We start from the raw sequence: 144,179 nt of genomic DNA on the forward strand, positions 1-144,179 counted from the left end.
GGTGGGAGGAAAGAGAGGAGATGGGAAGATTTCAGGTTTTTTATTCTGAAGACTTTCTCTCCCTTCCCTTTAGATGATGGAAAATGTATTATACATATTATCTGGAACCAGCATTTTATTTATAAAGTCCTCTCTAATTCCTATAAAGTTCAAAAGAACTCAGCTGTATGATGCAAGTTATCTTTTCTACTAGAATTGAGATTTTGTGACTATTAATCAAATGGTTCATAGAGGAGGCGCTTCTGGAGAGCAGAGAAGGCTCAGCGGCATAGCTCCAGCCAGAGAGAAATGGATGATTGATGCTCTGAGTTTTGGAAAAAATTAAAGTGGAATGAAGACCTGAACCAGACTTTGGTGTATAGTCAGGCCTTTCTGAACTGCAGAGAGAAGCCAGCAGTCTACATGCTGCATTATAATCTAAGATTTAGAAACTTGATGTTTGACTGCAAAGCAGAAATCTGGAGGAATTCTCATCTCTGAAATTCAATACATGAGCACACTTGAGCAAGTTCTGCATCCTATTACACATTGCTTGTTTTAATTAATATATGTCCTATTAGAAGTGGGTAGAAGAAATATTCTGACAGTTTTATTATGTTTGGGCTTATATCAAGGGTTTAGCATATGAAAGGCCAAGTGCTACTGACTGTACATTTCTCTTTCAGATAATTTAAATGGTAGATTTGTTTTGACACATTATCTTTTGGAAAGGCCCCCTGTTACCTATGCCAGGTATATGAACTGTGTAGTGAGCGTTACTAATCCAACACTAGATGATGTGCATCACTGCAGCAAAATCTGTATGTGTGATAATGAATTAATGCACTAAAGTGTCATGGTTTAGCCAGAGAACTCCTCTCATGTTACCCAAAGTCTGGATAGGGAGAATGCATCAGTGTTTTTAATTATGAGTCCGTGGAAATTGCATTATTTCATCTTCGTGTGTTCTTTACAGATCAACTCGATATTCTAAGGGCCTATGATTACTCTCACCATAATGGTTCTTCCTTGGTGGGATAATCTAAGGTTTATGTTTTGCTGTTGGATTTGGCATGATTCTTTAGTTTAAGCAGTCTAGCTATAATTTCAACTTTTCTGGGCTCCTTGCAGACATTTATATATTGTACCTTACACGCAGACAATGTAAAATTATTAAAAGCCCACATGTACTTTTTTGTTGGTGGTGATGGTTTTTTACCATTTCTGGTCATAGTGTAAACTAAAATGCAGGTTAACAACTGATGTCTTTATTATTAAAATGGGGAAGCTCAGACCTGCTCAGGTAACAGAATTTGGAACATCTCCAACTGCCTTTAACTCTGTTTCTTGGGACCCTCCTACTATATTGAACCATTTTTTATGACGCTATCTTTTTAAAATTGTGCTCTATTCTAGGAATCATTTGGAGACATGTAATGTGATATACCATAACTAAAATTGTGTTGATTTCAGTTCTGGTCTCACTGAAGTAAATGGTTAGTTTAATGTTAACTTTAGGGGAGTCGGGATTTCACTGTATGAATCTTGTACATAGGTAGGAGAATCACACAGCCTCATACATGAGCCTAATCTTTCACTCATGCTGCCAAACTGTATGAGTTGTATTGGTCAAAATACGCAAGTACACTGTTTCACCAGACTTCATCTAAGCACTTTGTTCAAGTTAATTGCTTAAAAGTTAATAGAGAGGTATTGGCATGTTTAGAGGTATTTATCCCACCGATGTTGAAAAGTGAACAGTTGCTGTTTAGAGATAAGTACCCCTCTCCATTGACTATGGTGGAAGTGTAAATGAACAGCACACACAGAACACCTAAATTTTAAGTAAATAAAATTGGATAAGTTGAAAGAATGAAGTTCTTAAAAGGGAGATTTTTCAGGAAAAATTAGGATAGCTGGCCTTACATGACCCAGTAACTTTTTATAAAGAGCTTTGTGCACATTTAGTAAGCAATTACCCCTGCAAAGGTACAAGTCAGTATTTCTGCTGCTTCTGGAGAGCTCTGGCACGAGCTCTTTGAAAGACAATATATTAGGAAAGGAAGTGTTTGTGACATATGAAGGTTTCATAGTATGATGATTTTTATTTTTATAATATTCCATTGCCATCACAAACTACAACTCCACTGTATTAAGTGCTCTACAAGCAAAAAATAGAGACAATCCCTGACCCTAAGGCTTGAAGGATCTGTCTGGGCTATCTGAACCATCCATTCAGTCACCAGCCTGCTCTGTTTTCTTTTTTCCCAGTCCACTTTGAGATGCGGATAAAAAAAGTGCTGCAGGACATACAAATTGTTCTGGAAGTCTATTCTCAGCTGCTCTTTAATATAGTATCACACCAAAATATTCTGTAGCATTGGATCAAAACGCTGGCTTCTCTGATTGGGTGAGGAATGTAAAGCCAGTTACTTGAAAGAAAAAGCAGCATTTTAATCACCTGGCATGCCCATCAACCGTCTTACTGCATTTGTGGCCATCACAAGCCCTTAATGTATCACATGATACATTATGTCATAATAACCTATTATGAGATAAAAGATGACTGTATCATGGTATCACAATAACTGTACTTTCAGTCAGGTATTCAAAAAGCGAGTGGACAGGGTACTCCAGGGCATGGTTTAGGGGGCATGGTTAATGGTTGGACTCGATGATCTTGAAGGTCTTTTCCAACCGAAATGATTCTATGATTCTATGTGGCAGGTGAGGGATTTCGACATTTGGTTCTCAGACAACCCACTGTACCAAAAATTATTCTACGGTCATAGAGCACTGTGTTTAAAATAAGTTTGGAAATCAGATGAGGTTCGTGGAAAATGAGAAAAAACATGAAGATCCCTGTCTGAAAGTGAGCAAGTAGTGAAAAAAAAAAATACCAACACTGGATGGGCACAGAGTTAACATTTAAGTAATAAAAGAGAAAGAAATCTGGACACCTGGAAAAGACCTTAAAATTGAAGACAAGCAGCTTCTGTTAGACTTAATAGAGAAGAGAGACACAGCAACAGAGCAAAAAGGAAATGTTACATGGTAAAAGCACAGGAATGATGTGCAGTGCTCTGAATGGGTCTGAGCACAGCAAGTTGCATGTCTGGAGGCCAAAGGAAAGGATGTTGTAATAATCAAAACATCCAGTCCTTCATCTTAAGTGAATTCAAGCTAAGTAAATGAATAAGAAAACCATATTTTAACTTCCACATAGAGAGAACTGGCAAGTTTAAGACAACACCTCATCTAAATTTTGGATTTATTGCCTAAAAGGTCAGTAGGGCCATTGTGCTGGACTGGTGCAAATTGGCTTAAATCCACTGCATCTAAACCTGACCTAAACACTGCAAAGGGGCTTGATCACCTGAAACTCTCTCCCACCTAACAGACAGCAGAGAAGACAGGAGCCAGAAAAACGTTGATCAGCAGGGATTCAAAACAGTAAGAAAGCCTTAAGGGTTCACAAAAACCGTGGTTCAGCCCTTCATTCATCTGCCAGTCTCTCATCTACTTTGCTTTACCTTAGCTTTATGTTAAGCTCCTTCACTCCACTTTAGTGCTGCACACAGACCTGCTTCACTCTCTTGATGGTTAAGTTTTCCTGAGCACGGCCCTTGGGGGTTGGGAGAATCTGTTGACTGAGAGCTTAATTGTATGGCAGAATTACAAGGCACCTTGCCATTATATTGTAGACTCAACATTGTAACTTCATAAGTTTAATGAGACTCTTTGAAGCAAATACAATAAAGAAATATGCATTCCTGTTTCTGTGCTGCTTTGAAGGAACTTCAGAAGAGATATCTGTGAGAAAGGGAAAAGGCAAGAGCCATATTTTAAAGAGGTGAGGCTTAACTTCTGAACAAAGCCCCAGTGTTCCCAATAAGCACTAAGTTATGCTAAGGTTTGTGTCCGGCTTTTGTGAGTAAATCCCCCTCATCTGCACTTCCATAAAACCAGTCTTCGGGTACACCTGAAGCTTCTAGCAGATGTCAACTGCAAAAGGGAGTGCCTTTGATAGGCAGACTTCTGAGGTGGTAGAGGGCATGTTTACACATGTCTTTTAAGCCTACAAGTTTACAGGGTGGAGACTCTTATAGGGGAGTGATGAGGGAAGTAAAGAGGAAGGGTAACATGAAATCTTTACCAGAAATTGACTTGTTTTGTGACCTAAAAGTTTCTTAAGAATTTGAAACTTTTATCAGGAAAACCATAGGAAAATAATCTACTTTTATGTCATTAAAAAATCCCTGCCTGTTCTGACACATCTCATCATATTCAGACTTGTTTCCTATACTGCATAAGTGCTCCTGTTAACCTTCTTGCCCATGCAGTCTGATCTCTACATTCCTTTTCTGTGCTCCTTTCCTCCCACACATGATGCTTCTCTTGCATTTCCTTCCTATGAACTGTTAATGTTCCATTGCTGAATTACTCTCAATGAACTTCTGTTTGGTGTTTTTCTAAAATCTTCTCCTTCAAATCTCTCTGTAAAAATAATGATGAGTTATTGATGGATAGACAGGCCAGAAGGCAATGCACCAGAGGGAATCTTTTACAGGAAGCTCTTTCCTTTTGATGTGATTTTATACACTGAAAATGAGGACATAAAAATTATTTTCAAATATAAATACACAAAGTCACAGCAGCAGCTCTGGATCTAGACAGAATCTAGACCTGGATCTGGTAGATCATGGATCTGCGTGCAACTGTTGAAACTAGAATGTGAGCCAGATACCAAGGAAGGACCCTCTCTTCTGGAGCAAGGCCAAAGTGTTGCTCTTTCTCACAAGAAATTAGAGATGTTAGACATAATCCTCTTCACACTGGAAGGAAAGTAAGGAATAGTAAATAGCTGCTGACCTGTATGCCTTCCTGAAGGATGAGAGAAATTTAAGCTCAAATGGCTGCCCTGCCTGCTGCAGAGGAAGAATTTGAATCTGGTTCTTGCAAACAACGGGTGTTTGCTCTAGCTACTGGCATCTTGGTAACTTGGATTCAAACATGTCTGTTTCTGGTTTTGACCAAAAACTGTGCACTGCATATGAGAAGATTTTCCTAATGAAGGTTTTATCAAAACCAGCATGCTCCTTTGAAAAGCGTTAATGAATTGGAATTTCCTGATGAAAACATTCCACCAAAAAATTCCTGAACTAGCTCTACTATCCATTTTAGCTAGATTTGGATCTGGTCCTCAATTACTAGAAAACACTTCCTTCCTCTGCAGAGTTAACTAACAAAAGTTCTTTCAATGAACAAAGACAGACAAGTCATTAGCTTTTTTCACAGGAAGGTCTGAAGTGAATATAAAGAAAGATCCTGTGCAGGTAGGTGAGACTAGAATTGTGACTGTCATATAAATAAGCATACCAGGAATCAAACACGATTTTTAGATAACACAAAAAATAACAAAGCAAGCTTGTGAATAGGGACTGTACAAATATTTTTTGAATGAATGAAACTCACTTGGAAAGTTTAATCATTGTTTTAATTTTACGCATGAGATCATTTGCAGTCCTGTTTCTTTTTAAAGAAAGACTGATCTCATTTAAGAAACATGAAGACTGCAAGTATTTGCAAACTTTAATTTTCACAATTCCATTTAATATTCTCAAGTTCATGAGGTGCTTAAAAAGCATTTGAATAGAACAACAAAGCACTAAATGGTAAAGAAAAACCTTACTCTGAGAAATCATTGGATGTATCAGACTAATTCTCTTCTCTTTTGAAGAATATGGGTCAAATCTAAATTAGTTACCTGTTAGTACATAACTGTGCTCAATTGTTGACTGTCCTGCTGTTAAATATGAACCCAAAATCCAAAGCTTGGAGCTTGTTCTGTACTGCAGATGAGCAGCCTTCAGGAGTGATGCAAAATCTCGGTAGAAGGAGTGGCGATAAACCTAAAGTAAACTCACAGAAAAAGTTGCTCAAGCTGCAGAAAGACACATACTCACATGGTCTAGTTTGGGAAGTTATTATGTACAGGCATCTTCGTGTATTCCTTGCAATGTCTAAACGGACTCGTCGTTTTCTAAACATGAAATTGGTGGTAACAGTGCCAGCATCTCTGTTTTATATGAGAAGTATCATATACTGATCAGTACTCACCAAAGAAGTGTCTGACAGTGTTGGAATTGGGCACGCAAGCTGTAATCATCCAAACTAATTCTAGACATCTGCAAGGTGCATGTGCACAACAGAAGAGCACCTTTTCACCCAAGGAGAGAAAGAAAGCGTTCAGGGTGCAGTTCATCTGATCGATATGACATGGCTAGCTGGAGTGAGATGAACTTCTCCCTAGCACTGGCAGCTAGCTCAGGTGGGACTGCCTACACAGTAGATTTCTACAGTAAGTTGGAGGAATGCCACACCTAAAACCTGCTGAAGTCTTGTGCTTGGTACCCAATTCCTCTCACACATACAATCTACAGTCTATTCATTTGGTTGCTTTTTAGCTCATTAAACAAGGAAACCAATGAGCCTTTCCCAGTTCCCCAGGGAGAGTACACATGCTAATCACGTGCCAACTTCACATTGTTTGGTGAGAACTGGGTGTGCATTGCTTCCTTCAAAGCCAAGCAGGATTTTCTGTGAAAGGAAACATGTTTTTTCCACAGACAGAAAGGGAATAGTGTGTTTCAATGGCTTCAGACAATCTGTGTGAAAAAAATGACAAGAATGGTGGGGTACACTGGGGATTGTATCTGACCTACAGCTTAGATCCAGCTGGTATGTTGAAAGTATTGTTACGAATACCTGGGTTTATTTTTTTCTGATCACAGAAAAACTGTGATGATTTTATAGCCAAACAAACATATACTACATGTCTTACATCTCTCGTGTTGGGGTGTGAAATGGCAGAATTAAATGTATATTTCATTAAAAGGAAATCTTAATAGCTGTTTAAACCAGTGTAAAAATAGTATAAGTTACACTTTCCAGTCCAAGATTACCTACAGACAGAAGGCAGTTTGGGAGGGTTAATTCAGCATCTAGGTCAGGATAAAGTTCCAGAATTTTAAAAGAGCAAGGTGAGGAAATCTCTGGATAATAGTGGTTTTGTTTGGCTTTTTAAATAATAGTAAGTATTTTGTTTGCATGAGTCTTGGCATATTGGAGTATTCCAGAGAACTGGAAAAAAGTGAATGCTCTGCCAATATTTTAAAAGGGTACGTGGACAATCTGGTAATTATATTCCTGACAGTTTGACATTGACTCAGGGCAAAATAATAGAATGGCTGATATAGGGCTTTACTACTCAAAATCTAAAGTAGGGTAATTTAATTAAAGTCAGTCAACATGGGTTTATAAAAACAACTCTTTTCAAACTATCTTTCAATGAGATTACACATTCCCATAGATAAAGGTAAATGATGCAATGTACTTAAGCATTGTAAGGTATTTGACTGTTATCACACAACATTCTATGAAAAGGGTACATTATAAAATCAACATATGACATATTATGAAGATTAAAACCTTGCTAGTTGTTCAAGTCTCCAGATATACACTCATTAATGGGGAATTACCAAGTTGGTATGTTTCTAGAGAGTTTTTTTCTGGTTCAGACTACATTGCCATCCAATATTTTTATCAAAAGTCTTGGAAACACCCAATTCCTAAATAGCTTTACATGGTAAATCATGAGTGAGAAGCAAATGAAAAGAACTGGTTATTATGTTGTAACATCAACAATAAAAATTTATACACCTTATAATAAAAATGCAGGCAATTCATTTAGAATATGTGAATGCTTCCAGGGATACAGTGACCATGAAAATGGAGGGTTGACACTGTGGATATGTAGCTGATCATGATCCCAGTCTGATTCATGCCCATCAAGAAAGAATTTAATGAAAACCAAGACAAGTGAGTGGGAAGCTTGCATTACCTCTGTATTTGTCATGTTTATGGCTCTGGGGATATTGTGTCTTGTTAGAGTGCCTCTGCTCTAAGATGCAGGTTTAAACAAGTAGAAGGAGTTCAGAAAAAAGTCAGAAGTGTAATTGAAAGTTTGAGAAATATGCCAGAGAGTGACAGGATCAAACAACTAAAGAAACTTAGCTCGCCTGAGAAAAAAAAAAAAAAAAAAAGAGAGAGAGAAATTGCAGTCTGGAACCCTGACAAAAAGCACAGAAATGTGATAAGGATTTTATGCTTTATTTTGTAGGTTTTAGGGGTGTGTTTTGTTTTGTTTTGTTTTGTTTTTCAATCTGGCAGACAAAATTATGTATGTATGAGCTGGATACTGAGGGAACAGAGACTTCATGTAGAAAACTGCTGCCACATTAAGAGTGAGAGAAATTAACTACTGATATGTCCTGGTTTCAGCTGGGCCAGAGTTGATTTCTTCCTAGTAGCTGGTACAGTGCTGTATTTTGGATTTAGTATGAGGGTAATGCTGATAACAGTTTTAGTTGTTGTTAAGTAGTGCTTATCCAAAGTCAAGGATTTTTCAGGTTCCCATGCTCTGCAAGCGAGGAGGTGCACAAGAAGCTGGGAGGGAAAATGGCCAGGACAGCTGACCTGAACTAGCCAAAGGGATATTCCATACCACAGGGTGTCATACTCAGTATATAAACTGGGAGGAGCTGGCCAGGTGGGGCTGATCACTGCTCGGGGACTGGCTCGGCATCAGCCAGTGACTGGGGAGCAATTGCATTGTGCATCACTTTTCTTTCTTGGCTTTTACTTCTCTTTTTGTTACCTTCCTTTTCATTACAGTTATTATTATTATTATTATATTTTATATCAATTATTAAACTGTTCTTATCTCAACCCACGAGTTTTACTTTTGTTCCAATTCTCCTCCCCGTCCCACTGGGGAGGGGGGGAGGAGTGAGTGAGTGGTTGCATGGTGTTTAGTTGCCGGCTGGGGTTAAACCACAACATGATACAATCTATCTAGAATAATAATAATTTTCTCCATCAGTAAAATATGCTTAATTAAGGGTATGTGTTTATCTAATGATATGGTTTGTTGGGATGAAAAGTTTAATATATCTATAATGTTAATACCAGGTAATTGAGTGCTATTGCTTGTTGCAGAAGGACTCATGTTGGAGACCAACTTATGCTGCACCAGATTTCAGCATATCTGTGAAAAACAATAACATTCATGCTGATGACCAAGTTTTATTCACTAACTGTATGGTTAAGCTGAATTATGGCGAAGTATCTAAGTGTTGTCCAAAAGACCCACCAAACTGCAGTGCATGAAAAGTATGTTCACAAAAATTCACATTACAGTTGATAGAGGTTTGGGGGTTATACTCAATGCAAGACTGGGCTTGTAGCAAATGCATTTAATCCTTTCATGAAAGAAGTAATAAATTACAAGAAGTTGAAAGGGAGCCTTATAATTCTTCTCCTGTGAAAGTTAGGAATGTTTCAAATTGAAAACATGTAACAATTCAAAAGCTGTTTGCTCTGACTAGTAGAGCATGGTCTCAATCCCTGACCACTGGCATGGAAAGGAAATGGGCAAATAACAGAAAGGTAGCAGAGCTTTGGGAAAAAAAATAGAATAAGTGAACAATCCTTGATCTTGAAGCTCATTAATATTTTTTTCTGTTGTTGCTTTTTCCTGTATCACTTTGACCCCTGGGGCTACATATGTCATTACAGAAATGAGCAGTAGATTGGGGAAAGTCTAAATGAAGAGAATTGACTTGACAAGATACTGACCCACACCTTTTTCTGGGAAGCCCAGACATATGACTGGCCACAAGGCAGAGAAATCTTTGGAGCAGCCCAGGAAAAGAATTCCAGTGCCAGCTAGGGAAGAGGTAAGGTTAGGCTAACCAAACACATTGATTCACAGCATCTCCCTGGCACCATTTTTCAGGAGAGTCATCCAGGTTTTAAAGTTGGCTTCCTCTGGTAAACATCCAGTGAGGTGATGGTACCAATTCTGGTGCCTGCTTTACTCCAGGAGGGAGTGGATTTGCTGGTTTTTCTTGCTCCCAGATGGTGCAAACTGTGAAGCTTATTCCCAGTAGGCAAATAGGAGCTGTCACCTACAGCGCAAACATCAGCATGAAGAACCCCTGATGTGCAGCATTCAACACAAAACAGATACTGTCAAGATCATCTCTGTATAGACAAGCAGGAAGGAAAAGCAAACACATTCTGCTTATACTCATTTACACGTTATGTTGCCATAAGCTTTCCCCAAATATTATGTAGATGGAAAAGTAGACCTCATGCTGCTGTAAATCAGTAGTTGTGCTGTGGTGGCAGGAGAAAACAGTTAAGGGATTCAGTTTTCTTCCAAGAAAAATCATACTTTTCAAATCCATCTGAATCAGAGCCAAAGGAATATTCCTTATCTGGCTGCAATAAGCGTTCTTTCAGGCAGGGATATATGACCGACACACTATGCTCAGGCGAGGTCTACGCTGCCAGAGGCGGGGTGGGGGGGATGAATAATCACTGAGATATGGGTGCCTAAATCTCTTAAATTAAGAGACCCTGAGAGACTTAGGCACCCACCCTCCCCTGCATTTTAGAGGAATTTGGGTTCTTGTAGCCTCGCAACCTAGGAGTTCCCTGAATTTTCTCTTCATAAACAACAGTTCATATTTTTATTAAGGAAACCACAGATGAACTTTGCACCTGGGAATTCTACCACACACATCCTGAGCTGGAAATTACTGAGCAGGAATTAGGGTGTTTAAATTTATGCATTACTGCAAAATTGCTGCTATACAACAACATCACTGTCTTAACATCTACAGTTATTTTACTTGCATTGGAAAAAAATGAAAGTAATAAAAAAAAGTCAGAGAAAAGACTTGATATGGTTGCACTAAATAAAACCTTTGCGTGCAATGCATGACAGCACAAATCAACAGACAGAGCTGTGATAAAGGCAGAATTTAGAACTCCTTCTTCCTTGTTTCAAATTGGCTTCCAAAGTAAAGAGGTAGCTAAAACAACTCCCTTGCCTCTGGTGCATTCTCTCCTGAAATGAGATCTGCTCATTTTTCAATGTCTTAGGGAATCTGTCTTTTGAACAGGACAGATTATATCTTAAATAAGTAGTGCTAAAAGCTACAAATATGCAGCATCTTCAAGAGACCCCAGACTGTGGAAGGTAAACACCATATCCCCTCCACTGTTCTTCATATATAACCATTTCTTCCAATTGTGCCACTGCATCTGTTTACCCTATGTGTTAGTTCCCAGCTTGCCTGCAGCCAGCTTTCAGTTCTCTGTAGTTTGCTTGCCCAAATGATGGATTAACCATGTCCTGGATGTAGAGACTGAAGCTGTCTCAATATAAAGCCAGTTTAGGTCAAATAATCTCTATTATTTCATAATCAACTTCTCCACGGTAGCTACTCTGCTCCAGAAACTGCTGACCACAGACTCAGTACAGAAATGAGCCTGAGTTAAAAATCCCTGTACGGCATGAGCTGGTCATGAGGTGGAGGAACCTCAGCTCTCCCAAAACACATTAAGGACCAGTGCAGATGCTTTGTGGCTCTGGCTGGAGCCATACACCTCTGGCATGGCCAGCACTAAGATGAATATAAATAAGTCCAGCTTTACTCCAGTGGCTCTTCCCAAACCATGCGGATGTCTGCACTGGATTTCCCACAGTTCAGTTATTTATGTCTTGTTCTGGTTTTATGCCTGAAGTCTTCCTTAAAATGATATTATCCAGGTTTTCTATTACTTAGACATTGTAGCCTCCCATTAATAATAGAGATTTCATTGTATCAGAAAGCTTTTTGTTGTTTGGTTTAACACAGAAACAACTGATTCCCCCCATGCCTGTTCAAAGCTACTTGGACTTGAGTCCACATGTCTAATGGGATCCTAGCTGGGAGATATAAAGTATTTTGGTATTGATGTCTTAACAGCTTCTCCTCTGAAAGATCGCCCACTTCGCTTAGCCTAATTTATTATAAAGGAAAAGAGAGAGCAAGAGAGTGTCAGAGAGGAACATGCCCAGGACTCTGCAGCACCCAGGTAAGACAAGCCCAAATCTCTGACTCCAGGCCCTGCTCCAATGCATATTTAATCATTTTATGCAAAGTGTGAGAGATGGCACAGAAAGGATTTAGAGGGCTTCCAGCCCAGAAAATTCTGGCACTTCCTTGGAATGTAGTAAATATGGGGCAATGAAGGGCTTTGAAGACAGGCCTCCCATCTCCCAGAGGCATGCTTCAATTACAAGGCTCCCGAGAAAAAGCAGAGCTCCTCTTCCTTGCTCTGGTCATCCTGCGGGGAGCGGGGAGAGAAAAAAGAGGCTAAGTGTGCTCTGAGGCTATGCCTCACTGCAGCCGGAGAACAAGGTACGTGTTCTCCTGCCTCTCTTGTGAATCCCGATGGGAATTCGGCAAGAGGCAAAAAGCCTCCTAGTTCAGGCGCTGAGGACGTGCTCAGCAAATTATTTAGGGAGGCTACTGAAGTACCTAGATGCAACATGTAATGTTTGGGATTCAGGTAGCAGTTTTGTCATTTGGAGGAAACAGCCTTCCATACGCCTACTGTAGATGGGAAACATTAACAAACCATGGTCAAATCTGCATCCCTCTGTTTGGGGCATATTCAGGTAATTCAACTGCTGCTTGTTTTCTGTTTATTCCCCAAAAAGGATCTGTTGAAATACTTCATGCTGTAGTAGACTTGTAGACTGAGGAAGGCCTCTTCACAAAATGGGAACCTTCCTAAAAACTTTTGTCATTAACTTTCATGCATACATGCATTTTAAAACACATAATTTTAAATTTTGGATGCCACATGCAGTTTTCGCTTGTCACTTTTTGTACTCCAATTTTGATTTGTTATTTTCTAAGCTGTTTTTTTCAAAATTAAGTAAATTTTCAGAAAATTGTAATTTTAAACATGGGGAAAAGTGATTGAAATTTGCATTGAAAGTTTTTTCCTAATCTCAACAGCTGACTATGAGAATGCAAGGGGAGGTAATAGGAAGGTATTTTCATTTTTTAGCTTCTTTAAAAAATAAGATATACTTGTTATACTCTGAAGTTCCAATGCTTTGGAAATTAAATATAATTTAACAAAAAAAATATATATTTCTTCCCATCATTCAGAAATAAAAAGATTGGAGTTCTGTATTTTGCTCTCAATAGGAAAAAAAAATACAATTATGTCGTGTCTAAAATCTATTCAGATAGGTTAGGTACAAATGTAATGAATTGAATACATGCAAAAAGAATCCATCCCTGGTATCTGCATGTGAAGCATTATCTCAAAAAAATGACTGATAAAACAATTCGTCTTCAGATCTTTAAGGAGAAATGCACAAGCTTTTTATTAAACAGTTGTGTTAAGTTACTTCTTAGCAGAGTCTTCCTATTACAATTTTAACCTATTCTATACAGCTGAAGAGGAAAATGACTAGGAACTGGTAAATAATGACAGAAGTCATGCACCTTTTGTCTTCCTGACAAGCTCTTGCAGAACTGGCTACAGGGGATTTATTAGGAAAAAAGCCCACATTGCTCTTATTAAAAATTAAAAAAAGAAAAGATTCTACTGAGTAATTTTGAAGTGTCCTGTGGTATATTTAATGCACTTGCTGCTTGTCATCCTAACAATGCACGTTGTATTTGCTTATAACTGGGGACCAGGACAGACTGGAAGCAAAAATGCTCACTTTCCACACTGCAAGATGGTTACCTTGCACTTTTGATCTTGCAGCTGTTGTAACTCCAAATTCCCTTAGACTCTCCATGCACAATCCTGGTACCCTCAGCCAGCCTTAATGGGTAGGGGGGCAGGAAGGTATAAATAGACAAACTCAGCCAAGTCCCTTTTTTTGCCAATGCAGGATTTCTTAAATCATGGTTTGAACTTAAGAAAAATGTCTCTAAGTTCTCATTCTGAGTGCCTCAGGCCTTCTTCCTTTGAGGACCAAACATGCAATATGAATTAATTAGTCTGTTCTACATCTGGAGCAAGTCTCAATTCAATTGCTAAACATAAGGCATGCAACACCAATGGAGTATCCTGTGGTATTGGAGATATTTATTTCCACAGGACAAGCAAGTATAGAACAGAACCTACGGCAGATACACAGCCTTCTGGAGCAGCACCTGCAGGTTAGTAAAAGTGTCCTACAGTGCCTAAAATGGTGTCAGTTGCCTATTAAATGTAATTGAATCACACTGAATGTATGAAGGCAAAGAGTCTGACACATGTGGAAGATCCGATTCAACCTATCTGGAAACAAACAACATAAAAACAACCAAGGACTTCTCTTTTCTTTCAACTTTTATCAGATCAACTACTTCTAATTGTACAAAACTAAGTCAGAAAAATATATGTTTGAATGTATATACGAAACCCTGTAATTTTTATCCAAATTGATCAGTGAAGCAGAATAAGAGTGAAGTTTTGCCTAAATAAGACAAACAGAATCACATCCTTAGACTTGCACTTTTAAATTGCAAACACATGCATAGGTAATAGGAACGATGAAAAATAAAATATAAACAGCAAGCACTGCCATCTAGGGAGTACACATTCTTTGGACAAAATCTACTATATCATTGTCAGACACAGAGACATCATCAAGTACTTTCATTTTTCCACCACCAAGCATAACTTCACATTTTACCCATGTTGATCTGAATCTCGAACATGAAAATGGGTTTGTGTTTTTCATGGGCTTACTTAACACCACTAAGGATAATTCATCTTTAGCAGCAAATGAAGATGTAACCCTGCCAAGGCCTAGCTGGGAAACACCCCCCAAAACCCGAGCAATCTGACTTTGTATCCAAATATTATAGGAGGCAAACCCATAGCTCTGAGATATGGAAAGATGCCAGGTGGAGGCCAAAGTTTTCAAGCCTGTTATTGAACCTTGACAAATTACCTTATAACAACACAGTATACACAATATACATAAGTTTGGAATAATATTTCCCTCACTTGTTCATGTGTCTTACGGCTCTATGCAAAAGTTACTGTAAAGGTTAGAAACTAACAATTGCTCCTCAGCTGCTTAGATCAGACCATGAATAGTAGCATGACTCCTAAATTAAAAAGCATCATAACCTGAGTATTTAATGCTCAATAAACATGTCTCAGAGAGTCTCAATTTTCCTGTATGTGTTACGTGTGTCACAAAACTGCTCTTTCCACTTGGGTTTGTAAGGTGGGGAGAGTGGTGAATGCCAGCTCTGCTCTGTCTGCAACATGAGTCTGCTCCTGCTGGCTGGAACAACAGTGAAACAACCTTCTCTGCTTAGATGCATTACCCCTCCCTCAGGTAAGTGGAAGCAAAGAACTCTGCTGTGATCACTTAGCTTGCAATGTTGGAGGCATGGGGCAAGTGTTATGGAAAAGTCATCAAATTTTATCATCATGGGCATTGCTGAACCTATTCAGTCACTATTTCCTCTGCCAGATATCCTTATAGCCTAAGGTAATCGTTCTGCAAGTCACCTATTTAGCCAAAGTCTAGTGTGCAAGCACAAAAAAGAAAACCTTATGTATTACTAAATATAGCAAAAGTCCCATCTACAGTTTTAATTAGCTACAGGAGTATATAATTTCAATCTAAGCTCTGTAGACAACATCAGGTGCATTTTAGCAAACTGGAATTTCTCAGTTTAAATCCTCTTTCCAATTCCTTACAAAACATTCAGTTTCACTGCATGTTTTCACTGCTTTGGATAATCTCAGGAGTCTGTATCAGTTTCATTCAACTTATTTTCAGGCAGCTGTTTTAGAAGTGTGGTCCCCTTAGGATCTTTACGCAGACAGGAGCCTTGAGACAGCTCACCCAAGATCTGCATTACCCCTCCAGGCATTTCTTTCTTTTATGTATTGAAGAAACCTAGGGCTACTCACCGGCTGCTACATCTAAGCAGTGAAATCTGGATGCAATTAATTTGGCCTTAGGAAACTTAGGAAGTCATTTTCACCTCAGATATAAATCCAGTCTTTGGACTCAGTCAATTAAGCATCTGATGTTCAGCACTTCCAAATGAAGGACGGAGCACTGTGGCTTGCCAGTGACAGCTCAATATATTGCAAGATAATAACGTATTTTGTGAATACCACAAAGCTCAATTATATTAAAAGCCTTTAGCTTAAGCAAGGCTACTTCCTTGATTTCTTTCTCTATTTAATTTTCAGGCTGTGACAGTAACTACTTCACCACGTGCTGGTTGATTTCTTAAGAGTGTTAAAGCATACAGTAAATCAGATATAGCCTTTTCAAAGATGCAAACAGTGAGGCAGAGCAGCCTTATGCCAAGTTGTCCTGGAAATGTTCATGAAATAGGGTTTAATCATCATCATGAGATAAGTACAAGGATTTATTAATTTAGCCAGGATTTATTAAGTTAACCATCTGTCTCCAAACTTTGAAATCTAAGAAGTACTCTAGAACTGTATGCAGGGATTTGAAAAATTTTCCTGTTTGCAGACAAAGAGAATTTCAAGCTATCAAAGTGCATTATTGCATTCTTTTTTGCTAATCAATTTTAGTGCAGTTATATGCAGTTCCAACAGAAAAAAAAGAAAAAAACCCTCCTTTTAAAGACAGAAAAGACAGCTTAGAATTTGCCTTTTTTTTTTTTTCAAGCTTTAGTCCCATGCAAACTTAAGACTCATCACTTGGGAACTCACTGAATTTCAAGATATTTATGTGTCCAATCACCCAGTGAGATTTCAAAAGCACCTTTTGTATAAGTTCTATTGATTTCTTGTAAAAATAATAACATTTTTTGATGATTCTATTGAATGCCTTCAAAATCCATACCTTAGCTCTTAAAGAATCAGTGCATAAAGTGGAAGCAGCTTCCTATGTATTTCTTATACATTTCTACTGCTTCTTATTCCCTGAAATGGGGGGAACTGAAATGGGTTAAAACACCATATCACCCAAGTCCTTTCAGTGTGCTCAGTGACAGTGTCTTATATTCTTTTATGTTTTCTAGCTGAACCCAAATCTTCATTTTGCTTATGGTCATAATACTCCCAAGTCACTGAGTTTTAACCCTCCACAAAACAGAAAAGATGATGGCTACAGTGGAGGACCATATAGGTCCATTTATAAATGCAAACTATTTTGAGAACCTGAGGTCGAAGAAATCATTCCAGTGCAATGTTTCAAAAGCTTTCTGCCAAATATTTACTTTCTTCTCTCTACTTCTTACACAGTGACCTACAGCAGTGAGCTGGATGGGCAATACCAAGCCGTTAGGCATCAGCACAACCACCATTAAAGCTTCAAGTTTGTTACAGTAGTGCGCTGTAGTGCTGCATAGCTGAAATAACCATCTCATGTTAAAGCAGACAATGAAGCACTTTTCCTATCAGAAAAAAGCCCTTAGTTTAACAAATCACCACACAAGCTATATAAAGCATTTCTATTCAGAGTTAACTTCAATACTATAAAAATCCAGTTTTCCTATCCACAGACAGAAGTGCTTTCACTCACAGAGAGTATGAGGATAAGAACCGGCCCAACACAACCTTGAGGGTTTGGAGGGACAAAACCAGGTTGCTGCCTTGATTGAATCTATAAGCTAAAACATGGTTACGCACATTCAAGACAGCAGCTTGCCCTCATTGCAAGCAAAAAGAAGGGCTAAAGCAGTTAACTACTGAAAACATCCTGTGCTTTCCCACAGCTGCTCTGAAGAATGGTCAGAAGAATAAACAAGTTCTCCCCAGATTTGACAAAAGCGAAGCAAAGGCTAAATTTACTACAATGCAAGGAACCGTATCACTGGGTGTCATGACCTGGGCTGGACAGACCAGGGAGGGGTCGTGGTGAGTTTGGAATTCCCTCGGGCCAAATTAAGGTGAGGTGACACCAAACGGTCAGTTGAATGTTTTATTCATGGCAGAAGCAGCCTGAACTTGGAAGGTGTGACAGCAGGTGGCAGGGTCTTTCACAAGAATTGGCATGAAACTACGTCAGTAAACTGTCTAACCCGTGGTAACCATATGTCACCAAACATATACTACAGGCCTTGCTTATTTGGGGATCAGCTCAGGGAAGAAAATAAGGAGATCCCTCCCGTTGAGTCATGAGGTTCAGAGCAAACCCCCTTGCTTTCTAGACTCCTCCTCAGAGAGGAGTCTGGGGGCGGCTGGATCCACTCCTAGTCCCAGACTTGGTCAGCGGTTTATGTCTAAAGGGATGAGGTGTAGGGATTATGGAAAAAAAAAGAGAAAGAGAGAGAGAGAAAAAAAAAAAGAGAAATATTTCACCGGTCCTGGGTCCAGCGTTGCTCCAGTCAGCCGAGGGGTCCTGTTCGGGTGGGCGCACACACACGGGGCTTCAGTTTGTGTCCTTTTATCATCTCCTTGCCCCTCCTTCGGGCGGGCACTCAAACTCGTTAAGCTAATTAGGTGTCATGCGTGGTTTGTGTTTTCAGAACCTTCGGGAAATGGGTTGGTGGGCTTGAGGGGTAGTTTGGGGAACAAATTCCCCTTCCCTGCCGGCATGACCCTTGTTTGATCTTTGGCCGTGCACGGTGAGCTGCCCCGCTCAGCACATCAGAACAGGGAACTGCACATGTGCTGGCCCAGTCTCCCATCCTGTGCTGATGGGTGCTGATCAGCTTCTTTCCACCTGGGTTTCCTTGCTATGCAGAACTTGCCCTGCCATAATGTTTGAGACATTAACTCTTTCAGTCTCTCGCACTGGGGTCCTAGAAAAATAGATCTTTATAATGCCAGTAAAAACATTGAACTTTCAGAATACATCTACATTACACTCACCACAGGGAGAGCAACATGACTGAAGTAACCAGCTCAGGTCTTTGCAAATGTCTGCTTTTACAAATATGAAACTCAGGTTGCAGTAATTTGCCTTGCTTCTTGAAGATATTTTGCAACGTGCAGGGCTCTGTCCATTACATCTCTTAATATTAGTAGACTAGTTATTAGTGAAACATGGTACCATCACAGTGATCTAGGCTGCCCTGGAACGATCATTATCCAGGTCCAAGCAGTCAAATATTCTGCTGGCAAGATGACAGGAAAATAATAATGATAAAAAAGTAATAAAGAAGAAAATACCACTTCAAGATTTAGAATAATGGGCAGAAGATTTCAGCAAAGAAATAAAATAGCCATTTTTACACATTTTAACTGGCGAAAACATTTAAGTTTTGTTGCTGGCAATTTCACTTTCCCATTTGGTTTTGAATACATGTAAATAAGGCTATATCTCAGAACAAAGAGATTGGGTAGAGCTGAGAAAACAGCATAATGTGTAAGCTTCTCTTTGATGTTGAGCGGTTCACTCAACAAGCAGTTCAGTTTGTCCAGAATCCAACTTTAACAGCAGCTTGATCAAATTCACATGTAATGAACCTGTCCCCTGGGTATATTACTGACTGCTGAGGGATTGATCAGGAAAGCAAACTTCTTACCTATTTTGTCACCAACATACTCTTGTGTATCTATTCAACTGTTTCTTAACACCGGCGTGTGTAACTGCCCCTGGAACATCAGAAATAAGCGAAGTCAAAACAATGTTCTTTACATTTTTTTATTAGGCTTCTGCTTTTGAAAAAAGACTGGAACTTTGCCAATCAGATGCAAAGCAAGCTTAGAGAAACCAAATAATACCTATGGCTCTAGTAGCGTGATCTAAATATGTTCCAAGGTTCACAATCTACAGCTGTTGGCAAATAGTGAATATCACACATAAATACCCTTTGTAAGAGATGTATCTTTATTTAAAACTTGATTCTTATATAAATAAAGTATTTCAGGAAAGTAACGTCAAATTGTTAACAGTGATATGAAGCAGTCTCCACATGTCATTCATTCCTACTTCCATGCAAAAAATGTTGAAAGAGCTAAAACATTCTTGGCTTCTAAAGAAGAAACCATATTGGATCTTTCAGCTATTTCCTTTGGGAGAACATTAAAGTCAGCCCTGAAACATCAACAGGACATCTAAGGAAAAGGAATGGTAAGAGAGAAATCACAAAAAGAAATGATGATAGTTGTGGGGGTCTTGAAAGTTAGATAAACATTTCATGATTTAGCTGGCTTAAAGACATTAGCCTTACTATTGCCTATAGCAGTATTATGCTGCAGTCGTCTTTTGTAAAATTGATATCAGGTTATCTATTTTACTTTCTCTCAATTAAAAAGTTCATGTTTCTTTTCCACCAAGACTTGCTGATAATAAGAAAAATGAAATACTGGAAACAGCTTTTGAAGGTAACTTCAAAGTTTTCTTTTTGGCTGATAACGTAAGTTTTTTCTCCCACCAGTTCACCCAACCCCACCCTTCTTGTGATCTCTTAAATATATTTTTCAGCTATTCCTCTACTCATTGGTCATTATATTTTCTCCTTTCCTGCTGCTAGAACTCCTCTTGCCTATTAATTTGGGACTCTTCTTCCAGATTATCCCTTTTTCAAAACTATCTATCTGCTTTCCTGTCAATTAGTCCTAACCATGGTCATGGTCCTTCTAGTCATCCAATAGTTCATGTTAGAACACATAAACATCCTATTTCCCTGAACTGGAGACTATCTAGGGAAGATACAATCCTAAATAAAGAGAAAATGCTCTATTTTTCTTTACATCTTTCAACTGCGAAAGAATGTCAAGCTTTTTTCATGCTTGGCTTAGGAATAGGAAAGGCAGTAGATTTAAAAAAAAAAAAAATGCTATTATACTGTCCAGATATGCTTTAAAAAGGTTGTTCTTTTTTCTTTTAAATTCTTTTTTTAATCAACCTTCAATTGCTGTGGCTCCAGATAAAGGCAAATTTGAAAGCATTTGATTCTACTATTCAACAGAAGAAGCATTAAGTTAGATTGCTTTGCTCATGGGAAAGGAAAGGTTGTGCAGAAGTGGGTGGAGTTGAATAAGAAACCTGGATGAGAGGGGAAGCGGGCTTTCTGGCAGAGGGAGAGGCAGGTTATATCAGACTTGGGAGGGACAAACATCAGCAACAGCTGGCACATGAAGCCTCCCGAACCCAGTTATAACTTTCTGGGACACTTGCACAGTCAAAGTAGGCAGAGAAGCCATAGCTGTTCTCCAGAAGTCTAACTAAGCTTCTTAGCTAGGCCATGAGCTAGAGGACAAGCTTTAGGTCAGAGTACCTCTGGGGCAAGTGCAGCAGGTTAGAAAGATCCCAGATCATTCTTGTTTCAGATGGTCTCCGAAGGAACAGTTTTTTATTTTCCAGAATCTTTTAAAAGACAGATCCCTTAATGCTTGGGGCAAGAACCACGATGATCCAGGAGCATAAGTCTGTGCTGGCCCCAAACTGTTACCTCAGATATCTTTTGATTTTTTGTGGCATAGTGGAAATCTAATAACTTTCAGACATCCAAACCAACCATCTGCCCAGAACTATCATCAGCAATGTATTCCATGCCAGCTGGCCAAGCATAGCCTACACACCTCAGTCTATCTGTACTTTTCCTTTCTCTTGAGCAACATTTGTCATGTAATATGAGGAAACCAGCTTGGCTTTTAAGGCTAGATCCAACCTCATGAAAGTAAACACAAGACTTTCCAATGACCTCAGTGGAATTTGGATATGGCCCTTCACCATCTTCTGTCTTTGAAATAGAGACAATGATTGTGAAAAGTTGTTTGTGCCTTTGCATATCTTTTCTGCATCTAAGTCCAGTACCTTATAAAATGTTTACACTGAGCTGGGTGGCTTGCTGCTTCTCTTTGCATCTTTTTTTTTATGTTGTTGTTGATTTACTAATATATTAAATCCTTTAAACAGGGGCTTAGCATACTTAATTTGTTTCCCATTACTGACCTGAACTTTTAAAAAACAGATGTCAGTCTTGAGCCACACGTCTGTGGAATTTACACCTCATCTCAACGGTATAGCACTGCTCCTGTTGCTGGAGAAAACAGCTGAGTGACTAGGTCTGTACCTGCTGCAGACAGACTCTTCTTTGAGAAAAATAATAATTAAAAGAAACAATTATCTTTCATGCTTTTGTTGAAATGTCTACTGAAAAACTCCTGGAGTATCTGAGTCTAGCATCCATGGCAACATAATATTTGCAGGCTCAAATCATAAGTAAGCTGTAAATGGCTATGTGAGTTCAAAACAAATATTTAATTCCTTCAAGCAGGGAAGTCACAAGACACATGCTTTAACAGATATGAAACCAATAAAGGTGCATGACTATGCATATCTCTAACTTGATATTTCTGATATTAGTCTGAACGAGACAATATTGCCTGACCTTTTCTCCCATTCCTCCCTGCCCCCAAAACCACTCTGGATATAATATTTCAAAATATATTAATTTCCTTTTTAAATGTGTGTAAGTGAAACAGGAATAATATTGGAACATTTGTTCATTCTTCTGACAGCTGTTCCACGATGACCCCATTTCAGGTTTGCATTCTTCCTCTCTCTGCCTAGGCACACCTATCTGACCCTTATTGGTACACATTTCCAATCTCCATTGGCATTCTCAGTTGGTACAATATCTGATCACTGTTCCACTAAAAAAGATGCTTGAACAAGTCACAGACCTAATAGAACATGTCTTCAGATTGCTTGGGGGAGGAGAAACCTGCATACACCTCTTCATCATGTTACTATTTCTCAGCCATCTGTCACCTACCTTTCTGCAGTTGATCAGTCTCTCCTTAGCTTTGGTTAGCACCTCTTTAGGCACCCTCGGCTTTATACGAAGGGAAGGACACAGCAACAGTCTCCTTTCTACATCAAGGAACAACATGAGATTTGTTCCACAAAATATGATCTCCAGCTGCTGAGTTGCGACCTGTTTCTTTCTTCAGAAGCAGGGCTGTGTTTTGTGCAGTTTAGTTTTCCTCCTTGTTTTTATTTCACTCATCTAGTTTGGAAGAACATGGAGAAACACAATTTTCTAAACTGTATTAAATAGTACAGGCTTCATAATTTCTCTCTACACAATGATGTCCTTTGGTTTTATTTGGGTTCACAAGTATGCTGAAGAACAGATATGTCCCTAACTAAAGTCACCAACCAGTGCTTCCTGATATGGAGACTTAAAGGATTACATAGGTGCAGTGCCCAATCATTAATACATCCTTAGCTCCCAGTAAATGCAAGATGATTGTGCATGGTTTGTCTTATAGTCATGTGCCTGAACACCAAAACACATGTTCTCCAGTATTGCACCAAAATATTTCTGTCATCTCCCACTTTAAACTTTTGGGGGCAAGAGTTCTCTCTATTTATATTGATTATATTGTAATAAGCATAATAGGCTTCTGATCTTATTTATAAGACTAACTGCAGAGCAGTGGCATTACTAGAGTCCCTATTTGTAATAAAATAAAACAAAACTCTTAATCTAATAGATTAGAAAAAGACTAAGACATGCTTCAAAACAGGATTTCACCAAATGTTAAATCAATGGGTTGTCAACTAAAAATTTTTTTCCCTACATCATCATATTCTCTTATCTGCTCCCTTAACTGAAAATACTATTTAAAAAGCTCCTGAACACTATTCTCCAGATCACAGAACAGTGAATCTTGGGCCACAGTTCAGACAGTGCTACCCATCACTGTTTGAACTTGTCAGGAACTGGCTCTGCAGAATTTTTAAGAGGATTTCACTTTTCTTCTACATTTCTCAAAAAGTCTGTTTCTTGAAGATCATAAGTTTTTGAATGAAGGGGAAAATACTACTTCCCCACAGTTAACAAAGGATATGTTTTCATGGTTCTAATCTCTGTTACTAAGGTATTTTATAATCTCCTACCACCATACAGAGACAGAATCTTTCTTATCTGTTCTGTTCTATCAAGACATTCTTCATGGAAGAATTTAGATATATATAATTGGTAGAGAAAACAAAAAATAAAAGCCTAATACTCCTCTGGTTTTCCTAAAGACTGATCCAAAGATACTACAATTTTCATGTCAAAATCCCTTTTGTGTGCAATATTAGGGACTGTGTTATATCAAAGACATGTTCACTGCTTGCCAAAAGCAATAAAAGTCCATTATTGTTTAAAAAACAGAAATAAAGCAGAAGCCTTGAAGTGGAATAATTGACACTTTCAGCTAGGAGGTACAACACCGAGGCACTTCTAACCTTTGTAGGAGCTGGTAGTGCTTAGCATCTTGATTTATTAATCACTTATCCCCTAAAAATCATCCCCAAGGAAGAATTTTCAAGTAGTTTTGAGGCGAAGGATCAAATTCAGACTTTGAGCATATGGGAGTAACTCCAAATTTTCCTATGGATTACCCAACAAAATAACTTACGTGATCTCAGCCAGTTCTGAATATGAGACTTGGATACCTGTATTTCATAGACATTAAATGTTATTTAGGACCTAAATGCCTAAAGATCTTTTAGAATTTGTGTACACATGCCTTAACTTCTTTTATTCTTTATCCCAGGGTCCAATTCTTTCTAAGATTGTGGGTATAGGAATTTACAATAACTTATATTCCTGTTACATTAATTCAGCTAAATGCAAACCAAACTTATTTTCTCTAAACAAACATCAGATATATTCAGTCAAGTTGTTCACTGTCAACCTAAAGAAAGACTTCTCTAAACTAGTTTGAGGTTTTTCCCCACAGCTGTACCAGTTGCTTTAATAGAAGGTGTTACATTTACCTACAGATTTGGTCAATGGACTTGGCAGAGCAATTGTGAAGAGCAGAACTGTCCATAAGTTCATATGTATAAGATGTATTTTCTAGAAAATGTTTCCAAGAAATGTAATGCCAAAATTTTTCATCCATGTGAAGTGGTACCTTCTGTAAGCTGTTCTATGTAGCTCTAACAAGGGAAAACAGTGTATGAGAACAGAATATTGTTATTATGAATGCAGAACTAATAGCACATCCATGTTATAAAGGAGAAATTACTGGACAGAAATATAAAGAATAGAAATAGGAAAAAGTTTCCAATAACTGGACCCAGCTGGACTTCTTTATAGTAGACATTATACATTATATGCTCTAATAGACATATTTCTTGGCTAAATTGCATTTATAACCAGAAAATATGAATTCATTCTGCTGTTTGACCTTTGCACTTGAATTCAGCAAAACTCCATACAAAATTCTTGCCAACAAATCACCACAAGATCAAAATCACATTTCTTATTTCTCTCAATGCTATTGTTAGAATCTTAACATGCAACTGTTTGAATTTCTTTTTTTTTTTACAGAAACGTACACTATTTTATATTATATAGAAAAAGAAATTCTGTGCTAGAAGTCCAGGTCTTGGGTGTGTCTGGTACTTAGTTTATCTACTTTGAAGGCCTTCTCAAGGGCTGTGCCTGATTGATGGGTTGCCGCCTATAATGAACTGAACATGAGGCAGATCTTCCTCCCAGCACACATTCTCCTCTTTCAACATGTACTTGCTCTGGGACAGTTATTTGGCATGAGTAAGTCAGTCAGCTGAAATGAAAGAATAACTTGTAAAATTTTTAGAGCCTCAGCTTAATGCTTTTTGGTAACAATAACATTTGAAGATGACAAAAACAGTTACAACGAGGTGGAACATCAAGCGTTTTAGAACTGCAATTTAAACCTCAATGTCAGTCACATGGATATTGGTCCATATTAACCTTTATACATTGATCGGGTACATCCAGAGTAAACTAATGAAAGTGGTGTGACTGGAAGGTTTGGGAGAAGGTTCTTAATTAAACAAATTTCATGAAAACAATGCAATCAGCAGTGCTATATTTAAACAATAAGTTATATTTGCACAAAAGGACAAGCACCACATGCTGTCCAAGAAAATCTCTCCGATGGTAATCAGAGAGAAATAGAATTGAAAAGATATAACTTTATATCTATCAAAATATATATGTGCAGCCAAAAAAATAAATCGAGAGTAGCTAAACCTAAAGAAAAGCAAAACTGAAGTTTTACAAGAAGCAAGGGCTCAAAACATCTGTCTGTCTGTTTAATTCAATCAAGATCACAGTCATTTTTCGTATATGTCATAAATTTCAAATCTCTTTTGGAGATCCCAAATCTTTGGCTCACTTTCATTTTGGCTTCTTTTGTCGAGTGTAGAGACTTGAGGGCAGGATCAGGCACAGCACTTACAGCCATGACACAATTATTTATTAGCTAGTGCATATATGCATGGGCTGGGACAAATATGTTGTGAGGAAAAGCTATGGCTTGTCCTGGGATAGATAGATATACGGCAAGATATAGGCTAGGCTAATATATATTCACACACAGCAGTATAGTCGCCTGATGAGTGTCTGCTGGCCATATTGCCATCAGTGAAGTGCCAAAGTGTTAAGTTCTGCCATTCTTTGGAATAAATTCATCCTCAGTATTGCTGATTTTCCATCACTTGAATCTACCTTTTTTCCTTAGAATATATACTTTTTCCTGCTGGTGTTTTTCTTCTGAATAATTAATTATTAACTTATTATTAACACAGTAATCTCAATTCTTTGTATCCATCTTCTTATTATGCACAACTTATTGTCCTATGTGCTCTCTCACAGATTAACGGCAACATCTGCTGCTCAGTGCTAGCTGCACCTAGATCACAAGCTGAACATTCTGAACCTAGAGTCAGGTCACATCGTTGGTTTTGTAAGTCTAATGGCACATGAAAGTGGAAAACTTTCATCTGCAGTTGGCCAGGACATTACATTCCCTCTAACGTAGGTGTTTGTTACCTGTCGACTTGAACTCTGCAATTCATATTTAGAGATGAAATCACATTCCAGCCATGTGCCACATACTCTGCATTGATGCTTTACTGATCTCCTTGAGCAGAGGTCCTGTACTGGGTTTCAGACTTTATTGACTTTATTGTAATTACAGTCTCTCACAGCAATCCATGCCTGCTGGCACCACTGAGCTGCTCATCAGCAGTTAAGGATTCCTGCACTCAGTTGTCCTTGTTTGCAGATGTGCTGCACAGCTGTTTAGAGCAATAACTCAGTACCTGTAAACTATTAGGACACTGGGGTTTTAGCCACCAAACTCCAGAGGCAGAGGCAAGAGTTTTAGGTACTTCAATCTGAAAATCTGTGTCACAGGATAAAGTCTTCCTTACAAAAAGTACATTCATGTAGTAAACCAAACTTGTCTTTCCAAGGACTGTGAATCTTTATCAACAGCATGATGACACTAACCCACTGCTGAGTTCATCATTTTTAAGTTTTAAGTCTTCTTTTAAGCACAAAGTCTGAAAGACCCAAAACTGGATATCATCCTAGACATTAACTCCTCAGTGTCAGTGAGGGTTTGTACATTTTATGAAGTTTTGACATGGCAGATAAAGGAAGAGTCTCTGTGGAATGGATACAGAATTTTTTTTTTTCTTTCTCCTGTTTTTTCCATTAGCACTGGAATGCCTCAAAAATGAGAAGGAAGGATCCGCTAACTGTCATCAACTATTTAAAGACTCCTTCTGCCTGGATCATTTGTAGAGCCATTAGAGCAGGTCTGTCACTTAACTCCATATTGAGAGGGCAGCCTAACATGACTCCTACTAGTTCAGGGTTTGCTCACTTAAGTGTTTACTTTGGATTGCTCAAAAAGCATTTGCATACAATGTGACTGGATCTGATAGGAAAAAAACCTAAAAGTAGAATCTCAGGAGGGGAAGGAATAATAACCCCAGGCTTTTCTTTCAGTACCTCTGAAGAGGTACTGTAAAACCCTCACCTAAAAGTTAGGCTCCAAGAGCCAATTTCTTCCTTTCCATCCACATTCTAGTTTTCCTTATTCATGTCCTAACAATCCTACTACGAAGCATTTGCCCTCCCAGAAGTGACTGAAAATTTGCTGGTTTGTTTTTTTTTTTTCTTTTTGCTTGTCTTGTTTTCATTAAACACCCAACAGGTCACCTAAGGCATTTTAGTTATCTCTTGATAAAATACCAGAAAGTTTTCTTCAAACTGCACATGTTTCTTGGTTCAGAACAGTGGCTTATCTGCATTGCTATTTTACAGTTGCATGAGTTAATCTAGATGGTTACAATCAGAAAGTTATCAAACACCAGGCTACTAAATGCAGCTGCAGTGAAACAATAAAAGGCAGAAGTGGAACCTGTCCAGAATTCTTCCTTTCTTACAGATTTCTCCATAAGGAACTCTACACATATTAAACATTCATTGTTGTTGTAAAAGCCTTTTGTTATAGACCAAAAAGGTTGCTTTTTGTTGTTGCTTTTTTTTTCTCCTTGATACTCCAATAACAGTGCCATCTACCTTCTCTCTATTCAATTACACACACACACACACATACAAATGAAATTCACTTGTACCTTTACACTTATCTTTGCAACCTGCATATTTTAGCATCATCTAGCTATGGAAGTTTGTTTGTTTGTTTGTTTATTTCTTTAAAAGAGATTTTTAAAAGAGTCTTCCTGTGCTTTTGTATGTCATATAAGTCCAGTCCTCATGGAATACCATTCAAGATGTCCTATTAGGTTGGAGAAGTTTTGACCCCAGTGCAAAACTTAGTTCCACCAAGTCATCCCCTATAATTATGTTAATTATTATTCACAAGTTTAGCATCTGCTTCCATAGATTCATACTTTTTTGTTATGCAGTATAGAGTACTTTCTCAAGGCGATCTGGAAGGTTTGTTTAAATGCATATTCTGTGAGTTAAGTGGTGAGTTAAAGGTATTAGCATGATGAATGCCTCTTTCCCCCTCTGCATGCTGTCTTGTTTCATCAGAACAAAATTTCCTCCTCTCCACACATAGTAGAGATACATCAGGTATTGATATGATACTGTTTTCTATCTGAGAACAGGAAATAAAAGGTTTTCAGAGATGTGTTGACACCTCTACAATCTTGTTTTCAATTTAAACCTGTAGACATAGTTTGCCACCTTGTGGCAAATGTGCTTTTAAAAACTATGAATGAATAGGCCTGTTCTCACAAATCATGTCTTATTACAATCATTTTCCAAAATCAAAGTCCATAGGTCAAAACAATAGTCTTTAAAACATGGACCCTCCTTTATAGGAATCAAAAAAAAAAAAAACCAAACCACCCAAACACTTTTTTTTTTTTTTTTAAGTAATCTCTCAGTTTAACTAATTGAAGTACACTGCTGATATCTGCAGCCAAGAAAGAACATTTGAGCATTGTTCACACCAGCCTTGGAAGTCATATAATTTATGTAGGCTGTTGACAGCTAAGTAACTAAAGGCAAAGTCTTTCATGCATACAGGTGCAGTTTTATTAAGAGAAAAGCTTTTTTCTTAAGATCAGTGATTATGGTTAGAATACCAGCAAAGACCAAGGTATTACAAGTAGCTGATGTTTCAGTTTGCTGGTGAAACCACAAATAAACATCGGAAAATTGGATTGAGTCAACCAGAAATAAAAATACCATAAAATTATTTTCTGTTTTTTTCCAGTCATTTTATATAGAAAGAATAGCTTGAGTAGACTTACATGTATTCAACTAGGATGCTAGAAACAATGATCCAAACACCTTTCTACCTAACTTGGAGCTACAGCTACAGCCATCCTGGGTATCTAACTGTTAGACAGCAGAATCTACTTCCTCTTTCCAGGCCATTCACTAGTCAAATAGTTTATAAGAAGGCCTATAAACAAGGGGTTTGGATATAAATCTGAAAAGTAAGAGACATAAAATCCGTTGCGAGATGTGGACTGAGAGGAAAGGGCCTCTGAACCGTGGTTCCCCATATCCCAGAGAAGTTGTCTAGAGAGGGAGCACGTGTATCTGGAAACTACTGCCACCCCCACCTTAGCTGGATGAATTATTCCACAGACTCTCCTCTCCTTTCCTTTCCCCTACATTTTTGATTCCCCTGTTACTATTGTCTCAACCTGGGCAGTCATTTGAAGTTTTAAGTCACCTGAAATGCTTTTCTGTTAATTAGCTACTAACTGGGAAGAAAAACCTATTCTTAATTGGGCCAGACAGTTTTTGAGTTAACAGGCTAAACTAGCCTATGGCTATGCCAGGATTTACTCAGATTTAATAACTCCAGCTTCAGGCTGTCTTGTCTTTACTCTAATTTTTGCCAAATGCAGATTCAGTTTTGCCTAGAAGTTTCTTTTGGCCCACAGATCCCATCCAGGTAATATTTTTGTTTTAGATGTGTTTCACTGCTTTGGTGCAGACTCTAAGGCACAAGGTAGACGTGAAAGAGAAATGCATGTGGCTTAGGCTGATTTGTAATTGTCAGCAGGTCCTTACTCTCCTAACACATTAGTCTCCTAACACCGGCTACATGAGAGAGTAGCCAACTCTTTTTCACATGCAGATATTCTCAAAAAAGAAGAGAAGAGAACCCATTGGAAAGGGTTTTCCTCAGCGGCAAATGTTGTGTTTCCATCAAGTTTTTAATACTAAGCCATAAAGGACAGTTGGAAAGCTGTCCAAAAAGTAAAAAGCAATTCATGGAGCTACTTCGAAGTGGCAGAGACTTCCATGACAAATCATTGAATGTTTTTGTAGCATGTAATGTGCTAGATCATTTGGGGATGTCATAAAACATAGTTCTCTGGATGACTTTTTCTCCATGTACTTAGGAAATCTTCCATTTCTGTTTTGAATGAGAGATAAATCAGACCACACAGCTGTTTCTCAAAGGTATAGGTCTCTAGAGTCTTACTCTTCTTATGAGCAGAAGATCTTTCTTGCCTTCTCCCCCTGTCTGAATATATATACCGTTTAGATTGCTTATTTTTTGCTTGTACTTGGAAGCTAAATCGAGATATTGTCCTGTTTCATATCACTTTATGGGCAGATATAGTCATGCCAAGACTGAGTCTCTCCTCTTCCACTTGTGGTTTTTTTTCCTTTAGAATGCAGATACAAGCCACCCGCTCTGCTCCATCGAAGCAGCGATTAATGCAATTGCAAAAAGAGGGGAAAGTCGGTGGCTTTAACTTGCCTAATCTCTCAGTTTCTCTATGCCAGACTAGCTTCCTAGGTAAGGTTACAGGAGCCTTAAGATGGTTTTCACTTGCTGCACCTATTTTGAAAATCAGGAATAAGTAATGCACATGTTAACTCAGCCTTGGCCATTTTCTAGGTTCATGATATAAGAAATACTCTATTATTTAGCTGTAATGAGACTGAAAATCTGCCCAAAGTGAATTGATTCCTTTCCTCCCTTTGTTTACCAGGATCCTTTTTGTTCCTCTGCGTTTCTAAAGCATGGCACTCAAGAAGAGGGCAGAATACCTGAGATCTACCATAAAAACCTAAGGGTTCAGGCTCAAGAGCTTTCTGATGGCTAAATTAAATAAGTTTCGTCTATCAGCAGTTCAGTCACACCCTGCTAAGCTACTCTGTTCTTCCTCTGTGTAAGTATATAACTGTACCAAGTCACCCAGAAGCATGAAATAACGACTTATTTTTGAGCCTCAAGCATATTACAAAATCAGCATAAAATAAAGATGATAAATATTCTAGCATGTAGTAGATTGTAATGACTCTGTTTCTACACTACAAATCTGAACTTTTAAACAAATCAGACATAAAACTTTTTAGGAAGATGAAAGCTGCAATTTCTTGTAAATCTGAGATCCAATGCTTTAAAGAAAAGGGAGGAAACACCATTTAATGCCATGAATCTTCAGTAAAATTATGGGACCCATGTAAGTTAAAAATGCAGTACCTAACCTAACTTTTTTCTTCCTATCTAAACCACTGTGCTTTGAGCTAACATGAAAGATATTCAGCTCTTTCTTACTCACAGTGGGTAGATGACTCAGTCACTAGAGGCTACTGCCCAATTAGGAGGAAAGTGCTTCCAACAGCAGCTGAAGAATGAACAGCTGCAGATAGCATTACCGATATGTTTTTCCATTCCTTCCCTAACATAAGAGTGTAAACTACCTTTGGGGGAATAATAGATAAAGTAGGTAAAAGTGTTGCATGAATTTGTATCATTGAGCATATAATTTGGAAATGTCTAAACAGAACTGTGTTAATGAACTTAAATTATGTTCCTTACCAATTACTTGATTATTAAACCAAATTAACTTCAAGTATTCTAGAAGGTATCCAGTGTTCAGACAAAATATACTACTTATCAGCTGTAAATATTTGCATACGTAAGCCTGAGTTTTTTAAAAATTCTTTTCATGATAATATGTTCTTGCCTTTTCAAGGTGCGGAAGAGGCAAGGGATGCTGGTGGGCAGGGGTAGATGTTAAGTTGCTTTGGGATATAGCCCTATAATTTTATGAGGTGTTTTTTAAGTAAGAGAAAAAAGGAAAACATCAGGGTTTTAGCAAGCTTTGATTGAGACTTTCATCCAAAGGGTTAGGGTCAACTCTTCTATTAATTTTGCTAAACCATCCCTGTCTACATTCCAGAAATTCCTCTGAATTTTTCCCTTAAGCTAAATGAGAAATATTCAAAAACTTTAACTTTAATTTGACCAAGACTTTTTCTTTCTTGGTAATCTTAACCCAAAACTCTGCCCACTTTTACACATAAAATTTAGACTGGAATCTAGATAAATACATGTAGTTGGTCTTTTTGTCTCCATAACAAATCAACCCAAAACCTCAGGCATGAGCACCTTTAGGCAGTTCAGATTCATATTTAAATCCAAGTGCTGTGGCTTAGGCTCTCTTCAACAAATACACATGCAGTAATTGGAAATCATCTCACGCTGCTTGGAGGGAACCTTTGAGGGGCATAACATAATTTCTTCCTGTGTCGGGGAATAATGGATTTTAAAAGCCACCCAACCAGCATATTAAGGCCTACATGTTTCCTTCTGTACAGTGAGTACAATTAAGTTTTTGTGGGTTCCTGCAGGATTTTGTGGGTTTGCTTATTACAGAAAACCATAATTTTTTGGAACCCTTGGAGTAAAATCAACAGCCTCGTGTATGTAAAGAAAATTATCTTATCTGGCCTCTGCATGTGGGGTATTTAACTTGACTATGGCAACATGCAGCTTTTGCTGTCAGTGTGCCTGTCCATGTGTATTCCTAATTTTGCACTTCCTTTCTCCTCCCAGTGAAACCAATACTTTATTAAAGGAATTCAGCAGGGGAGTAGAAGTACCAAAGATAAATAAGCTTCTACCTGCTTTGTGAAAATGGATGACCAGCTACAGCAAGAGAACCTGTGTGTTATGCCTAATGGAGGAAAAAAGGAGATGTTCGTGCTCATGCCTCTCCTACATAGGAAGAGTTTTTAAGCAGGTCCCAGACACAGGAAAAGTTTCAAATGGAGCCTGTGCTTTCTTAGACTCTGAAGTCAGTCAGGCATGCAGCAGAAATATATGGAGCACAAGATTTCCTTATTTCCTGTGTTTGTGGAACTCCTCATTTAAGTAATTAGTCTTCATGACTGTATACAAATAGCTTATATAAAGAGAATGCTTCTAGTACAGTTTTTTATGCAAGAACAGATGAAACACCAGTTGTGCAAGAGATTTCCCTTTGTGAATTAACCTAACAACTGCAGGGTCAATTACCTCTTATCCTCCCATACACTGACTTGGAACAGCAGCTGTCTGTTGTGTTCTTGCTGCCTGGAAGGCATAGGAGTATGTGATAGGTATATTGTTTTAATTAGCATTCTTGCATGGACTTACACACAATTAATGTTAGATTTAGTGCATGATGAAGCAGCTTGAAAACTGTCAGAAGGACAGCAGCTGGACAAGGTTATTGTTTTGATCTCTTGTGTATCTTGAATCTACCAGGAAAAGGTCTGACTTCCTTCTAATGAACACTGCCAGTGTGCCTTGTGTCTTAAGTATGGCTCATTGCTTTTCAGTCTCATTTCCTAAAAGTCTTGGCTGAGTAAAATACCTTATTATACCCTGACATGGAAAAATAACCATGACTATTTCTTAAATTTCTGAAGCAAGTTCTGTGGGAGACGTACATTCTCAGAAATGCCTGAGCAATACTTTGGCTCTTCAACCCTGTTATGATACCACAACATCTCTCAGAGTTTACCCTAGAGGTAAATGCAGCAAGATATCCTTGCTGACAGATTTTTTGTGGTACTTTTTTTGGTTTGCAATATGTTCTTTTCATTGTGAAGACCAGAAATCTGTGCAAGATAATTTGAAAGAAGAATTGGACTTTTTTCTCAACATATTCACAAGACATAAGGGCATCTCTGAGGCATGGGTTGTAGTTAACTGTCCACACAGAAATTTTTGCATGAATAAACTTTGGGATGTCTGTAAAAGAAAGCAACCAAAATACTATCATGCAGCTTGGCCGCAGCGTGGGACAGTGGAGGAAAGGTTTTCCTCAGAGATACTTCTTAACAGTCTTCCCATCTTTTGTCTCTCATAATATGATTTCTTCTCTTTTTGCTAATATTTTGTAATTTGTCAGAGGTTTGTTTTCAAATATAAGTGCTTTTTCAGGGGAACCAGGTATAGATGAGGCTCTTCTTTTACTGTTGCAGACACTTCCATCAAAACAATTTGCCTCATTCTTGGAAGAGACAGCTTTTTCTTCCGTGTATCTCTCACAGTTGTAACTGATTTATTAGCTCTCTCTTTCTTCTTGGCATTTACAGTTCTGCACTTTAAAAATCCCTAGTCCCAGCCCTTTCTGGACAGGTGAGTCTGGCTCTGAACACTTCTAGAAAGCTACTCTGGAAGAAAAGTTAAGAGCAGAATAGTCTAGGGAGGACAAAAAAAAAAAAAAGAGGAGAAAAATAAAAAGACATGACTCTCTATCCCCTGGCATATTTGTTATAGCCCTCTGTGTTTAATTATAACACTAAGGGTTTCATCCTGGGATATCTAAATCAGTAATCACCAATGAGTAAGACTTTAGTACCTTTCACTGTGACAGAACTTTCCTGAATGTGTTCCTCCCTGCTCCTTCAAACACACGGTCCTTTACCCTATTAGCCAATAAATCTGTCCTTTAAAAAATATAGAAGATTTTCTCTTTTAATATTTCCTTCCTCCAGTATAACAAACAAAAGACACAGCTTTCCATTGTCTCAACAATGGAAAGTATTTTAAAGAACATTAACAGGATTTTTCTGAAAGCATATATTATTATCCTGCTACTGGTGCTTTTAGTCTCATTATTAACAAGGCAAATCATTTTTATTCAACTCTATTTATACATGTGGTAGACCAGGAGAAAGTGTTTTTAAAAAGGCTCAATGAGGTGTTAGTTAAATGTGGTTTTCAGCTTTAAGTGATTTATTATCTATAAGTTGAAAGATTTCATTCCAGAAGGCTCTAGGACGCTGCACTCTTCCTCCTCGTTGCAAGCTGTATTTGAGCTAAGATTACAGCAGGTGAAAGTTCTAATGTCTGTTCAACAGACCTTATGAAATAATTACATCCAGGAACCATTTGGCTCTCATTAGATCCAAGACGGAAGGAGTAAAATCTTTTGAAGAAAGGAAGACTCCCTCCCCCAAGCAACACCCCACATATCCACACACAAATATCCTATAGGCAAGTTCCTTCTCTCCTCAAAATATGCTTAGTAAGCACAGAAACCCAACATCATGGACCTACCACTGTTTTTTAAATCCCATGATGTTTTCAATTCATAGGGCATTACTAATTAATTATGTGTCTTAGTCTTCTTCTACTTTCAAGTGTTTTTCCCTCTACTATATTTTATAGCTCTGAATTTTCGCGTGGTTTCAGTTCTCTACCTATCTTTTCTCCCTGTTGTCTCCAGCTGTTCTTTCCAGCAGTGCTACGGCTCTCCTGTACGATAAAGAATCACCATCACTACTCTGAAAAGTAGTTTCAGAAGAGGAAGAAAGTAAACACACTATTTTATACTCATGATTCCTGCTGTCTTTTGTTTGTTATATTTTGTGTAGATTATGATCTCCAGAAATTCATTCTGGCCCAGAATATTCCCTCATAAATCAGACCCAGGAGATTCTGTCTAAATCTTCTCAACAGACAAGGCATCCGAGAGTTGGCTCAGAGCTTCACTTCTTTTCTCCCTCAAAATACATTTTTCTGTTTCTTTCCTGAGGCCTTTGCTTCATTTTCTGTGACCAGAGATGTTGCCTAAGTGTGAAAGGAAAAGGAAACTGTCAGCAACTCAGACTGGGTATATAATTGGCAGCAGAACATTACATTTCTCAAGTCCAAAACCTCTTTTTTTCACAATACATGAAAACTGTAGACCTTCTGTCATCAAGACTTATGTCTGGAATGGCAGCCTTGAGAAGGCCTTAAGGGTGAGTAACTACTGAGATTTTCTTTGATAATCAGATAATTAATTCATGAGAAACTGTGGGAGTTAAGCACACAGTTACTTATGGAAATTCTAATGAGTATCTATCTGCATCTTCAGGTGCCAAATCTAGTCCCATGCATCCTGCTGATTCCTAACAAACCTTGAAGTCTGAACACTGTCAGCACCCTCTAAAATTACTTGAAGACTGACATGGGAAAGTCACTCCAGTGTTCTGGGATGTATTCATATGAATGTCAAGAACAGAATATAAGAAGATCTTTCTTTCATTGATTATCAACTCATTAGAGGTCTATTGAAAAATTACTAGGAAAAAAGAAGAGGAGAGTCTGAATTTTTAAGGTGCAGATTTGTTTGACAAAATTCTGTAGTCATCACCGTGGCTCATCTTACATAATCACTATTTTAATTGCCTGTGTTTCTGAGATGCCTCCAGTTTGTAGCTTTCTCAGATGGTTTTAATTACAGATACCTAAGAATAATTATGGTGAAAGTAGTGCAAAAGCACAGTTCACAGTGGCCCTTGAGATGTAGGTCTAGCCAGTACAAAAAGATGCTAAAACCAGTCCATTTATATCCTACCATCGAGAAGATGGGTAGCAGATGTTGAAAAACATTAATATATACTTCAAGGGGACCAAGGGTGGTGCCCTTCCATCATAAAACACATTAGTATTGCTGTGGTTGATTGTCTCATCATCTGCTATAAATATTTTCATCTCTGTAACCACCTAATATGGTCTTCTGCTTCGTATGGAAGCTTGACTCTAGGGTTTTGAGAGATGAGGCAATCTCCCATGCCACAGAGGCAGCTGCAGCTATGCTACTGAAGTATATTCAGTCTTACCAATTTATGAAAGTTTGTATATCTATCTAACTTGTTTGATCAGTATATTTCTCCATCATCATGTTGGAATTCTTCAAGTTAAAGAGAAAAGTTTTCCATTTCTTCATAGGTCACCCTCTCTTGTTTTATGTTTCATTCCTCCAGCAGGCACAAATGGTTTAGTTAATGAGGACAGGAAGTGCAGAGACCAAAAGCCTGGGTTTACTTTCCTTTCCTGCTATTTCTCCTGCTTTCATGGTCACATTTTTGTACATCTCGGTCCCTTCTACGGTTAGCAGGGTGCCCTCAAGACACATACCTGAAAAATTCTGTGAGTTGCTAAGATACTGCAATAATAGAGGGGGATTTCAGATTGTTTTTTTCTCTGGCCACTCCCTAGAAGTTGGGGGTCCTTTTGATAGTTTCAGACTGTGGCGGTACCCTGCCCCTGCCCCCTTCCCCCCCTCTGCCCCCCCCCCCCTTCGCCCCAATAACTTGGAAAGTATCAGAGTTTTCAGATTTACTAAAATGTAATGTTTGGCAGGAAAGGATCTTCCTCATTAGTGTTCTGAAACATCTCCTCCCTCTCCCAACGCTCAGGTTGCATGAGGTGAATATCCTGTGAGTTTAAATATCCTTTATACCATCTTCATGAGAAGAGACTGTCAGGAAACTCAGTCACCCAGAATAGACTTGCTACTTTTGCAAACAAAAATCTTTTCCCTGAAAAAGTTTAAGTGTTCCAGTTAAAGCACACTTTCCTGATTATTTTTCCATTTTAAAGTGTCTTATAAACTGTACATTCCAGACCCTTTATATCCTGAGATAAGGATTATTGTGTGCTATAGGACAAAGATTTGTGGAAGTCCCTTGCAAGTACATCTGTAGTGCTTGATGGCTATTTCCATTTCATCACAAAGAACAGGGTTTGGGATATCTAAAATGAAGGAACTTCAAAGACATTATTTGCTGGTAGTGCAGCAAGGCTGGCCAGAAATGTTCACAGTTTGCTAACATGATTAAATAGTGGTTAGGCACTACTTCAGTAAGAGTACCTGACTGCTTAATATTTATTACATATGGTCCTTTTCTAAAACAAAGGTAGAGGATCTGAGATTTTTCAGGGTATTTTTATTTCAAATAAATACTGAGAAGGAAACAATTAAATCATTGCTGTAATGCTGCTGTAGTTAGCAAGACTTGGGAACATTGCAAATGGTGTTCAACTGGATGCTAAAGCAAAGACATTATTAAAATAAAGGGTTCTACTTGTGAGTTTAGAGTTCAAAAAGTGCTGCAACAGCCACTCTTGCTGAAAGAAGAAAAAAGCCAGTAAAAATTTAAGTAAAAATAAATTAAAAGGATGTACTTGTGTGATGACACCTCAGATTTAGTTGACCATGATTTTATTTTTCTTTCTTCTTCATGACATTACTTATTTGAAATGGAGATTAATGCCACATAATCATACAAATCATAACTCTCTCTTCTGCTACCTATGTGCTTACCTGCATCCCAAAAGATCCTAAGGTCACAGTTTTGTGATAGGAAAAGGCCACAGGTTCTGCCAGTTCTTTCATGTTGAATATTCCCTAATTACATTAACCTTTGGTAATTACAGAATTGGGACATGAAATGTAAAGATACACTCTTTCTTCAATTATCAGCCTAAAGGACTCCCATAGTGGAGTCCCCCACAGGAATAAAGCACTGTAAGGAAAGCAAGTTATTTGCCTTGCCTCTTCCACCTTTGACCTTTGATATTCTTTAATATAAGAGTCTAAATAACAAAGATACTTTGTGAGGAGTTGGAGGAAACAAGAGAAGGAATCATTGATTCTAGAAGAGGGATCACACAAGTCTAACATGGGACTAATTCTGCTGAAGCCTGGTCTAACTTCATAGTGTGAGGAATCAGAATCAAGCCTGCCTGGCTTGAATGCCAAAATGAATGTATAAGCCCTATCTAATCTTAATTCATTTAGAAGCACCAGAATTTTTTTTTTTTTTAAGCGATGTTATTACCAGTCTCTAATCCCATTATCCAAAAGCTGTCACAAGCCCTGTTTCCTGCTCCTTCAGGTCATGCTTCAGCCACCAAGAGTCCTTAGGTAAAGCATTTATAGAAAGGATGTTTAAAGGCACTCACTAAGCCACAGAAGGCACAGGCTTTAGCAGCTCATGCTGTCACTTTCAAATTAGTGCACTGAATGTGTGAGGAATCTTACCTTGATGGTCCAGTCACAATCATATCAGTGAGCCCAACTTCTTGCCTGTGGCCTGTTGACACCTCTCCTACATGGAGCTCTCCCAGGCACGGGTTGTCTGTCTGTACAAAACTGAGTACACACTTATCACTACATGATGTTGTAGCATTATAAAAAAGTCAAATTACCCAGAAAAGGCATGTCTTCACAGCATATTACTGTGCCATGTAGGAGGAGTTTGCAGTCCCAAAGGCAGAATAGCTTATCCACATGAACATCTTTGATTTCCTTCTAACTGTCATCCGCATAAGCCACTATCCCAATCTCTGACTCCTGGTATGATGATGGCTAAAGTTTAGATGAAAGTGGGTCTATGTGAAAGGAATGTTCTTTCTTATGCGCCCATGTGTGAGAGCAAAAGCACTAACAGTGATAGAAATGAAGTGGTACCAAAAATCATAGTACAGATATCAATCACAGTTAAGACGGTGTTGAGACCTTTTTTTTTTTAAATTATTATTATTATTTTCTCCCTGTAAAAATACAAAAAAACAAGAAAAATTCAAGCACTCAGACACTCAAGAGAAGGATAGCACCCCAACATCCAGTGAGCAGGAGGGCAGGGTAATGACGGACACATGAATATATAGCCAGAGGCTCTCATAGGCCCCAGCTAACTTGTAAACACATGTGGGTTCCACATGTTCACTTCTGATCTGAAGCTGGTTTCAGTCTCTAAATAGAAGGCTTGGCAAGCATGTTGCTAGTCCTGCGGACTCTGGTTTTTTATCAGACCTGCGATGTTTGCTCAAGAGCCAGCCAACTGACCCTTCAGCAAATGAGCCCCCCTAAATGTTTCTGCGAAGTTCCCACATTGCTACCTCTCCAAAACTGTCTTGTGGATGGCATTAAGTCGTTAAAACAGGAAGTTAATTTTCCTTTTATTTAGGTCCCTGTATGTCTGTGTTATCAAGCTATGTAAATACAAGATCTCATTTTTAGAGGCCACAGTTATAGCAAAAAGAAGTGTTTAATATTTTGCTTAAAAGGGTAAATCAACAGGCATTTTCCAAACTGGCTACAGAGAGGAGCAGCAGGGACAATGTTGCTGTTCTCATCCAGAAGAGCACCCACAAATAACTGTTCAGAGAGCAGACCGAAAGCTAGCAGGAATGCTGGGAGATCCGCTGCTGTGGCTTGTCCTGGGCAAGACAAGGCAAAAGCCAGAAAGGGATTCATGCTTCAAGGAATTCATGCTTCAAGGGATTCTAGTGCAGCACTAAGATTTTCCTGGGAGAATGACAGATTCAAAAGGCATCTTTTTTTTTGACTGGGGACAAAATCCATCCCCAAATTTTCATGATACAGTAAATAAAACTTGCAACGTGCTGCTTTCATCCTGCTGAAAAGCTTTTAATTGCTTCTGAGCTTTAGGACAGCATAAAAGACTAGCAAGCAAAGTTTTGAACAGAATAATTAAAGTTTAGGAGGACAAGATTGATCTATTATTTTACAGTCTTAAAATACTTTGCCATTTCAATTCTTTTTCATAATCTGTTCAGTTTGGGGTTTATCAAATAGTGGTTTTCACAAACATTACCAAAGGATTCTTGACATGTTCTATTCAGAGATATACAAAAAAAGCTAAGGAGCTCTAAGAATACTGATAAATCCTTCATTTGATCCATAACTGTGGTTATTGTTACAACACACAGACACATATAAACTTCTGAAATACTTTATACAGTAAACAGGTTTTTAAATACGATCCTAATGACAGAAGACTGGGAGGGGGAGAAGTTCATAACTTTATTTTTGTAAAAAGCTCAAAAATTTGGTACACTGAAGCCATGCTTCCTGGGAGTTCAGATATGGTATCATTGATTTAAAGATGTATTGGTTTTGTGTGGCAAGGTTTTGGTAGCGGGTGGGGTTACAGGGGTGGCTTCTGTAAGAAGCTGCTGGAAGCTTCCCCTGTGTTCGAGAGAGCCCATACCAGCCGGCTCTAAGACAGACCCGCCGCCGGCCAAGGCCGAGCCAATCAGCGATAGTGGTAACGCCTCTGGGATAACATTTTTAAGAAGAAAAAAAAGTTGGGACGGCGGTATTCGGCAGCCGGAGAGAGGAGTGAGAACATGTAAGAGAAACAACCCTGCGGACACCAAGGTCAGTGAAGAAGGAGGGGGAGGAGATGCTCCAGGTGCCGGAGCAGAGATTCCCCTGCAGCCCGTGGGGAAGACCATGGTGAGGCAGGCTGTCCCCCTGCAGTCCATGGAGGTCCACGGTGGAGCAGATATCCACCTGCAGCCCGTGGAGGACCCCACGCCGGAGCAGGTGGGTTCCCGAAGGAGGCTGTGACCCCGTGGGAACCCCGCGCTGGAGCAGGCTCCTGGCAGGACCTGCGGATCTGTGGAGAGAGGAGCCCACGGAGCAGGTTTTCTGGCAGGACTTGTGACCCCGTGGGGGGCTCACGCTGGAGCAGTCTGTGCCTGAAGGACTGCACACCGTGGAAAGGACCCATGCTGGAGCAGTTCGTGAAGAACTGCAGCCCGTGGGAAGGACCCACGTTGGAGAAGTTCGTGGAGGACTGTCTCCCGTGGGTGGGACCCCACGCTGGAGCAGGGGAAGAGTGTGATGAGTCCTCCCCCTGAGGAGGATGAAGCGGCAGAAAATAACGTGTGATGAACTGACCGTAAACCCCATCCCCGTCCCCCTGTGCCGCTGGGGGGGTGGTAGAGAATCCGGGAGTGAAGTTGTGCCCGGGAAGAAGGGAGGGGTGGAGGGAAGGTGTTCTGAGATTTGGTTTTATTTCTCATTACCCTACTCCGGTTGATTTGTAATAAATCGAGTTAATTTTTCCCCAAACTGAGTCTGTTTTGCCCGTGACGGTAATTGGTGAGTGATCTCTCCTATCCTTATCTCGACCCACAAGCTCTTTGTTATATTTTCTCTCCCCTGTCCAGTTGAGAAGGAGGGGGAGTGATAGAACAGCTCTGGTGGGCACCTGACATCCAGCCAGGGTTAACCCATCACAAAAGAACAGCCAAGGACTTTACTCCAGAGATACTGGCACAATCAACGTTCTGTTCCGGCCTTTGAAGCCAAAGTATTTGCACACATTTTTGACCCAGCCTTCCCTTCTGCTTAGAACATCATGCCTGTCTCCACAAGTCAATTCTTAAAATCTGACAGATGTTGAAGTACTTCATAAATGGTCCTAAAAAATTAAGGCAGCTACTTCTTGATACACTTTAGGTCTGTACCTGAAGAGTGGTGAGCAGAGCATATGATATCCCCAGCTCCTTGCATCATTATATCTGAGGCTGGTCCATATTTTCCCAGAATGCATTGCAGGAGTTTCAGAGATCTGAACCAGCCCTGAAGTACAAGCTCTGAGATGTATCAGAGATCCAGACTACAGCAAATCCTTACGTTGCATAAGATACAGCATGTTTCCCTTTACCATGAGCAGCCAGTACCATGTCCTTTTAGTACGGAATAGTCTTTTTCAACAGACATATATATGAAACATCCAAACAAATTATCTGAGGGGCTTAATAATGTTTATGGATATTTGCTTTTACCAGTGAAACCCTGTGCCTCTCAAATATGACATAGGAGTTTATAATGTCCTAATTAATATTGTCTTTTGATTTTTTTTTTTACTACTATATTTCCAAACTCTATGAATTTGAAGGAGGCAGCCAATGAGAAAGACAACAGTGGACATTTCTAAGGTTCTAATTTTTGTGTTTGTTATGATCCTTTCAGAGATTCATTTAATGTCCAGTTGTTTCCCTCTCTCCTTTCTCTCTTTTCATAAAACAAACAAACAACCGTCCCAAAACAACAAATAAAAAATACCTGATTTAAAAGTCTGAATTTCAGAGGTTGCTGACACAGATTCAAAGCATGAAAACTTGTTTTACATAGAGGTGAAATACTAAAGCTAGCAAAACTCATCTAAAGGCTGAGTAGCATACTGACGATCACCTGCCACCCAATTAGTTCTGGTTATGTTTGGTATAAACTCGAGCAGAAATCCAGACTGTTTTTCTCCAGATGTGCGGTCTTGCTACCATCTAGTGGCTAAAATAGATCTTTGCACTATTCTTTCCGTGCGGGTATTCAGGTGCTACAAGCATCCGTATCTGCCCTAAAAAATTTTTTGAGATCTTAAGTTCATCAGCAAAGACACGACAGGTGAGAAAATTATAGAATGATGCCAAGAATGGAGACCAAAAAGGGTTTTTTCTTCAGATGAGTAGGAAGGCATGATTTCTTTACAACACAGATATATTGCATAATTGTATTGCAGGATTTTAGACATCTACTGATTTCAAAAGAGAAGTGTGGGAAGCATTTTATATTGACTCTTTCTAACATGCAAGTACCAGCTAGCAGATCTCACTCTCGATCTTCAAAGACAGGCATAGCGACTTACTCCGATACGGATAATGAGAACTGATACCTAAAGGCAAAAATTGTGCTATACTGGATGTTGAACCTGAAGATAGGTATTGTCTAGAGATTCTTTGCTGATTCCTGAGTTTAACAAATAGACGTAATCAGTGGAATAAAAACAGAGGGATCCCCCAGGACACAATGATACTGTACTGGACAGCACCAAACCATAGCAAATAAACTGCTTAATCACTGCTCATAGCTCTCTTCAATCTTGTTGCTTCTGCATGGTCAAACTTATTGTCCCTGGTCGACAAATAGATCTATTTCTTATTCCATGATGGGGAGCGGTTTTTCATGTGGATTTTTACTAACAGCTACAATACTGACTGCCATCTAGTGGCAGACATACAAATAAAGAATAAAAGTTGAATGTAGGAATGCCAAATGGCTCGGAGCTTCTGGTAACTCCAGGAAGAGTGTCCAGTTGTTAAGTTAATCTTTCAGTTTGGTCTTCTGAATTAATCTCTGCACATTTAAAACTGAACGCAGTGAGTACGTAGATCTTTTGGACATCATATTATTTTTGAGAAGGATCTGTGATGTGGAAAACATTATTCGCTCAAGTTTTTATACAAGTTAAAATGGTGGTTTTGTAGTTTCTCAAGGCCATGCTCATGATCAGAGCCCCACTGTAGCTTTCCTTAGTGAAGCATTAGCAGCTTTTTAAAGCAAGTTCTCTAAGCAAGCCAGAGGAAAGTTTGGCAATAGTTAAAGTTATTTCTAATTTCACCAGCAGGGAAATCAAAGCACATAATATTTTACAGGAAGTCTCTGATTCAACCCAGCATAGGGAATAATACTGGTAATTTCCACAACCTTGTCTTCACCACAGCTCATACACTGTAGGTAGTTTCCAAAGTGATTTCTTGTGTTAGTAAAGGTGTTTTAGGATAAATCCTTATTATTTAATGTGATCTGGATGCCGAAATATTTATTTCAAAACTGTTTCTACTGTCTTTCGGGATCCCTGAAAACTACAACAGTTAGTGCTTATTTTCTTATGTGTTCCAGACCTTGAAGACTTTGCTTCTTCCCCTAACTTTAGGGAAAAGTCTAGCCTAAAGGTAATTGGTAAGTTGAAGTAAATACTGTAAATAAAAGAAATGGTACATTAAGAAATACCACAGGAACAGATGGAGGAGAATCAACTGCAAACCAATAAAATACATAGGATGAGAATGCTCCAGAAAAGTGTGGGAATTAGTCTTTTTCTTCCCAGTTTTAAACATTTGACCTTATGCGAGTGTTGCTTTCAGCTCACAATAAAAGAATGGGCTAGAAATTATGACTAAAATGGAAACATGGAAGTAAGATCAATCACATCTGTAACTCTTGGCAGGCCAAGATGCACAACCTGCACATGTTCAGTCTCCCTACAGCCTTTTCTGTTGCTGAGCCAGTACCTGAGGCGATGTCCAGTATATGAAGTCATAAAACAAGAGACACTGTGGAGCTGTACTTGCGCCAGGGAATGTATCACACAGCACAACTCAGAGTGTAATGGTTTTGAACTAGAAAGCCCACACCAGCGCTGCAGGCTCAGGGCTCCTCCTGCCTTATAACCCCAACATGTACAGCATGCTTCTATGAACTGAGGACGGCTAGTATCTATCTAGACAGTGAACAGAAACATGAGTTTCATCTAGAAACTAATAAAGTTGCAGGACTTTCTCAAAGCTGGAGAGTTTTAGGCCTACTAATGTTTGAAGCGTGCACTATAGATGAATATATTTTTAAAGAAGCAATCCTCCAAACTAGAAACATCAAGGCAATTTGGCAGTCCATTGTGTGGAAGCTGCTTTGAGGTTAAACAGATGGCCACTGCAAATCCAGCAGTCTCAACGAGCACTTAATTTTTCTGTGAAAGCATTCATATTCAAGTAGCCAGGAGTCAGGCTTCAGTAGAAGGGCACAGATATCTCACCTCTGTGTTAGGCAGGCTGGCATAGGTCAATAAATGAACACCACTGGGTTTGGTGGAGAAGCTGGTGTAATAATGATAGAAAGCTGTGCTGGAAGGGATCTCCATATTAATCTATGCTTTGCCTGCTGACAGGATTGACCTCAACTTTGTCATCTGTTACAGATGCTTGTGTTGACTTTCATAGAAGCTTCCATAACAAAGAATTGGTATCTCCTCAAGAAACTTCTTCAAGTGTTTTACATTGCAAGGCTTTCCTATAATCTAATCTCAGTCAGTACGTCAGTATTAACAGAGAAAGGAGATCCTTCCTTTTCTTTTTTTTTCTCTGCACATTTTTAAATGTTTGGACATAAGTAAGTGTTGTGGTTTAAGCCCAGCTGGCAACAAAGCACCACGAAGCCACTTGCTCACTCCTTCCCCCCAGCCATTGTGGGATGAAGAGAAGAAAATATAAAGAAACGCTCTTGGGTTGAGACAAGGACAGGGAGGGATCACTCACCACTTATGGTCATGGGCAAATGACAGGCTCAACTTGGGGAAGAAAAAAAAATCTGTTTAATTTACTACAAATCAAATCAAAACAAGCATAATAGGAAGTAAAACCAAATCTCAAAACACCTTCACCCATCTCTCCCTTCTTCCCAGGCTCGACTTTACTCCTGATTTTCTCTCCCTCCTCCAGCAGCGCAAGGGGACGGGGAATGGGGGTTGGGGTTGGTTCCTCACACGCTGTCTCTGCCACTCCTTCCTCCTCAGGGGCAGGACTCCTCACTCTTCCCCTGCTGCACCGTGGGGTCCCTCCCACGGGAGACAGTTCTCCACAAACTTCTCCAGCGTGAGTCCTTCCCGCGGGCTGCAGTTCCTCACAGACTTCCCTGGCGCGGGTCCTTCCCGCGGGCCGACCTTCAGTCACAGACTGCCCCAGCGCGGGCTTCCCCACGGAGTCCCGGCCATCTTGGGGGCCTCCGCTCCCCCGCTCCCCTCCGTGGGCTGGGGGGGGACAGCCTGCCGTCTGGTCTCCCCACGGGCTGCGGGGGCAGCCCCTCCTGCCCTCCTTCCTCCCTGACCTCGGTACCCGCAGAGGGGTTCCTCTCCCATCCCAATCCCCTACTCGCTGCAGGTTCCCCCTCTGAAATCCGCTCTCCCAGAGGCGATACCGCCGTCGCTGACGGGCTCGGCCTGGGCCGGAGGCGGCTCCGACTCGGAGCCGGGGAAGCTTCCAGCAGCTTCCCACAGCAGCCGGCCCTGCGGCCCCTACCCCGCTACCAAAACCCCGCCACACAAATCCAAAACAGTAAGTCACCCTGTAATTTTCTCTTTGCTGACTAAGCAACCCCAATTAAATATGTGACTTTTGTAGGAAAACCAAAAATCCATTCCCTTCTTTGTCTAATCAAGGTCTAAAGGCATACTGGGATGTGCAAATCTGATTGCTCTTAATTCTGGAGGGGAAAGTTGCTGTCGATAGTTAAAAATACGAAACTCTAGACGACATATTTCTAGTGAAGCCAGACATGCCTGGGTTGTGTTCCTTGCTGATAGAAGTCTGCAGAGCTCTATGAAGTTCCTTGTTCCCAAAGCTACCACAATAATCCAAACCATGGTAAATCATTTTAATGTTACGAAGACATATATATATGTGTGTATATATTAATTGTGAGAAATTGAGAAATTCTGATATAAACATAGGTGAACATGAATATGTATAATTTTTACCTTTCCATCTCAACAAGCCTCTATTATGAGGAGTTTACACCTCAGCTGGCATAAACTGAGTCACTTAAACTCATCTCTAAATTTGACCGAGTCTGCGTTTATCTAAGTTCTCAATTTCCTATGGTTATTTTGGACTTCCAAGAGAATGACTATGTTTTGTGCCCAGGCTGTGGGAGTTTAGAGAAGCTATGTCAGCTCTGAAACTGATATAGTTTTGTTCTGCCTCTGCAGTGAGTTCCAAGTGTGGCTTTCATGTTCAAACACAAAAACCCCTTTTACAATAGCCCGTAGACAAATCCATCCTTCTAGCATGTTGGTCTAGTCTCAGTGCTTACTGTAACAAGCTGTGCTACAGAAGTCATGAACTGCTCTACAAGCCTGAATTTGTAGAAGTCCTCAGTTCAACTCTGAGCAGAGCTCTGATGGCAGCACCCTCACCCACCATGGGAATTTACATGTCAGCTGGCTGCATCCCCCAAAATCCCACATTCTGCAGGGCTAACTTCCGTGTTTGGTGCTCATACAAGCAAAGCAGAAGCTTCAAAACAGACTGAATGGCCTTCCTGTGCCTGCCCCATGACACTATGCCTCCGTAAAAGTGGGGTCCCCTCTCTGAATCTCAGCAGAAAATACTTCCATTGCCTGTCCTTTGATGCTGCCTTCCCAGGCCAGGTGGAGTTTGTAACTGCTACTTCATGGATGGTGCTGTTGTACCACTGCACTGCTTTTCTTCCTTCAGATTGTTTCGGCTGCTCCTGCTCCTCTAATATGATATCTTTTTTGAACAAAACCACTGACAGATGGCATTTCTTTTATTAATCCTCCATGGTAGTTCTCTTTTAATTATAGCAGCATATCATGGTTTCAGGCTTGCACAGAATCTTACTAAAGTGGTAAAGTTGTCTGTATCTTTCATCAACAGCTTGTCTTTTCCATTGCCAGAGATATTTTTTTAGAATCTTACCTAAATTATGGGGATGGAGAAGAAAACAAAGCAGGTTTTCTTCCTCTGGATTATATGATAGAAGTGTCGCTGGAGTAATATGATGATTATAGGCTGAAGAGAAATTCAAGTTTTTCAGTTCTTGCTAATACTCTTCACAGACATAAAGTATCCACAGATCTTCAAGGCACTCTTCAAACTTTTGTCAAGCAAGGATTGTAAGATACATAGATTCACCATCTGTTGCGAATGAGTGGTTTGGACCGCTTAAAGAATTCACCATCGAACGTATTAGCAAAAATGATTTAATAGGAATTTATAAAAGCGTGACTTCACAAAGCTTGATGGCAAGGCTCACTCTATTACTTATGAAGCGTACACAGGAAAATCAAGTTGGAATCAAACTAGTATGATTTATACAGAGACTGAAAACACTAAAGTGTGAGGGATAAACATACAAAGAAAGACCCCATAACATTCTAAACTCCTGTTGGAGCTTAGGTGCGGCTGGATCTACTTTTAGTCCCAGACTTGAGCAACAGTATATGTCTAAGGGATTACGTGTGTAGCAGCAGTCTAAGGTTCATTTACAGTTTGAGATAAATGACAAGATTTAGTAACACTTAATCACTGATTAATTTAACATTTACAAAGTGATTCAATAGAATATGCCTAGGTTAATTGACACATGCATGCAAACCGATAAAAAGAGATATATAGAGAGAGAGGTATACCTGTTAGTTCGGTGAAATATTCACGTCAAATGTCTCAGCATTTCTCAATGGGCAAAGGGTTGAGCCTCAAGGAGTGAAGGGTATCAATCAGCCCAGGTCCTGCCGTCAGCTTTCGGCAATGGTCCTCCGATTTTCACAAACTGGAGAGTTTGCGAGCTCCGAGAGGTGTCCCCCTCAGAAGGAGATGCTGGTTGCAGCCTGCTGTGGTCCAGGAGAGCTCAAAGGGCCTCACTTGGGACTCACTGTGCCATAGCCAGGATAAGAAAGAATCGAGCTGTCCCAACTCACCGTGCGAGAACACAATGTTGGCTGGTCCCGATCGCCCAGTGGGGCCCAGGGTGGGGGTGGAGGGTGCGAGGCTGCACCACCACAATCCACCCCATGACTAAAGTCAATCTCTATCACACAGAGTGGTGGTATGGTCACCTCTTGCCTCTGTGCCTATAAACACATTGATGCTGTATTCCAATTATAATTTGAGGGAAATTTTGGTTTACTTAACTATTAATGTTTTGTTAGATGTGGTTAAGCAGTATTATATACACGAGGAAGGTTTCATGACGGTAACACTCGTCTAGCTATCCTCTACACTCTAACATAGAGAACAATGTTCAATAACAAACATAATGTAACAAAAATTAGTAATTTAGGAATTAGTAATTGGGGTGGGGGCTGCACCACCACACCATCTCCAAACACAGAGTCAGGGACTAGAGCAAAATTCTTGAGTCTCTTTAGTGTTAAAATAGGACTCTTAAGCATCTGTTTGTCTTTACTGTATTTAAACACAAACATTTCTAAAGAGCAATGGTGTTTTTCTATTGTCAAGAGCATAAAGCAGTAAGATTAAGGGGAAGGTGTGAAGGGTATTTAGGTATAAAACTGAAATTGAAATTGATGAGGGCTGAGCCCTTAAATATCTTTTATACATCTGTCTGTTCAGCTGAAGGAAGACATCAGCTCTGTCCAGAAAAATTACAGGGAGGAACAATTTTCCTCTTAAAATTCCTGAAGTTCCAGGTTCATTTATAGTGGGCAAATATTTAGTTTTCTTTAATTTGTAATTGCTATGATAATATTTTTCAGAAAGACAACTGATGGACTCAAGCTGGCAAAAGGAACTGGGTTAAAATCTCAGTTTCCAGTTAACATTTATTCAATGAGAACACAATGCTCTTCAGCAAAGATTTTTCCTTTTATAATATATTCTCCTATCATGCATCTCTGCAATTTGAAGTGAGATTATACCAAGAGACAATACAATTTAAGAGATCTGTGGGAAGGGACTAGACCTTTTTTCTACCTTTGATTAGCAGGTGGGAGAGAGATTAAGGATGATTAGCAGGTGGGAGAGAGATAATGGATGAATTTAGATTGAGCCAAAATTACACATAATATTTAGCTTTTGCACATTTCCAATAATTAAAGTAAGACAGCCTTTCTCTGTTCAAAGATGCTCTATTCAGGAAAGATTACAGACACATTATATAAAGACTGGTAGATTAAAAGAAGTAAGAAAATAAAGAATATCTGATACTGAAATAAAGAGTAATTTGCATTCCAGGATCTGGCATTCTACTACTTTGTCATCTTACCAGCATCATTCTTTGATTTTTCATTCTACGGACTGGCCATTGTCCACCCTTTTTTTTGTCCAAAAATCATTAATATACACCAAAGAATGGTACCTTGAAAGCTGGTGGTATCTTTTCAAAGTGAGGCATCTTGGATCCTAGCAGCTTTAATTCATTCATGGAGATTATCTTTTTAGGTAATGAAGATCAATAAATCTCTGCACAGATAAGCAAAATTTAGTAGGATTAATAGGATAATTAGGACAATAATTTGGTAAAATCTCAAAGTGCATAGTCAGAGAAGCCTAACGTAGTGTTTGCCGAGTATTATCGATTTAATAACAACTCCTAGTCTCCCCAAAACAAACAATTCATGGAGGAAACACGGGGGCAATGTGGAGATGTGCTGCCATGGAGGTGTAAGGCTTCCTTCACTGCCAGGGTGGCTCGCCATGGCACTGGTTGGAACCCTGGGCCACTACATTCATATGGCCCATATGAAAACTGGATGCAGAAACCCCCCCATGTTTATCAGATCTTTCTGCTCCCTGCTTAATTTTATCAAATTTCAGACAGGACATAAGTATCAGGAAATAGAAAATAAATAAATAAACTGGGAAACAAAACAAAACAAAACAAAACTTTTGAAGAGACAGCTTTCTGAGACGTACAGCTACAACTTGAGGCAGAAGAAAAGTTCATAAGCCAGAAGAACAAGGTGTGAGCCCATTGAAGCTGGAGTTAATCCAATTTATATTAGGTGAGGAGCTGTTCTTGCACTGTCAGGTATCACACTGTATCAAACAGACATGAGGTACAAGAAAAGTATCAAAACTTCTCTGCATTTGCTTTTCTTTAGTCATGTCCGTGTAGTTCTGCTTTGCTCACTGCTCACTAAAACTGATGGTGCAGTCCTTTAGATTTTTTTTTTTTTGGTCTGCATTGAACATATTTTGTTACTGTTTCCATCTGAAATCACACATGAGTGATAGCAGAATAAAACTTGAAAAATTGTGTCAGAATCTGCTTTCTTATTTAGATATTTGTGCTTGAAAAGTTTGTGATTTTGTATTCAAGAGAAAGAGAACATTTTCAGTTATGACTTTTAGATGAGAGCTGTGGTAATAGCAGATCCCAAAGTCAATATTAATGGATTTTTGCTTTTCTGATAACATTCTCTTATTACACTCTGTGGACGTTACATCGCATGTGAGTATCTCTACAGAATCTACAGCATGACTTCTCCATTTTAGAAAAGACGTTTTGCAAGTACAGCAGGATTCTTCCAACAAAGGTTATAGATGTAAAAAAAGGGGTTTTTTCCTAGTAATAATTACCCTTCCCTATTTTTTTCTTTCTCATTTTCAATACTAGTCTCACAGCTGCCATGCTAAATAAGTAGAATTTGCAGTTACAGAAGTCAGACAGAGTAATTGACTTGTCCAAAGTGAAACAAAGTTCCAAATACTGGTATTGGTTTTATAAGTCTGGAACAGCTACACCTAGATTCTAGAGTAAGACCTGACAGCCCTAGTTAAGCTGTGGCTTTTCATGATGTACATCAGAGTGACTCAGCTGTATTTCTAGTGATTGGGTTGAATGGAAAATCTGATTTCAAACTTTTTCCTTGAGTTCACTTAATGTTTCTTTTCCCTCTCTCTTTTTAACTGCATATTAAAAAAGAAAATCTCACATAAAAAAAAAGATGATGATTTTCTTTCACAAAAAGAAATAGAAAGTATGGAGTCACTTTATCACCAAAATCAAAGGGTTGCTAACAATGAGCAATCAATAAGAAACATTTCACTCCTGGAGCCCTTTAATCTACCTGAACATTTTCAGTTTCCATCTCCTGATTGGAAGCAAGACTGTAGACAGAGAAAAATCAGCCTTTCTTCTTGAAGACTTTGGAAACTTTAAAAAATGTTTCTAAAGTTTCAAGTTAGAAGTCAGGTCACATTGTGTCTGTCTCATCCTCAGACCTCCACATCCACTTGAAGTCAGAACACATTCACTTTTAGTTCAGTGGCACTTATTTTGAAGATATGTACTTGATCATGGGTAATTCAATAAGCAAATAAGCCAGTTAATGAATTCAGCTGTGGTTATTTTGGGGACAAGTCATTATTGTTATGATCTTACAGTTTTTTATGGCTTATAATGATAGTTCTTAAGAAAAATCTCAAACCTCAAAGTAGTGGTACATGAATTTAAGACTTCACCTAGATGCCAAAGGTCCCATGATAGTCACTGTGAGTCTGGGATTCAATTCAGTTGTCTAAACACTGTAATTTTGTGTCTAAGGGTTTCATTTAATGTCCAGGGCAGATAAATTATTGTGCTCTAAGAGTTTCTTGTTAATTGCTCTTTTTATGCTATATATTGTTGCTAGCAACAAAGGGATTCCTTTCTTTTTCTTTTTTCTTTTTTTTTTTTTTTAATATTCAGAAAATGTGAGTGTACTCTATGTCCTTCATCGTATCTGCCAGGCCTATAAGGAAGTTTTTGAAATTCAAAAGTATCTCAAATGTTGTTAGGTTTTGTAACTGAACTGGCCTGAATGCACCACTCCAGAAGAGCACAGCTCTCCCACAGGTCCAGTGGCATGTTTACCAGCCATGTGCTGATATCTCAAATGTAGCTGTTCTGGCAGGCTCCACTGACTGTATTGGCTAGAATGGCATTAACTATAAGATCTTAGACATTTAGCTTATATAGACAGCTAAATGTAGGTGTCTTAATCTTGAAATGAATCCCACACAAAGTGACAAATTAGTCATTGGTAAATGACAAGTTTATCATCATATGTCATGTATGATTTCTATGAAAAGTTAGAATAACACTTCATAATTCATTAAGTAAAGTCACTTTTTCGGAAATAGAGTGTCCCTCAACCTAATTAAAAATAGGGTGGATGTAGAAATGGAAAGAAACATTTGAAAGGAGTAACTCACGCTTTCCTTAATTTTCATTTTATATCTCAGTGCCAAAATCCAGAAAACAGAGGGAATGAAAATAAGTTGCTGCAGCCATATTTATTAAAGACCATTATGTTGTTATATCTACTTTCTAAAGATAAAAGAATGAAGAAAAAGCTGGATAGGAGCTGTGGAGAAAGTAGTGGGAAAAGAAACAGAAAAACTACTACCACTAGTTGAGGAGATGGGAAAGAGGAAGAAGAGAGGGAAAGGAAATGTGGCAGACATTTCTCCAGGTCCTCCTGGGAAGAGATGGACTGACTAGTGATAGTAGTTCATACATCCATGCCTTGTTCATACACGTTAGTAACAGGAATAAGCAACAAACATGTAAGTGGATAAAGACTGAGAGACAAGGATCCAAAGCCACTGATCCAGCAACGTAGAGATGCTGAGGAGCATAACATCTGATGGCTTTAGAGAATGACCTTTGTCTCATGGGAATGATTAGCTGCAAATTACAGTCATGTGATTAAAAACTAATCAGCAAGAACACAAAGGCCCAGTGGAGGTCAGCAGAACAATGCCAGACTGAGGAACACTATAATGTAAATGTTGTCCCCTGGACAAGCTGCTGGGACTATCCCAGGAGGATGGTGGGACCATTGTCCCCAGTGGGAAGCCCACCAAGAACCAAGGACAGTCTCTCCCAGAGCACCTTGCAGACTGAAGGGGTTACTGTCTGCATGGGTAGGGGCCTCATTATGGCATACCAGAGGAAGCAGACTTGGGGTTTACATCAAAATTAGTACGAGGTATTTTAAAGGAATTGTGGGAATCTGTGAGACATTGCAGGATGTTTAGGGGGGACCAAAAATGGGAAAGGGAGCTGTCAAGGTGGATTAGGAAGGAAAAAGCAGGGAAAAACAGAGAGTAAAGGGGATAAAACAAGCTGGTCAGGTGTAAACATCTTTTGTTGGTACACTTGCCAGACAGAGCCCAGAGCTTCATAATTCCAATCTGCCCTGTCTTCTCATTAAACCCTCTTTCTAATTATTTTTGGTATGGGTGTGCTCTCTATTCTGAGTGGGTGTTTGTGAACTTCAAACTGAACTAGGCAGCAAGTAGAATAAAACATACCAGCTACTGGATAAAAGATACCAGTTACTGGAGTGCAACTGCAAATCTCTGGGGCTCGTATGTCTGGGTACCAGCAACTGGGGGGACCAGGGCATCTGGGGACCAACTACTGGGTAGGCTGAGCATCTGAGGCTCACATTTGGAGTGGTTAATATTTTGTATATATGTCTATTTTTTCCACCACTGGATTTCCATCCCGATAGCCAGAAAGCAAGAACAGGATCGGGCCATCCACACTGTTCACGTCTGTGTGAGTGCTGTAATGCATTTGTGTGGATGCTGACAATGCACTGCCATTTGTGTTGATCCGTGTGGCCAGCTGTGCATGTGTGTATACGTGCATGTGTGTGTGTGTGTCTTGTGAATACACACTCAGCCTTGCTACTGGCTGAACCTTGGGATACAAAGCCACAGCAACCTCACATCTATCAGGCTTCTGCTTTCAACTGCCTCGAACAAGGAATAGGTTTGCCCTTGTGGAGCAAGGCAGCACAAGCCTTCAGCTGAGACAATATGATACAATCAGCTGAGATCAACAGCACTGTGATAATTTACCCACTAAAGATGTATTCTTCTGTTATAGATTTTCACACTTTAAAGGAGGAAGCTGTCAGTTTATTTTTTGACGGTAGAGGTACTTAGCTTACCTTTTAATAATGGTCCTATATGGCTTTCTGAAAAAAAAAATGTTTGAAGCAACAATGGCAGTATTTCAATTAACCTGGGTTTGGAATATCCAGAAATAATGCAGTGTTATTGCTTGGAAGCCTCCAGCTGTGTCCTTATTCTTGATATGAATATATCAAAACAATAGTAATTGTCTTAGCTTCATATAAAATATAGTATGTTGCTGCTTATAAATAAGAGGGCAAAAGTGGGCTCTGATGTGATTCATATTGATTCTTTAATATAAAGATATTGCATTTTTGGAAGGAAAGATACACTAAGCATATCAATCTTGTGAGAAAGAAGCTATATTTGCTGGCACTGTTATTGTAGCTCACAGTTTTTCAATATGTCTGAGGAAATGGTGCTCTGCAGGAAACACTGTGAAGCTAAGCAATTGTGGAAGCCCACAACAAATGTGTGTGTGTAGTGTAAGTATCAGAAAGGAATATTTCCCCTCACAGGAGTTATTTATTGTTCTGTTTCAGCTGGCTTTCTCAGGTAATACATCAGGATTCAGACAAGTTGGAAAGTACATGGGTAATTTATGATACCAAATGTATTGTAGCTTGGAAGGTCAAAGCCATATAAATTAGCAAAACATAGAAACAGTCTTGAAGAAACTACCATTCACTCCTTTGTGTTAAAACAAAAAAAAAAAAAAAAGAAAAGAAAAAGAAAAGACAAAAAAAAGGGCTTAAAGGCTCTAGGTCATGGCATCAAATCCATTATTTCAAATAACCATATAATTTAGATCTCACAAATTGACGTAACTTACCTTTACCTTTACCTAAAAAATGTTAAAGATTCTTTTTCTCTTGCAATATGTAATGGAATTTAGTTCAATAAATTAATTGGATTATAATAAAAAAAAAATCTAATGTTTAGAATTCTTCTCATTTCTGTCAAAAATTTAGCCCTGACATATTTGCTGTTGTGCCAGCATTGCCACTAATATGCATGGGCATTTTTCCATTTTTTGATAGTTGCTCATACTTCTTCAACTATTATAACCCCCTTCAGCTGTTTTTTTTTTTTACTTAAAAAAGTAAGAGCTGTTTGGGCCTTGGGTCTGCATAGATCTGCACAGCCATGTACAGGCAGTGATTGAAAAGCTCTTCCCCAGCTCCATGGAAATGAGGTATAACTCAGCTCTTGTCTCAAATATTTTTAAGCTAGTTAGTACACAAGTAATCTGTTCGCAGCCTCTCAGTCCTTCAGTTCTAATAAAAGAGCAAAAGGCAACACATTTCTACCAACTTGCAAAGTATTACATTGAGTTGTACCAGCTCAGTGTCCTACAGTGAGGCAAAATTTTAATAGGCAGAGGCTGATTGTTGCTGAAACTTAAATCTGTTGCGATTCTAGTAATGTGCTAAATTGAATTTAGTGCAATGAGAACTTTCTTGCTTTTTATCCATACCCAGTGTTTCAAGATGTCTGCTGGTAGAGAGGCGGTTTGGATGGGAGTCTGAAGAAAGGCCGTCAGGCGTTGATAAGGCTGAATTCCTGAGAAATGCAGGCAACTTTCTTTAAAATGCCACAGTTACAGCCCAGGCGACACAAGGAGTTTCTGTAGAAGCAGTATCCTTTGTTCATTTAAATAGAATTGATGCTCTGCAAGCTTCATTTTGCCCCTGATATGGTAGCTAAATGCATTGTAGGACAAGACTGGAAACTGACAACAGCAGTGACAGATTTATTCCATTTATTAGGTCAGTTGTCAGTCTTTGGCAGCTTTCCCATTCTCAAATTATCTTCAGGATACAAAGTAACTAAGGTGGAAGAGAGTAATTTGTCTTCAGGATGGGTTATGGAGCTGAAATTTTTCACAATCATTTTGTTTGAGATGGATTTGTTTGCACACTGCACTGAGGGTTATATTCTTCTTTCTTTATTAAGACCAAGAACCTGTAGGTATGAAGCTTAAGAAGTCCATTTTCCCTTGACAGCTTCACCTTTCCACAGGGACTGAGGTGCTATCTTCATCTTCAGCTCTTGATGGTAGTGTCTGTTTTCTTCACTTTGGGAATAATAGTTTCCAAGGTGATTTTAGAATCAAGCAGACAGGCAACCAGCCAGTTGTCGGCTATCAAAGAGCAAGCATCCTGTATGTGCTAAGGTAAACCACGGGATAAAGTGGGGCTTCTTGGGTTGTAATATGAATTAGTCCTGCCATATGATCTTACTAATAAATTTATAAAACTCTAGTTTATAACAAGTTGTATTTTTGGCCTTCTGGAAGGCAGTTTTGAAATCCCACCAATCTGCTGGTAAGACTCAAAATTACAAGGGGTCTGTTACCATGTAACTGTACTATACAGAAGTTGCCAGCGTAATCTATATGTTGTGGTACAGATATAACATTAGCCACAGTGCTGCTCCCTCGAAGGGGATTGCCCGCATTGAGCACCTTGCAAATTCAAAGCTGAAGAGAAGTATGGACAAGTGTTGCCACTGCTGGCTTGCACTTTAAGGAAAATGTTTTGCATTAACTTCTTTTACAGATAATGATAGGCTGATGTTTGAGGTACAAACTGTCTTTTTCACTCCCTTCTGGGAAAAGGGCAGGCAATGCTTAGAAAAGTGAGAAATGGAGAATACTAATTTTATGAAATTACCTAACACATCCTGCTTTGCCTGAATACTATGGCATAGTCATTATATTGAGACCCATACTTTATATCCCTATTTAGAGAATTCAATACCAACTGCAATGAAATTGGGTTGCAGCTGTCATGGCAACTTTAACTCAGAGTTCTGTATTTTATGTCATTAAAACTGCTATATGGGATTCTCTTCTGTTTGTTATTTTCTCCCTTGGATGTTGCATTTCTATCCTTTATCTTCTTGCATAAAGCAGTACGGGGATATATTACAAACTAATGAAAGTTATCAGTCTTAACAATAAATCCTTATCTAGAAACTCAGCTTAATTGAACTATCAGTGTAGTGAGTCTGTAAGTAAATGCCAGAGATACCCCTGGTATTTTAATGCTGGTAGATCTCCCTTGCTTTTCCCCCCCTCACATATGATTTTGCTATCTCTAGCCACACCTAACTCTTGCTCAGGGACCCAGCTCTTCCTCACCAGGAGTTATCCTGTAGCTCTCCACTAACCAAAGCTGGGCTCTTCTCAGCCTGGGCTGACCTGCAGTTTGGCAAGACACGGTTCATCAGGGAAGAACGAGCCCTTGTGCAAAGCACAAAAAAAATCTGCCAAAAATTTTTAATCTTTTTTTTTTTAAGTATTTGTTAGCTTTTGACAATATATGTTATGACTGAGCACAGGTCATGTGGTACTGTTTGTTCTCAACAGATAAACTATTGAGTCTTGTTTAGGATTATTATAAATGTAAAATCAGCATTTAACTTTTATTCTGTAAGATTTGCTTAATATGTGCAATTTCACTATTTCTTCCAGGAAGTTTTCAGACTAATCAAGAATGACATGAGATAAGAAGCAATGAGAAATTATTTAAAAAATATGCTGTTCTACTTGAATTTACTTTACAGTGTTATCCACTTTGCCCAATTATGAAATGTTTTAGATTATAAAATTCAAAGAAAAAAAAAAATTCTATTATTTGAGTTAAAAAAGTAACCATGGCTTATCTGTCTGGAGATGGCCATAGAAACAGAGATTAACATCACTCCCTTGGAAAAGTCCTACAAATTCAATTTAAATTTAATAGAGAGTGTTTTCCATTCCATTTCATAGGGCTTTTTAAATAATCATGTAGAATTTTACAGTAAGTATTTAAAGTTCCAGATGGATTAAAAATCCTCCCTTCACTCCCTTACCTTACATGTATGCACATGCACGCGCAAGCACACACACGAGTTTCTTTTACAGGGCTATTTTACAAAACTGAACAGAATTTCCTTTACGCTTCCCCACCTCTGCCCCAGTTTTAGTTTAGTTTTATAAAACCAGTACTGCTCTGTCTTCACTCCTCTCTGAGTCTAGGGACTTCTCGTGTCTCCCATCCCACTCATCCCTATGCCAGCTTCTCACACACTGTCTTTTTTTTTTCTTTTTGTAACTGGCAGTGTGCTACGTGGATAAATTAGCAGAAACATTGATTTTAGACTCCCCTTGATATAATAAAGGGGGTTGCAGCTGAAAGGGTTTTTTCCATAAGATCCCCAAGGCTCAGAAAAATCCATTTTTATCAGGCTGTCAGACATGCTCCAGATCTGCTACCCCCAGACATCAATACCTCAAACAGTGTTTCTAAAGAAAAGACTCCTGTTTGTGCTATGAAATCTGATTTCTGTTGGAGTAGAAGGGTGTAGCTCTGAGCATGTTCTGGAAAACAGTTACCCTCATTTTGTTCTGATAATTTAACATGTTTGGCAGCATCTTCACAGCCTGGTAAGAACACACTGTATCAATATGAAGAAAAGTATAAACTATAGCTGGTCATTTGTTATGTGATTGAACTTTGCCTGCTTTTCTATTTTGTTCTTCTTGTACATTAGGAACAATTTTAAAAGACTGAAATAATTAATTAAGCAGTAAAGAGCTACATTCCCTGTAGTGTCTCTCTTCAGATGGACATAGCAGAAACATGGACACATGCCAGTGATGTGCAATTCTCGGCACCTCTTCTTTAATTTCCCTGCCTCCTTTCACCCAGGCCAAACATTGCACATGAAGCTGCATGATGAAAGAAGGTACAGATTCACCAGCTCTTCACTTTCTCAGGTTTCTTCACCTTGGACCCAGAGGTGACCTAGAAAAACTATTTGAGGAAATTGTTGGCATATCTGAATACACAGCTCACTCCATAGAGCTTTGAATCAGACTGTCTCTGAACTTCTCCTGAATGATGCTGCTACTGAAAAATGACACCCAATATTTTGGCATTTGGGGCCAATGCCAAAGGTTGAGGAACAGCAGCAATAGGTCAGAAGAGAGAATTCAGAGCTGTCTTCTGCCATAGGCAAAATGTGGCAAATGTAATACAGGGTTAAAAATAAGGTACTTCTCTTCTGCTGTAGTAATTCTCAACTCCTCAAGGTGGAGCTTGTGTGCAAGCTACGGACCAGATTTTCAGTGGGCAAAATGTGTCATCCGCATTTTCTGGGTTTAGTACCACATTCAACTTCACATGATTTTTAGTAGCTTAAGACCTTCTGTTTGGCACAGCAAAATGAGCATCCAGTTCGTATAACTTTTGAACGACATGTAATAGACTTCTAAAGCATGGTAGGTTCCTATTTTTTAATCCAATATCCCAAGATTTAGCCAGAAAATCATAATTTCTGTGGTACTGAAAGAGTATACCTGAGGTATGGTTGCATAGCTGACAGCTACCAACTTTGAAAAAATTTTCTGTTGAAAGCAGAATTTTGCAGTGGGACTGTATGTCTATCATGTTCCCAAATAAGGTAGACTGAAAACATTTCTGGGTTTAATATACCAAAAAGATAATTAAAAATATGGAAAAGACTGCCACTTTATGCTGTTAATATCACATAAGTGATTTATACAAGTATTTGGATTTTTGTGTGTGAGGAACAATCATCTCAAGCACATAGTCACTCATCAAATATTTTCTTTTTTTTGTTCAACCACATTTACAAAATAACCATTAACTCCTTTCTTATAGACAGATAGCCACATCTTTCACTCCAAATGATGGTTAAAAATCATTCTTCTAGTCTGACAGAAGAGATGCTTGAGAAATGTTTACTTGTTCTCCCAGTTTGGCAGTATGCGGTGTTCAAGAGAGCTGACTCACAAAGCAAAAGCTTTTTAACTGAAAGTTTTAACAAAACAAATATCATTTAATTCAGCACTTTTCCATGGAAATTTCATTGTCCTCTGACCCTTTTCTCAGCAAAATACTGAACAGATTTGCTGAAACTTTCTGGAGAAATTCCGCCCGAGGCAGACACCTGGTGTTTAATTGCAAGCCGTCCGGTTAAAGTTTAGACAAGTAATGTGTCTGAAAGTAGAATTTTAAAGTAGAAAACATAAGGCAAATTGATAAACTGTGCTACTGGCACCAACTGTAATCTGCAAATATTTAAATGTCTGGAACTCAAAAGTAATAGCATAGTTCTTTAGGACTGCATGATTAATAAAATCCATGCCTTCAAATGGCAGATCTTCGCATTAGCTTTTAATCATCAAATCAAAAAGGGACACACCAAAGAATTGGATCACTACTGTCTGACTGTCATTCACTAGCAAATCTGAAGGATTTCACAGTATTTTGCTGAGATGTCAGTGGTTCCAGAATGTATTTTGAATATCTAGATGCTGACTTGCACAGAAAACACATTACACTTTTCCCTACTAATACTTTTTTCCATGTAAGGAATTTCTATGGCAGATGATGAGCTGCTTTGAAGAATTATGAATGAAGAGAAAAAGAGCTGTGAAGTGTAAAGTTGTTGTCAACGCTGCAGAAGTTTGAGAACTTACACATTGGAAAGTACATGGCGAAGAAAAAGTTATACCATAGGAAGGATGGAGAACATATTATCTCATATGTATCAAAATGTAAACTGGTGCCAGTTCTTTGCAGAAGAAAGAAGGGCACTCAAATTCTGAAGATTTCCTTTTTTTTTTAACTTGAAAATTATTTGTGTTTTCTAAACTATGAGTGATTGTGAGATTTAGTGGCTAGAACCTGTGAGTGAAAGCAGTAACCAAACACTGAGGTGATATGTAGCATGTGCAAAATCAAAGTAGGATTTTCACGGATTTATAACTAAACTTTTTTCAATATTTTTCTTTCAGTCAAGACAAAGAATCATCCACATCATTTAAAAAAAAAAAAAAAGTTTCACAAAGGGCTTGAGAACTCACTGAGATCCATGGAAGCTACTGAATACATCACCTACTGAAAAATAGGGCCAGGTTGACTTAGGTAGTCAAGCCGAGATTCATCATATACCACTTTTTCAGTACGTCAACCTTAACTTAAAAGTCTTATGCCCCCTAGTTTAAAATGAGGTGTGCTTCTTAACAGTACTGAGCTTTACAAGGGCCCAATACATACTGAAAAACTTGAATGAAGTTTACAGTAGGAAGGTAAAGCTTTGACTGATTAGAAAGAAAGGCAAAAAACCCACCCCAAAACCTCAAATGAATCCCCATGTAAAGCTGAATAATTCCAAGAATTATACCCTAGAAAATACATCTTCTGTTCTAAAGGTAACTGCAATAACTTTCTTGGTTTTCCTTCTTTTTTCCTTCTTTTTTTTAATTTGCCTATAGACTAAACACATTTTTATATCTACAATATACTGGAGTTTGTTGTAAGGGCTAGAATCCAAAATCTGTATCCCAGATAGGCAATTGATGTAGATTTGTATATACTTGGCCTAATCATTCTGTATGAGTTTGAGTTTGTTGAACTCTCTTGGCACAGATATTGATTTTGGCAAAGAACAGAAAGTCTTTCTGCTTTTCACTGTTGAACGCTTTGCAATGAGAACTAATCCAGATGCTAAAACATACCTGAAGTCACTAACATGCCTTTGGATAACTCACTCAAAGAAGAATTGTTGACACACAAGAATCTACTTCAAAGCCCATGGAAATTAATAGAAAGGCTTCTTCTGACTTAATCTGAATCCTGATCCAACACCAGCATAAGTCGATGGACCAACTCATACAGGATCAGACCTTGTAGAATTATTTATTATTTATTATAAACACAGTGTAAATAGATCTACTTTTGATGTCTTACAAGAAGAATGAAGGGGGTAGAAGGATTATTTTTAAGTCTGTTACCAGGATGAAAAAAGTAGAAGCAACAATAACTTATACTATAGAACAAGAGAAAATTCAAAATTTAATTACATCCTGTCCAAATACAACCCAATTCCTCTTGAGAAACATATGTTTCCAATGAATAGACAAGCCACTGTTCCACTGTTTGTGAAATATTTATACTTATTTGTACTTTTTAAAAATCACAGTTGCTAGGAATAGGTGCATTAACTTCATTTTCCAGTGCAGAAACAGGTAATAGTGCTGTCAAGTGATACCCCATCAGACTTGGTCCTAGGTAAGAAACGCAGGACTTGCACAAGGAAATCATGGAGAAACCAGTTGTCATGTGAAACTCGGGAGGTTTGATGGGAGAGGAGAGAGGGGGAGAAACTTCCTCTTGAGTTGTTCATGCTTTGTTTCTATTTATCTGTCAAACGCAGATCCACACCATAATTTGCAGCAGAGCATGTGCTGTCTAAAGGACGAAAGCATCCAAATTTGTCAGTAAAGGAGATAATTTCCATTAGCAGGTATGCACAGAGCTCACTTTGCATCTGGAGCCTATGAGAGTTCACGAGAAAGTTATATGTCATATGTAACCTACAAGATAATGATTGATCTTCATAGCAGAAATCTCAGGGGACAGATTTGTGAAAGATGACAGCCTGAAATTCAGTAGTCCAACTTTTCTTTAAAAAGCATTCAAGTAGGAAATAATTCCACTAGACAAGTCTCTGATCTCAGTCAAACAGTTGGAAATCTGGAACATCAGGTATCTTGCTGATAAACATCAGCTGCATTATTCTAATTTATCAGGGAGTACTGGGTTAATGATTGCCCCTAGAAGAGACTACAAAATGTCATGATCCAGAGAATAAAGAAACAGTTAAGCATGAGGGTTGTTTGTAGATTATCCTACATTAAGCTTAACAAATGAATCACCATATTCTGAAGCAAGCCTGTGTCATACTGTCTAACAGCAAATACATATTTTGTTGTGAAAAATGCACAACTTAATCCAGAATGTCTTCCTTGGAAAGAAAAGGTGAGGATTAATGGCTACAAATTGTGGCAACTTAAAGCGGCAGAACACAGAAATCCATAGAGTTGAAAACTTCCTCTGGGTTTTCTGCAAATGATGACAACTTTGCTCCATAGTGACATTTGGCAAAAGTCAGTGGCACTGTTTTAGCACCTCAAATTGATCATTTCTTCATCCACAGGAGTACAGGAGTTCTTATGGTAAATCCTGTCTCGCCTGTTTCCTTGTATCACAGCAGAATGGATCCAAAGTCCAAACCTCCCAACCCTGTGTGCTTCCAGAAGAGAGTCCTAAAGTCAGATGCAAGTTTCCATATATAAAGTCCTTTTTAGTCACATACTTAGTGGTATTTGCAGACAGATGAACCCATTTTGTTAAAGACAGGTTGATGGTTCACATGTTGAGCCATCCTACCATCTTCCTTTTTAATTGTGTGTGGACTGAAAAATTTTAAATGATTCAGCACTAGAGACCTGGCTTCACATTTATTTTCACCCCTCCTTTTTTTTTTTTTTTTTTTATTTTGCAATCTTTAGGTGGTTTGAATACAGAATATTTAATTTCCCATTTTTTTCAGTGGGAAAAACAAATTCAAGAGTGAAGCTTAAAAGCTACTGACAGGGATAGACTGTCAAATTGCAGGATGGAAATTGTCATATTGTGAAAAGTTTTGTTCATGTGTTTCAAGAAAGCAAGCTAATCTCCCTTTTATATAGCAAGGTGGAATAATGTTTACATATTAGATTTTACTAATATTAAATATTATTTTACTAATATTACATATTACTTCTCCACTAAGACTCTTAATAATGTATAAACTTTCAGCTTATGAAATATTAATGCATAAAACAAGGATTTCTAGAGTCCAAAAGCTTCACTTTTGATCTTGTTCTCCAGACATATCTCAGATTTCCTTTTTTCTGTTTTTAAATCTGGTCCCATATTGAAAAAGTCCATCTGCTTTTTGTTTTCATACCTTCCTATGTTTGTTAAAGCATGGGAAACATCTAAGTTTCACATGTTTTAATTATATATTGAGGATATAATGTTTTCTGAAGATGAAAAACATAGCCTTCTAGTGGTGCTTAGGACAATGGCAGATGCATTGCTTCAGTTTGGTAAAACCAGGTTGCTTGCTTCTGGTATTTAAGTTGCACCATGTGCAGAATATGATGTTCTAATTGTTGAACTTATTAAAATTATTAATGCTGAGCCCCAATAACTCACCTGCATACATAGTGAATTTTCTGGTTTTTTTCTTCTCCAGTTGTTCTTGAACGCTTGACTGCAATTAGACAGGATATGACCACATTCTAAGAAACAATCTGTCTTTTAAATTGATCAAGGTCATTGGTCAAAGGTATCTCAGAGAAGTGAATATTTATGCAAAATTTTGATTGCAGAAAAGGCAAGAGTGTATGGGAAATGCAGCTGAAACATAAAAGTTTAGCTAGAGTGCTCACATGAACTTAGGCTCACACAGACGAAGGGTTAAGCATCACTATGGTGCCTCTGCAAGTGGCTGGCTTACTGAGTAGCATTATTGCTATTCACTTGAGCATTTGTATATCTTACACACTGAACAGAAAGACTACTGGACTGATACAGTTAACATTCTGAGCAAGAAACACCTGAGCCACCCCACAGGACATGCTACAGAAACCCATTCAACCCCTATGTGTGTGCATTGTTTACACAAGAGGTGTGTGTTAGACTTTTTACACAAATCAGTAGCGTCTACAATCTTATGTAACAGTCTTATGTTTTTAAGCTTTTTACCTAGATCCTAAGAGTTTGATGTGGAAATCTTCCAACTTGAATCTCTTCCATCCCAAGAAATTCTACTAACCAGCAGGTAAGAGGCAAGGCCGAAAGATTATTTCTTGAAGCTGGACAACTCTGCTGAAAATCTTGCCATGTTCGAACATGAGAAATCAAAACAGAGGGGATGAATTCAGAACACTCTCTGTGGAGAGACGTGAATGCTAAGATACTATTCATAAACTCTGTGTTAAAGCGTCACCAAACAAAATGTGTAAAGTGTACAAATGGTTGTACTGAGCATTGGATTCCCTTTCACAGGACATGTCCTAACCACTTGGACTCAAGAGCCTATATTCCACCCAAGCTACATATTAGGGTTATAAGTGCGTGTCTGGATCTCAAACCTAACCTGAGAATACGACGTTATTAGCTTGAGCCTGCGGTGCCTTGAGTTCTCTGCCAGATCCTCCTCCTTTTCCATTCCAAACACACGAATGACACATGCGTACTTTCTGTGGTTTGGCAGCAATTTCAGTCTGAATCTGAGCCAGGCACATAAACCGTGCTTAAGACACCTCCATATGCCACTGGTTACCTGGCTCATTGCCAACTGGACTCCAGCCACAAAGCTGTTGGGGTGGCTCTGGGGAGTGAAGGTATCCTGCCTTGGTGCAGGTGTGGTGCTCAGGATTGGTGTCAATTCTAAAGTGGTATCTTAGTCCCATTGTAATTAGCAACAAAACTTCCCTTATGTCAATGAGATCAAAATTACGCATGCAACACCAAGGAGGGATGGATAAGAATCCATCAGCTTGGGTTTTGAATTGTTGCTATATCATTTATAATGAAGTGGCTCAAGGCTGATGGGCATAAATTAGATTTTTAATTGTGTGGTGCATTCTGTAAGGTGCCTTAAAAATGCAGGATAAATTCTTCCTTTCCTTAAAGCACCACAAACACTAATCTCCATTTTTATGTACTTTATCATATGTCAGTAATCTCTTGAATGTACAAAATAAGAAATGGGAGAAAAACTAGAAATTGTGAAGTCGTACAAAGAGTTGCTTTACGCCTTAGTGAACTCTGTTTCACCAACTTCAGTTATACAGCTGTCCTTGCCCCTAATTCAATGCAGAGAAGTGAAGTAATATAGCTAGATGGCTGTAAACTTCAGGGAAATCCTCTATTAAGGTAATGATGGCCCTTAAGGGAATATCAGGCTGTATTGTTTCTCTGTTTCTTTGAACAACATGTTCTTGAACTCAGAAGTAGCATTAGCATCCAGGATTGTACTCCCTAAACCAGGACTGGCTAGGTAACTTTATTCTTTATAGATATCTATCATAATATTCTGTTGAATTTCCATTTCAGGAGAATTATTTTTCTGATTCAGAATAAGTCCAGTGGAAAAGGAGAAACATTTCAGAAGGCTTGAACCTTGAGGGAAAAGACACAGAATTAGGGCTTCCACAATCAATATTGACAGTACTGCCCTAGTGTATAGGAGATACAAGTTCAAGAGTCTGTCTAGACCAATTCAGAGGACAGGAAGGCAAAGTTTTCTTCCCAAAATGGTAATTCAGACAAAAAATAATTTATATTTCCATTTTCCACATCCAGGCTAATGCCCCACACCTTGAAATACAGGGACTTCAAATGTTTTCACAACAATCTTTTGAAAAACAAATTGTAGCTTTAAAATTATTTCAGCTACTTTTTTTTTTTTTTTAGCTGCAGGTATTCTTACATGTCAACCATTTTCCACATCTAAATAAAGGATTTGATGCTAGCTTTGTACACTGCTTAAATTCTTTATGCGTTTCAGATCATCCAGATATTTCTTTAGTATGGATAGCTTTATTATACAATACATAATGCATCAATGCAATGTTTATCACTAGACCTAGACCAAAATTCAGATTTTAGTGTTAGTGCCAAATACGAGAGTTGTCCACTATTTCAGCTCAGCTGTACAATTTGAAATCCAATGAGGTATCCATCAGATTAGGAACACATCAATATAACCCTAAAACTCAAACTCAAATAGAATCATAGAATCATAGAAGAGTTTAGGTTGGAAGGGACCATTAAAGGTCATCTAGTTCAACTCCCCTGCAATAAGCAGGGACATCTTCAACTACATCAAGTTGCTCAGAGCCCCGTCCAACCTGACCTTGAACGTTTCCAGGGATGGGACATCTACCACCTTGCTGGGCAACCTGTGCCAGTGCCTCACCACTCTCACAGTAAAGAACTTCTTCCTTACATCTAATCTAAATGTATCCTCTTTCAGTTTAAAGCCATTACCCCTTGTCCTATCACTACATGCCCTTGTAAAAAGTCCCTCTCTGGCTTTCTTGTAGGCCCCCTTTAGGTACTGGCAGGCTGCTATAAGGTCTCCCTGGAGCCTTCTCTTCTCCAGGCTAAACAACCCCAACTCTCTCAGCCTGTCCTCATAGGGGAGGTGCTCCAGCCCCCTGATCATTTTTGTGGCCCTCCTCTGGACCCTCTCCAACAGGTCCATGTCTTTCCTGTACTAAGAACCCCAGAGCTGGACGCAGTACTGCAGAGGGGATCTCACCAGAGCAGAGCAGAGGGGCAGAATCCCCTCCCTTGACCTGCCGGCCACGCTTCTTGTGATGCAGCCCAGAATATGGTTGGCTTTCTGGGCTGCGAGTGCACATTGCCAGCTCATGTCCAGCTTTTCATCCAACGGTACCCCCAAGTCCTTCTTGGCAGGGCTGCTCTCAATCCATTCATCCCCCAACCTATATGGATACTGGGGGTTGCCCCGACCTAGATGCAGGACCCTGCGATTGGCCTTTTTGAACCTCATGAATTTCACATGGGCTCACTTCTCAAGCGTATCCAGGTCCCTCTGAATGATAACCTGTCCCTCAGGCATGTCAACCGCACCACTCAGCTTGGTGTCATCTGGAAACTTGCTGAGGGTGCACTCAATCCCACTGTCTATGTCATTGATGAAGATATTAAACAGTACTGGTCCCAATACGGACCCCTGAGGGATACGACTTGTTGCTGATCTCCATGTGGACATTGAGGTGTTGACCCTCTGGATGTGAGCATCCAGCCAATTCCTCATCCACCGAACAGTCCACCCATCAAATCCATTTCTCTCCAATTTAGAGAGAAGAATGTTGGGGGGTACTGCGTCAAAGCCCTTACAGAAGTCCAGACAGACGACATCCATAGCTCTTCCCTTGTCCACTGATGTAGTCACTCCATCACAGAAGGCCACTAGGTTGGTCAGGCAGGACTTGCCCCTGGTGAAGCCATGCTGGTTGTCTCCAGTCACCTCCCTGTCCTGCATGTGCCTTAGTGTAGTTTTTAGGAGGATCTGTTCCATGATCTTCCCAGGTACAGAGATGAGGCTGACAGGTCAGTAGTTCCCACAGTCCTCCTGGTTACTCCAGGATACAACCTGGCGTGAGCAGTTTATTTGAAAACAAAAATAGGAAAAATACACACACAAAGCACTTAACTATACAACTTACCCTCAAGTCTGTATGCATGATTATTTTTCAACTGTCCATAGCTGAACTTTCTGAGATTCTTCTTTAGGCAACATGTCCTGTGAATAGATCTTTAACTCAGGTAGAAATAAACCCAAAGGTCTGAGTATTAAAAACAAACAAATGAACAACTATTTCTACCTGGGTCAACCTTGCTCTGCACAGTGCAGCAAGCAGTCATTTTACTTCCTTCCAGAAAAATGCATCAAACAGAAAATAGCCCATGGGCTTAAGTTTGGAGGAAGAGGCAAAGGAAAAAAAAAATTGCTTTAATTTACTCCCCTTTTCTTCAGATTAAAAACAAAAGAGAAGAAAAAGAGTGTCTCGTGAAATTTTCAAAGACACAACAAGGAGATGGAAAGCTCATCCAAACTGCACCCAAAAAGTTTTTTTCACCCAAAATGCAAATAGTTCTTTGCTTTGACTCCCAGATCACCAAGGTCACCACTCTACCCATGCATGGCAATACATGCCCATTTGAAGGCTCATTAACACATTTTTATTTATTTATTGTAGTTGAACTTGTGTCCTACCTGATTTTCTCCATATATTCTCAACAACAAATAGCTTATAACCAAAGACACCAATTTTATACTGTATATTTGCTGTAAAATCATATTTATGTAAATACTGACTTCACACATTCAACATAAAAAAGGAGTTGATATATTGCAGACAAGAAGGTCAAGAGCATAGGCTGTCTGGAGGGTTGCCTTTGGGTAAGAAAATCAATTAAGTAAGGTTAGTTTAAATTTTACTCCCTTCTTAAAAGATTATCAACTAAAGGATGAGCTTTGTTATTTATATCCCAGTCAGTGCTAGGAAAGGGCAGGGGCAGCATTGCCTGAGGGAAATTTCAGCAACCTCAGCCCCAGAAGAAATCTGCATAGACCTCTCTTGCCCTCTGCCTTTCATTTCTGTAACCCTCTTTACTGAAGAACGCTTAAGTGCATCACTGCAAATCCTGTCCAGGCGAGGGATAAAAAGGAAAAACTCTTCGGTACCTTCATTCCACTCTCCATCTGTAAGGTCCTTGAGGGTATCGACAAGTCTTAATGTCCCTTCCCAGGCCCCTGGGACTCCCCTCACCCTGCCCATGGCCCAGGACCCCATTCCAGCCCCCCTGGAGCCGTCAGTCCTTGCCCCAGCGGGACTGCAGGATGCCGTCTCCATCCCTGCCCTACCTTACCCAGCCACAGGCCATGCCAAGCTGGGCCCACCCGCAGGCTGATGTCCCATCCCCGTCCCCAGGGAGGTGCCTGAAACCCGGGGGTGAGGCTGTCCTGGCTTCCCCCCTGTCCTGCCCTGCTCCTGGCTGTGCCGCCCCCAGGTCCCCCGGGGACCCGCCAGCCCCCCAGGTGCCCTCGCCCCCTGTGCCCATGAAAAGGCCTAATGTCGATTTAGAACTAGAAATGTGACAGCTAGAAGCTAACATTTCTGTTTTACAGGTGTCAGAACACAGGCAGTTATTGTGGGTTCTTGCAAGAAGCTTAGTTTTACAGTCTATTTTGAACATAAAAGAGCCCAGAGAGGTGCCTCCACTACTTAAACTCTTGCCTTCCCTTGGTCTCACTCCTGGCAGACCAGCATTTTTCTTGTAGAGCATTCCCTTATGAAGAAAGAAGTGGATGCCTCAATATAACCATTCTTTTTTTCTTGTTGCTGGACCTGAAAGTTTGATTTATGGTTTGGCTTATATTTCTATTTTTTTATGGGAATTTTCTCCAACTCCCTTCTAATGTTTGACTTATAAGGCAGTTTTGCTACATTTTTGTCCCAACCTGCACTACGTGGCCCATCACTGTATTATTTCAGAAGCAACACAAGCAATAACCACCTGCCCTGTCTGTTCTGAATGGTCATTCCCAAGTTTGAAGGGCATTCAGCAACTTGACGAAGCTAAACTTTTTGATTAGAAAATTTCAGAATGAGCATCATTGTTAAAATTATCACCTTCCACTGGGGACCGAGCCGCAAGCTGGCTTTAAGGTTTCCTGCAATAAAATGCACAATGAACTCATTGTCCTGGCTGCCAAACGCCAATGTGAGGCCCTTGACAGCATGATGATATCAAACCTCCAAATAAAAAGCAATTCTCCTAGCAGACTGTAGCTTCCGGCAATGTACATAGCTTGATACAGTCATTAGTTTTTATGCAGTTTTAGAGCAAACGTTTTACTAGGAACCCAATTTTCTTCTGACAGAAGAGACTATTAGGTACCCCAAGCATGACAAGTGTCAAGAGTTCCTTCCAATTGAAACATGCCATTGACAGAAGGTGATTTGCCATCAAAGCTCTATATGTATATTTTGTTTGGTTGGTTTGAGCATTTAAAAAAAAAAAAAGAAGGAAAAAAAGACAAGTATCTTAGCTTATCTCTTATGATGTCCTCTATTGTTTATGGTTAATATTTGTCTTAAAAGTTTGCAAAAGTGGCTTCTATAGAGGCTAGATTCAAGGGATGCTTTGATTTTTGAATAGGTAACAGCCTTGAGTTTTGCATTATGCAAGGACAGCTGGCAAAGCATGTGGGCTGTGAAATAAGCGGGAGGCTTGATAAAATCCACCCTGAAAGAGAAAACAAGGTTAGGAGCAATGAGCTGTGACTGACTAGAGCTGTGGGAGCTTGGAAACCTTCCCCCCAAATGCAAATGCTTAAGGTTACTTATCTGAATTTTCTGTTGAAAGGCATTGCGTTCTGTGACAGCATGAAATGAGGGAAGATGAAGCCCAGTCCTATCCTTTGGTGTTCTGCAATGCCCAGCATCCATTGCCAAAGAAAGTGCTCAACTTGCAAAAGCAACTTGATTTCTACTGGAGGGGCACATACTGTACTGGAATATAAAATAAGCTGCATTCTGTTCTTTTAATATCAAGCTATTCTTCATACAGAGAATTTTTTTTTTCTTAATATAGACAAAATAATCAAGTCTCAGATACAAAAATGCCATGGATGGCTCCAGAGCTTGAGTTCTGGCCCTTTGGGATATTGGGCTCCAACAGTGTTGCCTCAGAAGACGCATTGTAGCACTGCACAATATACAGGAGTTTCTGTTTGCTGTACCAGTCCCAGAAGCCAAAATTAGATCAGGTAACTATTTCTCCAGAGGAAGCTCTTCTTTCTGTAGTCTATTCAGTCATTAAAATGACCCAAACTTCAAACATTTTTTCTAGAGATCTTCTAGACGATCTTTTTGCTCTTACTATTTCTATCACTCCATTTGTTGTGAACTATTTCTCCCTGAGCTTTATGAGGTCTCTGAAACCTATCAACGATTTCACATTTAAATTTGCTGAGGATGACTAAGAAAAATAGGAGATTGTGTTAGCCATTAGCTTCATGAAGTGTGTCCTAGAGACATAGTGTACAAAAACTACAATAGGTAAAAACAAACAAAAAAAGGCAAAACCCCAACACCTCAGTTATCAAGGATTAGATGGCAAAGATGGATTTAATGCAAATGTAGTCAAAAGTCTCAAAACTTTAACATTTTTAAATATTTTGTCAGTAATCTGACAGATAATAATAGACCAAGAGATTTTGTTTCTCTTTCTTGTGGAGATTGTATTGATCACCTCAGCCTACTCTAGCACTGTTGGTATTAGCTAGATACTACATTGTTGTCCTCATTAAAAAACTGCATTACAGACAACTAACCTCACAATAAATTAGGTGGAATGGACAAAGATGTAACATACCTGAAATGAAAATCAACCCTGATAGATTGATGGAATGCCAGCATAAAATATCAAACAAAATTAACTTAATTAACCTTCAAGGAATAGTAAAAAGCAGGATAATTTCATGTGTTAAATAGCGCGTTACATTATTAAGCTCTGACGTTGTTTGGTGAGTGATCAATTACATGAACAATTTTACAGAAGCCGGGAGCTTCTTTGTATATTGATGTAATTCAGGTATTTGTAATGAAGTCTATTTTGCAATTCATTCTATTAGTTTCAAAGCTAATTCTCAAGTTATGCTGCAAATAAATTATCTTTCAGTAAGAGATATATGATAAATTATTGTTCGTAGGAAGATTTAATTCATGGGAAAAAAAAGTCCTGGAGTTTTCTTTGACTTGCTGGGACATTTCTGGAGAATGTTAAGTATACTTCTTTGTAGTATCTGCGCAGACGCTGTGAAAATAGTCAAGATAAATAGACACAATATAGTCACAAATCAAGAAGTTACAATACAGGTGCCAAAGATATATGTGAGCAGACATTAAATGGTACACAGGGCCAGGACAAACTCAAAAGCTGGAAGGATGAAGTACTGAAGACAGGTATATATGGGAAGCTGCCGCTTTGAGCTTTTAACTCAACTAAATACTGAACTTGATTTGAGACAGGAGCTGCTGCTTCACACAGGGAAGTGTGATATGATCAGTGAGGTAATCAATTGCATTTTGTCTCAGAAAAGAATATCTTCTGACTTTTGCTGAGTTTCTATCAGAACATTTAATCTCTACTCTGCAAAAGAAAAAGCTTTATATCATAAACCTGTGAAAAGATATAAACTTTTTAAAAGTTATTTTAAAAGTGAATGCTTTAAGGAAACCATGTGGAAAGATAAATTTTTATTAAGATGAGATTGATCAATCTCTACCAGAGCAGAACAGAAGTGGTAGATAGTGACAGTATTAAAAAAACCCAAAACAACTGACTCTCCAAAGAAACATTTCATGATTGAAAGACAAAGGCAATTTTTAAGTATTTTCCCATTTTCTCTCCAGGAATAGTGGAAGGACGTAAACTAGGTAGATCAGACTTGATTAGATGATGTGATTTTGGAATATACAAAGGACATTTGGAAAATATAAATACATAAAATTTGATAATGTTATTTTGTACTTAGTTAAGATAAAAGTTTGTCTTTAAGAAGTCTGCCTTCGATCTGTGCAGTTTAATTGAAAGAAAAGATTTTAAAATTCCTACAATACAGGACTGTGTATTTAAAGAAGTCCTGGAATTTCATAGAATAGTTTTAGCTTAATTTAACAGTATAGCAAAAGCCAAATTTTTCTCTTAAATTTAGTTCCTGTTTAATTCAATAGGGTCCATGGACACATTGCCAAAAGCAAATTCTGACAATTAGAATGATTGTCTGTCTGTTAAAGTACTACGAAATTGCAGGCTGGATGGCTAACTCTTATGACAATTTTATGTATTCAGTTAGGAAAAAGTTTCAAAAGAGCTATTTGAAATAAAATATCCTGTGTAGTATAAAATAACATGAAAAATTGTGAGTGTTAGAATTTTATCTTATGGAAGAGTGCACCAGATTATTCACATTGTAACCTATACACTTGGTAATATCTTCTACTTTAGTGAAAAAAGTCTCATGGCTACAGATTAGGTGAGAACCACATCTACAGAAACCTGAAAAATAGTTTCTTCATTACTGAACAGAAATTCAGTATCTTCCTTCAGAGCCTGATCTATCTTTTCTCCAAGTATCTGAAAAAGAGTGTCTAAATGGTTAGCTGATTTTTTTTTCTATCAACACGTTTCTTCTTAGTTTTATGATCTTGGGAGCTGAATGCTCACGTCTACAGTTCCAAAGGTCAAACCTTACATGTGAGATTTTCTACATTGTTCAAACTCTTCCTATTAATAACAATCTACCACAGATTTAAGCAGTTAAATAAGAGATGTGCTAGCATGAAAATATAAAGGCATATAATCCCAGCCTGCTGAGATACTCTGATAGGTTTTCCCTTGTATAGTCAGAGCAGCTGTTACAGAAAGAGCCAGATTTTTGTGAATGGGAAGGCAAAATTTATCGATGTGTTCTGTATTAAGAACAAATATTGTTCTGTATGAAGAACAAATATGAATTTTTTTTTTGACACTCAAGTCTATTAGCTACGTTTTGCTAAATATATATAATGCTCCTCTATTTTTCAGAAACTTATAAAAAAACCTTACAGCATATTTATGGTCTCTGTTAAAAAAAAAAATCCATAAACAACAACAACAAAAAAACAACCGACACCAAGATATCCATCTATATCTGTACAGAAAAGTTTTCAAAAGGTGTCTAGGACATCACTGATAAATTTATTCCTCTACTACCCCCAAAAGTGATACATTTTAACACCATCGCTATTGTGATTCCCTCACTATTTATGATAGACATAAAGAACATAGCTGACTTTCTGAATTAAATTAGTAAAATTGTGTATATCCCAAAGTGAGTCAAGGCCCATTTTTATCCCCATAAATGATGTGGGGGAATCAAGTAATATAACCTGTATGGAAAGAAGTTCTAACACCTACAGATGAGTTTCCCATGATGTACAGAAACTGGGGAAAATATCTTCCTTTGTTTAGAAACATATTTTAACTACTGGAAAAGACACCGCTTTAGGAAGCATTAAATAGTTAAAATGCAAAACTGATTTCTGGCTAATACCATGTAAGAAAGCTAGAAACTCCAGCTACCGAAAAACATGACTGGCAAATGGAATGAAGACTGTAGGGGTACAGTGGAGTGCTTTAAAAGTGGTCTAGGAGTTTTCGTTATTGTATCACTTGAAGACAGGAGGGAAGTAACAATAAGGAGTGTCTTCTTGTTTTGATCTTTTTTTAGATTCCTTTCTTTCTGTCCCTTTTTCTCTCTCAATATCCTTTTGATAAAAAGGTGTTTCCACAGTTCATGAGCTATTCAGAGTGTGTACAGCTTGTGTAACGGAGCTTTTATGAAGCAAAGATTCGCATTCAAAATTATTTACCCTAGTTTTGACTCCACCTATTCTTTTGTATATGACTTCCTAGTCCTTTGTATTCATGTAGACTCTCTATTCACAATGTCAGCCAGCAAATCTCAGTGATAATGAAAATGATAGTCAACTTTACTAGATGCATAGCTGATGGGTGGTGTTGCAAACTTTGGCTCTGGAGGAAAGCCACATATAAAAATATCCTGAATTTTCTCTTAAATCTTTGAACTTTCACATGGGACTGACCTTAAAATCACAGCCCATCATGAACTGAGTATTTGCATTCACCTGTCCCTTTGTCATGCTGGTCTATTGATTGTCCTGCTCTGTCACAACGGTAAGGAAAGAGGCAATATTGTAGGTACCAGGAGCTTAATGGCCTCTTAGGACAAAAGCAATTTGCTGCTCCAACAGTGAACTCTACTAACATTCCACCAGTTTTAGAGTTATATTCTGGGTGATGGGAATAATTTAAGGTCTCAAACTGAGTGATGCAGATGACAGGTATTTCCTTCCCTCCACTGTCAAATAGAGTTTCAGTTCACATGCAGGTTCCTCTTTCTGCAGTAAGAAATAATTCTTACAGTAACAGTTCAGTGCAGAGACAAATAATTTACATTTTGCAAGTTATATAGATTTCTGTATTCTTTACAGTACTTGCGTCCTTGAGAAAAAAATTCTCCTAAGCAAAACAATGATTGAAAGGTCATTCAGGATAAGCACAAAGAAATTATTTAAAGGTTACAACATTTCTTTGAGAGGATGCTGTAAAGAGTGAAATATAAACTAGTGTGGAGATTATCAGTCTTGCAAGAGTAATGTGTATTTTTCTTTCCCGATTTAAACTTAAAAATTTGCAGAAGACAGGAGAGGCCACTGCTTGCAGCTCTTGGCTTTTCCTTGGCCCTGTTGAATGCATGCTGTCTAGTACATTGCTGATTCTTAATTTAGAGTTTATAGCCCAGAACCACGGCAAAAGGTTTGCCTTTTTTTCTTGACTCGGTCTGTTACCTTGGGCAGATGCCTTATATGGTGCCTTTGTGTCCTTCTGCTGAAGGATGAGAACTACGTGCTTGGACAAATACTAATGATGTATAGCAGTCAATCTAAATCAAGCTGTAAAATTCTTTAGAAGAAATTGTGTATTCACCCCACCATACCAGTTTCCTGTAAGGAGTATCATCTCTTCAAGGGCGTGATTCAAACTGGTACGGTGTTCAAAGTCATATGGTACTGGGCACTCCTTGCACTGGCTGGACTACTCTATTTTTAAGGAAAACCACCACATTTTGGACACCTGCAGGAATTTAGCATTGTTGCTGCCTTATGTGGTAGCTCACCAAACCCAGCAGCTTCTCCCAAGCAGTACTCCCTTCCCCACTGAATTCCCCTTGGCTCCATGGGGAAATGGGCCGAGGGGCTGCCACGCGGCTCACCCGACCGGTGGTAACATGGCACAGGCACGGTGCTGCACAGCTCAGCCAGAGCTGGGGGCTCTTTCCCCCGTGCAAGGAGGTGAGCCACAACTCCTTGTCCCTGGGCAAGGCACAGGCTCCCAGCTTCTACTGGACTCAGAGCTAGGTTCCCATGGCTTTCCTGCACATGGACAGGAGGAGGGATTGTACTTTCATGTTGGATCGGGGGCTTTAGCTAACCTTACAAAGTTAGGCTCGGCATCTTGGTGATATATTGCAATTCATAGTAAAATCCATGTAACCTAAGGCTATGCACACAGGTTTTCACAGGTGATGTTAAGCACTTTTTTTTGTAAATCTTAGTCTACTTATTTGATTCAACAGAGATTTTTCATAAGTTTTATTAATTTATGAGAGTCTCTTCCATCTCCTCAAAGTGACTGCTTCTATTTATACATCATTTCCAAAATAATTCATGTGTTAAATGATGGATATATTGGAAGCTGTAAGAATAGGAAAGAGCAAGCTTCTTTATGTTTTTCAAAATATTTAGGTAGTGACCTTCCAGGGACTCTCATTTCATTGATAAATTATTTTATCAGTAACTCTTAGAAGTTTAAAGATAAATCCATACTGTAGAGAAATCCTGTCTAAGAGGGAATAGAGTTACAGAGGGATTTAGAGTACCTTTTAAAACTAGTTGCCTTTGTTCACTTTGGTATAGGAGTGAAAAAATACCAATCTCAGGAATGTAGTTACTTGATTTAAAAGGCAGCTATGTCATTCAGATCAAATCAATTTAAATTGCTTGAGCCTTCTGTCTGTCTTTTAATTAAAAAATATCAGTAGACTTCATAGGCTGATGAACATTGGCAATTCACTCATTCAAGTTATTACCGTTAATAGCAATATCTTTCCTTCACAAATCATTATTAAATGTGCCTGGGGATCTTGAGACCAACTGTGTAGCTAGAGGGAAGGATCCTGTCCTGGCTGCACGCATGCCGATCGCTGGAGGTGTCCCTTCCATAGAACGTCCTTTCTGAAGTGAGGGATGTTAACACAGGAACAGCGACAGTTGTACAGCCGGGAGTCAGCCCCACCTCAGGAGTCTAAAGCCAAAGCTGCCAGACACACTGACACAGAGGAAAAATGAAAACTTCAGAAAGTTCATATTCTAATCCAGAACAGCAAAGTACTGTTCACGTTTGCCCTCAGGGCAAGGGACACTTCAGATTTTGTACAACTTAGCTTTATTGAAAGCTATATCAGTAATTTCAAGTTACAAAAGTAATTTTAATTCAAGTACCAGTAAATTCACAACTAAACGAAACTTCAGATTTTGTCTATCAGTTCCATGTGAATACTGAGTTAAACTTTCCGAGAGCCCTTTTAAACCTTTACCTCCAGTACTGTGCAGTTTTACAACATTTTTTTCCCCCTTTTCGGAACTGACCCTTTACATTTAAATTGGGAAAGACACTTATTTTTAATACACTGCTCTACACTGTGACAATTTAGTGTTGAGAAAGTGATGAGAATGCCATGGGACGTTGGCTGTTATTAGAGAAAAACAGCAGCCTTAAAGCCTGGATATGTTTTTCTGGTGTACCAATTCAGAAAAGTGTGCTCATTCTGGCTTAGACTTTCTGAAAGCAATTGAGATAGACTACATAAATGGAAAAAAAGATGTTAGGCTCTGTTTCAGTTTTATTTCTTCTACTCTTTTCTCCTTTGTTTTGTCTGTGCCTGGCCAGGGAAGAGACAAACTCTTCAGGGAAGCTGTGATCTCTAGTTTTACAATTCCTAACTCCATAGGGCTTAATTTTGCTGTAGTACATATTTACCTCATACTTTTCAAATATTTGAGGTATGTTTTCTCCTAAGATAATGCAGATCTTTTGCTGTTATGGTTTATTTCAGGAAACCAATGTAAGGTGTTCATCTGGATCTCTGACAGATACTTCTGATGTTTTTCTGATGGGAATAGTAGATTAAGAAGACAAAGAAGATGGCTAGACACCATGAAATAATGGTTCAAATGTGATCTAACTTGATTCAGTACCTCCTGCCCTAATTCCGTGTCATTTGAAATAAAACAAAATAAAAATCCCTATTCTGCCCACTAAACAGTAGCATAAATTGTATGAGGGCTTCATAATAGGAAGTGATTGCCATCCCATGACCATTCTTGTGGATCTTGTGCATCCTAGGATGTAGTGATCTGCACACACTTACTCTGTGGACATCTAAGAACTCCACTTAAACATGAATGTGACTTCCATTGACTTAAATGAAAAATCAGCATGAGTGCAGATTTCAGGACTAGGTTTGAGGAGGTCCATAGAAGAAACAGTCATCAGTCTTTGAAAAGTTTCACATCTACTCTTTCCTGTGTGAAAGAGGAGGATTCTGATGTAGACCTTTCAAAAGAAATTATTAAATTACAAGAGACATTTCCCTTGTTGTTGGAATATTGAGATTTTCCTGTTACCTGCAATCAATATTTTGAAAACCAGCTTCTTTATTACATAGCTCCTTTGTGTATCTCTTCTGGCCTTTCACAAGCAAGTTACAAATATATAACTGTTTGTTGTCATAAGGCAATAGGAACATGAGATACCTTTTAATTCTAATTTTCATTAAGATTTACAGTAAATAATGGATAGGGGAATCTTAAGTGCTAATTCCATAATGGATTTTATAGGCTATGCCATCACAGGAATAATATCTACCTTAAATAGACATACCAGTTAAGGTCAGAAACAATTTTTATTAGCTGCAATTAAACCAATTAACAACAATAATTCAAATAAGTTAATCATGTGTGATCAAATTCTGCCACCATTCTCCACGTGCATTTGTGACTTTTCCCTCAGGAAGACCTGTTACTATGGGACCAAGTACACTATAGTTATTCACTGTTCAGCCTTACTCTGGATGGTACAAAACAAGACAAATAATGTATAATCACTTTTGATACACAAACGCAGGCACCTCTATACTGTAGCGCAGGTTTTTAGAAGCAATCACTGCTACGTCTCACTAGGAAGCCTGTGAGAGGAAATAAGTTAAATAGTAGGAAAGCTTAGGAGATGCCTTAGTGGAAGATTCATGTGTCTGTTTAATTGTATAAATTTGTAAAGAGTGTGGATGAAAGAAAAGTGAGAAGAGCTGAAAAGATGTAGCTCTTTCTTAAATACTAAGGAGTTATTGAGCTCAGGTAAAAAAAAAAAAAAAAAGTGTATTAGAGCAGCTCAGTTCTTTCCATCTCTGTTGCCTGTGCAGTGAAAACCAGATTTCAGTTCCCACTTTGGTATGAGCAATGGGACAGGAGCTCAGCCCCATGTTCCTCTGGTCGGAGCCACCATCTTTGTAAGGAAAATGTCTAACTACTGGTTCTGAATGCTTAGATATTTGTTCTTGGTTTTCAAGGTCAAAATAATTTTTGTTTCAAGTAGGGTCATTTTGCAAGTGCAGTGCCTGAACAGATCCTAGCACCACAGAACTTGTGTCTACTCCAGAGAACTATGGTCTCCAGGGAATGAAGACCAACCTAGAGATGCCTTTCACAGCTGATGCATATTGTGAAGAATCATGTATTAATAGAAAGTATTGCCTCCACATGAGCCAGTTAACATCATTACAAACACATTGTGATTACCAGATATACTGCTTAAGGCCAAAAATATCTCACCTAAATCAGCCTCTTTTTATTACAAAAACAAAAAGTTTTTTCATACCCTAGAAAAAAGAAGTTGTAGCAGAGTTCAGAAATATCTTATAAATAAAATACTGAAGTGCCTAGGAACTATCAAGACTGACTTAATTAAAACAAAGTTCGGTGAGCAAAAAATTTAGTTTCGTCAAAAAAAAATTTTAAAAATTGCAAAATCTCTTCTTTCCATATGGTTTGACATATCTTGTATCCAGGCTTGCTCAAAATGTGTCAAGAATTACTATTGTGGGCATATTATACAACTTGGCTGTTATGTGTTTAACCTTAGGAGAAGACAGGAAGACTCTCTGGGGATGAAAAGTGAACAAGAGCTTCACGTTCTTTTGAGGTGCATCAACCAGAAGTCAAAGACATCTGAGAATATTCACACACACACACAGCCTGCCCCAAAGTTAATACTTGGAAAAGTCCAACTGCCATAGGTGAGAAAAAACCACGATGAGGATTGACTTCCTTGCAGAGTGGCTGCTTTTGGAAAATGTCTGGCCCTCTGGCTCCGGTCAGGGAGACAGGAACCCGCCTGTACCACTTCAGGATCCTCACTGTGCTGAACCACAAAGAATTGTGATTTACCTCCCTACTTGCCCAGAGCCCTCTGCACTATACCCCAGTGTGCGCAATAAAGATATCCTCAGCTCTCGCTGCATCTTGTCCCACGTTCTCACCAGCAAAGATGGTTAAACATAATATGACATTTCACAGAAGTGTAGTGCAGTTCTTCCTAAACTTCTAACATGCTGTCCGCTGAAATGATGAACTTCCCACGCCTACCCCAAAATCCACTGACAGGAATTCTTTTTGAGGGATATTTGTACCACCTCCTCCATCCTGTTCTTGTCTTCAGATGTGGTGGAGAAAAGGCTAGACTTCTCTGCTTCGTTCTGCAGCCCAGCATCTATATTCACTCTCTCCAAGTAGTCTGAGACACCCTCATTAAACTTACATAAGTGTCTTCAAGATAATTTTACCAAAGGTTCACAGTCTCTCAGTTGCAATCTCTATTGTTTCTACAGTGCAGCCGCAAGTAAACCTGACATCACCTGGCTCCTGTTCAAGCTGCAGCTTTCTGGATCTGCTTAGAGCTAGCCACAGAAGTAAGTAGCAAACTTCTCAAACATGGACTGTAACCTGAAATATGCTGAACTCCATGCTGCTGCAATACCAGCTCTTTGCAGAAGAACTAGCTAATTCAAAACTTGCTTGGATAAAACTGCATTGCAGTTACTTCTGTGAAATTCTTGAGTTATGGATAACCAGGTTTGTTAAGCTTTTCCTGTGACTGCAGTATAGGCATACTTAGGCATGACAGTATTCTGCCACTTTCTGATCCACATAATCTATCCCAGTCTAATACTATTTTTAATCTTTAGTCATCACGCGAATGCATAGTGACACAATTCATCAATACCATGAGTCTTGCTACTGAGACTACAAAAAAGCAATCACCTTGGTTTTAATGTTTTTTCTGTATTACTTTGGATATAATATATATCTAATAATTAGAATATAAAGAATACTATATATTTATTTGCAAATACATTCCCATAGACTCAAGATGGTCTTCTAACACTAGAACAATCCTGCCCTCAGAGCCAAGTGAGTAAAGACCATGCAACCCATCCTTTCCACTGCATCCAACTCAGAGCTACATGTGTAACTCAAGGCTTCTGCGCAACTTTAGCTCTGCCTATTTATGGAGAAACAAAATTAGCATAATATAGTTTCATTTTTTAAATCAGGGGGCTAAACATAAATTGAATGTACAGTGTGTGGTCTGGTATAGTGGGGATCAACATTTATTTTAGATTCTTTGCATTCTCCTGTTTATCACTTTCCTGCCACACTAAGGTATATTGTCTTAGATTTAGTGCCTGTTTTAATGTGGCAAATTAAGAAGTTCTGGATAGATTACATATTGAGAAATGGATGTGTGTCTGAATGGGTGTGACAAGTGCATAGAAAGCTTGAAGAAGGATTTGTGTATACCAGCTTAATGGCCTATCTTTTCAATTAGATTAAGCTCTGAAATTTGACCCATTGACCTTAAGCGTTGACTCCTCTGGAGAAAGCATGTCAGTAACTCATTCAGTGTATACCGCAGGTGAATGTATGGAGAAAGAACTCACTTATAAATAAAGTTATATTGCAGTGTTCACAGATCTGTTGCTATGCCACCAGCATTAAAGCAATTTTGTTATCCAACCAATGACTGTTACAGGAAAATGTTAGTCTGTGACTGGTGCACTTGAATGAAAAGTTATTTTTAACAGCTCAGACCATGGATTTTCTACTGGTTTACCAATTAAAATGTTAATTACCTAAGCCTTTGAGGATATTTTATTTAATGCTAACATTTCATAGTATGTTATCCTCAGAGAACTCTGAAAACTACTGTTAAAATCCTAGTGCCAATTTATAGAAAATTCACTCACTATTCTAATCTTAATCTATTTTGCATATTCTGTATTGTGTCAGTATTACATAGGCATACAATTACAGTCTTTCTCTTTACGTGATTGCCATACATAAGCTGTTGCCTTTTAATACTGATGTTTAATTAACTTTCTTTTCTATTTTACAGGAGCTATCCCACAGAGCTGTTCTCTGTGTTTTAGAGCTTCTTTATGCCTTTGACTTCTCCCCTTAGTCTTCCCTCCAGCACAGTTTGCTCTGAATTGTCACTAGCAAAAGCAAACAGCAGGAAAAATCGTTGATGAAAACAGTTGAAATTATCAGTCCATTTTAAACAATAAACTGAAAACTGCTTAAGCCATTGGTCAAGCTGGTTTTTAGACCACTCACTGCTTGAAAGTTATGTGAAGAGCAGCCACCAGAGACTCTGAACCTAGCATGCTTGACTAAGAGTTTGGCAGCAGTTGATTGGTTGTACTTAGGCCCCAACACTTTATTAAGAAACTAAAATTTATGTTCTCTGGATAGTCTAAATCTCTCCTGAAACTCAATTTTAATTTTTTTTTTCCTTGTGCATCTTGTTCCCATCCTCCTCTTTGGACAAAGCTGTTCATCTGTACTTCAATTTCTATAACATACAGTCTTCCTTTTCTGAGAATTTTGCCTATTTAAAGAAAGAAGTACCAAGGGAATATACTATCTCAGCAAGTCACTGTTTCTAAACCATTACATGTGCTATAGTACCTCACAGTTCTCTGTATATTATCATCCATCCCATGTTTTATGCCTATTATGATAATCACTAAGTGATTATTAAATATTATGACACTTCATTTCTCTAAGAAGTACCTAAGATACAAATATAACGATTCTGAAGGAGACATCTCTTGAGAACAGCCTCTAATAGCTACAGCTGACAATTTCCTATGACATGTCAATGGAATTTTATGCTATACAAAACAATTATCCAAGAAACATGCAGTGAAAATGCAATTTTGTGGCAGAGGCAAACTAAAATATTTTAAGCACAATGTTCACTAGCAGTATAAAGCATGTGTATGGCTTGCTAGCTGTCTCAGACATGGGCTGTTTCTATTGTCAGGTGTACAAGATTTTATTTCTGGGTGTTTTGTTTCCAATTGTTATTTCAATGCCAGCACAAGAGTTGAAAGTATTAAGGAACCTGCTGGATGTTTTTTAGTGAAAATTTTGAACCTTGTTTCCTTTCAATAATCTTCTGTAAAGATGCTTGTTAAACATCATGTTATCCGCTATGCAGGCATAGTTTTCTACGTCTATTTAGATTATAAACTAACGGGGCTGGGAGTTACTTTATATAATTCTTATAATGCAGATTTTGAATGTTTGAAAATGTAATCAGTTGAGAAAATCCCTATTTGGTTCCTTAAACCGGGATTTCAACTGATTTTATTCAGTGGCATAAAAGACATGAATAACAGCTGTGCAGGTCTTTTTCAGCTTTTTGCATTGAGTAGAATATAGGAAGAGAAGGAAAGAGAAGATAATTTGAACATAGAAAGATGGCTGTAAATATGATGATCTATATTTAAGTAGTTATCATTATTACTAAACCTACAGTTTGAATATGTAACATGACCTAAATATGCCTCTGGAATGTACTATTAAAAGAGTTTATACAAAACTGCTGTACCATTTTTATGTTAATACAATACTTGACGTTTAAGGCTCTTATTAATCATTAAAAAATGTAACTTTCCCTTGAAAGCTATCTGCAAGTGAAGCCCTACTTGAATAGGGATACTTTCATTACCTATTCTATTCTTATCTGTACTAAAAAGGTTTACCTAATGTAGCTATTTAAAAGTGGGATGGAATATTGTACTAAGTAGCTATGCTACTTTATAATTTCCTTTGGATGCAATTATATGAGGATAGAGGTCCTTCTTCAACTGCTAGTAGAAATTATTTACTTTAATGTAAACAAAAGGGAAATAAACAATAAAGGTATAACTGTATGAATATGTAGCTCTGGAGTGGCAGTGAAGAAGAGCACAGAAAGGGAAAATGATTGTATAATTTGAACTATACTGATACAATTGTTTTTCTGAGACAGACTATACTCAACTCATTCTCTCTCAGCTTGGTACAATCCAGATCTTGCTACTTTAGGGCTAGATCCAGCGCTATTTTCCTGAAACAATTTTAGAGATGGATGCAGTGTTTCGTCTCACATTTCTTGCAAAAGAGAAATGTATTCAGCAATACTGAAATGTACAGAATGCATATTATATAGAAACTAGGACTTTCCAACATATAGTATAGTCCATTTTATAATTCATAATCTTTCACTTAGAAAACACAGATGAAACAGCTTTTTATTTGATTTTAAAAATGAAAAATAAACTTGTTTTTAACCTTGAATCAAAATATATTTCTGCTTGTTCTGAACTGACAGGTCCCTGTCCTTGTCCCTACTGAAACAAAATATCTGCATGACTGCAGCATTATCTGTCCAGCAATACCAGTCTTATGTTGTCAGTGAAGCTTTTGGGTTTTAGTACCACCACAAAGACAGCAGCTCTCATGATACACGTTCTGTCTGAAAGCTGAACCAGAATTTGAGAAATATGTTTCCCTCAGCTTCCCTTGTCACCTGCTACTCATTAATCCTTCCTTCCTCCTCTTTCTGCTCATTCCATTTTCCCAATTCCACTTCCTATTCCGCATTACCATTTTCACCCTTGCCCCTCAGGTCTCCTGCATTTCACTGCTCATTTACACATGTTGCTTTGCTCCCCGTATAACAACCAGCGCAAGTGAAAGAAGGCGATGGGCGACAGTGGTAGGCGACTCTCTTCTGAGAGGTACGGCAGCACCCATTTGCCGACCTGACGCGCTCTCGAGAGGCGCGCTGCTTACCAGGGGCTCGTAGCAGGGACGTCACCAAGAGACCACCAAGCATCGGACGGTCCACCGACTATTACCTGCTGCTGTTGTTTCACGTGGGCACCAGTGATACAGCCGGGAGCAGTCTGAGGAGTACCAAGAAGGGTTACAGAGCCCTGGGAGCGGTGATAAGGGACTCTGGAGCACTGGCAGTTTTTTCATCAGTCCCCCTGGTCAGAGCAAAGGGGTTTGAAAGGGCCAGGTGAATCGGGCGAATCAAGAAATGGTTACGGGACTGGTGCCACAGCCAGAGGTTTGGCTACTTAGACCATGGGACTTGCTTTGAGAAACCTGGTCTGCTGAGGGCTGATGGGGTCCATCTGTCAGAGAAGGGGAAGAGCATCTTCGGTCATGGGGTTGCCAAGCTGGTAAAGACGGTTTTAAAGTGAAGTTGCCTGGGGAGGGGAACTTCAATCCATCCCACTCCTACCAGTTTGATGCCAGTGCCAGCAACAGATGCCCAGAGTCTGGAGAGGGACCACAGGTCAGCAGAAGAGCACCTGAAGAGTGGCACAGAGGAATTCCAGCCACTCCAGCCAGTAAGGCAGCTTCTTCGGGTGCCCAACCTAAATGCCTCTATACGAACACACGTAGCATGGGGAATAAACAAGAGGAGTTAGAGACGTGCACACACCTGCAAGGCTATGATGATCTTATTGGCATCACGGAGACATGGTGGGATGGCTCCTATGACTGGAGTGTTGGAATGGAAGGATACAGGCTCTTTAGGAAGGACAGGCGGGGAGACAAGAAGGGTGTCTCACCTTCTATGGCAATGACCAGCTGGAGAGCATGGACCTCTGCCTGGGGATGGATGAGGAGCCGACTGAGAGCCTATGGGTCAGGATTAAAGGGAGGGCAGGGACAGGTGACATTATAGTGGCCACCCGACCACGAAGACCGAGGGGATGAGGCCTTCTTTAGACAGATAGGAGCAGCCTCACATTCACAAGCCATGGTCCTCATGGGAAACTTCAGTTACCCCGATGCCTATTGGAGGGACAACACAGCAGGGCATAAGCAATCCAGGAGGTTCCTGCAATGCATTGATGGCAACTTCCTTCTCCAAGTGACAGAGGAGCCAATGAGGAGAGGTGTTATGCTGGACCTTGTTCTCACCAACAAGGAGGGACTGGTGGGGAATGTGAAGCTCAAGGGCAGCCTTTGCTGCAGTGACCATGAAATGGTGGAGTTCAAGATCCTTAGGGCAGCAAGGAGGGCACACAGCAAGCTCACTACCCTGGACTTCAGGAGAGCAGACTTTAGCTTCTTCAGTGATCTGCTTGGTAGAGTACCATGGGATAAAGCCCTGGAGGGAAGAGGGGCCCAAGAAAGCTGGTTAATATTCAAGGATCACCTCCTCCAAACTCAGGAGCGATGCATCCCAACAAAGCGGAAGTCAGGCAAAAATGCCAGGGGACCTGCATGGATGAACAAGGAGCTCCTGGACAAACTCAAACACAAAAGGAAGCCTACAGAGGGTGGAAGCAAGGACAGGTAGCCTGGGAGGAACACAGAGAAATTGTCTGAGCAGCCAGGGGTCAGGCTAGGAAAGCTAAAGCCCTGATAGAATTAAGTCTGTCCAGGGATGTCAAGGGCGACAAGAAATGCTACTATAGGTATGTTGGTGATAAAAGGAAGACTAGGGAAAATGTGGGCCCTCTCTGGAAGGAAATGGGAGACCTGGTTACCCGGGACATGGAGAAGGCTGAGGTACTCAATGACTTTTTTGCCTCAGTCTTCACCAGCAAGTCCTCCAGCCACACTGCCCAAGTCACAGAAGGCAAAGGCAGGGACTGGGAGAATGAAGAACCACCCACCGCAGGAGATCAGGTTTGAGACCATCTAAAGAACCTGAAGGTGCACAAGTCCGTGGGACCTGATGAGGTGCATCTGTGGGTCCTGAGGGAACTGGCAGATGGAGTTGTTAAGCCACAATCTATCATATTTGAGAAGTCATGGCAGTCCGGTGAAGTTCCCAGAGACTTGAAAAGGGGAAACATAACTCTCATTTTTAAAAAGGGAAAAAAGGAAGACCCAGAGAACTACAGGCCAGTCAGTCTCATCTGTGCCCAGCAAGATCATGGAGCAGATCCTCCTGGAAATTATGCTAAGGCACATGAAAAATAAGGAGGTGATTGGTGACAGCCAACATGGCTTCACTAAGGGCAAATCATGGTAGACAAATTTGGTGGCCTTCTACGACGGGGTTACAGCATTGGTGGATGAGAGAAGAGCGATGGACATCATCTACCTGGACTTGTGCAAAGCATTTGACACTGTCCCAGACAACATTCTTGTCTCTGAATTGGACAGACATGGATTTGATGGATGGACCACTCAGTGGATAAGGAATTGGCTGGATGGTCACACTCAGAGAGTTGCGATCAATGGCTCAATGTCTGAGTGGAGATCAGTGATGAGTGGTGTTCCTCAGGGGCCCGTATTGGGACCAGCACTGTTTGTCGGCAACATGGACAGTGGGATTGAGTGCACCCTCAGCAAGTTTGCTGACGACACCAAGCTGCGTGGTGTGGTCAACACACTGGTGGGAAGGTATGCCATCCAGAGGGACCTTGACAGGCTTGAGAGGTGGGCCCATGCGAACATCATGAAGTTCAACAAGGCCAAGTGCAAGGTCCTGAACATGGGTTGGGGCAATCCCAAGCACAAATACAGGTTGGGTGATGAATGGATTGAGAGCAGCCCTGAGGAGAAGGACTTGGGGCTGTTGGTGGACAAAAAGCTCAACATGATCAGGTAACGTGCGCTCGCAGCCCAGAAAGCCAACCATATTCTGGGCTGCATCAAAAGAAGCTTGACCAGCGGGTCAAGGGAAATGATTTTCCCCCTCTCCTCTGCTCTTGTGAGACCCTACCTGCAGTACTGCATTCAGCTCTGAGGCCCGCAACATAAGAAGGACATGGACCTGCTTGAGCGGGTCCAGAGGAGGGCCACAAAGATGATCAGAGGGCTGGAGCACCTCTCCTATGAAGACAGGCAGAGACAGATGGGGTTGTTCAGCCTGGAGAAGAGAAGGCTACAGGGAGACCTCATTACATCCTTCTAGTACCTAAAGGGGGCCTACAGGAAAGCTGGAGAGGGACTTTTTCCAAGGGCATGTAGCGATAGGACAAGGGGTAATGGCTTTAAACTGAAAGAGGATACATTTAGATGAGATGTAAGGAAGAAGTTCTTCACTGTGAGGGTGGTGAGGCACTGGCACAGGTTGCCCAGAGAAGCTGTGGATGCCCCATCCCTGGCAGTGTTCAAGGCCAGGTTGGATGGGTCCTTGAGCAACCTGGTCTGGTGGAAGGTGTCCCTGCCCATGGCAGGGGGGGTGGGACTAGATGATCTTTAATGTCCCTTCCAACCCAAACCATTCTATGATTCTATGATTTTATGATTTTGCATATATGGTGAAAAGCTGTCAGCAGAAGCTGTGAATGCCCAGTCTAAAACTTACAGGATGTGAAAAGCCCTCAAAGAGCTTTGGATAAGGACTCTATGGAGGAACAGTACTAAAACAGGTCCTGGGTAAATTATCATATCAGTATCTACAAGAAACTCAGCTTCCAAAATTAACTACACCTTAGCTTCAGCTCATTAGCTATGCCTAAGTCAGTGAAGAAAATCAACTAAAGACAACATTTTCATGTTGGCACTCTTTTGATGGCTTCTGGAAGTTCAGACTTATTTTAATCTTTTGTTTTGTTTTTTTGCATTTTAAATGCTGACAAACTCTATATTGTTCTATTGCAAAATCATTAATGAATTACTATTACTAGATTAGAGCTGCACACAACCCCATGCATTTTTCCTTAATGTTGAAGACTAACTCATGAACATGCTTAATTTCAAATGTTCAAAAAGTGAAAGCAGAAATAAAATGCTATCACCCCTCGTTCTGCAGATAATCTGAGATATATGTCACTGGAAACATGGAAAATACAGAAGGGATGTCTGGTCTACACTGCTTTCTGATCACATCCTGCCAGTGCTAAGTTGCCATGTTGCAACTCCCTGCTTTTTTTTTTTTTTTCTGTAGAATTTAATGCCTTCTCTCGGTGTGATATTTCTCTTAAATTCTGGAGGTGCTACCTATCTCTGTCTCAGCAATATTACTTCTCTTTTCAGTTTTGCCCTGCTTATTTTACCTGGCTCTGTCCTGTGAAATTTCTCAAGGTTCTTTCAACTATTTAGCAATGTCCTCTGAAGCATAAGCCACAGCTGCCCATCAGCATTGTCGCCAGCAGCTGAGCTGAGGCTTGGGGAGGTGGCAGGGAACTGGGACCCACATGGGTCAGATGCTGCAGAGGATGCACGAAACTGGAAACATAACCACTGCTTAGAAAAGCAGACATCAGGAATAGGGAAAATAAATGAAAGGTATTGTTAGGGAATGGAAAGTAATCACAAGCTTTCTCCACACTCCTTTTTCCTCAAGTCATTCTTAATGATTCTATACTTCTTGTTTTAATCCACTGATTATAAAGATTGGTGTGCCCAGAACATAAGAGACCAGACCATGCTGGGTTTCTACAACTGAATATCATTAATGATATAAGAAAATTAGCCTGTAGACTGCACCACAAATCTCTCAGTTCAGTTATACAGTAGGTACAGTATTTGTATAGGGCCCAGCAAAATGGAAATGAGATCTCTCTGTTTCTGGGAATCACAATACATTAAATGAACAATACAATCAACTTGAAACCTTTTGTAAAAGTATAAACCCAGTAAATTTTAAAAAGAAAAAGAAATCTGTATTAGAGGTTTGACAATAGACATTTTGGCAGTACATTCTAGCTTAAAACATTGTGATCATACAGATATTTTCAATAATAAAACACAGCTTGAAAGTGTCATTATAGAAAAAGTAATGAACTTTTATCAGTTTATTTTTTATCAACTTAGATTACCTAATTTAGCAATGCAGAAAAAGAAACAATATTTCTGACACAGTTAGGTCTAACATCCAGAATTTGCTTTATAAACTCAGATAACTTAGATCATGACTAGCACATCAATCTTCTTTGATTTTGGAGCACAAGCATATTTCACAACCACATAGAAACTCTGCACAAATGATCACATCAGAAGTTCTGCAGCAAGCTGGCATTTTAACATCATTTCCTCTGCTGACTCAGTCTTTTCTACTAGGGTGTTTTTTTGTTTTTCTATGAAAAGAAAATAAACCTTGCAGAAAAGAATTGAAATGGGAGGAAGAATGCAATCCATGTTTTAGCAAAAAAGTGTAGGCAGAATAAATATAATCAGTATTTTTTTCTTTTATATGGGGCTGGTCATCTGCTTGTGCATAAAGGGATCAAAGTACTTTTTCGGGACACATCACTTGACAGTTCTTGCCTCCAAACGCAGCTCCCTCTTGGATGCAAGTTGCCAGCCATATTGAATAATGCACATATTCATTCAAAAGGCTGAGCAGATTCCTGGGAAAGGTTGCGTTAGGTCTGTTAATTTTTTGGTTTATTGTTCTGTGTATTTGCTGGGTATAGTCTGCCATCTGCCAAATGTCATTCAGAGACTGCTGCATTTTAGTAGTGCATGAAATTTCATTTGTCTGTAGTTCATATTAGCCTATTTGTTTTTCAAAATGATTGGGATTTCTTGAAGATGAAAAGTGGTACTTGTTAGTGATAGTCTCTTTTATTCATCTGAAATACCACGACTCCTGAGTCTAGTTATCCAGCCCATTTGACTACATCTCTGTTTAAAACTGATTTCTTCTCAATCGCTGTAATAAAAGATTTCTAGCATAATTTACTGAAAATGGCACCTGGCAGTCTGTGATATTTGATATCTTACAACCAATTCCATCTCCTAGCTTTCTAGTCTCTTGTCATGAGGGATGAGTGTTCTCTAAACCCAACATTTAACACGTGTGGTCCTCAGGCTTATAGTCCCCCCTGGCTCAAACAACTACTGTTCCAGTACATGGACCACTATTTCAGTACTCACATCATAAGGACAAATGCTTGCTAAACTTTACTAGTCTTGTGTGGGTTCAAATCTGATGGAACAGATGCAATTCTGCTGCACTGGTGCAGTCACTAGTTGTGGCCAAGAGGATTGCTTCCGCACATCTCTATTTCTATAAGTGATTCATCATTGGAATGGACTACATGACAAGGTACTCAAATCTGGAAAGCCTGACAGAGAGGGAAAGGCAATCTGTTTCAGTGATGTGAAAGTTAAAAGAACAGATCTGATGATACTCTGCCGATATCCACACAAGGGGAATGCTTCTCTTGGTAAAGCTGTCTAATCTAACAGATGAGGCTAGAGAGTGACCAGAAAGAAATCACGCATTCAGAAAAAGCAGTAATGAATCATTGGCACAACCTGCCTTGGGAAGGAGGAAAGCTGACACTCCTCAAAAAATAAACGACCAAATGATCTTTTTTTTTTTTTCAAAAATAATTAAATATAAATAAAAAAATCTGGGTTTAAAGTAAAAAAAAAAAAAGTCTGAAGCAGGAGCTCATTTATCTCACTATTAGAAATAGATCAACTTAATTTGTAGAGTCTAGGTAGCAGTTAAAAAGATGCTTACTGGCCATTTTCTTTTCTTTTAATTTATTCCTCCCTTCCAAGTGAAAAAAAGGTCATCTGTATTCTGGGTAATGTGATACACATCCATCACATGAAGTTTTTACATGAAATTTTGTTTATCTTTCCAAAAGATATGCTTTAGTACAAATACAAATTAGGAAGATGATACAGTAAAATCTATGGACATCTTTGGAAGGATGTTGGATTGACTCAGTTAATTGGTCAAGTCCTGCTTGAAAATATAGGGGTTCCTGGTAAGCTTCTTGTCCCTCCTCTGTGAAACCAAGCATTGAATAACAATACCTGATGTGATATTTCAATACCAAACATCAAACAAAAGTCTTAAATGCTCATCTACTTTATATAAACCAAGAAATATCAGAAGCTTTTTGCCTTCAAATAATTGTTGCTTTATATGTTCTAAGGAATTCAATTTTCATTGTTATTTTTCTAATTTCTGACATATCATTTGTTCCCTCTAAACCACTGTTTCAAACCTGCCTCTGAAGTAGTGAAAATTCTTCATTCCAAAAATGAGTGAGTGTTATAATTGATTTTTGTTATCTAAGTCTTGTTTTGTGTCAAAACGATAAGCCTGCTTTTGTGATCTCATTGAAACTTCATTTATCATAGCTTTGCAGTAACGGATGGGAAAGCTGGAAGTGACAAGAGCATGCAATTGTAATCCCTTGGGCTTCAGATGGGACAGAGAAAAGATTTTTTGTTTTCAAATTAGAAAATGGTAAATAATGAGCATATAGAATTCTAATCTGTCTAAAACATTTAAATGTAGTTGTGCACTGCCAGGATTGTTGGCAACTTTTTTACTAATGTATGAGTAGTGTGACACTTAGAGTATTTTGTAGCATGGCTGAGAAGATAAAAAAATGTCAGCTTGAGTTCCTCCACCCCTCACCTCCCATAGTGGGCCAAATAAGCTGCAATTTTGTAGGTTGTTTTGTAGATATAGATATTGCTTCCACGCAAAATTTCAATAACAGAATCAATTCAGGTGTCGTGGTTTAACCCCAGCCAGCAACTAAACACCATGCAGCCGCTCACTCACTCCCCCCCACCCAGTGGGATGGGGGAGAAAATCGGGAAAAGAAGCAAAACCCGTGGGTTGAGATAAGAACGGTTTAATAGAACAGAAAAGAAGAAACTAATAATGATAATGATAACACTAATAAAATGACAACAGCAATAATGAAAGGATTGGAATGTACAAATGATGCGCAGTGCAATTGCTCACCACCCGCCGACCGACACCCAGCCAGTCCCCGAGCGGCGAATCCCTGCCCCCCACTTCCCCGTTCCTATACTGGATGGGACGTCCCATGGTATGGAATACCCCGTTGGCCAGTTTGGGTCAGCTGCCCTGGCTGTGTCCTGTGCCAACTTCTTGTGCCCCTCCAGCTTTCTCACTGGCTGGGCATGAGAAGCTGAAAAATCCTTGACATTAGACTAAACACTACTGAGCAACAACTGAAAACATCAGTGTTATCAACATTCTTCGCTCTGAACTCAAAACATAGCACCGTACCAGCTACTAGGAAGACAGTTAACTCTATCCCAGCTGAAACCAGGACATCAGGTCAGATCAACGGTGAAGATTACTAGAGTAGCTTTTGGGTATTAATCACATTATCTGCTTTGCCTCTATACCAAGCTGTCAGGGCCCAACACACTGGTTCTCAATTGTAGGGATTTTTTTTTTTTAAATCAATGATTCAGCAGCTGTGTGTTTTCTTAGTGTAAACTTTTATTTACTAGTTTATTTCATCTGTGCTGCAACAGATATAGATAGAGCATGCACAAACTTTTCTCTTCTCTTCTCTTCTCTTCTCTTCTCTTCTCTTCTCTTCTCTTCTCTTCTCTTCTCTTCTCTTCTCTTCTCTTCTCTTCTCTTCTCTTCTCTTCTCTTCTCTTCTCTTCTCCTCTCCTCTCCTCTCCTCTCCTCTCCTCTCCTCTCCTCTCTTCTCCTCTCTTCTCTCTTCTCTCTTGTCTTCTCCCCTTGCTTTTAAAATTCTTATTCAGGTACATTGGATTTAATCCCAGGGATCCACTTCTTCCTCAGATGTGTTTCTGGTTAGAAAGACAGAGGCAGTGAACAAATGCTTTCGCTCCTTACTAGCTCGCTCTTCTAAGAAATTGTATCAACAAGCCACTAATGCTTTTGTGCATAACTAAGTATTTGCTCATGGGAAATAAAGTGCACATTTGTAACACCCATCTCATGCATCCTTCTACAAAAATAATGACACTTTGGCTCACCTGTGTGGCTACACTGCAAATGCAAAGAGGGGTTAAAGAGAGACCACTATATGAGCCACAGCCATTGTATATCGTGTGTGTGGGGGGGAATCTGAGAGCAGAACCAGTTTTGAAATCTGTGTGAGTATTTACAGACTGTGCTATAAACTATGTATAGTTATAGTATCCATTGTATATCACAAATTAAATTATTGTTATAGTGTACTATACAGTTCCAAGCCATGCAGTAATTTGGCACTCACAGGGATGGGTATTACTTACAGTGAGTAAACATTACATCAGTTAGGGTTTTTGCTTACAACTGCCTGGATTTTGCTCGAAGTTTTGTCCATTTTGATTTGCTGTCAAGGCTGTGCCCAGGAGAGCCCTCCTCCTGCAGGAGGTCCTGCTGGCTTCTGTGGCAGAGAGAGATTCCGCAGCACAGGGACAGCATTTGGAGGAGCTTTCTGACAGAAAGGATAGGTTCGGTACTTGGTAGACATTGTTTTCTCCTTCTTCCTCATCCACTTGCTTTCAGACCTGAGCTGATTCTTTACTTTTTAATAATCCCTTGCTCTGTTGTTTTTCTTAAAATTCTAGACAGATCATCTCATTGGGATTCTTTTATTTATTCTGAAAGATCTTGGAAGAAATTCAAAATCCTCTTTATTGTATCTGTACTCTCCATGCCAAGCTGTCCCCTGACATCCAATGCCAGCCTTTCACAAATGGACTTCATTAACCTATTTTTCTTTCTCTCCATGGTCCACAAATAAGGAAGAGTAGGTTCATAGGTATAGCAGTAAACAGGCATCTTCTTCCCATAGTGCAGACAAACATAAGTATTGTCTGTATAACTACCTATCAAAAAATGACATTCTCTCTTTCCAAGTAAATTTAATGCCAAGAAGTAAGTATGCATTAGCTGACACCATGACTCAAAGGACTTTGCCCCAAGACATCTACAAAATATGATAAGACAATGAGAGGTTGGAAATGTCTGCCCAGTCAAAAGACCATATTGCAAATTCACTGATGAGGGCAGTGTGTGTAACCAGCTGGGTAAGTCTTCCTCCCGTCCCTATCCATTTCACAAAACAACAGCAGAATATAATGGAGAGGATGGAGAAAAAATGGAGAGGATTTCTATTCTCTGTATTGTAAATGGTTTGAGCACAGAGGAGAAAATAAGAATGTGGGAAAAGGAAAAGAGAGAGTAAACTCTAATTCAGTTCCTCAACACTGATCAAGTACTATGCTCTTTGTTGTTAAAAAGTGCTTGATGCCCTGTGCTTCACCCTCTTGTACCCCATCCACAAACTTTACATATATGCAAACTGAATGCAGGTGTTTGATACTATGACAGAAGCTGTTATCAGTAATGTGGTTTTATTCACACAATAAATTTGAATGCAATTATCTCTTTATCATTTAGGAAAGAGACTATTTTGAAGTGATTTTTATATTCTCTGCATGTGTAAAGAGCTGTCAAACAAAACACTGCTTCTAGCTGATTTCTGTACTGTACCCCTTCCTCCAAAAATATTTGGTCAAGACTGAGCACATAGCACGTTTGAGTAAATGTGTGCAATATCCTTCTCCTATTCTCCATAGAGATGATGGGAATGAGCAAATTGAATGGAGCCTCCTTTCTGCTCCTTTTAAGGTTTGGGGGATGCACTAGGTTTGGATGGTTATTAATCAGCTTCCCAGAAAAGACAAGAACGCAGGAGAATCAGCACAAGCTGAACATTTACCTGCATTATCAATTCTTTGCAAGGCCTTCTTTTCAAGCAGGGACACAATACCATTTGTCTTGGGTGAACAACTGCAGCATAAAAATGTGTGGGAGCTTATACAAGCCCCTCTCCTGCCTCTGCTCAGCCTGGCCACTTTAAGCCATCACAGACTCTGCTGACAAAGGATCCCATACTAGGGTTTAAGCCACAAGCACAGGCTACAGCCCATTCTACTGGGCTATGGGATTTGGGAAGCACTGTCTTGATCTAGACCTTACAAGCAAGCTGTGGATGTAAAATGAGTTCCAGTTACAGATTTACCAGGCAGGGCCTGAGGTCACCTCCTTCCTCTGTTAACAGCAAGGCTCTTACCACCCGCTGCCACATCCCAAGGTGGAGCTGCACCACCTATGCTCTGTGAGAGGGCTGCCAGCACTTGGCTTCCACAAAGGATACTTCACCTCTGCCAGTGATGCCAGCAAACACCTTCCCAATGACTGTTGAAGAGGAAAAGGTGATGGATTTTGCAATGAATATTATGTGTGACAGGAGATGTAATTCAATAGGTTTCTGGTGACTGCACATCAGTGTGTCATAAAGCTAAATTCTCATTTTAAAAAGATTGTCGTAAAGTAACCAAAACAAACCTCATCCTTTTTTTTTCTTTTTTTTTCTCCCCTCCCCCTGCCCAAAGTTATTGATTTTAAGAGTACAGTGAAGGGAAAGAAATAATGCTTATTCCCCTAACACCGCTAAACAGACCAATCACAGTCTTCTGTACTTCACAGAATAACACATGTATAAAGCCTACCTGCAGATAATAAAAATGCAGTCAAGATACTGTTCAGCTTTTATATCATACCATAAGTTCTTTAGGAAGCACGTAAGTATTAAATTTACAGATGGGGAAACTGAGGCAAACACCCATATTTAGCCCCACCCACAACATAACAGTGCTCTTATCCACCATGTACCACTGCTTTAGCTATTACTACACTCCCCTCTGATTCCTCACCAGAATGCCAGTGTAACAGGCATGCTCTGGACAGCAAGCCTGTTACTGAAACACTCTCCACAAAACCTTAATGATCCAAAGAGCGTGTTGCACTATAGATGCTATATTTGGAAACAGCTATATTCAATAACCTCAGCAGGGAATTATTATTTCCTCTTGTCTGTCTGGTATCCTGGGGAGGCTGTTGGAGGATGGGCACAAGGTCATGTAAGACTTTTTCTTTACGGAGTCACCTATAGCAAAGTTGGGGCAAGGAAAGAGATTGATGATTTGATCTTCCACCAGACCAGGAGGAACATGGCATCAGGTGGTGGCTCTCACTTTCCAGCAGCAGCACTTGCTAAGGTAGCACAAACAGACACCAAAGGTAGTGGCAGCTGGGAGTAAATCCCACCACTGCCAGATGATGGACAAAGACAAAAGGAGATAATGTAGGGCAGTTTTCACACAAATCTTTAAAATCAGGACAGCCCTTTTTCTCCTTGGCAGTTGGCAGCCCATGTCTCCGCAGGAAAACCTGGCAGCCTCCTTCACCCTTTTGTTCTTCTTCTTCCCTTTCTGCAAACACCCTTCCATTGCTGTACAGAGCACCAGAAACAGACAGCTAAATGCCTGGCTGAAGGTAACACAGCACAGCAGAGGCAGAAGAGGATTCATTCAAACCTTGGCTCTCACAAGGTCCCCCTGCCTCCCCTTACAGTAGGGCAGCTGCTCTTCTGCCTCACACTTGGGAGAACTTGTTCTTACCCACCCGCATCATACCGTGCAAAGATCTGGTGTCTCTCCTAATCTTAATTAGAGCCACATCTGTTGTCAGTATCTGTTAATTAGACTGACATTTCCAAAGTAAAGTTTTCACATTTGTTTTAATAGTCCAGCCATATTCTGCTTAAAATGGAGGGAATCCCTCCTTGGCACACCGCCTACCAAGAACGATCAGTAGCCTAACAGGAATGGAAATGTGGACTGCGTTCACTTTTCTTTAAGATAGGAAAATAATGAGCTCAGCTGTTCAGACAGTGGAACAGCAGCTTCAGCTATCCTGTGTATTTCACACGGAGTACATTAATGTACTTTGTCATAACAGCTCTCACCAACCAATCTATCACCAGTCAATCAATGTGCCACTTTGGTAGAAGCCATGCTAATTTGCACTGGAAGTCTCATGTAATACTGAGACTGTCACACCCCTGACACATCAGAGCCCAGGACTGGACTGCAGCTAATCAGAAAAAAAAAAAAAAAAATTCTATCATAGATGTATATATCCTTAGAAAAGGCTTTCTCGCCCTTCTTGGAATGAGATTTCCTTCTCCTTCACCTTATCCATGTTCCTTGACAGTGGCACTAAAGCAGGTTTTTGGTTGGTTTTTTTTTTGTCTCAGCTCTTGCACATTCATTCAGTGTACAGGGTCTCTGGCCACACAGAAAAAGCCAACTTTGTGCAGCAGGTTTGGACAGGCAATCTCAATGGGATTAAGGGCATGCCTTCAAGTCAGGGCTCAGCTTCCCATCTTTTCTCTCCTAGCTGCCCACCGCTTGTCTTAGGACCTATTCCCAGTCCCACATCTGACTCAAATGAGGAGGAGCAGAAGGTTCTTGCTGCGAAGTGTTGGTGACTGGATCCAGGGCAAACAAAAAGCAGTCCCAGGAATGCATAGTTCTCAGCTCAGTTCCAAAAAAGTGTGTCTCTTTGCCCTTTTGAAAAGGATATTTTCTTTCTCTACCATACAATAGTTAGGGTAGGTTAAAATAGGAAATGCTTCATTTCACAGCCATGTAGAAGAGAAGCTTTAATTTTCTCAAAACAAGAAGGATACAGGCAGGAAAAGCAGTATTGTCCAAGCTCAGCAAGTCTAGTGAAGCATAAAAGGAAGGAAAAGCTTGAGCCCTGCAGTCCAGAAAACACCAGCAAAGTAGCACAGCTCAAAGAATGGACAGATGTTGGAGGTGCATTTCAAACTCTGTGTTGCAGGTGGCATCTTATTTGGATTAACACTGATTTTTTAGAAGAACTTGGAGAGGTATCACTGTCTTTGTTCTCATTGCTGGACTCTGCACATTACTCCAGAGCAAAGACGACTCTCCTGACATACCAAAGAGAAGAGCAACTCAGGCTTTCCATTAGCACCTTCGTTTTAATTCTTTTGCATAAATGCTAAATAAAATATACTTCAAAAGTCTCTTGAAGACATAGGTTCAGATATGGTACAAAAGGAACTTAATGTGTTCTCGACTACTCGATTAGTACACAAAAGAAGTGGATATTTGTATATAACAGTAGGAAATATACCTCATGATTCCTCTCCATGCTCTATGGAGTTACAAACTGCTCAGGTAATCTCAGGAATCTGATCAAGATACCTTAATGATCCCACATCTCTGCTTATGTTTCTAAATGAGTTTTTGCTTCACAGATCTGTTGAAAGCAGCACGCTCCAAAGTGCAGAGTTATTAACAATTTCTACTTATATGTCATTTTTATGGCTTTCTTTTTGTGTGCTTCTTACACACAACTCTAACAAGCACCAGTTTCAAGTTGAAAAAATTATAGAAAACTGATAGAAAAAGCATAGCTGAAATTGTTCAGGGACTTTTAACATGCTAATGCATCTTATCTAAAGAAGTGCTTACAGATTTAATGACATAGAGTCTACATTAAAAGATCATCTGAATTTCTTTCAACAGACATTGCTTTTTCATTTGATTTACATGTTGTCATGTGAAAAGCAGTGTTCATAATCCATCTGATCAGGTGGGGCTCCTTTGAATGTTATGATCAATAAAATGGACTAAAGCTAAGGCAACTTTGATAAAGCTCCAACAGCATGTTAGGCTATTGTTTGATTGTGCTTGTAATAGCTGGAAAGTCTCATGTTGATTTAGTTGCTGAAGAAAAAAATTGTCTATTAGATCCTCCTATGGGTAGAGCTTAGGTGGCATGAGGTTTTTGATGGCATTATTAAGAGACCGACTGGAATGCAATACAAACTGCTGTCAGGAACGTCAAACAGCCTCCATCTAATATGCTCTAATTTAGCTTTTCAAGACAGAAGGCAGAATGACAGAAAAATGGATTTTATTTTCTGCACTAAGTCAATTAGCTTGAGGCAATGAGAGTAAACCATGCTAGATCCACCTTGGGCCATCCAAAAGGATTTTTCCATTATATTTCACAAAGATCATCTTGAAAAGAGCTATCAGGTTGACAGGTGAAATGCCAGTTGTAGGTCCCAGATTTGATAAACAGTATTTGCCAAAGAACAGGAAATTGCTGTTTAACCTTCTATCTGGGTTCATCTATGAGGGGTCAATTGTCCGTCAATCTTGTTATTTTCAGGGTAGCGAGAAACTAAAAGGATTCTGTGTGTAGAGGGTTTTTGCAATTACTGGGGAAGAGGAGAGAGACAAGTCACCTGGCATGACATCGTGAGTAAGATGGCAAAAGGTAATTGGACTACTAAAACTGTTGTTTCTTCCTAAACTATTGTCCTGGTTTCAGCTGGGATAGAGTTAATTGTCTTCCTAGTAGCTGGTACAGTGCTATGTTTTGAGTTCAGTATGCGAAGAATGTTGATAACACTGATGTCTTCAGTTGTTGCTCAGTAGTGTTTAGTCCGAAGTCAAGGATTTTTCAGCTTCTCAAGCCCAGCCAGAGAGAAAGCTGGAGGGGCACAAGAAGTTGGCACAGGACACAGCCAGGGCACCTGACCCAAACTGGCCAACGGTGTATTCCATACCATGTGACATCACATCTAGTATATAAACTGGGGGAAGTGCGGGCGGGGGACTAAGTGGGCATCGATTGCCGGGTGGTGAGTAATTGCACTGTGCATCATTTGTATATTCCAATCCTTTTATTATTACTGTTGTCATTTTATTAGTGTTATCATTATCATTAGTAGTTTCCTCTTTTCTGCTCTATTAAACCGTTCTTATCTCAACCCACGAATTTTACTTCTCTTCCTGATTTTCTCCCCCATCCCACTGGGTCGGGGGGGAGTGCGTGAGCAGCTGTGTGGTGCTTAGTTGCTGGCTGGGGTTAAACCACGACAACTATGAAGATCTTTCAGTTACCATGGGGAAAAAGGGAAAGAAACACTGTGTGACATCCTTCCCCTCATTCTGTTTTCATGCAAGACATTGGTAAAATTTGCATGTTTGGCATTCAATTCAAAACACTATTTTGAAGTCAATAGGGTATTTTGATGAAACTTCTTGAGCTGAGATGAGCTGCTTTGCTGATGCCAGAATGTTTCATGGAGATGTATTATTTTTGGTAATGTAGTTGGCATTGCAAGTGATTTTGAGGTCCCTGGATTCATTTGTTTCTAATAACAGAGAAAGACGGGGGCTGGAAGAAGGGAAGAAAGGAAGGAAGGAAGGAAGGAAGGAAGAAAGGAAGGAAAACCCAAACATCAACCTGAAAAAAGCCATTTTGACACAGTTCTGTTCTGCATGGTGGAGCCTTCAAAGGCTTGGGGAGAGTGGATTAAAAAAACCAACAACCTCTTTAGGTCTTTCCATTCAATAAAACCTGGTCTAATAATGATTAAGTTTATTGGACAGATGCACTTCTGTGATGGATTTTGCAAGAGGTCACATTAAAAAAAAAAATTTCTCAATCAGTTATGATGGCAAAGGTGGTATCCTCATTAGGCCCCTGACCTTTGGCTTTCCAGCTGTCTTTTACCAAGAGCAGGAGTCACACAGTTTTATACTTTTGTTTTGTGGGAGGGAATAATAGCAATATGTCAGATATAAGGAATTTATATCCAACAGCTCTTTCAGTAAATTCTTTATTTCTTAGACGTAAATGTGAATGAACATTGGATATAAATGTTGACCTTCATGCTTCTGTTATTTATAGAGCTGGCTTTTCACCATATCAGGTGTTGAGGGAATGAAATCACTCTGTCATGCTTGAACCTAACATCATTCAGGTAACTGCAGTAGAGATTTTATCTGAATGATCCTTGTTGATTTTTTTTGCTTGTTTTTCCACTGAATTACGACTTTGGTGTTTCTTTCAACACCATAAATGAATGCCTGAGTTCAAACTGTTGTTGTTTACAAACTTCTCTGAGCAAAAGTTTGGGATAGAGAACTGGGGTTTTTTTAAGATCCGAATTTTAAGAGAACAGCCCTGCATAGCATGAACCTCTGCACATCCTAGAAAACCTCCTTAAAATACAATTCTCCACAATGTCCTTTCCCAGCCAACAACTGGGAACTGGGAACTGGAACTGGGAACACTAAATTTGTTAAGTATAATGCAAGCTATCAGCTACATTTAAACAATGTAGTGACAGTACCAGTCATCATCTAAGGCTGTACTATTTATATGAGAAGTCAAACAGAGCAAAAATCCTTCTGCAGTTTAGGCAAATGGGAACTAGTCAGTTTTGTTCATAAATCTTCACTGTGAATCTCCTCTAGACCTCACATCACATTCCCATCGTCCTAAGACATAATTAATATTTGTTGCATGATTTTTCAGTTTAAAGAGTCTGAAATAATGTGTGAACAGTGTTGTAGCTTCAGGGACTGGAAACTGGGGGCATGTTTTGCGTATGTTGGGGGTGGTGCAAATCTTGCTAAGATATTTGGAAGAACAGCATAAAGTGAAGGGAGCCAAACTTGGTGCAACCTTGTCTCTGCTGAAAAAGGCCCTGACACATGAAGTTCCCTAAAATATGCCCAGGCATTGCCCAGGAGAGTGATAATTGGCACAAGAGTATGTTAACAATTAAATGTTACAATAATAAGTTTCTCTTTCCTCTTGAAGTGATAACTACATTCACCCAAAAAGCCATTCCTTGTGATACTCCAGCCATCTGTCACTACTCTCCATATCACAGCTACGTTCAAGGTTTTTTTTTCATGAAGGTGGGAATCAATGGATCCAAATCATAGAACTGTTCTGTTTGTCTTCATCTCTCTCCCTGCTTTTTCCAATGATTCGAACAACTCCTTCTCAGTTTTCTCTCAGAAACAATATCAACAGATGGTTACTCCTTCCCCATTTGTGCTGTTCTACTGTGTAATAGTTCTGCACTTTAACAATGATCATCACATCTCAGTGTCTAGCTTGGCAACCTTTATTATCTTGACATCATTTTCTACCACCCTTCACTGAAAAATGTATCTTCTTGATGAGACAAAGAGCTCAACAGATCGCACCACAGTAGATGGCTTTTCTCATGCTGTTGTCAGAAATTGTATTTTTCTCCTCCAGTGCAAATAACTCCACAGATATTCAACCGATGTTTAATTAATAAGGACTTCCCCATCATGACCTTCTGGGTTAATGTCTACTAAAAGATGAATAAGGGATACCCAGTCCGCCTACTCCCTGCCTCTTCCTGTTCCTCCCTACCAGGCTACAGTGGGTACGATAAAAAAAGAGGCTTTCTGAAATCTGCTTCTTTCTGTACAACAAAAGTGGGTCCTAAAGTCTGCAAGGAACTTGGCTGTGCTTCATTATCACCTTTACAAATTTAAATGAGTCCCCTAAAAGTGGGGGATTTAATGTGGTTTATGGCACAGTATAAAGCTAACAAAAACTGACTGGTGCTAGGCTGAAAAGAAGCTTTCCATGTCAATCAGCCACTTTAAAGGCATTCTTTATATGTTGTAAGGAAGCCAGTACATTACTGTTTGCTTTGGGGCTATTTTTTTGTTTGGTATTTGGTTTGGTTGGTTTTGTTTTGGTTGGTTGTTTGGTTTGTTTTGATTATTTTTTTCCAATAGGCTATCTGGGACTGAATATTGCAGACTTGAGTAAATTCCAAATTGGATTACACTCCCTTCTTATCTTGCCATTCTGTCAACCCCATACTATAGTACACTACTGTTAAACTGCTCAGACCCAATGTAATCTTCCCTATGCTGCAGTAGGTGTTTTATAATCTCAAAAGGAAATTCTGTTTCATTAAAAAGATTGGTTTAGTCACTACAACACAAAGCATGTTCTTTCAGAAAGGCTGCCTCCAAAATCTGTAGTGTTCATGAAAGATGTAAATGGGTGCCTGAAGCATGAGCTTTCATTAAACCTTATAACCCTGGAACAAAGGCACTCAGGAGGAAGCTATTGATAAGAATAGAAAAGACTTCAGTTACAAATACTGTGCAATGGGGACAGAAAGAGATATTCAGTGATTTTTCTAGCAAAGTCTAATTTATTTGGAGATAGAAATGATATTAGAAAATAATGTGATACTGTAAAAAGGACATTCTGATCTATGCATAGCCAGTATGTGATCTAACATAACAGAAAACTGGAAGCTGGTTTCTAATATCTTGGATTATTTTTCATTTAGTGCAATGAGAAGACTACATAGGAAATAATTAATGGATTTTCACTTTATACAAGGCACTTCAGAAGGAGGAGCCCGATGTAAAGTCCACTAGAACCCAGGGACAGGCAGAAAGACAACTTCAGACAGCACTCTAGATCTCAGATTCCCCTTTTCTAAACTGACTACAAACAAAGCTCATGGAGCCTAGATCCATAAGTCTCTTGATTTTTAGATATCTGTTGTGGTTTAACCCCAGCCAGCAATTTAGCCTCACACAGCTGCTCACTCACTCCCCCCTGGTGGGATGGGGGAGAGAATAGGAAGGGTAAAAGTGGGAAAACTCATGGATTGAGATAAAGACAGCTGCATGCACAAGCAAAACAAAGCAAAACAAGGAATTCGGTCACTGTTTCCAATGGGCAGGCAGGTGTTCAGCCATCTCCAGGAAAGCAGGGCTCCGTCACGCCTAACGGTGACTTGGGAAGACAAACGCCATCGCTCCGAACGTCCCCCCTTCCTTCTTCTTCCCCCAGCTCTATATGCTGAGCATGACGTCCCATGGTCTGGGATATCCCTTGGGTCAGTTGGGGTCAGCTGTCCTGGCTGTGTCCCCTCCCAACTCCTTGTGTCCCCCCAGCCTGCTCGCTGGTGGGGTGGGGTGAGGAGCAGAAAAGCCCTTGGCTCTGGGTAAGCACTGCTCAGCAGCAATGAAAAGATCCCTGTGTTATCAACACTGTTTTCAGCACAAATCCAAAACATAGCCCCATACTAGCTACTGTCAAGAAAATCAACTCTATCCCAGCCAAAACCAGCACAATATCTTCATGAGGTGTCTAACATTAGGTGAAGGAGTCTGGAAATTCAATCCCAGATACTTTTTTTTTGTTTTATCTGGCTGTTAAAAAAAAAAAAAAGCTCTCTTTACCACTTAGCATAAAAAGGCTTCTGTCTGGTAGCCAAGATCTATAGTCACGTTCTTCACAAGGACCATAAACAGCAAGAGTAATGTCCTGCCTGGTGTTAGTACCAACTGAAAAATCTCTTGAGCAAGATGCCATTTGGCTGCACCAATGAATCTGTGCTCTTCAGCCAGTTATCTGTATGGAGAGTCAGGCTTCAGAAACTGCATTAGGTTGATATGACTATGTCATCCTTGGATCTTGCCCGCCTTAGCTTGGGGATCATGGTAGGCATGTCCTGGTGGTGCAGAATCAGACTGCAGAAGTTTCCATCTGTAGTCTTCCCCTATTCAAACTCTCTGTGATTGCATATGAATCATTGTTTTGCATGTCCTCTCATTCTCTCATATACATGTCATGGAAGGAGCAGCCCCAATGCTATTAGTGGCTTTAACTGTGAGGACAATCAGACACTGAGTTTGGTGGTTTAGTGCACAAGGAGCTTAATGGGACAAAAAATTTCAGCTTGAACCAATCTCTTCTAATTTTTGTAAGCAATTATTTGTTAGAAAATCCTGTAAACAGTATTTTTCAGGCCTCAACACTGAGTCTTAAATCTGCATATGTCAATAGATAGGCAGTGGTGGTTGTGAGTTAGATTATGTTGGTAGGTTGTATGGCTGACCCATGCCTCTGACAGAAAATGAAATGGAGCAACAACATGAAAGGATGTGGCTGTCCGTAGCAGTACTTCTAATTACTCATTCTAAACCACCTGAAGTCCCCTTCAAATACTGTTTTTATGTGTGGTGATAAGAGTAGTCCACTTATGTGAAGCTACTCAGGAGCATCAGAGTCTGGAAATTCTGAACCAGATTTCATCTTAAAGGTATCTGCAATACTATACTTAACAGAAGCAGAACAGCAGTTGTCAGAGAGAATGAAGAGAAATTGATAATCTGAGGAACATGGGGTTTGAATTATTTATCACTTAAGAAACTTTTTTTGCAAGATCATCTTGGCAGATAGGACATAATGGATGGATTGGATAATCCCAAGATATTTTATAAATATTGGTTCAAGCTTTTGATCTATTATTCCTATACACATAACTCAACCAAGATGAAAGGAAGAAGACAGAGAGATGTCAGCACAGCTACAGCTGTCTTTGCTATCACTTTTTCTACAGAAAATTTCCTAGCTACAGGTTATTATTCCCCATGGGGCTTACATCCACTGTGTCAGGTAGTTTGGGGAAAAAAAATGTAATTGAATTAGATGAGACTACTGTTCTCCTGTGCCAAGGCCCACGGTCTGACCCAGGCATGAAAACCTCTGTGGAGCTCACACACACTGGGACATGCATAGGACTTGATTCAAGTCTCACCCTTAGCAGAGTGTCTTAGAGGCTGCCTCATCTGACACTTTAAATTGTTGTGGATTCTCCATCCTTGGAGATACTCAAAACCTGACAAGGCATGGTGCTGAGCAGCCTGCTCTAGCTGACCCTGCTCTGAACAGAGTGGCTGGGCTAGATGATCTCCAGAGGTCCTGCCAACTTCAGCTGTTGTGTGGTTGTATAAATCTACAGCAGCTTTGCACACGCTGAAAGTGCCATTAGGCTGAATCATGACTTTTGTGCTTGCCTTACGACATACTGAAATGAGCTGTGACTTACGTTGGTAAGGGCAGAGGTTTCCTCATGTCTCGTCACCTATGGTTCCTTCACCTTCTATTTACACTTAAATCGGGTAATCAGGTGATACCTAGCTACATGGACAGTTTGGTTAAGCTTGGGATGTACCACCTGTAACTTAAGCATCTAAGAGTTAGAGGTCTGCAGGCCCCAAGCTTGTATCCAAAAGAAAGAAACAGCAAACTCCAGGAAGAAGTTGATCTATGTGCAGCTGTCTAAAATGGGTCATGTGCCTTGGAGGTATGGAAAGTGAAAATTGAATGTTTAAATGTTTAGTGGTGCCAGAGAATGACACTTGCAAGTAAAAATGCCCTTTTTTTTTTTTTTTCAACAAAGAACTGGGAAAAAAATTTTTTTACCCAGCACTTCAGTGGAATTTTTCAGAAGTATTCTGCTCAAATTCCTTTGGAAACAAGGAAGAGGTTCAGCTGCTGAAAACTCCCACTCTTTAACTTTCACAGATAATTAAATATAAAATATTTGTTTTTCTTCTGGATAAAAGTAAACAAACAATATTTTAATCATAAAAATATTTAAAAATATTCACCTTGTCCTTAATACTTAATTCAATAGAGAAATTTCAGAAATGAAATACATTGATACATAGCGTGTACAGTTAATATATTTAGGTTGTAAAACATAAACATGAAAAAATGTTAGCCTTGTTATAAAGCCATTATTTGCTCACAACTTCCAATTTGTAATACAGGCAGCCAAGCTTTGTTCAGAGTCATTTAGTGAACTGTGCCATTGCTTGAGCTCTTTTACATTAGCTGGTACCATTGAATGGCTTCAGTGGATTTTCTCTTAATATTGCTTATAGATCTATCTGCCTTTAAAAAACTTTGGTCATTTTTTACACAAATCTGCACATGTTCTATTAAATTTGAGACTGATAGGGGAAAAGAGTGTTTTGCTTTTTTTTTTGACCCCATAGACTTTGCAAAGGAAAGTTCATCATCTCAAGATTCAATTTCACTTTTAAAAAGGGAAAAAATAAATGGGAAGGTTCGTCCTGTTTACCTTCAATTCAGTTGTTTCAGATGTCAGTAATATGAGAAAATGAAATCACATTGATACTGGAGAGACCTCTGAAGGAGCTGGTTTCAGCCATTGGTTGTTGCACACTGGTCATTCATTTAACTAAACATCAGCCAGCATAAACTCTGGAAGGAAATCCAGAACTATGGATTAAAACTGGATCAAAGCCCACATCGCAGTTCAACCATATTTAAAACCTGTAAATGGAGTTTGTCAAAAGTGTTGATGAAATATAGCTACCATATATTCTTCAATAATATTATCTATCCAGATCTTCAGACAAATTCCAGTCTAAATCTGAACCCATAATTTTTATTAGAGAACACATATAGCAGAACCATTAAAACATATTATGAAGCACATCTGTTTGTTCATTGTTTGGAATCTCTCTTCAAAAAATAACAACAAGTAGTTTGAACCAATATTTTACACTGTGTGTCTCCTGAAAGATAAAATTGAAGGAAAAATTTTAAAAAAAAGCTTAATTTTTTTTTTTTATTTAAGTATTTTATTTTAAGACTGGTCAATCTACAGTTTATAGGCAATAGACAGTTCAGGTACTGTGTAATTGAATCTTTATTTATAGACTCTTTTATGTCCTGCAATGGTTTGAAATGAGTTTGTCGCAATCTGGCACAGCCACAAAAACAAGCGCAGTGTTATTAATATCTCACAGCCTATCAAGCTTTTCATCTCCCAGAAGTCTGAATAATCTTATTCATGCTGAATATTATACAGCACATTAACACATTGATATTTCCCCACAAATTGTAGCTACTGTTTTGCGGTCATAAACCTGTTGGATTGTGAAATGCATTCTAATGCTATTCCACCTTCTGAGGAAGAATTAAATTTTAAAAAGAATAAAGAAAAATATTTCTAACTATTAATAAAGCTTGGGGTTGTTTTTTCTTGCTTTGTGTGTGTATGTGTGTTAGCAGTGTTGTGAAAAATGGTTGTGGAAGATTCTGTGTTTTATCATGTTCTTTGACCATGCTGTCTATCTTGTACCACTTTAAGTCTGTCATCATGATGTACATATTCTAAAGTCATTTGCTAATCATCTGATGTAAATTTGGTTGATGGATGTAGTAGATCTGCTCTCAAACTTTGGCTCATCTTCCCTGGCAAAATGCTACATGGGTTTTCTGAAATTCCTTGGACTTCAGGAGATTAGCATGAATAATACCTACTTCCTGAAAGAGAAATTATTAAAGGCAGAATTTTGCAGTGTGGGTCAGGAGAGAGGACGGTGTACAAGAGAAGAAAACCATGAAGAATGGAATGATCTTCAAGCCAGAAGAAATGTATAAACACAGTTTATTATCTGATGAGGAGGAAAAGAAGTTAGAGATCAGAAACTCTGAGTTATAAACCAAATAGTCTTAATCCTCTCAAGTTTCCAGAGGTAAAGTGAGTAGATTAAAAAAAAAAAGTAAGCCAAAGCAAGTGAAAAGGGACAAGAAAACCTGTGGGAGTAGAAGTGAAGAATTATTCTGGATAAGAGTTGGACCAGAAATCAGAATACACTTTTTTGTCCCTTTCTCCAGAAGTGTTTTGGCAAACTATCTATCTTTGCTTCTCTTTTACCAGTTCTGGAAAAAATCTGCAGAAATTGTTAACATGAAGTCAATTGTGTTGATCATGATAGTTCTGTCTGGTTCTGGAGCCTAGAGAATAACGAAATTATCTCAGATAAAGTAAAGCAAGTTTATATTAAGTGGGGATTGTGACACCTTAGCTTAGCCATGTCCTGTAATTCCACAAGTGCTGAAGAATTCTGAATGAAAAACATTAATTTTAACTATTTTTATTTATTTGAGAAAATAAGTGGAGAAGTTGGAAAGTTGGTCAATCTACTGTTGGAAATGGATCTTTTTCATGCACTTTATTGGATTTTATCTGCCCTTTTACTTGGCTGCTCTATAGTTATTTATTGAATTTTATTACTGACAAAATATACTGTTTAATAAGAAGTGAATTGTTTGAAGCTGGAAATGTTTCTTCTAGCTTCTCTGTAGGAACAGAGAAAAATTTATTATTCCTAGAGAAAAATGATGAGAAGAACTGTGATGAGGGGGCTCTGTTATTTGCTATTTCCTCAAAAGATATCTCTATATTTTATACTTACCATGTTGGAAGCATATTAACCATTCCTCTGATGTGAATGATAATGGCTGTATGTTACTTTGCTATAATGTCTAGTGTAGTGAGCCCCAAACCACAGGACAGACAATAAATTATTAAGAAAATCATTCTGCAGTTTCTTCCTCATGATATGAAGGAAGTTCTTCTTCATGTCCTTTTGCAGTATAACCTGTCTAGTTCTAAAATGAATAGATTTTCAGAATTTCTGCCACAATGAATAGGTTCATCACCACCTCCACCATTTCTTCTTTATTCATATAGGCCAAGTGTCTGGTGATCAGCAAGCTATTCCTCCCATTCTCCCTGCTCCTGTATTCAAGTGATTTCTATATCCCATAGAATGGGCTTAAAGATCCATCTGCCTGGAAGATATAGGAGGATGACAGAGGTCTATTACTTGCCTTTAGTTTAAGGAATAGTCTGAAATATCTAAATGATATCTATAGCTAGTCTGTGCAACCTTGTACTCCAGTCATTGATTCCCCTGCTCCTCCTTTCTCTCTTTGCTTATATTAATAATGAAGCAAATATATTAGTTGAGGAAATGTTTGTCTCTAATCACCAAACTAGCCTGATAGAACTCAAAATAGGTGTGTTTTTTAATATCTTTCTGGAGGTTTCCATTTGAGAAAAAATATGTTGTTATTATTATATAATTAACCCATTCTTGGACATGATCCTTATTTTGGATCTAAGCCACTTTTACCTATTTATCAAAGTCTAAGCTGTGTCAAATTTTAGCAGTGTCTGTGTGTCTTGGGGTAAAATAGGCACCCCCCTGACAAAGATCAATCCCATCCTAATAAACTTACTGAAGGAAAGTGGGAAGATTTGCCTTCTGGAGTTACCTATTTAATTCCACTGGCTAGGAAGGGACCCTAGATTGCAAAATACCTTATTCCTAGGCATAGGTAAATTTTTAGCTCTCATAGCTTCCATCCTAAGTCCAAGACACTCTGACATTGCAAAACTTGGCAAAAATAAACACAATTGCAATGGCCAGAGGGCTGAATTGCATCAGTTTATCCCTTGTCCTCTCTCAGACCTAGGATATATACGTTGCTTTCTGTTTATAATTTAATCCTTGTTGGTCAAGAGCTAAAAAACTCTATACCTGAAGTTGTCAACAACTGAATAAGTATTCAGGAGAATTATCAGTGCATACTTGCTTTGTATTTATATGTTCCTATACTCTCTGCTTATTTCTGGTCGCAACTGGAAACAGGCAGTTAAAGATGGACTTTTAATCTGACCCAGCATGACTGTTCATATGGCTTAAAGACTTAGGTAGATCTAAAAGAAAGTTTCACACACAGAAACAATTCATCTCATTATGAAATGTGTACATTCTGGAGTTTCTACCACTTTTTCTTTCCTACCACAACTGAAAAAAGTGTTATTAAACAATATGGAGCAATTCTGCTAAGTGTGCCATCATTATAATCTTCTTTACAACCAAAGATAAGAATCCTAGGGCTTCAGCTTTTTCCTACTGTCAGCCTGTTGTCACTGCTATGTTGACAATTTGAAATGCATTGTTTGTTTTCTCACTCTAGAATGTCATACTGTAAACTGAAACGTGTTTATTTTATGGGGACTGTCATCTTCTTTCTTTCTCTGATCTTTTCCAAGCCTTTTTGAACAGGAACTCCCTCTGCAGGTGCAGATAATGAGTAACCATAGCTATTTCCCTCCTGAGGGAAAGGGAAATAGCTACTTCCCTCCCTCTATTTTTCAATTTCTTTGTTTCCTTTCTGGTTTTATTCAAAATCATAAATGACACCTGCTTGGTTTGTATGCCTAGCTCCCTGGTGTTCCTTAATACCCAGTAGGCAGTTCTGCAAGTGTGATTTCTATCATTTCATTTATTTATTGCACGCACTTCGTACAAAAAATTTGACATTTAAAAAAGGGGGAAAAAAAAGATTAACAAAAATATTTCCCAAAATGCTTTCAAACTGTTCTCAGGAAGAAAACAGCATAATAGTTTATTGCTCAGAAGACTATTGGACTTATCTGAGAAAGAAGGCCAGCCTACAATTACTGTAGTTGTACTATTACTCTTTTTGATTAGTATTAATATCAATAAGGTATATGATTTCCATTGACAAACATTCCAGAATAATAGTAACCCGAGAAAAAGCTCTCTGTAAAGGACAGATCCAATGAACATTAACAATATTTAATGATTTCTACTAAGAGGAATAGGCCAGTGTGCTTTCCTGGGCTCCAAAAATGATGTCTGGGAGCTGAGGTAAGGCTGTGTGTTAACCACATAGAGTGACCGTGCAAGAGCAGTGTCTGTAAGTCGATGGAAAGAAGCAAAAGCGAAAAGATAGCTGCTGCTTCAGATAAGTGTTGGCATGTCTTATCTGGGATTTCTTCCTAAGATTGTGATGTCAGTGATATCCACTGAAATTGAATAGCCTAACATTTATAGAAATAAGCAAATGACACCAAGAAAATACACTGGCTCCATATCAGTTATTATACAACAATGAAAACTTTCTCAGATCATCCCCAATTCAAGCTGTTCCTTGGCTGAAGAAGCACATTGTTATTCATGCAGCACTTAAACAAGTAGGATTTATTTGTGCCATTTTGAATATTTGATTTTGTTTTAAAGTCTGTTGCTTATAACCCTGGGCTGCCCCTAACTATATACTTCATACTAGACAAATACGCAAAATACATTTATTTTGAATAAAGAAATGATGTTTCCAAACTCTATATTACAGGCCACTCAAATTGTACAAACAAATCATGACCGATGGCGATGACACATTAACAAACTTGCATAAATTTGTCCTTTTCAAGGAATCTTATGAAGTACTTAGATGCAATGGAAACCTCAATAACTCTTAATGATGCAGATGTTGTGCTCTCATCCCCTGTGCAATGCAGACTTCAGTCCCAGTTACTAAAATATGCTGGGGAGGGAAAATGTCTTTTCCGTCAATCGATGAACTGTCCATGACAGGCCCAAGGGAGAGTTATCTGTACGTCAGCAATGTTTGTTCTGCTTAACCAGCTAATATGTATCCTCTGGTTGTTAAAATATACTGGTCTGTAAATGGCACACACTCCTCCACTGCAGAGACAGAAAAAATATATCTCATTGCATGATCCTTCCCTTGAGACTTCTCTGCTTTCTAGAGAGCAGGATTCTGGCAGCAAAGGTTGTTTCCTTCTTAACCAGTTTCCTCTCCAGAACCAATCAACCAATCTCCCACTGGTAGTAAAGGGCTTTGGATCCGACCTGGACCTTCTGAGGGAATTTTCATTGTGTGTAAGTTTTGCAAGATGATTACCTTAAGTGATATTTCAAAATTTCATCCCCAAAATCACGTTGGCTTTGGTGGTGAGACATATATCATCTGTAAAACTGAGTTGTCTTGTCTAAAAGCTAGGTGTCTTATTTTACTAATTTATTTATGGGGGGCTTATATAAATGGTTTATACCACACACCTGTGGTGCGTTTCCTCTGGTCTAAACCAGACATTTAAGATGTGGTTTGTATCAAGATTCAGGTGATGGTTTCAGACATGTAAATTTAACAATCTGAATCCACAGATTTCAGACTTCTAAATTTAACAATCTGAATTTCACCCTAAAAGTAATTCCCGAACTTTTAGATATTTCAAGGTGGTCGAGACGAATCTTACCTTTTGTCTCAAAACACCATCCAGCTTATGAGAGAGTATGTGCTACATATGAGGAATGATAATAACACCCTGGGATATTGACTACCTCTTCCTTTAGAAGTGAGAAAAAAGGGACACAAGACAAGGAAAAACTCAGTCTTTTGACCACAAAATCTGTTGCTTCCCTTCTGTGGCTGCCAGGGATTCTGGTGGCAACTGCTTGCAAATCACCAACAGGATTTTCAGGAAATAGCTCAACTGATGTCCTTTAAATCGTTATTATCCATGACTTCAAGAAAAGCTTTCTAAATGCTATTGGGGTTTACAGCACAAAGATCTGGAAATCAGCACAATGAAGTAACACTTCATCTTCCTGTAAAGACATTGCAGAACCATTTTAGACATAGGGGGGGATAGCATGTAAAAAATAAATATTGTTACATGTCAACAGAATAACAAGTCTGAAACAACTGACAGGAATATTTTGTTAGTAAAATCCTCATCCATCCCTGTAATGTCTTCACTATCACCTCCTCCATTCCATGAAGCTTTTTAAGCAACACAATAATTCCTGCAATAGGAGCCATCTTCAGAACTGGTCTGTTAGAACTGAGATTCGCTCTGCCTCTCATATGCTCTTTCCTGGATGTCCACAGAGGAAAGCTGGAAAATTAGACTAGACTTCTAACTGTCCAATAACAAAAGCAAGAAAAGATACATTACATTATGAAGCCTGGCATGACAGAGGCATATCTGGAAGACTAATTCAAAGAGTCTTCTTCACACACTTAAATTTCCCTCTGATCAACAGAGAGAGCAGATATCTATGAAGAGTGCGCAGATGAGACACGCTTATCTCCTTGTTTACCATATGTAAAGCCTAGACCTATAATGCCTGAAAGATGATTTAATTCTATTGCCTGCTGAGTAGGAAGCTGCCAACAGTTGATTAATAGGAAATATGAGGCTCAAGAGTATACTTAAAATTCAGGACACTATGTCCACTTCTGAAAGTAGCCGACACTGTGGTAAACAAAGAACTCTGATAGGAAATCATCGGAAAAGGTTCAGAGGGAAGCCCTGTGCACATGAAGCACTGAACTCCAGTATCCTCTTCCAGGAGACAGGAAGTCATTAATTCAACAATGACGGTTTTAAATATTTTCCTCTTGTCAAAGCATGCAGTGTCTTGCTGAAAGTCACAGGATTGACAGTATTAAGGGGAATACTGAATTTAACCCCTGAATTACCCGTTACACCATGCTCTGAAGTAAGCAAAAGTTCAGTTTCTCTTTATGTTAGCCAAGTAGAAGGTTCTCCAGTATGTGTCAAAGGAGCAGGCCCATTTAGATATATAGTCCTGTCATTAGAGCTTTAACCCTATCAGTGGATGATGGCAGAGGAGGCCAAAATAAGTTGGATTGAGGTTTGAGTTTGACAGCAACAGTAATTGATTTTACATTCATAGTTGGCATTTGATTGGCTGATTAGTCAGCGCAGGTTGTAATCTTTAAGGAGTGGAAATGCCACCCTGCTGAAATGCAGAATACTGAAAAGGTCAAAGAAGAGGAGAATTCCCCCTTTAATTCATGAAGAAAGAGACATTAGAGACCAGGGAGCCCACACACATGACAAAGGTTATAATGAGAAAAGAAAATGGCAAATGGATAATCCATTTTTGTGAAAAATATCCTAAGGAGACTATAAAAGGGCAAATGTCCCATATTTATCCCTCTTGTGAGTGACGCCACATGCAGAATGCAGATGACCATCACTAGGGGAAAAAGAAAATAAGCCACGTCTGCTAAAAGGAAATAGAAATCCCACATATCTATATGCTTATGTAGCCAGGAAACGCTGAGATGTGATATTTTGAAACAGAAACAGACACAGTGGGAGAGATGTAATGAAAGAAAGGTGTGTAGGTTTGTTTTAAAAATTCATACATTTCCTGCAGAATTCCGGAATGAAGAGTTGTCAACTGTGCTTATGCAGCTGAAAAGACTGAGATAGAGAAGGTGATCGTGGAAGAATGCTTTTTCTAAAATATTCCAGATAAAGAAGTTCGGACTAAGTAAATGTTTTCTGCCATTTTTCTTCTTAATTTCTGGAACTCTTCTTTCATATAATTTACTTATTACATTAGCAAGACTTATGCATAGGCATTTATCTGCTGTACAATAATTCAAATACAGAGTTTGTTGTTATTGTGCAATTTAACTGTGTATGTCTCTGTGTCTGGGTTAAGGTTTCTCAACAAAGTTTGCTTCAGCCAGTAAGAAATACACAGACAAATCAAACTTCCTTCTGCACTTCCTTCATATATACATACATATATGGATATGGATATTTGCTTTTGTATGCAAATATATGTACAAGATTTTTTAGTTAGTCATCCACATTCATACACACACACACACACAAATAAGGAGATAAAGCTATAAAAAAAAAAGGGAAAATAAAAGCATCATAGAAAGAAACACACCCTAGAATTTTGCTGTTCTTTAGAGCTTTTCCCCCAAGGTAATTGCCTAGTGTATATCTTCAAATAAATGCTAGTTCTACGAATAGTTGTTTCTAAAAATATTCAGACTTTTGCTGCTAGAGCTAAAATCCAACATTCTGCTGTTACAGTTTTTAAACTGAAAAGTCAGTTTTGTGATAACCACTTCCCTCTATCTTTTTCTCTCTCCCTCTCAAGCTTTTTCATACAATCTTTCATTTACTTCTTTATTATTATATTCAAGCCTATAAACCCTACAGAGGAACTCTGAGCATTGAGTGGTACTACAAGTAGATGTAAGAGATGAAGACAGGTGCTTGAAGAGAAGACAAAGGTGGTAAAACAGGGCAGCATCCCCTTGCTATTCGATGACTCTATAGTATTATTCCTTTGCAGCTGAAACTGTCTAGGAATGCAATACATAACACAAAGAGGTTCAAAGAGAAAATCTGTTTTTGCAAGAAAGTATGCAAAGCTACTGAAAACTAACATGAGCGAAAGTTTTCTATTTTTCCCATTTTGCTGTGTCTGAAGTGTTGAATTTGCTTAACAGTCTGCACTTACAGAAAGAAGAATGAACTGTTATCTAACTGTTCCAAAGAGATTTGAAATAATATTGTGCTTCCAGAGAAAAGAAAGAATTGCATCAGTTTCATAAGAAATCAAAAACGGGGAGAAATTTTTGAAGCATTTATACGACCTCTGAGGCTATTAAGTCAGACATGCAATTTTGAAGGGTTTGTGGAATCCCTAATTTGAGAACAGATTATGACGGTGCTCGGAGACCCAAGATAGAACATCTCAACTCAATCTTAAAAAAAGCGGTTGTGTTATTTGCCAGAATGTAATCAGACCAGATTACATATTTAGAAGACAAAAGTTTTGGCTGAGTTTTTCAAAACACGACTTCATAGTAGCATCAGAGGCAAAACAAAAGTAAAATCTCCAAAAGACTGAAAATGGACAAGAAGCAGCAAGAGCACATGTGATGCAGCGGAACCTGGCAGACTTTGGCAATGTCCTGATGTCGCATAGGACTGATAAATCTGCAAGATGCAAACCCACTTTCCAAAAGGCTGCAGAGACAGGCAGAAGATGCCCATGAAGAAGGACAGTACACCTGTTTTAAATAATGAGAAGGCTCTGTATTTGACAGAGATGTTTGCAGCACTAACAGCTACTTTAGAGAATATTTCCTGGTGGGATTTGCTCAAGAGCAGCTAGACACTGTGACTGAACTATTACTTTAAACCTTTTTAATTATAAGTTTAAAATATGCACAAGTTACTGTGAGAGCTGAAGATATAATTCAGTATATGAAAAGAAAACCTGGTCATGTGGAACATAGGTAAAGTTCAGATTGCATCATGGAAAGACCATTTCTACTCTGAATACTCAGAGCTAGGTGTAAAAGTCAATATGTCTTGGAAAGGTAAATTTGCAATTGTTAGGAAATGCAAGATCTGTCTGACATTAGTAACTTGATTTAATTGCTCAGGCCAAGGGATCTAACAACACCTGAAACATTTAACAGGATAAAATACCTTATTATGTCTACCTGGCTGGCAGATAGAACACAGGAGCTATGGGACACCCATGGTTTTTTGGAGTGACAGTCTGAGGTCAGAATCACACAGTGAGTTTTGTTGACTACCTTTACTATTTTCTATTGCTCATAATGTGAGTTTATGTTACCTTCTATCACCAGGTAGAAGCCTGTATTATAGACACCTCAACATACTGATCTACTGAAAGGTGAATACGTGTGAGCTAGGTGTCTAAGCACTCACTTCATTTGCCTAATGACTAGCACTGAAGACCACTTAAGTGTGCCTAGGTTTTCCCAGACATTTCTGCAGGGCTGACAGAATCAACAAGGCCAACCATGCGCTCATGGATTAGCAGCAGAAGTCAGCTAAGAAAACCAGGTATCTTAAATGTTAGCAGGTATTGCCACGTTGGCTCATGACCTGCTCTTGCCTCCTCTGGTTGTACTGATCAGGGCATGATGGGTCTAGTAAACTGCAGTAGCAACTTTGAAAAGCTAACTTTGAAACTGCTAAACTCCTAAAATATTCAATATGAAGCTTATAAACAGCCTAGTTGGTATCAACCTAATGCTAAAAACAAAGGTATTACAAATGCCTGTAAGTAGATTTAATGAAACACAAAACATACCATGATAGGGAATTATATTTGTGAAAGCCTTTGTGGCAAAAAAGCAGATTATGTTTATAACAGTAGAACATGGATTCAATGGCTCCTTATGAGGTTGCTGTAATGAGTTAATTACTACAGAAATGCAGAGCTGTAGTTGAAATAGCAACTGTTGGCAGCAGGAAGAAATACAAGATGAACTGTGCCTGCAAGTCTGCAAATCACAAGGAACCACCAGATCCTCAAATACCAGTAGGCAAGACTGAGTTGTGCAATGTAGATAACAAAACTCTTTAGGGAAATCCAAGATGTAAGAGCTGAAAACACTATTACTTGTCACTATGGCATGAAAGTATATTTTGGGCATTCTGCTGGTGCTCTGTGTATGTACATATGTATATACATCTATATCTTGAAAAGTATAAGCATTTTTATTTTAATAACAATCTCTTTGGTCATTAACATCTAGCTAAACTAGCATATCTATATTCTTTTTTTGAAGTTGTACTGGTCTTCTTAATTGGATGCGCAATATAGCTTTAAGCACATCTGTGCTATTAAGAGTCTCTTCAGTGTCTTTCAGCAGTTCAAAACAGGGTAACACTGTGACTCCTATTATGTCACTCTTTTTTGCTCACTGATTATTTCATTTGAAGCCTCAGATAACCCTTTAAAACTAAGTCACAAAATGTTTCCATTTCTATAATCACTAAATGGATAAGGCGACATTTTGCTAACAGTTGTATTTCTTGGTGAAAAGCATGTTTCAGTAGAGCCCAGATTGTGCATTATAACACTATGTTTTTTAAATGTCTACACCCTTTAAAGCTGTCTCAAATTTAGGTGTTTTTATCTCTTAATGCTGTCAAAAAAGTATGCAAAGATCAAAATATCACAATTCATAAAATTTCATTTCGTATTAGGGAAAAGTTTAATTTCTATATATAATAAAATAGTAACATCCTCTTAAGCCACTCATTTATTTATTCTGAAATTGTTACCTTAAAATTTCTCTCTATAACACAGCACAACACAAACATTCATTAAGACAAAAATATGTCTTTATAACATAAATTCATCTCTTCCACGGAAAAAAATGTACAGGAACTCTATATAACTGTGTGTCCTAGAATTATATTCCTTTCATAAGCTTATTATTAACTTTATGTTTATATCCCAGCCTTCAAGTAAGCAGTACATGTCAATCATAGGTCAGAACAAAACAAATCTATGTTGGTGTATAGACTGGCAGTGCGAATTGGGTGTCATGAGAATGATAAATGAGAGTATGACAACAGAGTCCTCCTAAGGTCTGATTCCTTTGAAATGATACAATGACAATATATGCTCGACAATTTCCAACTGCAGATCTCAGAGCAGATACCACGGGAGATCAATAGCCTTGTCCCCGATTACGGAGGAGGAAATTGAGGTCCTTGATGATGGCTTCCTGGCAGACAAATCAAATTCAGTCACTGAATCCCAGTCAGGATTTCAGTCTCTGGAAAACACAGCTTCCCACTGCACATTTCCACAGAAGTTTGGTGGGAGCAAGGATATGCTTCAAGATTAATGAATGACACAGGTAGCACTGCAAAGGGGTTTTACGTGGTCACAACAGATTACTTTTTACTGCTAGTGTTACAGCAGCAGCTACATACTCTGTTTATACCTCCACCTGGGAAGCATTATCCACATGCATCAGGAAAGGGAGATCCTTGGGCAGAAGGTCTTGTACTCTAAGTGCACAGGATGAGGCAGACAGCAAAGCAGCAGTGAGCTTACAGTAACTGATTTGAACACTAACCACAGCACATTCATACTCGAGCCAATTTATGCACCTTTTTGACAGGCATGATGACAGAGGTTGTGTTAGAATTTCCTCCTTCAGTTATATTCATAAGGAAACTCGTTGCTTCCTTCCTGATAACAATGAAGCAATTTTAACAGTTTGAAGTATTACCCTGGTTGAGTAGTTTCTTTCCCCACAGCTGAAGAAGGTGATAATTTTAATAAGCCCATCTTTATCTGCGAATGCCTGAGTCTTTTGCATGTTGAAAATTAAAGATTTCATTCATTTCCTGCAAAATAGTTAAAACGAATGTCGTCTTCTGTCAGAAGCTAGCTTCTCCCAATGTCAATTAAACTTCAAAATTACTTTCATGCATCAGAGACTGTACCGAAAAGATCAGTCAGTTCTACCTTCTCCCCATCAGCTTTGTACTGCCACATATGGCCAACATTGATTCTTCAAGCACTGCAGAGAATTTCCCTACGTTTTTCAATTTTCTGGCAATTGCACCTTTAACTGACGGTGAAATTATTATGGTTTTTGCTATCATCTTAACTTTATTCAAAGTACTTAATATACACCGATTTACTCAGTGTTAAAAAATCCTGTCTAATTTTATTTTGACACTAACAGATTACTTCCCACATGCTCTTTATTAAAACAATCCACATAGCAATTTGTTTTCTTTTGCTTTGTTTTTCTAAAAAAAAAAAAAAACCAAAAAGAAAATAGTTTAGATTTAAAGTTTTGGGGGCAAAAGTCTTGACTAATTGAAAAGTAACATTCTTCATTGACTCTGGATTTTTAGCAATATCAAGACTTGTATCCAACTGGGCATGAATTTGGTGTTAAGAAGGTCAGGTTTAAATTCAAAGAGTAAGAACTCGGAAGTGGATTATACCAAAACTAAACAGGAGTCTTATTGCAAAGTGAGGGTGTCCATGCATTATATTATTCGGAAACAGTTAATCACATACATATGACTTTTCAGACAGATCCCGCAAGAACAGAATTTACCTCTTGAGACTTTTGTTCCTACCGTTCTTCACTTCCCAGAGAAAAGCTATCAGTCAGTGACCCTGAAATATTTTATCATGGATGGCAGATCAAACACTTGTTCACCTCTGTTGTGCTAGAGGTTAGTCACACAACAGCATAGGTGTTGATATGTTTGCTCTTCAGTCCCCTCTCTGAGAATATCCCCGAAAGGCTGCTTGATGATAATTCTCAGGGAAGTGAAGAATGGCTGTAATAAGCAGCTGTTGAGCAAGTTCTGTCCTTACCTCCAATTTTCTAAGTCCAGAACAGACTCAAGACCAGAGGATTTACGTCAGTAAAGGACAAAGACTTCTGTGTTTACTGCACTAAATTCAACTAATACACAGTCGTTCAATTCCTACTGTTAGAACAGACCTCTCTTGTGATTTTGGGCAAATTCTTTAATTTGTCTTTGCTACAGCCTCTCCTCTACGTGACAATAATGCTTCCTCACTCTTCTTTATTTTCTTCTTTCTTTTTTTTTTTTTAATCCCAGAGCAGCAAGCAGCCTGCCACTCTCTCAAAAATGCTGAATAAATGCAGAGCGGACAGCCCACGCCGAGTTCCACACTGCTATATCGCACCACTTTTAGGATCCTAAAGCTGTTTTGCTTAAAGCTAACTCACCACGTCTGGTTGTGTTGCAAATTTCAGTCTAGCTTGCTGGTGGAGATTTCCGACTCGGAGACACATGGGCCGGCTGTCTTCGTGCCCCTATACGCAGCACCCAGAGGTGGGATACTTCTTGGTCGATCCTCTAGGTACCTTAATAACACAAGCAGCAACAGTTTGCATCCTGGAAATAAAAAAGAAATCCAGCTGAGAACTTCAGACCATCTACCCGCGTACCGAGCAGCGGGCACTGCTAAAGGAGAAAAGCCGCTTGGCCAGGCAGGGTAGGGGCCACTTGCAGAAAACCCCATTTTCCCCACAATACTCCCCAAAACGGCTCGCTTTGGTCGGCAGAGCGGCCCGGTGCCTGCAGCCACGAGGTGGTACTGTTGCCCCTTGCTAGCCCCGCCGGGCCGGGCCGGGCTCCCGCACCGCCGCCGTCCTCCGCCAGCCCCGGGGGCAGGGGGCTTCCCGGGAGGGCTCTGCGGCGGGGGGGGCACTGCGAACAGGGGTCCTCTGCCCGGCACACAGCCACGACCCCTCCGCTGCTACCCTCGCTAGCGTCAGGGCTCTTAGGCAAAGCGTGCCGCTGGCCGCATGGGGTGGGGTGGCCGGTTCTTCCTTTAGAATTGTCCAGAATTTCCCTGGAAAGCCTCTAAGGGAATTTTGTTTAAATAAATGCAATCCTTAAAGACAAAAATCCCTACCCCCAAAATATTCTGCCTGGACGTTTTCTAAATTAAAATTCATATTTAAGAGAGGAATTTTTATTCCCCAGGGAAGGAACTCTTTGTCATCGCATGTGCCAGTGGTGCACGTGGTAGATGAAGGAACAGAAAAACCAAACCAGGGCAAATCATTATCCATTAGACACTGCGGATAACTTTGGGACACTTTTTAGCATGTGCATGCTTGCCTCATTCAGTGTTTGTTAATATAAGTATCTGGGACACAAGGCTCTCTCCCACCTCAGTCATTGCTGAAGGCCAGGGAGGATGCTGCTGCAGGACAGCTCAAGTGGTGCCAGCAAGCCATTATGCTCACATGCTAGGAAATATTGTAAGTCTCCTCCAAACCTGGGCTCTTTCGATTTGGTGTGTTCAGGCACCAATACACAAGGTCAGCTTTTCAAAGATGTTTCCTTTTGTTGATCTGAGTACAAAAGCACGGACCCTTGGGAATGAAATTCTGAGCCGAACTATATTTCCTGACAATATTAATAACAGTCCCTGAAATGTCATTTGATGCACACTGAGAATGTACGTAAATATGAAGCTGAAACGTTCACATGATCTTCCATTCATCTATTCCAGGGAAATGTCATTGGTGAAATGCTAATGGAATGTGACAAAATACTTAAGCCAGAAAACTCATGAGACAAATTAAGGCCACTTGACTTTTCCCAACTGTTGCTACTGAGGCACTGACAGGGCTGGAGGATGATTTTATGTTGCTCTTGGGACATCACAGTGTGGTCCATTGAAAATAGCTTTATGATTCCTGGCTGACCCCAGTTTCCAAACTGCTTTGCAAGCTGGTATCAAAAGGTAAAGCCTCCGAATGGGAAGAAAACTCAAGCAAGTACTGGGGAGACTTTCTAAATGTTCTGTAAATGTTGCTCATGGCTCTTGTGGTCTTTCCTGATTTCCACAGTCATTTAAAAGTAGAAGAAACAGTTTCAGTTCATGAGATGAACTTAAGGAAATAAGCATTGCAAAATTTTCCTCAGCTAGTTTACCTCCACAGTCTTTCCTGTTTTTTCAGGTGTATAACAGATCTCTTCCCACATCTAACATTAAATACAGAAGTATTTCAGAGGAACACCTATTTGCAGTTAAATTTGTCCTATGTTAGAAAGTCCAGCCTATTGCTTGTGATTTGGTAGAGAACTGGAAGAGCACCCTCCAACCCCAAATACTGACATGTTGTAAAAGCAAACATGAAGAAAGAATAAAACATTTTCCCTACAGCATTAAATTTTGAAAGGACTGGATTCTGGCAGGTGTCCACAAGAAGCAGAAACTGAGCAAAAGATAAAAGCCAACATTACATGCATCCATACCAGGTACAGAAGAGGTGGATCAGAGGCAACCAAACAGGAACAGAGACCTCCATTTATCTCTCGCAATGAAACAGAATATAGATGAAACTTGGCATCAGTCTGAAAGGACAGTTTGAAGTTAAGCTACACAAAGTCCTGAGGAAAAAAAAAGAAAAAAAAAAACACAACAAAAAAACCCACAGCAGAAACAGATCATAATATATGTGAGAGAGGAGAACAACTCCACCTAGGAGCCTGGTACAGTTTGTAAGATTCATTAGTTACAAACCAAGGTAACTTGAAAGATGGAAAGTAACAATAGATTCTGCTAAATCTGCACCTGGAAACAGAAGTAAGGCCCTCCAAAGACAAAAAAGCCTTTATTAGTATCTCTGAAACATTTTATTGATGAAATAATGAGAAAAATATTTCAATATCAGTGACATCAAGCACAAATAATCAAAGACAAGAAGAAAAGGAGAAATATTTGTGGGTAATGAGGTGGTCATGGGATTTATAAAGGATACAGATAGCTAGCAACATGATTGAAATGATTATTCACACAAAAAAGAAACCCTTTAAAACCCTGATACTATTTAGCTTAAGAAGGAAGCAGCCATGGATTTCTTATCTACCAATTAATTGCATTCTGCAGAGCTCTTCACTTGATACCAACCACATTTTTTTTTGTTTATCCTCCTTTGACTTTTCTTTAGAAACAAGATTCCTTATCAGTCCCCAATGCATTTCCTAAAGGTGTAGGGCAGATGTAATTAAAGGTTATACAATTAAAAAGGAATTGCACCCAAATCACTATACTATAACCATTTCTCATGCAGAACCAGCTTTATAAAACTGCAGAAATTTAACTCATAAATGTAACTTTATTCTAATCCACATCTCTATGCCCATCTGTAGTATGTCAGAAAGAGAGATTTTTTTTTCCCCGTAACATTCTCAGGCACAAGTTGCTGAAGAGATTAGGAAAACTGCTTTTTCTTGAGGGAGATTTTTTCTTTCAGGTCACCTACTGAAGTTCCCATTTTCCTCTGACTAAATTATTTGTCATTTAAGCACAGCTATTTGTCTACAAGTTTGTTATGGGTCTACAGAAGTCAATAGGAGTCTGTCCATTGACTTAAAGAGGCTTTAAATCAGAAGTTTTAGGGGCCAAATCTTGACCGCACTGAACAAAAGCCAAAGCTCTGCTGATTTCATTGAGGTCAGAATTCTGCCTCAGATGTACAACAAGAAGATGAAGGTTTAGCTACTGCCACAGAGACTTAAATGGAGTAGGAGAAACCATGAATCATTGGGGTTTTTTCTTGTTTATGTACAAGAATCATCACTCAATGAAACTAACTCTGGAGAACGACTGAGTATATAGAAATTGAGCTTATATAGAAAACCAGTGCACATATGAGGAGGCTACATGCACTTACAAGTTAGTGACAATGGCACTATAATAAAATTCAACAAAGTTTTGTGTTCATCATCAAAAAGACAAAATATCATCATTTTTATGTTGTATATAGCAATTGTCACGATTTTATAGTTGCTCAGACAGTTTTACAGTTGGACAGAAACATGATCCTAAGAACACTGTGGGGCTAAGACAAGGAAATATTTACACCACCCATCTGTAGGCAGCTGCCTTTGAGGGCTGAATCACTAGGGCTAACTCCGGTTAGCTCTGTTCTCCCAAGGGTTCCCAGATGGAAGCAACACAGCATCTCCAAATAGTGTTTCAGAGATGGAGCCTGAACAGCTCCGAATGTACCTCCACTGTCAGTGGCATCCCTTCCTTCCCCTTTCTGTTCCCCCTGAACTCCCCAGCTGCAAGCACAGCCTTCCCGCTGTGTCAGGATTTGATTTTCGTTGCACCTAGTCCAATCTGGCTACTCATCCCTGCCTGAGGAAGGCTGTGATTTCATAAGTGACATATGCTGTGACAACAAGATTGTCATAAGGTGAAATCCAGATGTGTAAGTTCACCCATGGTCCCAGCGAAGACAATTTTGAATTTTACCAAATGATGGGAGTGTGAAAATATGGGCTTCCTCTTTAGCCCACTGTGAGTAGGCTTTTCTAAAAAAATTCAAAGGCAAGGCAGAGGGCTGATTTACATCACAGTAAACCTGGCACACCACTTCTACCCTGTCCTTCTCAGTGCAAACAAGACTCCCTTGAGCCTCACCAGGGTGTTTCTAATCCTCAGAGCTGTGGCTGCAGAACAGCCTGTTAGACCAGACGAGTGCAAAGGGCATTGCTTCAGCTCCTGATTCCTGCTGTCAACCCAAGCTGAGATTCAGGCAATTAACTTTGTGTTAAGCAGACAATGGAAATGTAGCCATTCAGAGCAACCAGAAAGGAAACAAAAATACTAATATTTTTCTACTCTGTATCGCTTCTAAACACTTCTAAACTGGCTTACCTTAGGCCAGTACCGACAATGTCCCAAGTGACAGAATAATGGTATCATAGAATGGCTGAGGTTGGAAGGGATCTCTCAAGGTCATCTGGTCCAACCCCCTGCTCAACCAGGGCCACACAATAGCCAGTTGCCCAGGACCGTGTCCAGACATTTTTTGAATATATCTAAGGATGGAAACTCCACAACCTCTATGGCCAACCTGTTCCTGTGCTCGGTGACCCTCACAGTGACTGGTCCTGTCACTGGGCACCACTGAAAAGAGCCTGGCTCCATCCTCTCTGCACCCTCCCCTCAGATATTTATATAGATTGACCAGATCCCCCCGCCCCAAGCTTTCTTTTGTCTAGGCTAAACAGTCCTAGCTCTCTCAGCCTTTCCTCTTATGTGAGATGCTCTACTCCCTTTATCAGCTTTGTGGTCCTTTGCTGAACTCTCTCCAGTATGTCCATGTCTCTCTCATACTGGGGAGCCCGGAACTGGACACAGTACTCCAGGTGTGGCCTCGCCAGTGCTGAGCAGAGGGGAAGGATCACCTCCCTTGACCTCCTGGCAATACCCTGTTAATGCAGCACAGGATATCATTTGCCTTCTTTGCAGCAAGGGCACATTGCTGGCTTGTGGTCAACCTGGTGTCCACCAGAACCACCAGTCCTTTTCTGCAGAGCTTCTTTCCAGCTGGGGTTTCTCCTCCCCAGGTGCAGGACTTTGCACTTTCCCTTGTTGAACGGCATGAGGTTCCTGTTGGCCTATTTCTCCAGCCTGGTGAGGTCCCTCTGGATGGCAGCACGACCCTCTGGTGTATCAGCTACTCCTCCCAGTTTGGTGTCATCAGCAAACTTGCTGAGGGTACTCTCTGCCCCATCACCCAGATGTTAAACAGGGCTGGACCCAGTCTTGACCCCTGGGGTACACCGCTAGTCACTGGTCTCCAGCTAGGCTTTGTGCCACTGATCACCACCCTCTGGGCCTGGCCATTCAGCCGGTTTTCAATCCACTTCACAGTGTGCTCATCCAGCCCATACACCAACAGCTTCTCCATGAGGATCTTATGGAAAACATTGTCAAAGGCCTTACTCAAGCCCAGGTAGACAATACCCACCACTCTCCCCTCATCTACAAGGCCGGTCACATCACCATAGAAGTTTATCAAGGTGGTCAAGCATGGCTTCCACCTGGTGAAGCCATGCTGACTACTGCTGATGATTTTTTGATCCTTACTGTGCCCAGAAATGGTTTCCAGGATTAGCTGCTCTATCACCTTCCCAGAGATCAAGGTGAGGCTGACTGGCCTGAAATTCCTTGGGCCTTCCTTCTGCCCTTCTTGAAGACAGGAGTGACATTTACTTTTCTCCAGTCTTTGGGCATTTCTCCCAGTTGCCGTGATTGATCAAACATTATCAAGAGTGGCTTCTCAATCAGCCAGCTCCCTCAGCAGTTGTGGGTGCATCCCGTCAGGGCCCATGGACTTATGTATATGCAGTTTGCTTAAGTATTCCTTGACATGATTCTCTTTCACCAAGGGTACATCTTCGTTGCTCCAACCTTTCTCTCTGGTCTCTGGGACCTGGGGTTCCTGAAGGCTGGTCTTGCTAGTAAAGACAGAGGCAAAGGCGGCATTCAGTACCACAGCCTTTTCCATGTCCTGTGTAACCAGGTCCCCAGTCTCCTTCAGCAATGGGCCCACATTTTACCTAGCCCTCCTTTTGTCACCTAGGCACTTATAGAAGCCCTTCTTGTTGTCTTTGATATCCCTGGCCAGATTCAATTTGATTTGGGCTTTAGCTTTTTTAACTTCATCCTTGCTTCCACCCTCAGTATGCTTCATTTTTGTGTTTGAGTTTGGACAAGAAGTCAATCCCATTTCCAGACATAGTTTACATACTTTGCATAGTTGAATAGTTGAATTGCACCCATATACACCACAAGTGAGTTTAGGATCCTGTGTGTTTGAAACACCACCACCACTAAAATATTAAGTAATATGAAAAAATGTCAGGTATGAGTATGAACATTTGAAAAGCACAGGTAAAGTGGTAGTTGCCTTCACCATAGATGCTAAAAGCTGAATTTTTTTTATGTTTCTGTCCTGGTTTCAGCTGGGATAGAGTTAACTGTCTTCCTAGTAGCTGGTACAGTGCTATGTTTTGAGTTCAGAGCGAAGAATGTTGATAACACTGATGTTTTCAGTTGTTGCTCAGTAGTGTTTAGACTAATGTCAAGGATTTTTCAGCTTCTCATGCCCAGCCAGCGAGAAAGCTGGAGGGGCACAAGAAGTTGGCACAGGACACAGCCAGGGCAGCTGACCCAAACTGGCCAACGGTGTATTCCATACCATGTGACGTCCCATCCAGTACAGAAACGGGGAAGTGGGGGGCAGGGATTCGCCGCTCGGGGGACTGGCTGGGTGTCGGTCGGCGGGTGGTGAGCAATTGCACTGCGTATCATTTGTACATTCCAATCCTTTCATTATTGCTGTTGTCATTTTATTAGTGTTATCATTATCATTATTAGTTTCTTCTTTTCTGTTCTATTAAACCGTTCTTATCTCAACCCACGGGTTTTGCTTCTTTTCCCGATTTTCTCCCCCATCCCACTGGGTGGGGGGGGAGTGAGTGAGCGGCTGCGTGGTGTTTAGTTGCTGGCTGGGGTTAAACCACGACAGTTTCACTTCTGTATTCCTAAAGAAGGTGGTGTGCAGCATTTATTGTTTTAAAGCTGCATCAACATGAAATATGCAGGTGCCACACTCCAGAATGAGTTTTGCCAATGTGTTTACTAATCAACTCTTACAGTGCTGCCATCAGCAAAGGATATTGGAGTACAGGATTTAAGGAAATATGTTTCTTTTTCAATTATTTAAGAGTTAATATAAAAAATAATAATCATAAACACAAAAAAGGCCCAAGGGATTTTTAAAGAAAATTTGTAATTTAAAAAAAATTCTTTACAAAACGTGATTTTCAATACCATTTGCACTACGCTCCCTAAAGCTCACTGTTCAATTGCTAACATCCACAGTGTCTGTTTGTTAAATATGACTGTTATCCAAGGACACAACATTATAATTATTTTGAGACCTTAGGAACAGCTTGGATTGTTTATAAGATCAATTTTTTTTTCTGTCAGGACAAAGAAATGAAGTGAATAACACTACAGGCAGTTAGGACAGAGTTGCATATAGAAATATGAACAGAAGAAGCACTTGGTAACAAAGTGATCACAATTAATAAGAAATAATTGATAGCCAAGAAAAGACAGTGGTATAGGGAAAATGTTATTGCTGCAGATGCATGCCCAGTACAATGAAATGAAAAAACAAAACCAGAAAATGCCCAGCAGCACTATTTTGCATTACACAGATTCTGTCTGTGCTAATGTGTGCCAAATGAGTTCTGTGACTGAAGACCTACTATAGAGCAAAGCAGAGTTTCTACCAGCTAAGGAAAGCCTAGAACTTAATGTAATTCTTAAATATGGTTCACCCATTTCCTTTTTCCTCTTGAAGCATGATGTGGTTTCCTGTTGTCTACTGATCAATACCAAAAGCACATGACAACACGCATGTGTGCAGGTTTAGCTGAAACATCTCAGGTTGCATCAAGACAAGCGCAAGCAGTCAGATACAAACTGCATCCTTCATGCAGAGCCTTCAGACTGATGATTCAAGGACCTTCTGCAGGACCTGAATATGTGCTTATTTAAGGCAATCATATTTTCCTTATCTCACACGTAGACATGAATTCCTCCAGTCACAAACCAGCCCACAACAGAAACACTGACTGTCAGAAGATAACTCAAAATTTGTGTCTGCAAAACAAAAGGTATTTCCCCATCTCCAGGAAATCATCACTTGTGTTGCATAACACCATTTTTTATATTTATTTGCTTCCTTTTCTATATACGCTGTAGTTTGTGCTTTCTATTTGTAATTTGAAAGAGAAGAGGAAGTTTCTTGAAAGTCTTAAGTTTCTTTTAAAGATATCTTTCCAAGTCCATATCAGAAAGAAAACAATTAGAGCCCTTTGTAAAAGGGAAGAGGTTTTAGCAATAAATCATTGAGATTAGAAAGCTAAGGGAAAACACCTTTACTGTTTATTTACATTTCCCTAAAAATCAATCTTTAAATTTGAATGAATCTTTGTCATTATAAGGGCTGGGTAGGTCCAGCACATCAAAGATATATTTATACTCCCCTCTGAATTTTGTTTTTCAGTCCATGACTATGTTCCACTGCAAACAGCATCTGTATCAGAAATGGATATAACTCAGCAGTAATTCATTAATAATTTTTAGCAATTACCTTCTGACAATTCTGTCATCTACGGAGCAATGCTGGTTTATGACAGATGGCAGTCTCTGCCCTCAGTCTGACTTTTAAGTTCATAATGGCATCACCTTATGTTGACTCCCAAACTACTTATCATAGAGCAGAAATACATGCTCATATCTCTGATGATACATCGGAAGCTGAATTTAGCCTGTGCTGTTCTAATGTATACATGATGTAGCCTAAACATTTCCAGAATTCAAAACCTTTTGCTGGCCTAAAAAAAATAGATGGCAACCTCTCAGACTGTGTTCTTGTTTCTTGCTTATTTTATCTGTTGTCTCTGCGTGAACTGCAGACCCTCCTTTCCTTCTCCTGTCTGAGCAAAGCACCAGAGTGTGCTTTGCATCTGTAAAAGTGCAGAAGACTTGCCTGTTTTGAACTATTTCTAATTCTCTTTGAGTTTGCCAGTTTTCAAGGAATTTAATTATATCCAGTAAGGAATAAAGGTTTAAGGAAGCAAGAAAGCCGTGCATGTGTTTGATGCACAATTAATGATTCGCTGCAGAACACATTTAACCTCATGAAAGGAGGTCAAACCGGAGTGGCCAAACAGATGACTAACATAAAGCCAATTCTTAGAAATTGGATCTACAAGGAGAAGTGCATGGAAAGGACAGAGTGGAGGGAATTGTACTATGGCCCCTTGAGCTCCACGTGCAGAATAAGTGGTTGATTATTGCTACTGTGATTTAAGCAAACTTTACAAAAGGTACAGCTAAACCTAAGAATTTGAGAATTAGGATTAAACACTCAAAATGGGCATAAATCTATATTACACTGAGAGAAGTAAGGGAAGAAAAGGAAAATAATAATGCTTTGGAGCTGACAGAAAAGAGAGAATGTATGAGGAAAGGAGACCTAGGTTTAAATATCGTGTTCTCCTTCCATTAATTATAGTCATGTTCATCTCCAGATATGTGTAGTTTTTGTATCCTCTGCTGAGTGACTGAAATCAGAACATGCATTGAAAGCTTCCACCTAAAGATGCTCATACTGACATTCTTCAGAAAAGATGAAGCTATCAAGTTGAGAGAGTGTGAAGAACACGTCAGATGTGTGAATTTCTCATCTTTCACTTGGCTTTTCTAAAAAAAAATAGCTACATTGTCAAGGACAATAAAAGCAAGAGAAGGCCTTGAAAAACAAGCCACACATTGGGTCGATAAAACTCTCATAAAGTGTTAGCTTTATGACTGTTAAGAACTTAGGAATTGTCGTACTGGGCCAGGTGAATATTTTTTCTCAGCCAGTAGCACGTTCCAGGTGTTTCGAAGAGAGATAAAAGAAAGCCCACAAGGAAAATTCCTTGCTAACATTTTCTGTCAGTGGTTGGCTTATACCCATCCCATGTAATTTAATTCTCATTCTCTACATGAACCTCCAGTCCTTGTTTGAACCCTGCTATTTTTGACAACTATTTTCATGGGCCTGCTGTTCACTGTGAGAAGAATATAAACATGCTTTGAAAAATTAGATTTCCTCTGTCTATAATTTGAAGTCTTCTGCTTCTTGAATAGTAGTAGAGAATAACAATGGGGCAAAACCTGGAGATGGGATGAACTTGCCTTTAAAGTAGTGAAATAGGATTTGATACACCTGGCATTCCTGAAGAAATTCTTTGTGGCCTTCAGTAAGTATTTAAATCCCTCTGTGACTTAATATTCAAACATCCAAGTGTTCATTTGGTTATCTTTAGCTGTCTATTAATTCCCTGATTCTGATACAATAATTACTTAAGGATTCTCTTGGTTCCTTTCATATATCTTTCACATTTAATTTTTGTGTTATTCTCTGCCTTTTGCAGAGTAAATGAAACGATTCCCTAGTTAAGGATTCCCTAACCTAGTATTTGTCTCTGGAATGAACCATATCACAAACTTAAGGAAAAAAGAATTAAAACTATTGCAAATGTAGTGAGGTCTTGCCTCAGTGAAACCCATTGGTAAAGTCGCCAAAACTTAAAAGTGGCACCTCACTTGTTGTGGATCTAATGTGTTTTACAAATCTGCTACCTGGTCATTTCAGTGGATCTCCCCATTTTATGAGCTATGGAGAAACAGACAATCACTCAGCACTCCCTAGGCAGCCATCCCATCCCATTCATAGCTTTATAGGTCACTCTCATATTCCATCCCTCCTTCCAGAATAGAATAGTTCAGATGCTTTTCACCTTTTCTCATTATAATTACTCTTTTCTAGAACTTCCAGCAAGGTACACCTGGACTCAATAGCCTGAGCAATTGCTTCTCTTATTTTCCATTAGTGGAAGTTATGTGGCTTGCATTGTGTATGTTTCACAGATGATCAGTCTCCTACGGGACCATGCCTTGTTTGCTAGGGCTGTCAAACTTCTGGAAAAGTAAATTCTTAACCGGAATCATCCATCAAATATGTTTTCCTTCAGCTTGGCAATTTAAGGTTGTTGATGTTTGTGGCACTTAAGAGGTCTGTCTGCTTTCATTTCCTCATGAAATAAACTTTTTTCTGTTTGTGTTTTAGTCTTTATGAATCTGAGTAATGCACATCTAATAATAATATATTGCTTTGATTCATAGTTAATAACATGAAAGGGTTTTGTTGTTGTTTATTTGTTTGACTGGGTTTTTTTGCTAACTGGAAGGTTTTGAACAAAAGAAATGTCTGCCAGAGCCAGGCTGATGAAGCATGTTTGAGGTAGAATCATCCAGATATTGACTCAAGAAGTTTTATGTTCCTCTGGGCAACTAAAGGGTCCCTAACTGAAGAATATAGTCATTTAAAAAGTCGTGTCAGGTGCCAGGAGCCACAAGAATAGGGCTGCTCGAAGAGGAAGACGAGCCAGGAGCCATGGGTGCCCACCACCTTGTTGAGAGGACACAGTCCTGCAGCATCTCAGAGGAGCAGGGCTGGTGACAACAGCAGGTCTGGGACAGCCCAGTGAGCATCAGAAAGACTCGAAGGAATGGGTCAGGTCTGCAGCTGATCCAGTCAACGAGTCAAGGACCAGGCACAGGCCTACGTGCAACCTGGCTCAGGCAAGGGCTGAGGGCATGGGTTCACCTTGCCCCGGGGCCATGGGCAGAGAGGGTGCGGGTCCCAGAGAAGGTAGCTCAGGGCAACTGATGTCTTTGCATGCACTCAAGCCTGGAGATGTTTCCCACACACTTACTGGGGACACTTCAACTCGGAGCAATCTAGTTACACATCCAAGAGTGAAGACTGCGGGACAAACATCCATATTTGTCTTTTACTAAAAAATAAACATCCCTCTCAGCTACAAATATCATCTGCAGTACTCCTAACAGGATGGCTGACTGCAGTAGAAAAACTGCATATTACGTTCCAGGAAGGTTCAGCTAGACTTGTACTCTCAAAAAGAGCACAGGGTGGATATAATGACTGTAATAAAGACAGCTGCTGCCCTTTGGGGGTAACTGCTGTTATGCTTGGGCACAGCTACAGAGACAAAGAAATGAACTCCTTGCCTAAAGTGCTAAGTAAATCACAAATTATTTCATTATTACTTGGGGAAGGGATCTCAATTAAATTAATTGCCCTGCTTTGCAGTTTATTTCAGTTGGTTCAAGCTTAAGTTAAAAAGAAAGGTCTATACCACCAAAATAGAAACAGAGATATTTTAGGAGCCATGAAACACACAAGCATATAACACTCAGATTACGGATTGCCCTCAGTGGAATTCACCTTTTCTCTGTCTAAAAGTGAAGGTCTTTTTTCTGCAAATGTAGGTAGATTTCTGGTTTGGGGCATAATCCTGATGAAATCATTAATACAGAGAAAAAGTATTTTGGCTGCTGTGAATTTGGAATCACACTACTCCCAGATCAATGCTTCTGATATTTTGAAAGGCCTCACAGATATGGTAGCCCCAGACAAGACACTAGAATAAATGTTATCACAAAATCCTGTACAGTCTTGGAATGAACACTCATGGATTGAACCAAACCCTTTAAGGAGGGTCTTTTCTGCCTGATGTCCCAGAGCGGTTGGGGTAACAGGAAGAATAGAAAGCTGAGTGCACACATCACTGAAGGGAAAAAACATGCCCATGACTTCTCACCCAGCTCTGTTGTCCCAAAATCAATCCTTCAAAAAAGTAATATGGAAGGGAAGCTAATCAGTTCTTTAGCATGCCCTGTGAGCTCCTATGTAGCTGTTTTCCCAAACAGAAAAAATGAGGCAGAAATATTTACATACGGGGTCCATTTAGGGCTGATTTCTCCAGGCACTGGTAAGAAATTAGGCAGCAAGCCCACATCTTGCAATTTCCAGATTGGGCTCTTTTGTAGATTCATGGTTCAATGCATCTTCTTCAGGTTAAATGCTCTTTCATTTAAAGGATATTAAATGCCAAACTTGCAAGGGATTTTAAGTAAGATATTGTCAAGGCCAAGGTGATAAATCAGATTTTACAACTTAAGGCACAAAAGCCACATTTGATCAATACCAATCTCTTGCTTCTATGGATAATGATAATTCATGATGTCAGCTGGACAGTGTACATCAGATCAAACAGTCCTGGATCACTTCAACACTTAACAAAAGGAAGAGATTGTGGCAGCTTCAGCTGAGAGTCAGGACACAGACATCCCTCTACCAGTTCTGCCACAGACATTAGCCAGCAGCCTAGTATTTCCAATGAGTAAAAAGAGTCAGTAAAACATAAATAGCTATGCAGTCAGAATGACTTTGGTTGACCCTAGGAAGACTGCAGGACTAAGAGCACAACACACTCCTTCTATGAATGTGTCCCATTCTTCGACACTCTGAGACTTAACATACACCCATCTAAGTGTGACAAGAGCATCTGGGATCTCTGCTAACAAAGAATGCCTTCTTAAGGGAAAAAAAAAATAATTTCTTCCTTCCCTAAGGTATTCACTAACTGACCACTTCTTTACCAAGCACCAGTTAGTTCTAGCGCTTTTGTCAGCCTTCATGAAGTGCCCAGAAATCCCTTCTGAAGTATCTTACCATGAAGTCAGGGAGTGGTTGTCACTCACTCAGCCCACACACTGCCATCTCTGTCTACACAGATCTGTTTTCTTTGGATATTAATCAAGACACAGAACGAGGACAAGCAACTCATACTGCTCTCTGGGGCAGGTAATACTGAAACCAAGTGCAATCCAGATAGCACTCTACAGGTTGACTTGGCCTACAAAATGTTTCCGTAGAGCCAAATGCTTTTTCCCTCGTAGGCATAGGATAGTGACTATTGCAGCAACAACCTCTGCACAAATAGATGATTTCTGTCTCCAGTATCTGTTTCACCTAGCCAGAAACAGCCGGACTACTGCTGCTGATGGTGTGAGAATGGGAAATGATAGCTTCTGCTGGTAAGCAGTGACCCTTGCTAGCAGTAGTAACTGTGCTGTCACTGCTACCTGGCTGTCGTCTGTCCTACCCCTTTTCCCTTCCTCTTTGTCTTCTCCATGGCAGAAGCTTGGCTTCCCTTGGTAGAACCAGGCATATTTGACTGATGCGGTTGTGTGGCTTTGCTTGTATTTAAGGGCAGGAAGGAAAGTATTGCTTTTGATACAAGAGAATAATAGGAAGATTTATGAGCAAGGTGGTTGCAAGAAAGGCAGAAGAGGAAGACAGTCTGCTGCTATGGGGGACTGAAGATGCTGGGACATAACAATAACTGCTACCTCATTTAGCTGCTGTGCAGACAGCTGTTGGTGAGGATAAGAGCAGTTTTGTCTAAAGAGAGAAGGACACAAAGGAAGTGAAAATCTGCTGCTTTACTGAGAGGGTTGAGGTTGGGTGTGAAGAAGGCTGAAGCTTCTTTACCCATGTTGCAAGGAAAGGGTAAGGCTCTGGGGATATGGGCCTGAGGTCAAATCCTGTCTTTGCAGTTTATCAAACTGCAGTGGATCACACTGCACAAAGTGTGCAAAAGCTGACTCCATAATAATGTAAATAGCACTTATAAATAGGAATGCATTAAAGCTTCCCTAGCTCAGCTTTTCAATTTTTTCATCTCTGTGAGCTGCTCCTTCTTAGGGTAGAATTCCTGTGGGTAGTTCATCTGAGTACAGCATTTATATAGTGAACTGAACCACTGGTTTAAATTGCTTGGGTGCTATGTCATTTATTTTAAGATAGGTTTAAATCAGACTGAAGTTCTGTAAACCTAATTAAGAAAAACCAAAACCTTCTCTATTGCAGATTTGCATTAAAATGTATAATGAGCTAAAGGCAAGTTCCAAAACAGTATTTACATGCTTTCAGTGAAGCCTAAGCAGAAATTAGATTCTCAAAAGTATGTGTTGTTAAATTACCTCAAGTGATCTAGAAAAACACAGTTTGATCATAAAACAAACAAACCATCTTTCTCAGGCACCAAGGTCTCTGGATTTATGGTGCAAATCTTGAAAAAATGGCCCTTGGAGGCACCACCAGTAGTTGTCTAGTCACAACTTTGTTAAAAAAACAAAACAAACAAAAACCCCCAAACTACACCATCCTGCACAATATTTTCACAATGCTTTTCATCTAGAAATACATAAAAACAAGTCTTCCTAGGGCTTCCATTTTTCTAAACATGAAAGATATTTAGGTCTCAAGAAAGATGTTACCTCTCCCTAGAAAACTTTGTCCTGCTATGTTATAAGACTGACACAGCTACTGCACCACTACTTCTATAGCATTTTTTGCAATTCTGTTCCTAGCCTGTTCCTAAAAACAGTTTAGTAATGGACATGTCATAAGCCCCGTATTTAATCATAGGTGACCATCACGATTAATACTGAGCTATGCAATTTTTTCTGGTCCCAAACTGAAATGCAGTATTTTTAAGTAGGCCAAATTTTATTAGCTTGCTTTTGAGACTAGTGGGAGAAAGTATCAAAACCCTCACTGAACTCAGCATCTGACATTTAGAGTGAGACTCAGATTAAGCCACTCACATTTAAGCGTCTCTCTGTACTTGTCCAAATGTGATTTAAGTGCTTAGGATCTGATTATAGTTAAGGAATATCTCTTAGTATGATCAGTGGAGCCTGTAAAAAAATGTAACTGGCCAAATATATCTAGTTTAGAGAAAATTGAGTAGTTCTTTTAAATGTCTTGACTTTTTAAACTAAGACCTTGAAATCAGCCACCCACCTAAGGTGTCCTGTGCAAACTGAGACTCCTCATGGTATCCAAAACATCTTCACAGGCTTTGAAAATGCTACAGGGATCTATGGAAGACCACAGCAGCAGCTGTAGGGTATATCCTAGGACACCTCAAATGTCACAAAATATCAAAATATCTATGTTTGCCATTTGAGGCTATGTATCAATAGCTTAGAGGATCAGATGCAATTACTATCTGTGCTCCTAATCTTTTTCTGGACTCCTAAATTGTTATATGAGCATTCAGTTAGGAGTTAGATTTTAAGAAATTGACTGGAGCTGGGAGTGAGAGAGTATGCAGATCTTGAAAGAAGAAGTATATTTACCAAATATTTTCCAAAGAGTATGCTATAAATATTGTAATTGAAATAAAGCCCAGGAGCTCTCAATAGCATTAAGATCATATAGAGCAATGACAAATATAAGTGAGAAGTTTTGTCATGTAGAGCTTACCACTGTACATTGTATTATTGCAATTGATTGCACATACCTACAGTTTTCTGCAGTCATTTATAGGACTAAGGGTTCTGTCTTCTCACATCTTGTCTTAAAATTTGAATCTTGATGAAATCATTCTAACCTGGATCTTTTTTTTAAGACTTGAACAGAAAATTAAAACATGCAGGATAAAGTCATTTTGCTACAGGGATGAAATAAAAGGTGCAACATTTATCTAGCCTTATTTGGAAACTTTCCCAATACAGTGAATAGAGGCATATTTTGCTAAATCAGGAAAACAGGAAATGAAAAGATGAACTTCCTAAGCACAAAAAGCCAGAAGAATGCAATTCCTCCTCAGAATCGCTGTTCTAAAGAGATTTACTATTTCATTTATGAAAGGCTTGAAGCTACATATTTCCCCTTGGGCACATCGGAAAAGTTTGTGACCTTGGAGTTAGATTTTATCATCTGCTGGCCAAGATTCAAGTTTATGCAAATAGTTGAGTCTTGATATCACTGTCATTTAACGTCTTTTATAGTTTGTTGGAGATTTGTTTTTATATGTAATAGCTTACCTCTGATGTACTTTGCTTATAAAGTGAATTTGCTAGCAGTGTGCTTTTGCGGGGGGATAGGGGAATATGTCTGAGTTTTTAAAAACCCTTATGCGTAATAAAGAGTGCTTTTACATCTAGTTTTGTTTTAACAGCATACCCTCTGTTCTCTAGTACTGACTGAAAGAAGCATTCATTTACCAATAGATTGTATAATTGTGGTTATTCTAGACACAACAGGGGTATAAAACAAACCAATCTTTTTTTTCCTGCCAAATGTATGTTATTTCCACAAATTTCAATTAAAGCAATCAGAAGTGCTGTTAAGGGGTTTCCGTCAAAGATGGCAATTAAGGCAGATGATTCTTCAGCACCTGGGAGTAACCTTCTCTTGTGCTTGATATGATGCATTATTGTCCTGTGAGAACAATAACACATGTATTTTGCTGCAGCCTAGGTGAGAAAGTGGGATAATTTCTCCAGTGACGGCTCAGTTTAAGTTCATATAACCTTGTCCACCATATCCATACCAGAACTCTTGCACTTAGTCCATGCAGAGCTCACAGTCTACAGTCGTTTAACTCTTAATTATTAAGCAGCGACACAACTGGGAAAGGGTACAGGTCAGAACACTTCGTCTGAGAACACTTCATTCTGGGCCAACAATTTTGATTTTAAGTAATGTCCTTTTGTGAGATTCCAGTTTTCTCTGGACTTTGAGTCATGGTGTTGCTGATACATGCAAAGTTTAACACAGCCTTTTAACTATTTAATTTGCTTCTCTTGCTGCCAGAGCTGAACCAATAACCCTAAAATAAAGGGAGGTTCTGATCTAGCATTGGATTCATACGTGACTATGGTGGATCACAGCGTGCTCATGATGCCTGTTGCTCATTGAGATTGAGCACTGAAGGCAGAAAAGGTTGCAGAAGCTGAAAATCCTTGCACTGTGTAACTTAAGTTTTTCGGTTTTTCCTCCACAGCATGTCTTCATGGTACAGGATATTGATAGCTGAAATGGATCCAGTACCAGAAGCAGTCTGGCTGCAGAAATCAAGCAGTTTTCCCAAGTTCACTTACTCTGCCAGGAGACACTTAGCCATACATACAAAGTATCAGTAAGAACGCTTGTTTCTATCTATTAGTTGCATATTGACAGGAAGATGAAGGAGATGATAGAAGCAATCTTTCTGTTTGAGATGAAAGGAAATTCAGTAAACATTTATTTTAGCAGGAAAGCATATTGCTTTTATGCATATTTTTAATGGATTTGAAATGAGAGAATAATAAAATGAGGACTTCTTTTCTTTGAAAGTACTGTGGCAAGAACGATAACAATGAAACCATTTCTCATAAATGAACTCACCTGCCAATGGGCCAGATTATGAGCTCAATTACATTGATATGAATCTGTAATAGCTCCACAGAAAGCAATTAATCTTCTTGTTATTCTCACTATTTTAATTGCAAATACAATCTGCTGTGACATGCCCAAGCATCTGAATTTGATGACCTTCAAGGTCTTGTAAAGACCTTGCAAACATCAGTGCTACTCTAAGCTGCTTATCCATACTGGTATCAATGACCCTAAGCCAATTAGAAAGAACTATGAAATTCTGAGAACAAAGGTGAAGACATCAGAATAACAAGAGGTGCTTTTGTCTATTCTCCCAAATGAATGCAATGGTATAGGCATATACAGGCAGATAATAACCTTTTAGAGTTACTTATGGAAGATTTTCTTATGGAAGTTATTGCATAGCAGATAGTTTCTGGCACTGAGCTTCCTTGACAGTGTTCATTGAGGAAGGTCCATACAGAATGTTGGATGCCCAGCTGACAAAGCAAGGGAAGAGTACCAAAGAACATCATCATTAAGCATCCTGGTAAAGATTGTTTCAGAGCATTCAAAGAGAATGCTAAAAACACAGAAGCTAGTTGAAAACTGCTGTAGGAAAATGAGAAATGCCTGGTGAGCAGTTCATTTATCTATGCAGGAATGTCCAGAGAACAGGAGTAAATTGGAAAAATTCAAAATCTTTGAACACTATCAAAATTGTGTATTACCATTACCACACATTAGAATAAGTCATAGAACTGGAATGTTTATGCAAAAGTAATTAATATCTGAGGCAAATTTAAGATGCATTTTTTCTGCATTTTAAAAGAGTTTATATTTACTCTCATTCATGAAGAAGTGATAGTAAAAGGTAAATGATACTGAGTATTTCTAAATAAATGTAAAAGGAGAAAAACAGAGGTATGGGATGTGCTGGAAACTGCCTAGTAAGAGGGAAATATTGAACAGTTGTAAACAATTTAAAAAAAGGCATATGTAGTGGCAATGAAGAAGCTGAATTAGCTAGATTTTTTTTAAAAACAAAATGGTAAAACACAGAAATATGTAATAAAAAAAGTCATTGAGACCAAACTTTTCTTCAGAATATGAAAGAAGTTATTGAAGAACTAACCATCGTAGATTTAATTCTGACAGGTAGAAAGGAGCTGCTTAAGTATTTCATATGAAAGGATGAGATAAAGTTACTATCAGCTGAATAAAAAAAATATGCTCACAACACAGTTAATGTTTCATTGCTAGACTATGAAGGTATTTCAGGTAGTATCCTGTCTACCTATACGGTGGTTCTTGATCAGTTCAGTATTTTCTTTAATGACTTAGGTAAAGGAATAGAAAATAGATTTATTTATTTATTTATTTATTTTTAATTGTTGGATGTACCTTCCAGAGTCTGCATCTCCTATCTGTTGATGATTGCTCTCCCACACCAGCCTTCTGAGTACTGGCTCTCAGGAGCTCCAGAATTCCTGACCCACTGTTGCCAATCCAGAATACAATTTCCAAATGCAAAGATGTAATCTACAGATTTACATATATTTAATACATTTTTTATCCTTTATAACTTGCTTTTTCTTTTTGGTTATCTCCTTCAGTCAGGCAACATGCACTTTTTAGTTGATTACTTTATCTTAAACTTATATGGACACTTTGTTCCTAGCTGTGTTATAGCTCAAGCTCCACATCTTAAAATGCTGTGGCTGGGAAAATTTGCAGTCTGTGCATAATCCTTGATACAACACAACAGGTGTCTTGTGTAGATCTTCTCTAATTCTTTGATGAGCTACAGACATAGGTATATTGTCTATGTGATTATCACCAATGTTATTAATTTCTCAAATGTAACCGTTACCCTGCTAAAATAGTAGAAGGCTGACACAGGTTCTCAGCACCTTAAGATTAAGAAAGTAAAGACTGTTTAAAATTATGCTTTGTTTGCAACATCATCATTTTCTTAAATAGATACTGCATATTTTGAGACAGAACACAACTGAAGAAGTTGATCTCCTAGTTGACAACTACCCACAATGTTTTTATTCCCAACTAATTTTAGCAATGTTTTTCACTCTGCCATTGCTTTAAACTTTCCATTCACACACTGATTAGCTCAGTAATATTATCAGTTTCTTTTCTAATCTGTGAAGCACTGATGGATTCAAGCAGGGCCAGGAGGGAGGTCACGAGAAACATACAAGGCAGCATTAAAATTCAAAATGATCTTGAGAAACTGGGGAAATAAGATGAAATCCAACAAGATGAAATTCAATAATGAGAAGTAAAAAGCACTGCACCCCAGAAGAAGAAATCACATGTGTAACTACAAAATGAGGAATAGTTCACAAGGCAGCAATGTGCCAAGAGAGACCTGGGAATGATAGTACATTCTGAGAAGAATGAAAGTCAACAGAGAGATGATAATTCAAAACTGGTGAATCTCATTCTGATTCATTAAGACCATGTGAGAGGTAAGATATGGAAATAATGATTAAAGTTCACCTACCACCATTCCAGTGAGCTATGTATAATTTTAAGCACTATAGTGCAAGATATACATAGCCCCAAAAGTTTGAAGGAGAAACAATAAGAGGAAAAAAGTTTATAAGACATGATTTACAGGGAAAGATTGAAAAAATTGGATTCCTTTTGTCTACAGGAGGGAAGACAGAGACTGAGACAGGATGGTTATCTTCCATGTGTAAAATGGTGTTATAAAAAAGGTGATGATTAATTGCTTTCTACATCCACAGGGGATAAGGGAAAAAGAAATTAGTTTAATTTGCAAAAACGTATTAAGAAACACATTCAGATTACAAGGGAGTAAAGCACTGGAACAGGTTATCCAAGGAAGCTGTAAAATCCACCCCACTGGAAATTTTTAAGAAAATGTTTTCAGAAAAGCAACTGACAGAAATGGTTAAGATATACCCATCTTGTCTC

The sequence above is a fragment of the Harpia harpyja genome, chromosome 6, assembly GCF_026419915.1.
Source record: "Harpia harpyja isolate bHarHar1 chromosome 6, bHarHar1 primary haplotype, whole genome shotgun sequence".
Taxonomy (NCBI): domain Eukaryota; kingdom Metazoa; phylum Chordata; class Aves; order Accipitriformes; family Accipitridae; genus Harpia; species Harpia harpyja.